The sequence below is a fragment of the Macadamia integrifolia genome, chromosome 8, assembly GCF_013358625.1.
Source record: "Macadamia integrifolia cultivar HAES 741 chromosome 8, SCU_Mint_v3, whole genome shotgun sequence".
NCBI classification, from domain to species: domain Eukaryota; kingdom Viridiplantae; phylum Streptophyta; class Magnoliopsida; order Proteales; family Proteaceae; genus Macadamia; species Macadamia integrifolia.
In genome coordinates this window covers 10,242,841-10,355,726 of record NC_056564.1, presented here as the reverse complement: position 1 = coordinate 10,355,726, position 112,886 = coordinate 10,242,841, and the positions used below count along the sequence as shown (strand labels likewise).

The following is a 112,886-nucleotide window of genomic DNA, read 5'->3' as shown; positions in this document are numbered from 1 at the left end:
AAATGCAATGAAGGAAAAACTGCCTTTGAGGCATGAACTACGCTCGACCTGATTCCTAAATTTTTAGGATAGGTAGGTAGGTTGAAAGTCAAAATCGAGCTCGGTCATATTTCCCCCACACCTCATAGCGGGTTGGACCTAATTTTCCATTTTTAGCTATCCCTTTCCCCTTTCAGACAAATGGTTTCTCGCTACTCTTATCATCAGGAGGTGATCGAGTCCGACTAAGAACTCTTCCCACCGTCTCTCAAATTCGACGGATTCCAAAGAGTTTTCATCTTCAGTCCTTTTTTCAAAATGACTATTTTGATTGACGTGATTTCTCTCGTGAACTCGTCATCCTTGCAAATAATTGTCTTGATCTGGATCGAAGAGTCCATCTATTGTTCTCCTATTCAACGGTTCCCAAGAGTTTTCAATAGCCCCTCTTTTAGCTTAACTTTTTTTTAGTCAGTATAATCCTCTCATGAGGTCACTATCCAAAGTAGTATCCGTACTCTACCCGTGGCAGAACCATCGGGTTAGTTTCCTTCGGTATGTGTGTCTTAACATTTGTTTTAGTTTAGGGTTTGGGCCCAGACATGATCGTGGTCATCTGAGAGACCAACCTTACATTTTCTAAATTGGCTCAAAGGGTTCTTAGCTTTTGCAAATGACAAGAAAAAATAAAAAATAAAAAAAATCAGTATGCTTTTGGTGGATGTATCATATGATATTCCCCTATAAATTGGTCCAACCCTTGGTTACAGCTCATTTGGAACCGTTCTAATATTTCAAGCGAATTCAGACCTTTAACTACCATGATGCAACAAATTGGCCTGAGCGACTGGGAGCCCTCACGGAGCGAAGCATCAGGTGGGAAGTCCACTGGTGGTCAGTTCGGAACCCTGTTTTACACACTTCTGGCTGTGACTATGTCAGGTTGTTAGGCATATCCCATACCTCCTTCTACATACCAGTTCGCTTCATGCGTCAATTCGATTTACCTCAGGGTGCTCTAGGGGATGTGGGTACCACGCCTATCACAGAGGCTTTAACAGAAGGTTTGGTGAATTCCATTGCAGCCTCGTGGAACCATTTGGCTCGCCTAGGTTAAGGTTATTAAATTGAAGATCTTTTGGTCTGGGTAGCGTTTACTGAGGAGTCGTTCCCCACCTTTCTGCATTTCAAAACTTGTAGTAGCCGTGACGCCATTTTTTTTTCCTTTCAATGAAAAGACTTTGTCCTTTATGATGATCAATCTACTAGCAACATTCTCCTTCATGAACATATGGGCTTTGTGTGTTTTTACTAACCACTAACCTTCGTATGATGGTGCTCTTTCCAAGCCCTCTGGCTTTCGGATCTAGACCTCTCGTGGATTCGGCATGTGATGGCATCTCGAACACCATTGGGATCTCTTAAATTCAATGTAGTTGTTTGTTGCTAACTTTGCTAAGCTTCATGTCCTTATTCAGGTATTTGAGATCTAGAATCTCCCAAGTTTTCCTTTGCTAATTCCAATGTAGGTGCACAACCAAACACATCGTCGGCACCAATTTCGTGAGAATCCTCAGGATCACAACCGAGCACCGTTGTCGATCCTAGCTGAGCACCGTTGTGCGAGGACGATCATCCCCTGCAGAGAATCCCAAGGTTCATAGTCTTGTACGATTGCCAATACGGACGTCGGCACCAATTTCGTGAGAATCCTCAGGATCACAACCGAGCACCGTTGTCGATCCTAGCTGAGCACCGTTGTGCGAGGACGATCATCCCCTGCAGAGAATCCCAAGGTTCATAGTCTTGTACGATTGCCAATACGGACTATCCGCACCAACTTTTTGAGAATCCTTAGGATCACAACCGAGCACCGTTGTTGATCCTAGCTGAGCACCGCTGTGCGAGGATGATCATGCCCTGCAGAGAATCCCAAGGTTCATAGTCTTGCACGACTGCCAATATGGACTATCCGCACCAACTTTTTGAGAATCCTTAGGATCACAACCGAGCACCGTTGTTGATCCTAGCTGAGCACCGTTGTGTGAGGATGATCATCCCCTGTAGAGAATCCCAAGGTTCATAGTCTTGCAGTTGGAAACTCAAACTTTCGACGTCACGCAGTGTGGGCATTACCTCTATATTGACCAACCACGGCAGGTTTTCAATCATAGTAACATCCACACGCTACCCGATTTCGAATGTGTTATCGATCGACATTTCCTACCTTTGGTCTTATCGCTCGTTTCGCATTTGCATTTGCACCTCCGCCATCCTTGAGCCGGATGTCGGCAGTACATTGCTCTTGGTGACAAAATGGTGTGTTCTTTTCTTTTCCTTTCGATCGTTACACAGGTCTCAGTCAAAGAGGGGCAATCTGTAGACACCGAATTTTGTCACCCCCCGGCAATGATGACAATATGAAAGATTACATATTGGATATTTTAGACTTGGAAAATTTTCAAACTTAGAGTAGAAAATGACCATATTTTGCTATAAAATTTCAAGAGAAAATGTTTTCAAAAATTAGAATTTGATGTTGTGGATTATTGTTGTTTGTCACCTCAAGTCGGACATTACACTTTGATGCGAGAACTATGCCAATCGACGCCCGATTCTCTCTTTCATTATATGATTTGGGTCCCTACTTTATACATATTTTTGTAAAGGTTTCCGATCAAGACTACAATCATGTCTCACATCATTAGATAGTGCTCGGACTGAGCTTTCTAACGACATATTACACGTCAAATTCCGACGAACGGTTTGAAAGATATGACCCCCGAAAGTTGACTCCAAAGTTCGATATCAGATTCCATTCCGAGCAACCAAAGGGTGCCACATGGCGCCCAAACCCCTTTGTCCAAAAGAAATCCTTTTTGGACAATTCTCTCTAGTTTTTTAGTCCCACATCGGAAATTTGAGAGAATTGTCCCAAGTCCCAAGGTTATAAGAATAGCTCTTCCTCTCTTCCAAAGAAAAAAAGAAAAAAGAGGAGGATTTGGGAGAAGGAATATGGTTTTTGCTAATTCCCTCTAAAATCAAATATTCTTCAAGTTTAAGAGTTTAATACATTAATCCTTCCTTGAGCCGGAAGATCTTGTCCGGTTCGGTTCGATTCGGGGCTTGAAGCACAAGGGTTATCTCCCCTTGTTTTTTTATTAAAGCCGGTTTAAGGTATTTTTTTTTTCTTCCCAATAGCGATTTAGAATTAGTTTAATTAATAGATTAGTTCCTAATTTATTAATCATTGATTTATTTAGATTAATTATGTTTAATTAGTCTCAGTTTGGTTCAATACGGTTTATTGGATATAAATTGATTTATTCAGGTCCAATTAAAGATATTCAGGTTTAATTGATTCTTTTAGTTTAGTTAAGCTTAATTGTTTTTTTTTACATGTTTACCTTTATTTGGTTTATTTTTTTTAGTTACTTTTTGTTCTTTTAATCTGGACCCTTGGATCAGAATTTTTCATATAACCTTCTTCTTTTCTTCTTCTTAGTCTTCTCTTCTTCTTATTCTTCTCTTCTTTTCTTTTTCTTCTCCAGCCGAACCTGCACCTCCTTCTCTTTTTCTTTTTCTTCTTCTCTTCTTCTCTTCTTCTCTTTTCCTTCCCTGCTGCTGCAACCCCTAACCGGCAGTAACCAAACCGCAGCCGCACCTAACCTGCACCTCCTTCTCTTTTTCTTTTTCTTCTTCTCTTCTTCTCTTCTTCTCTTTTCCTTCCCTGCTGCTGCAACCCCTAACCGGCAGTAACCAAACCGCAGCCGCACCTAACCCTCCTCTCTTCTTCTTCTTCTTCTTTTTATTCTTCTCTTCTTCTCTTTTCCTTCCCTGCTGCTGCAACCCCTAACCGGCAGCAACCGAGCCGCAGCCGCACCTAACCCTCCTCTCTTCTTCTTCTTCTTCTTTTTATTTCTCTTTTCCTTCAACACCCCAACACCCAGTCACCATTACTAATCTATTCAAAGACACCTTTGCCTTTCGTTTCCATCACCCATTAGACCTTTTCAATGTCCTGAACGAAGGCCCTTAGTCTGTTGCTGAAAACCTTATTATTCCGGACCATTGGAGGGACTCAGATTGGGACTTTGACTCAACTGACTTCTTGATTCAGTTACATGGCCTTCCAATAGAACTCCAAGATATTCAACTAGCTGCACGCCTAGCTGCAAAGGTCTATCCCTGTTCCAAAGTCATGCATATCAATGGAGTCAGATTAGGGGAACACATTCAATACTTCAGAGCTCATACCAGGGTTAACATTACCAAATTGCTGAAATCCTCCATCAACATCAAACGAAGGAATGGTGATGACTGCCCCATTGAAGTCCAGTACAAACGTCTTCCCCTCTTTTGTGCTTACTGCGGCCTCATAGGCCATGAAGATCAGTGTTGCACCGTCCTCTTTCACACTGAACAAAACCATCGCCAGACCCATGGCTGCAAGTACCTTTGCCCTGCTTTTAGTTGACGCAAAATCCCAAGCACTATACGTGGATTCCCAAACAGCCCCGCCTGAATCCCATCTCCTCCCCTTTTTCCAAAATCCATCTCCAGCCCATGGTCTTCTTTTCTTTTTCCTATTTTATTTTATTTTTTTTATTTCTTTAATTTGCTGATTAAATAATCCATATTTGTATTTATGTTTTCTATGTGGAATCTTCCCCTCCTTTTGTTCTTTATTTTTCTTTTATCGATTTTTGGTTTGATTTTTATTTTATTTCCCTCTTAATAACGTATGGGACGTAGTCTAGGGCGTATGTTAGCAAGGGCGTGGCTGGCCCCTCAAACCAGCCTGTAGCATTAGGATGTATTTGGGAAATGAGTTTGTGTTATAATTCATCCAGCTTTCCCTTCCTTTAATTTAATCATTTCATCATCTTTCTTTAAATGCAATAAAAAACCAGATCTTGTTTAAAAGAGTGCAATTATTATACTTGTATTCCAATTCATCTAGCTTTCCCTTACTTTAGCTTGTTTAGCTTCCTTTAATCATTTCATTTAGCTTCTTTGATTAGTTTAATTGCTTAAGTTCATATATCATTTTTTACTAGTGTTTTTCTTTATCGTAATTAGTTATTTTAATTATTTAATGGGTTCAATTAATGTAATGTTTAGACTCTAATGTAATGTAGGTATAGCATGAAATAATAATTAGACATATTTAATTTAGAGGGTAATTAACTAGATTAATTAGTTAAAAGATTCTCTTCTCATTAGCTTAACTAGGGTTTTGAAAAATGTTTAACTCATCTTAGGTTAGCTTAAGGTAAACAAAATTAGTACAATTAGGTTTCATAATTAGTTTAATTAAACCGTAGGTTTAGTTTAATCCACCTACACTAGATTAGGTAGATTAGGAAAAATGCATTCATTTAATGTAATTAATCCGTTTCACTTTTATAAATTAATTAGGTCTCATTTAATTTATAAATATTTTTACCAATTAGATTAAGTAGGATTGCAATAATTTATTTCACAGATTACTAGGGATTAGGATTAATCATTTTTAATTAATTCAATTTAGGATTTCATAAATTCATTGATCATCCATCTAGGTTAGGTCCAATTAATCGAGTTAGTTCAATTTAGGGTTTCATAAGTTGCTAAACTAATCCTAGGTTTAGGCTTATTTAATTAGCTTAATCTAAGACTCATAATACATTAATTAAATCATTTAGGGTTTTTAATTTTAATCAGCGTAATCATTTCATTATTTGCATCATAACCTAGCTAGCATAATTTAGACACTTGGTTTAGGGTTTTCACATGTCATGCTTAGATACCTAGTTTAGAGTTTTCAGTGACCTAGATTTAGGACTAGTTAGTAGGGTACAAACAAACTTTGGTCAAACAAAAGGAGACCGGCCTTAGGGTCGGGTAGACTAGGTGCCTAACACCTTCCCAGTCTGTCACTTGACACTTGTCTAGAATCTTGGTGCAAACCAGCCTTATCCATCAGAGTCATTAGTCTCTCTCCCTTGATTGGGGGAGACATTTATGGGTCCTAGACCCTTTCTAGGTGGCGACTCCCTTTTACACATAACGTGTATCCCACCTTGGCATTTGATGACCAGGGGATACTATCTCATCTCATTAGGGTCGAACCCTAGCGTGTGTACACGTGCTACGCGCCATATCGAGATCCCGCGGGGCGGATGTCCATGGTACCTACAATATCGTGTATCCAAGATAAACGAGAAAGATCATAAAGCCAGATCTTAACCAAAAAGTGGATACAAATTTGGTTGGTTAGTTAGATTTCTTCTAGCAGAGGGAGAAAAAGTGTCACACCCCACCTCCACTCACCTAGAGGCTAGTGACATGGACACGTACATGTGTCCACAATCCATCTAGGATCCACAATGCAATACTTTAAATTCATACAATTATGAAATGAATCTAAGATCACATACTTATCATATAAACAAAATATATCCACTAATGATTTCTATTGATATTTACCATATTTACACAAAAGAATGTTTTCACATTTGGATCATAATTACAGTTATGCCCCTATAGGGCTACATCTACTATCTACAAAAAAAAAATAAAAAAGAGAATATGTTACTCCCATCTTCAGCGTGCTCCAAAAGCACAGTCATCACACACACATCCATCATCGTGCCCACCTAGCTCCTCATCCCAAAGGTCACCTCCGTAGAGAGCTGGATCCTCAATCACAGTGTTCGAAATGTTACCTAAATCAACATTTAAGAAGGGGCAACAATGGGGGTGAGCTTTCACGAAGCCCAGTGAGGGGTAACACACACAAGCAATCATGACATCCAAGAAAATGCAATAGTATAAATATCCATGCCCAACCACATCAATATGAATGCAATGACATGATCCATTTGTTATTAAACAATTCTAACCAATAATTTCTAAGTCCAAAAGGGGTATGAGTGCTACTGCAACATAGGTGTTATCCCCAGTCATGATTGTACGTTATCAATCCCTAAGGATATAAGCTAGTTGCGAGTCAGGAGCATATCGATTTCTACATGGTTACTTTGGTACCCAGTAAGCCCCTATTAATAATCCCTCACAATACCATTACATCGAATCCAACATCGCATGTAGGGTATACCCGTCACTAAATCAAACATCATGTGAGGGTCTGTCACGATGCTGGCATCTGCGCACCTCAGTCACCAAAAATTATCCTCAACCACAGACCATCGGACGAAAGGATTAGCCAATACGTAAACCCCTATTGGCAAGGGTTGTAGCACCAGGGTCGTTATCCTAATCCAATGCAATCTAATATGCCACAACACCATTCAATCACTCTCACACACACACACGCTCATCTTGAGTATGCCATCGACACCAACCATTGGCCACCCTGCACCCCAGTCTCTACATACACATGCACACACACACACTCACCTTGAGCATGTAGTGCCTCAACACCATTGGCCACCTTGCACCCCAGTCACACACACACACACACTCACCCTGAGTATGCAGTGCTGTCGGCACCAACCATTAGCCACCCTGCACCCCAGTCATACACACATATACACACACATACATACACTCACCCTGAGCATGCAGTGCTGTCGGCACCAACCATTGACCACCTTGCATCCCAGTCACACACACACACACATATGCACAATCATAATCCACATTCTCATGCCACATCAACACTTTACACAAGGAATAATATAATAATATGAAAAATTATATAATTCCTCCGCATATGCATTATGATACAAGCATTCCATAAAAACATACAAAATCCCCTCACCTCAAGTCCTAGGTGATGATGGATAACCGATGGCCTCACATTGTATCTCGTCACCTCTTGGTTCTACTCCTAAGATACATAAGGATTTTAAGAAATAAACTGCACATAGAGAAATGAGACCCTAGGCCCATAGAGAAATGAGACCTTGGGCACATGTTCTAGCTTCATTTCCTATTTATCTTTTCTTTGAAATCATTCTCAACTTAGGGTTTTATGATCATAGGGTTAATTTATATATGGGGGATGTTCACCCACCTCAATTAGCTTCGATTAAGTGTAATTAATGGTTTAATTAAGATAGGTTTACACAATGAATCCAAATTCCCCAAAGTTTCAGTCGCGACTAAGTAAAATTTGAGGAATTTCGGTTGACGGTGTAGGTAGTGACCACCAATGGCTTATGTGGTCACCCCAATCCACTATACATATATTTAATTTCATTTTCCCTAACCCAATTTCTGGTTTGAATGGTGGGGTATAAAGGGTTTGGGCAAATCCCAACATTTCTAGGGTTTAGTTACCTAAATTGGGGATTTTACTACGGAGGGCTCATAGACTCAAATTAATCCATTAATCTTGTTAGGATAGGTCTCTTACACTAAATCCCTCTCCCAATTGTAGTTTTAACAAGTGGGAAAGTGGGTTTTAGTAATTTTCCCCATTTCTAGGTTTTATATTGCCCAAATTGGGGTTTGAAGTGGGGATTTCTTAAAGGAAGGTTCATAGGTTCCAAAGGAATCATTGATCTTGCTAATCAAATCCCCCTCCTAATTAGTAGTTTTAGTGAGTGGAGAGGTGAGAATCAATTGGGGTTTCTCTTACCTAGCTTAAGAAAGAGTGGAAATGAAGAGAGAGAGAGAGACAACTTCCTATAAGGTAGCGAGAGAGAGATGGTTTACCTTAAAAATGGGTAGATGCTCCCTTTGCTCCCCTTTTCTTCCTCTTCCCTTGCTCTTCCCTTCTTCTTCTTCTTCTTCTTCTCCTTTCTCTCTTCTCTTGCTTTTAGTTTGGTAGGAATGAAAAGAATGGGTAAGGACTTTATTTTTAGAGTCACTTAAGTTAACTAAGGTTTGTTTGGCAAAATAATGGGTTTCTACCATTTACTAGTTTAAACTATAATTTGAGATAACGGGCCTACCTTGGGGTGTCCCAATATATTAATCTACTTCTAATTATGTTATCCCATCCTTGGGATTGGGTTTGAGTTATCCAGGTGCAAGGGGTTGGGCCCCACGGCCAAATAACCCCGTTTTGGCCTATATTTTCACTTTTAAGGTTCAAGGATCTTCCCATGAAGTATGAGGGCTTAACTAACATTTTCTTCTACGCCCGGAACCCCTTTCAATTTTTAAGACATGAGTAGCAAGTGCAAGTGGGGTCATCCTTCTCTTCCCGGCAAAATATGGCTGCTACCCAGTATTCATCGGTACTAGTATCCTCCGGTGCCTCATCTGTACAAATAAAAATAAGAATTTTAGGGCATGGGTATAACAAAAAGTAATGGAAAAGGTTTTACTAGGAAAGAGAGGATGCAATGTACAACCCTTTTTTATTCAGGTAAGAGGCTTTGACCCTCCTATTTCTCTATTATGCTTAAATTGATATAGCCTATAAAACATAGAATTACAATTCTCACATACTGTCCCAATATCTTTGTCCATTGAAGTGTTTCTCTTCTAATTCCTTCAATAAAACTGATCAATAAATTCTCACTAAACCTTTTTTAGTTCCACTTAAGAAAATTATCCAATAGGAGCTAAAATTCTCACCTAGTATTCTTCTATACAACTCCTATATGTTCTTCAACTTGCTCTATTTAGTATTTTCAACCATTGTAGGGTATATGCTGCTGCCATGATTATAGAGTTAGGAAGCTTGGACCATCCATGTGCACCCTAATAGAACTCTACAGTCAAGACAGTATATGCATAATTAACTGCTAAAATATTAAAACCAAAGTGAGGATACTCAAAAGGGTCTAGCTAAAACAGGAGGAGGTTTCTTGTTGGTTATCAACTTGGGCCAAGAAGTTTGAATCCAACCAGAATCAATTCTGCCCTCACCCAGCAATAGTAGGCCCCAAGGAGAAATCAAGACCTCTTAGTTGTGAAGGGGTCCTTGCCGCTACACCGTGGGGTTACAGAATCAGGTTTTTCCCACTGCACTGCCATTTCCGATGGTGAAATGGTGGAGGTATGCAATAATTTTGCAGCTAGCATTACATTTTAATGAATGCAATGTTTGACGCTTATGTTAATGCAGAAAAGCTTTCCCTACATCAAGTCAGATTAGGGGATATAGCACATATTTGATTCCAGATGGTTGGTATAGAAGCTTGTGTGGATCAGTTCCAAAAGTAATCCACTCCGGTAGTTTTACATAAATGGTGATCAACTAACAAACCAACTGGATAAAAACTAAAAAACATCAAGAGAAACCTCCCCTACCCCCTACCCCCTACCAGAAAAAAGAAAAAGAAAAAAAGGGAAAGTATCAACATTGTAGCTGTAACCTTAAAGAAAAGTCCATTTTGGTAACTGACAAATTATGAGTGAATCATTTCCAAAATCACCTTCTCTGCTACTTAACTAATCTTCATTATAAACTAGCACAAGAAACAGCATGAACAGCTCAACATCTATAGAATTGTGACACATCATAACTTAAAACCATTCATCAAATTTGGGAAGACAGAACACATGAGAAAGAGGGAGAAAGATATAGCCTGATGCCTACGAGCTGTTGATCTTGAATGTTTTGACTTGAGAATTATCTTAAAGAAGTGAAGCCCCTCCACCAGGAAATTTATCTCACCATAGGCTTCTTCGTATCTCCGGGATAGGCACATTGTAGAGAACATTGGATTATCTATATACCACACCTGTGTATCTTAGGGCCAATAGAGAGGATATTTTCTTTATATTTGGGCACCAGACAACACAAGTGAGCTGCTGCGGATGGAAAGGCAATGTGATGGGAAATACATTGTGGACTTTAACAGTGAGTTTAACAAAATTGGAATGAAAATGCAAAGTTTATGCTGTTCACAACAACATTAAGAGTGGAGATGCCTGCTTGCATTTGTTGTGCTGCCACAATTCATAATTAGTTGTGCTTTTCTTCCTTGTACCATATCTTACAATGTGGTAATAGTTTAAGATAAATGGAGGCGATGTTTTTATACTGCTCCCTTATTTTTTACTCTTTCACACTCAACTGGTGGGAAGTTCATAGAAGTGACATAAAGTCATTAGGACAACCCCTCCACAGTGGTGTTGTAGGCACTCTTAATAAGCATCCAATTTTCATAGAACCTGCATATCACTAAATCTGCTTTTTATTATAATTCCAAAGTGCTCTTCCAATAATTATAAATATGTTGTTTCTTGAATTTACATCCTTCAGACCAAGTCTTCTTCCTTTGTTTAATTTTTTTTCTCATTTATTATCTCTGTGACTGGGGTTTCTTTGACTTAAATGAAAATTATTCTCTGTAAATCCTTCAGACATCCTTCAGACCAGATCTTCTTCCTTTGTTTAATTTTTTTTCTCATTTATTATCTCTGTGACTGGGGTTTCTTTGACTTAAATGAAAATTATTCTCTGTAAATCCTTCAGACATCCTTCAGACCAGATCTTCTTCCTTTGTTTAATTTGTACATCAGATATGTTTCCTTGCAGGAACAGGGGCCATGAAACTAGAAAAAGTCTTGCCTGAGTCCTTATTCAAGTTTGGTTCCATTGAATTCTTTATCTCGCAAAGTTTAAGCACGGAATTTTTATCATTTGTGCAGTATTTGCCAAAACGCCTTGCTGAGAGATGTCTGACAAAGGCCCTCAAAGAGTATCGAGTCGAAAGTGTTCATTTTTTTTATTCACTGATAGGTAAGTCCAAGGTTCCATTAGAGAGTATAATGAAATACAATGTTAGAGAATGCTAAGTCTTGTTTTGCACACCCTAGAGATGGATTAATAGAGATGGGGTGCTTTTTCATGCAACTGATCAATGCCAGATCTGTCGCAAAAGAAGAGGCTTGCTTGATAACATTCAAATTTATCAGGATGTTAATTGAACTAATCATTTCAGATTTTAATTATAATGTGAACCATGTTGCACTTGTGATTGCTAATGGACAATTACAATATTATTTCACATAGGATAGATACTATACTGATCTAATTCTACTTTCTATTTTCTTGGTGTGTAGCATTGCAGGATCCAAGGGATGCAGGGTCAAATTGGATGCTCCATTTGTCTTATATCCCATTAGCATTTTTCTGTACATGGAGTAGAATGTTGTTAGGGAAAAAACTCTGCTCTAGGATGGACTTACAGCTTCAGGATAACATTAACCAGCTGTATGTCTCAATTGTTTTGCTACCCCTCGCATATGATGTAGTGCATGCAGCATTATAATGGTTGAGAATTAACAACATAATGGTTGAGAATTAACAAGGCAGCAAAGTTAAAACATCTACAAGACACGAGAGAGGTGTTGTGGGGGGACATATTCTTCAGTCCCACATCAGCCAAAGAGGAAGATTATGAGGCCGTGAGCGGACAATATCATGCCAAGGTTACACATGAAATTTGTTTACATGGAGAGAGAGAGACAGAGAGAGAGAGAAATGATTGCATCCCTGGACATACACTAATAGTAGAGGTTTTGCACCCCCAGAATAGATTTCTTATATACAATGATGTGCAGAAGAGCTATGATTTTACGAAGGATATCACATAGTTGGACTTGAACACTAGACTATCAGGTGCTCCAGCATTCTCGTTACTTTTAGCATTAAAGATTAGACGAACAACCATGACTAATGGGTTCAACAGCTCGGAATATATGAACACGCATTACATTCTTCCTTCCTCCAACTTCAATCAACTCAAACACACAAGCATCACCTTCCACCAGATTGTTTCCTTTCCAAAATTCAAGCAATCCATTTCTCAGATGGGTACGTCCATCTCTCTCATGATGTATTTTGAATGTCCACAACCTCCCCTGCGGATCCTGGACCTCTACTATCTCCTTTTCTGTGAACCCATTATTTACTGCAACGGCCTTCGGAACAGTCTGCCATCCAAGGTCAATAAACGATCGTATGAGGTGATTAGTTTCCTTCCAATGAAATAAAAAATCGAAACAATCTAATTGGTCAGATTGATAGGGAAAACTCACAATCTGATATTTTCTGCTTGTTCTCATTATCTGGGTGAAATGTGGATTGTCTGTTTTGAATAAGCGCACTGTTTCGACTCTCCCATTCCTTTCAATCTTGTTAGCTGGCATCCTCTTCCTCCACTTCTTCTCTGACACACTAGATTCACCTATACACGAATTAAAGCTTGTGAAATTCAAAACAAAAACAAAAAACCATTTTGTGTTTGAATTCAGCCAAAAAAAAAACAGAGTATTCTCCAAGAACTCACTTGTCATTTTACCATAAGTAACCCCTTTCTCTGAGGATTTGAGCCTCTCATTCTTCCCAAGTACTTTATTCAGTATCTGGGAAATGGGTTTTTCTTTCTCTACTTCGTGCATGGGAATTTTCTTCTTAGTTTCTGATATGGGTTCATCTTCATCATCAAAGGAAAAAGGATCTTCTTTCTTTGTATAGTGTTTTTGTCCATTTTCATGATCACTATTCTTCCTCCTCCTCTTAGCTGACAGCGGCAATTCCTTTTCGCAAGCAGTTTTGGCAAATATAGTGACCCTAAACTTAGAATCTCCATTGTACCTGAAAATTAAGAATTCTCCAGGTTTCAAAGAGTGATACCTCACAAATTTCCGCCAACCCCTTCGAAAAAACCAGTTCTCCTTGAACTTTTTAACCCTCACAGGCCAACGCTTTCCATTCGGACTTTGAAGGATGAATATTCCTGGCAAATCCCGATTAAAATGCTTGATAAATTCTGGAGGTATCAGCTGAGAAAGGAAAAAGGCAGCTCAGATTAGTCCCAGTCTACCAAAACAGAGACCAACTCCTTAGTTCTTTGTAACTCAAATGGTAAACAAATTAAATGATATCACAAATGGTAAACAAATTAAATGATATCACAGAAAAAAAAAAAAAAAACTCAAATTAAATGATGTTTACCAGTCGCTTTGAGAAATCACCGATGAGGACTTTGAAGAAGGAAGGTTGGATCTGTCGACGGTTTGGTTGTCTACCCATTTGGAAATTGAAATTTTTGAATTTGAATTTTGCATATGAAACTCCGAAAAAGGATCGCAGAACAAATGTTTATGGGGAGGGGGCCTTTGTCAGACATAAATAGAGAGAACCCTTCCATCTTGGGCACTAGAAACTAAGATTTCATCCGTGCAAGCAACGGTACAACGGCACGAGTGTACTTGAGTCTGACAGTCATGGTTGCCCTTTTTCCCATTCTAACGGTCAGCTCAACTGTAGTTCGGACTTGGGTCCGTTGGTTCTTGGTTTATCTGAGTGTAACGGTAGGATTAAATGGTTGGAAACAAGTAGGCTGGGTGTCACTGAGAGGTGAGGGGTGAGGACCTGCTGTAATCCTGTTAGATCAAACACCAAGAAATACGAAATAAAATAGACAAAAGGTCTGCACGATACAAAGATTTAACGAGGTTCACACATCAGAGTGGTGTGTTACGTCCTCGGGCGAAAAAAAAGATGTTTCACTATGCAGAAGAGAGATTACACCCAAGCAACGGCGAAAAAACTTGCCCTGAAATCCTAGCTCGAAAAACCCTAAAATACAATGACTTTTTTAACAAGACAATAGTACATTATATACTCCAAGTCGTGGGTCGACCCATCGGGTCAGAGTCGATCCAATCAAACCATACCCCGCTCCCCCATACGAGATTAGTGTTGGGCTCCAGGCTTGGGCCTATCGGCCCAACCCCGTTGCTTCTATCACAGATCTCAGAAAACTTTCCATTCGGGTCGCCACCAAAATATGTCAGATCGGGTCAATCTTCAAAACGGGTCAAGAATTTGAGACAAACTTAACAAATCTCCACCTTAGCTTGAATTCTCCTCCAACAAACAAATAAATAGCTAAAGTTTTCATCTTCTCCAATAACCCTCCAAATGACTAAACTCAAACACAACAAATACCAAGTAAGTTTAAGCAATGCTCGAACTTACCAACACACAAAGGCTTAGTCAACATATCAGCTGGATTGTCTTCAGTACCATTCTTCAACATTTGAATATTACCCTGAGCAATTATCTCTTTGATGAAATGATATCGAACATCATTCTGCTTTGTCCTCTCATGATACATCAGATCTTTAGTCAAGTGAATAGCACTCTGGCTATCACAATGGACAACAGTCACCCCATGATCCATGCTGAGATCTCCCATCAACTTTAAGCCAATATAGCTTCTTTAATTGCCTCAGTCACTGCCATATACTCTGCTTTAGTAGTAGATAATGCAACTGTAGCCTGTAAAGTAGCTTTCTAACTAGCTGTACTTCCTCCAAGAGTAAATACATAGCCTGTGAGTGACCTCCTCTTGTCAAGATCACCTACATAATCTGAATCAACATAACCAGATAAACTATCACAATTCCTCCCAAACTCCAAACAAACACCAGAGATCCATTTCAAGTACCTAAGTATCCACTTCACTGCTTCCCAATGAGCTTTACCTGGACATGACAAATATCTGCTCACCACACTAACAGCTTGTGAAATATCAGGACGAGTGCAAACCATAGCATACATAACAGAGCCAACTGCACTAGAGTATGGAACACGTGACATGTATATTACCTCTTCATCTGTCTTAGGAGACAGAGTAGCTGAAAGTCTAAAATGAGATGCAAGAGGAGTAGTTCCAAGTTTGGCATCTTTTATGCCAAAACGATTCAATACCTTCTCAGTGGGCTTCTGTTGAGACAGCTACAGTTTTCCTGCTTTTCTATCCCTCTTGATCTCCATACCAAGAATCTTGCTTGCTGCCCCCAAATCTTTCATCTCAAATTCAGGATTTAATTGTTTCTTCAAACTGTTGACCTCATTCCTATCTTTTGCTACAATCAACATATCATCAACAGAAAGTACCAAATATATGAATGACCCATCATAGAGCTTTCTAAAATATACACAACAATCATATTGACACATGCAGTATCCAAAACTAGCCATAACTGAATCAAACCGTTTATACCACTGTCTAGGAGAATGTTTTAAACCATATAGGGACTTCTTCAACAAGCATACATGGTCCTCCTTACCTTCAATAACAAACATTTCAGGTTGATGTATATAAATCTGTTCTTCCAGTTCACCATGCAAGAATACTGTTTTCACATTAAGTTACTCCAACTCCAAATCATGCATAGAAACTAAAGCAAGTAGGACACGAATAGAACTATGCTTAACAATAGGTGAAAAAACATCATTAAAATCAATTTCTTGTACCTGATTGTAGCCCTTTGCAACCAAACGTGCCTTGTACTTAGCATCTTCAACACCTGTGGCATATTCCTTCTTCTTGAAGACCCATTTGTAGCCAACAATTTTCTTCTCTGTTCTTGGTTTGAAAAGCTCACAAGTCTGATTTTTATGAAGAGATTCTATCTTCTCATTCATGGCAACCAATCATTTTGTAGAATCAACTGAAGTAACCGCTTTAGAATATGTTACAGACTCACTATTTTCAATTGTATCTACAATAAACAATGCATAAGCAACAAATTCAGCATACCCGTTCTTCTTCTTGATTCTCTTGAGCACCATCTCCTTTAATAAAAGTAGGCAGCTGGACTGAAGTTGATTATGCTTTTATTTGAAGATGAACCACCAATTTCAAACTTCACCTTCTCTCTAGATTTTTCTTGACCTTCATCACAATGAACATGAGCTTCTTTCCTAGGATGCAACATAGCAGATTCATCAAAAGTAATATTTCTGCTTATAAGAAATTTTGGAGACTTTGGATTAGGACACCACAATCTGTATCCTTTCACTCCAGATTCATACCTAAGAAAAATGCATTTCTTAGCCTTAGGTTCCAACTTTTATTCATTCACATGTGCATAAACATGACATCCAAATACTTTTAAGTTGGAGTAGTCTGCAGGCTTACCTGACCAAACTTTTTCTAGAGTCTTACACTTAATAGTTGTGCAATGAGATCGATTCACCAACAAGGTTGCTGTGTTAATTGCTTCTGCCTAGAACTCCTTGCCCAATCCTATATTTGATAACATACACCTTGCCTTTTCAAACAAGATTCTATTCATAAGCTCATTCATAAGCTCTGCCATTCCATTCTGATGGGGTGTTTTAACAACTGTATGATGTCTTGTAATACCTTCATTTTTACAGAACTCATTAAGGTCACCTTCACAAAACTCTAGGCCATTATCGGTTCTCAACCTCTTAATTTGTTTCCCGGTCTGCTTCTCAAGTAAATTTTTCCACTGTTTGAAAGTGACAAATACTTCATTTTTGTGTTTCAAGAAATAGACTCAAATCTTCCTAGAGAAATCATCAATGAAAATAAGCAAGTACCTTGAACTAGCCCCCTTTGAAGTAACCCTGGAGGGCCCCCATAGGTCTGAATGAATGTAGTCAAAAGTTCCCTTGGACCTATGAATAGCAGTACTGAAACTGACTCTCTTTTGCTTCCCAAACACATAATGCTCACAGAACTCCATTGCTTCTGTACTCTGACCACACAGCAAACCCCTTTTACTTAATGATGCCATTCCTCTTTCACTAATATAACCTAACCTCATGTGCCATAAATTTATGAGATCTGATTCAGACATAGATGATGAAGCTGCTGCAACAGACCCAGTGACTGTAGTACCCTGCAACATATACAAACTGCCAACCTTGATTCTTTTCATCAATAAGAGAATACCCTTACTGATCTTTATGACCTTCAGTTGTATACTTGCACCCATTTGAATCAAGAGTACCTAAATTAATGAGATTCTTCTTCAAATCAGGGACATGCCTAACATTAGACAAGATTCTAACAATCCCATCATACATCTTGATACTGATCGTTCACATTCCAATAGTCTTACAAGAAGAATTATTTCTCATCAACACAACTCCACCTCGAATTGATTCGTATGTGGAGAACCATTCATGATTGGAACACATATGGTAGGAGCAACTAGAGTCAAGAATCTATTCATCCTATGAACTGACTCTGTCATCAGTCACTAAAATCATAACAGCCTTACTCTCATCTTCAGTAATACTAGCTTTTGCAGAATCATCTCTTCTGTTGATTTTGGGCACCACTATCTGCTTTCTGCTTATTTAAAAGCTTATAGCATTCAAATTTAATATCCCCTTTTTCTTCCAGTAATTACAGGTCAAATTCTTGTGCTTAGATTTTGATCTAACATTCTTCACCATCTGAACCCCTTTCATTTGTTCTCCCTCTAGCTATCAAATCAACACCATCAGATTTATTAGTAGACATCAATTCATTATCAATCTTCTGCTTGCTTTGCAGATTCATTTTGACATTCACAATAGAGATTGTCTCTCTTCCATAAATCATAGTATCCCTAAAATACTTATAAGATGGAGGCAGAGAACATAACAATAATAGGGTCAAATCTTCATCGTCTATTTTAACATCTATCATTTTCAAATCAATAACAATAGAATTAAACTCAGATATATGGGATTTAATAGAAGTACCTTCACACGTATGAAGGGTATACAGTTGTTGCTTCAATCTCAATCTATTGGTGAGGGATTTGGTGAGGTAGAGATTCTCTAACTTCACTCATAACTCTACAACTATTTTCTTTGAGAGAACTTCCTATAAAACATCATTCGAAAGACACAATTGACTGGCTGAAAGGGCTTTATCATCCAAATCGTTTCAATCATCATCGGACATAGTTGGGCTTAGTTATTGAGGGCATGGTACACTTTATATTCGATCGGTGCCTCAGGCTATAATCAAGCTACCTTAATCGGGCTTTAGTCGGGCCTTAACCAGGCTACGGACATGTTTAATGTTAAACAGTCTTTAACCGATTTTTAAACGGACCCTCTTTAAAATGTGTTATTATATTCCAGCCCACTCATGCAAGCTCAAAAAAATGACAATAAATCAATAAATGATACCAAATAGAACCATTATTTAAAATGTGAACATGTCTTTACTTTTTACTTTTTACTCTTTAATTTGGGGGGTAAAATAGGTATTCTACAATCATTAAAGGGTCGGGCCAGGACAGTGCACAATAGGTCGATCTCGTTCGGGCGTTAGTCTGTTGGTCTCGATCGGGTGCCCGATGGTCCAAGTAGCAAAACCGAGACCGACCGTTTGTAAACGGGCCGGGCTCAAGCTCGACAAGTTTAATAAACAGTCCTGGTCGGGCCGGTCTATAAATGGTCAATCCTGATCGATTTAGTCGGGTCAGGCCATGAATTGACACCCCTAGGGTCGTAGTAGATCCAGTCGAACCATAGCCCTCTCATCCCATACGAGATCAGTGATGGGCTCCGGGATTGGGCTTATCGGCCCAACCTCTCTGCTTCCATCACAGATCTCAGAAAACTTCCCATTCGGGTCACCACCAAAATATGTCGGATCGGGTTAATCTTCAAAACGGGTCAAGAATTCGAGACAAACTTAACAAGTACAATTATGGCGACAACTCTTCTTTTCTTTCCATTTTCCAACTTTGAAAACTGCGAGGATTCAGCTACTGCAAAATAAAAAATTGAAATCAAATCCAACAGAAAAAAATCTGCTTTTCAAAATAGAAATTGGCCGTACATTTATCCTTTTTCCAGGGCTTTTTGGGTGCTTCAATTTAATTATTCTTAGCTTTTCGTTGGGAAATTGCAAATTCATTCTTAGTACTTCACAAGTTGTTCATGCGATGCACCATTGTTGGGTAGAGAAAGAAAGCTCTAGTATAGCCCGAATCTCCCAGAGAAGAGATTGTCATTTCTTCAAGATCATGCTTGAGACCGACATTCGAGATGGATGGCTGGTAAGCGTTCTTTCTCCCTCTCTCTCATATATCTCATATTTTTTTATAATATTGGTGTGATCTATGAAGTTCATATGAAGGTGTTGGTTTATTGCTTGATCAACATGAATCATGAGTTACAGGGTAGTAGTAGAAGGAAATGATTTTTTGCCTTGTGTACACTTTGAAGTTTGAAAAACAACCCTAAAGCAATCTGTTGTCCCTATTTCAACCCTTCTCATAGGAAATTTAATGATATGACTTCTTATTTGCATATCGCTTTGAATTATTGATGCTTCTTCATTTCTGTATTTGGTTTGACACTAAGATGATTTTGAGTAAATGCATTATGCCTCTATTAGTTGAGATAAATTGCGGATTGGGATCCTCTCCAACGACTTTCCCTCCAACAGCTCTCCAACTCAGAGAACTGCAAGCCTGGGGCTGCATACCCCCAGGCCCCAAGTGTTGGGCTACATGCATGTGAGAGGTCGGAGGGAAAATCGTTGGCGAGGATCCAAATCCGATATGTTGCTGCCTCTGTGGATGTATATTCTACATTCAAATCCTTAAGATCTGAATAGATGATGAATCAAGCCGGGGAAAAAAAAGAGCTTTATATATTTTGATGGTAGACCAGTTAACAATAGGAGTAATATCAAGTTTTGATATTTAACTTGCTATTTATACCATTTTGTAAATGTAAAATATAAAATGGTGACTGCACTCTTGACAGGATACAAATCAGAACCCCAGAGAGAGAGTTCAATTTTGTGGAGATAACTGAGTGGCAGTGACCACAGCCTTTTGTAGGATTCATCCCTTCTTATATTGCTCTTTTTTATTTTAACCTGTTAAAGAAAGTCTAAAGAAGCATCCAATTTTCTGGACAGTTTTGTAACCATGAAAGTGATTTGACCTTGTTTTTGGGTGAATTGTGATTTGACTTTATATCATGAGCATACTGATCCATTTTTTTGCCGTGGGAATTACAGCATTAGAAAGCATTGAAGAGCTTGATCCCAGTGCCTGCATGATGAGCCATCTATCTAGAACTGTCTACATGGCAGAGCCATAATCCTATCTCCTTATACTAAATATCCAGAACTATAAAATATCATTATATATATGACAATCACTTTTTAGTTCCAGATACAATGGGAACTCAAATTTTTATGACCTTATGGAAATCTATAGTTCTCCTCCGAGGCCAAGCCAGAACACTGCTACTTCAAGAAAGGCTATGATTGAAACATGCAAACATGTCTTTTAAAATCAGGTTTTTGAATGCATAATAGTCCATTTGTCTATCAATTTTTTCAATAAAATGTAGATTTGTGCAATGGAGACATTCACATCATGTGTGGTCAGCAAATGCAGAGGATTCAGTTGCAAAGAGGCCTACTATGATCCAAGAAAGAGTGTGCTTCAAGGAGCCAGAGCATTCAAGTCTAAAAACCCTTGCTGCATCATCTTATGTGTCCCCCAAATGTTATTTGTTTGTGAGCTCCAATCTTAAATTACTTGAAAGTTTGAGTATGAATAATCCACAATCTCTAGGTTTTCCAGAGTTTGTGTTAGACCAGTAAAGGAAAGGAAACCAAATCTCAAATCCCTTTATCGAGTTTATCTCCACCGAACTCTTCATAAAGCAGAGTTCAAGTATTTATCACTTATACAGAATGTGCAAGGGCATTTTGCCAGCGGATTTCTGACACAACTAGCTAGCCCAATTAGCAATGCTAGATTCTGTTGCTAAAAAGAGGCCAGTGAAGTTCTTGGGAGGAAGTGTTCATTCCACCCACAACAACTAACTAGCCCAATTAGCTGAGGGGCATCCCTAAAACAGAGAGATGCCAAGTATTGGGACTCCTAAGTTTGGAAAGAATGGTGTTTTGAGTCTAGTTTTTATGATTGTCAGATTAAACCATCTGTTGTGATTGTTTAAGAAGCATTTCTTGAAGGTCCCTAAAAACCTTACAATTTGTGGGTAGAGTCAACAAAAGTCTTTATCAGGGGAGGATCTCTTTGAACATTTCAGTAAGAGAAAAAGCCTTAAACTGCTACTACTAAAATCATACAGGATTTCCACCACAATAATAACAACTGAGAAACTGTGTATCGTTCCAATAGCTGTACTTCTTTGAGAGCAGGACTAGTAAGTGCTCTGGTTTCACAATTGTTAGCATAAGTTCACATTTCCACCATTGCAGCAGCCATTGTTGTGGTATGTTAGCATCAAATTAGAGCTGGTGGGCTCTAAATTTTCTGCAGCTACTTGGAAAATATGGACACATGTTGCATCATCATCATCCCCTGTTCCTTCCTGTAAGAACTCAAAAGACGATAGCATCACCATTTACCAGGTTGTTTTCTTTGCAGAAATCATTCCATCCAGTTGTGATCTGCCCACGTCCATCTTTCTTTAAATGCAACCTCATTGGCCACGACCTCCCTTGAGGATTCCAAAGCAATATTCTCTCCTTACCTACAAGGCCAGTCTCTGCTAACAGAGCTTTCGGAAAAGTCTAAAAATCCAAAACCAAGTAGAAGAAGAAGAATAAGACCCTGAATAAGCCTGGAAGATGAAGCAAAATGAAACCAAACCGAAGTGTAGGAGGCAATTTGGAAAGGAACAAAAAAAGCTCACAATCTGATTTCTTAAATTGGGCTTCAAAATTTGGGTGAGATGTGGACGCTCTGTTTCCAGTAAGTGAACTGATTCAAGCCTCCCATTTATTCTAATCTTGTGAACACCTATCTTTTTTTTCTCGACCAATTCTTCCCCTATAAATGAAACATAGCTGAGAAGAGATGCAGATAGAATACAATCTTACGTTCTTGAATGAGGTTTTAAAAATTTCTGAAAAGAAAAATAAAATCCCAAAAAGGAACTCACGAGGCTCAACAACTTCCTTGGTGAATTGGGTCTTGCGTTCTTCTCCTTCATGATCGTTTCTCCTCCTCCACTTGGTTAAAGGAAGCTCTTTTTCGCATGCACTTCTATCGAAAATGGTGACACTGAACTTGGAATCACCTCTGTAAGTGAAAATTAAGAACTCCCCAACTTTCAAAAAATGGAACTTTACAAAACGATTCCAACCCTTCAGGAAAAACCAACCATCCTTGATTTTCTTCACCTTTACACACCAATATGTTCCATTACCACTTCGAAGGTTGAAGTTTCCTGGCAATTTCCCATTGACATGCTCGATGAAATCTCTTGGTATCTTCTGCAAAAGATAAAAATAAAAACCCCCGTTTAGGACCGAATATTTGTTGCAACAACCAAATGGGGAAAAGATAAAATAAACAGAAAAAAGAATTCAAACTTGCATCACACCAGTCACTTTGAGCAGTCACCGAGGAGGACTTTGAAGAATGAAGGATTTATGTTTTGGCGGGTGATGAGGCAAAATATGTCCCCTTCCTTAGCACGGCTGAAGCATGTATGCAAACCTGAATAGGACTGATCCACTACCTTGGCCCTCCATCAGGCTGTGCTGCCACCTCGGCCCTCCATTAGGCCGTGCTTCCACCTCGGCCCTCCATCAGGCCGTGCTGCCATCTCGGCCCTCCATCAGGCTGTGCTACTGGTCACCTCAGCTCGACCAACCTGTCACCTTGGCTCAGCACAGTCAAGTAATGCACCCAGAAACGTGCACACATCCACTCCTACATTCAAGGGACGTGATCCCTGATCATAGGGGCAGGACTCTATCCACTACACGTCATCAGAGGCGTCCACCCCTCTCACGACTTGCACCTCTGAGATCAATGGAGAATATTCCTAGAATATGCCCTGGGACCCAGAATATTCCCTTAGAATCACAATGCTACTCTCCTCAAGGACTCTACGCCTAAACTGGACTCTCCGCAAAAGGCCCTTCTTCTCTCTCCATCAGCAGCCTATAAATACCAAGGTAAGCCTCCATCATGGAGGATCGATCACTCACTCCTTTTACTGGAAAAGCTCTCTTGAGCATCTACTGTGGAAAGATCTGACTTAGGCATCGGAGAGTCCCTCGTCAGGTCAACCCGGCTCTCCCCTGTCATCTCTTCTGTGCAGGTTGGCCAAAGCACCAGGAGCTGCAGGGAAGCTCCTTCGCTAAATTTTATCCGCATCAGATTGGCACCGTCCATGGGAATCAATTACAAAAAGTCACATTGGACCAATGCAATTAAGGAGTGACAAGGTCTTTTCTTTTACGACAACACGAATAAGATCCACCCATGAGTTACCATTTGGACATCCCCCTTCACCACCAATGGCAGAGCAGGAGAATGTCCCAACAGAGACCCCTCCATAAGGACCCCAGCAAACCAGGCCTGATGCGCAACTTGCCCAGGGAGAGGGGGATCAGCGAGAGCAGAACCCTCAACTATCTCGCAATGTCCCATCATCCCGGGTAACTCACCAAAACATGGAAGAGCAGATGCAGAGCCTGCAGCTATAGGTGTTAGCGACAAACACACTGGTGTGGGACTTTATATGTCATTTCCGCTCGGCACTTCCAGTACCACGGACTAGTTTAGCTCAGCCGCCTAGGCCAGTTCCGGGCAGACAACTCAATGATGAATTTCCTGACAACAATGTCACCCCTTAATCAAAAGCAAGGAGGGGGTCGGCCAGAACATCACGTATTGTTCACTCAGTACCACCCCGCTCTCCAACTGAGGCGCACAAGCAAGTCCCGTTCTTGCCCAGAACGGAAGAGCTTGCTGTTCCGCACGTCATTGGAGTCCAGAGACACATGATGCCCATAGATCCCCCCTGGGTAGGAAGACGCCAGCTGTCACCCCAAAGACTCACTAGAGGCGTGCATCCGCATAGAGAAGAACAGCAAGATCAACCCCTTGGGGGTCAGACCTCACCCATCAGGCCGACCAGTGGCGCACCACGGCAAGGCCAAGATCGGCCTAGTGGTCACCAAGGCTGAGAAAGAAGCCCCATAAGAGGTGAAAGGGCACGCCGATCCCAGGATCATCGAGCCGAGGAGAGAGGGGACGACCTGGAGAGCCGCATCCAGTGCATCACTGAGCAAGTAGAAGGAATGCAGAGACAAAGGCACCTGGCCGACATAACTGTAGCTCCGGCCCACAATGCACTATCCAACGAACTAATAGACGCCGAGCTGCCCTCAAATTTCGTGATACCCATCTTCAATGGATATGACGGCATCTCAAATCCCTATGATCATCTGCTGTATTACAGCTCGGCCATAACGGTTCATGGTAGGTTAGACGCCATTCTCTGCTGAGCCTTTATAGCCTCATTAAAAGGAGTAGCGCTGGTATGGATGTAACTTGTGGCCCCGATCCATCCACAGCTATGAAGAGCTAACAAAAGTGTTCCTCACACATTTCCAAGCAAGTATGAAGCAGAAGCAAACTACACAAAACATGATGAACATGAGGCAGGGAGCGAGAGAGACTATAAGAGAGTTCCTTACCCGATTCACCAAGGCGACACTGGAGGTAAAAAACCTAAACCTATAGAAAGGAGTGGCGTATAGCATGTTGTAAAATGGGGTAATGCACCCTGATCTGGTCCAGTCTCTGGCCCTTGACTTGCCTGAAACAATGCCCAAGTTGTTAAGACGATGCAATCAATACATCAACATGGAAGAAATCCTGGCCGCCAGAGAGATAGGTGATCAGTCGAATAAGGAGAAGAAAAGGACTTTGAGGCCTAGGGACGATTCCGTGAGCCAAAGAAGAATAGAATAGATCGGCCTCTTGACACTAATGAACTCGAGCGATATGAACTTGATCGTTCCCGAACAAACCTGCTCTTAGAGATCCAAGAGCACCTCAACCGGTATTACCGATACCACCGAGACCATGGGCATGACACTGAAGACTGCAATTCTCTGAAAAGGGAAATTGATGAGCTCATCAAAGATAGATACCTTAACAAGTATTTGAAGCAAAAATATGAGGGAACTGGCTTGAGCAGAGGAGAGATGATGCAAGGCCGAGTCGAGATAGGACTAAGCCGTCCAAGGAACCAGCCACGGACCGAGCTGACGCTTACGATAACCAACCCGTGGGTCCAGCTATTCTAAAAATCATGGGCGGACCCATGGAGAAATCAATCAGAAAATCCAAAGCCCATGCGCAGTTCGTATGCATCACGGAACAGCCTGCCAAACCCCTTCGAACGGATCCATTCATTACGTTCTCTGACAGAGATCTGTAAGAGTTGAACTGGCCTCATAACGACGCTACCATAGTTCAAATAGTGGTGGCAAACCACCCCTTCCACAGGGTCCTAGTGGACACAGGAGCCTCCGTTGACCTCATGTCGTACGAAGCCTTCACAAAACTAGGGCTTGGCACTGGGACCTTAAAGGTAGCTCCAGGACCCTTGTACGGATTTTCAGGCACACCAGTAGAGCTGGAAGGAGTTGTAGACTTGCCCGTAACCATTGGGCAGGGAGCTCTGATAGCCACTACCATGGTTTCTTTTATGGTTGCCAAGATTGCCTCACCCTACAACGTAATCCTTGGCTGACCTGGTCTCAATGGCCTTGGGGCGATTGTGTCCACTAAGCATATGAAAGTCAAATTCCCCGTTAGAAATGGAGTTAGTGAATGTAAGTCCAGTCAAAAGGAATCCCAGGAATGCTATGCAAACTTCATAAAATCCATTGAGAAACCATGCTCGGGCCTAGCATTTACGGTAGAAATTGTTGATTACTGAGATGAAAACCTCCTGACCCGATCCGAGCCAGTAGAACAGCTGCTTACTATCCCAATCACTGAGGCCAGGAGACACTTTTATTAGTAGACAATTTTATTAGTAGATGCATTGAAATCCCATCGATTGGGTGTTAGTCTTATAGATTTTATATTGTTAGCACCTCAGCTTCCATATCTCAGTTTTTATTCACGGAGCGGATTAGATTCTATTTTGAAGTAATATATTTGTCCCAAGTGCATACCACAGATCAATATACTATGAAGCTTCTCCCAAATATCTGGCTCTTCTAAGGAAACAAAGACCTTAACAACTAAAGCATAGAGATAGGCTACAGCTCGACAGCATCTAAGACCGAGCTACAGCTCGCATCATCTAAGACCGAGGTACAAGCTTGGCTGCATCTAAGCCCGAACCCAGCTTGGCACATCAAGCCCTTACGTATTAAGGCATTCAAGCCCGTGCCCCGGCTAGGCACATCAAGCCCTTATGCATTAAGTCATTCAAGCCCGAGCCCCAGTTCGACACCTCAAGCCCTTACGCACTAAGGCATACAAGGCCGAGCCCCAGCTCTGCACCTCAAGCCCATATGCACTAAGGCATGCAAGCCCAAGCCCCGGCTCAGCACCTTAAGCCCTTATGCACTAAGGCATGCACGCCTGAGCCTTGGCTCGACACCTTAAGCCCTTACGCACTAAGGCATGCAAGCCCGAGCCCCAGCTCGGCACCTTAAGCCCTTACGCACTAAGGCATGCAAGCCCGAGCCCCAGCTCGGCACCTTAAGCCCTTACGCACTAAGGAATGCAAGCCCGAGCCCCAACTCGGCACCTCAAGCCCTTAAGCACTAAGGCATGCAAGCCTGAGCCCAGCTCGGCATGCAGTAAGGCACGTAAACCGAGCACGACTTAGGCACTAAGGCACCCAAGCCCGAGCACGGCTCAACACCTCAAGCCCTTACGCATTAAGGCATTCAAGCCAGAGCATGGCTCAACACTTCAAGACCATACACATTAATTCATATAAGCCCGAGCACGGCTCGATACCTCAATACCTTACGCAATAAAGCATGCAAGCCCCAGCCCCGATTCAGCACCACAAAAGACCTTAACGCAAGGCACATCAAAAGATCGACCCCCAGCTCGGCACCCCTATGGCTAGTCACAGGCTTGGCACCTCAAGAGATCATAAGCTAGACATGGAAGATCAACTCCGAGCTTAGATAGGGAATGGAGCCACACTCAGACAATTATACTGGTCCTTATTCTTCCAAAAGTTACTCATTTTGAGCCAGCTCAAAGTACAAGAAAATAAAGAAAGAAGCACAAGAATGCTGAGAGATGACATCAAAAAAAATTTTTCATTCATAAAAAAAAAATGCAAAAAGCCCTCAAAGTACATCACTCCCGAAGGAGACATCTACATAAAAAAAAAAAAATATATATATATATACAAGGCTAATCTTGAGGGGCTAATCCACGGGCCTAGCTCTTCACTTGGCTATCCTTCGAGTCAGATCACCTCTTCACCAACGTCAACTGAGCTACAGAGCTGCACCAAAGTAGCAGGGACAGGAACACGCTACTCATAGTCCGTCAGATTGTAGCCTGGCATCTTACTTGGGATGAACCGGATGGCATCGTTTGAGTTGACCTGAAACGAAGCAATGTTAATGTCAACCAACTTCTGACAAGCCTAGGGGTTCACCACCTCTTTGACCTCCAACTCGGCCCGATGTTGCCTTTCTAACTCGCCAACCCTAGCTGCGAGCTCCTCCTCCTTGCGAGCGCCCTGAGTCTTAGACAACTCATCCTAGAGAGCATCATTCTCCTTCATCAAGTTGGTGTTAGCATTGAGCTGCTTAGCAACCTTCGGTTCTAGCTCTCCAGTTATCAATCAGACATCATTGGCACGGACCTCCACAGATTGGGCCATTTTTTTCTCAACCTCCAGTTGACCTGTGATCTTGTACGGTTCCCCATGAAGGCGCTTTGCCTCCTTCGCCTTTGAAAAAGTGACAGCCACGTCCTCAAACCATTGAGCAGCCTTGGCTGAGAAAGTGAAGCAACGTGTTTTGCATCGAATTAAATGCTCTAGCAGATCGATTCAAACTGTTAGAGCGGGGGGCTGGTGATGAGGAAAAATGTGCCCTTCCTCAGCACGACTGAAGCGTGTATGCAAACCTAAACAGGACTGACCCACTACCTCGACCCTCCATCAGGCCGTGCTGCCACCTCGGCCCTCCATTAAGCCGTGCTGCCACCTCGGCCCTCCATCAGGCCGTGCTGCCACCTAGGCCCTCCATCAGGCTGTGCTGCCACCTCAGCCCTCCATCAGGCCGTGCTGCCACCTCGGCCCTCCATTAAGCCGTGCTGCCACCTCGGCCCTCCATCAGGCCGTGCTGCCACCTAGGCCCTCCATCAGGCAGGCCGTGCTGCCACCTCGGCCCTCCATTAGGTCGTGCTTCTCATCAGGCTGTGATGCACCTTGGCCCTCCATCAGGCCGTGCTGCCATCTCGACCCTCCATCAGGCCATGCTAACACCTTGGCCCTCCATCAGGTTGTGCTACCAGCTTGGCCCTCCATCAGGTTGTACTACTAGTCACCTTGGCTTGACTAACCTGTCACCTCGGCTCGACCAACCTGTCACCTCGGCTCGACCAACCTATCACCTCGGCTTGACACAGTTAAGTAATGCACCTAGAAACGTGCACACATCCACTCCTACATTCAAGGGATGTGATCGTTGATCATGGGGTCAGGACTCTATCCACTACACGTCATTAGAGGCGTCCACCCTACTCATGACTTGCACCTCTGAGATCAACGGAGAATATTCCCAGAATATGCCCTAGAACCCGAAATATTCCCAGAATTACAGTGCCACTCCCCTCAAGGACTCTATGTCTAAACTGGACTCTCCACAAACGCCCCTCCTTCTCTCTCCATCAACAGCCTATAAATACCAAGGTAAGCATCCATCATAGAGGAGGGATTGATCACTCACTTCTTCTTTTACTGAAAAATCTCTCTTGAGCATCTGTTGTGGAAAGATCTGACTTAGGCATCGAAGAGTCCCTCGTCGGGTCAGCTCAGCTCTCCCCTGTCATCTCTTCTGTGTAGGTCGGCCAAAGCACCAGGAACTGTAGGGAAGATCTTCCGATCAATTTTTACCGCATCAGCGGGTAATTTTTCTACCCATTTGGAAAAAATTGAATTTGAATTCCTATTCTATAAAGAGTAGTTAGAGAGAAGGTGAAGAAGAAGAAGAAGAAGAAGAAGAAGAAGAAGAAGGCAAAGAAGGTTAATGCTTCCTCAGGCTCTACAATTAAACAAAAAAGAGAGTGAAGAAACTGAGCCACCCAACCAACCAACGAAAGGCCAACCTTGATGAAGCCTGAATCAGGGACTGAGAAAATTATGAACCAATAAGCCTTCTCTATATTCCCAATTTCCTCTTGGGGATTTCAAAAGAGGAGAGGATGATGGTAGTGTGCCTCAAACGTAGCTAAACAACGTAAGCATCTGAACTCTGAACTAATCCAAAAAATGATAGATAAAGTACGTGGAAAGTCTGAACCATAAAAAAATCCCAAATCCAAGAGTATAAGTAGAAGCAGGCCTAGAAAAACCAATCTATACTCTATAGTGGCTGGCATTTACACAACAAAGGAACATAAATGCATTATTGTAGGGGCGTCTACACAAGCTGGTGGCCAGAATCAAACGACTACTGTTGTTACTATTTTGACCACCTTTGGGTTAACCTCCATCGGTCCAGAAGATTGTTATGACTTGTGAAACACATATGTGGCTTCTTAGGGCCCATTTGATAATGTTTCTGCCGTTTCTGTTTCAAGAAATGACAGAAACATAAATTTTCATTTCTAGAAACAAAAACGGAATTGAAGGTGTTTGATAAGTCATGTTTCTAGAAGTCGATAGTAACCAGCGAAAGAATGGCCAAGAGTCGTTTCCAGAAACAGCGAAACAAGTTTCTTGGGTCATTTCTTGAACCATAAATAGGTAGAAATTTCAATATCTATCTCTGAAAACAAGTGAAATGAAACAATTTTACCAAATGCTTTTTGTTCAATTCACTACTTATTTCAAAAACATAAATAAGAATTTATATTGATTTATGGTTCAAGAAATAGAAATGACGAAACATGTTCTACTTGTTTCGGCGTATTTGGAAATAGACTTATGGACCTTTCTTTCCCCCAAACCCGACATTATTCCCTCCACACCGATGTCTGAGCATTCGATGCCCATTGAATTAGACATTTCTCGACGAACTTGAGGGAGTCGATCGGAGCTGAGCGGAGGAATCAACGTTGAGGGCTTCAAGGTAGAAAAGTTTCTCATGGAAGAGGACACCAAAATCGATGGCAGACCCTGGGTTGAAGGGGAGAGGAGCGAAAAAGTAGAGCCTCAGGAATCGACTTTTGGCAATATGTTTCAGGAGCAACCGATGGCTTCGGCTTTAACTTTGGCTTCATCAGTTGTGACTACGGCATCATCGACGGTACCGAAGAAGTCAACTTCAGTGATGGCTCTAGCTGCAGCTCCATTGAAGGGGAAGCATTACAGAGGAGTAAGACAATAGCCATTCTACCAAAAAAAAAAAAAGACAACGGCCATGGGGGAAAATTACGATGGAGATCAGAGATCTGGCGAACAACGGCGCTAGAGTTTGGCTTGGTACGTTCGAGATTGCTAAGGAATCTCCTATGCCAATTTGTAAGAACTAGGGCAGAATCTATTTTCTTTTTTTTTTTTCAAAAACTTCTTTGATTTATGGATCATATAAAGGGAGAGATGATGATACATACTGGCCAAGCTCTCACAAGTATGAAGTCATGAGGGTTTGGCAAAGAAGCTCATCGATGAGAACCTCCGTGAAGGTTTCGTGACTTTGAGAGAAGTCAACCGTGCGGCCCTCTCTGGGGTATTCTCCAAGACTCTTCGTCAGCTTGAAGCTACCATGTCGAGGCAGCAGGAGCACCGGCCTATCATCAATGGTGATGGTGAGGTAAGATCTAGGCAACTTCGTCACCGAAGAAATAGGGTCTTAGGAGCTATTCGGTCATTCTGAGAGGGTGCAAGGAACATGTTGTTCGTTGATGGTGTTGATGGTGGTGGTGGTTCAACTGAGAAGTGGGGCAGCGGAGCTGTTTTGGTTGGCTTGGAAGATGGGGGATTATGGATGTGTGGAGAAGGCGGAGTGGAGGTGGGGGACGGCATCGAAATTGGCCAGGCTGGCTTCTACGATAGAGAAATGTTTCAAGAAACAAGAGGTTTATCAAACACCCAAAATTCCGTTTTTGTTCCCAGAAATAGAAATTTCTGTTTCTGCCGCTTTTTGAAATAGAAACGGAAAAAACGTTATCAAAAGGGGCCTTAGCTTTCTTTGGTTTTTAGTTGTTGTTGAGAACTTAGATGGGACTTGGGAGAGCATTGAGCAGGATCCAGGAGTTGGAGGTCTCAGACTCTCGAGGCTCAGGAACTGGCCAGTGGCCATAACTTAAGTCCCTTATAAGTTAGAAGGCCTTATATGCATTAAATTACTACTGAAATTAATATTTCCCCTCACATTGGAATGGCCTGTTTAGTCCAAAGATGACACTGGGAAATATATGGATTGCCAATGTCTGAGACTTAAGTTCATCCATCCGCACACTTTGGCCTTGGCCTCATAGTTGCACTTTATAGTACTCAGTGGAGTACCTACTCGAGGGTTGGTCACTTGATCAACTCTCCTCAAGTGCATCAGTGCTTGGTTTGCATCAATTTTCTTGCTTTCCAATAGGCCCTTACACTTGAACCCCCCTCACCCCCAACCCAAAAAAAAAAAAAAATCATCCATTCCCTTCGTTATTTCTTTTTATAACTACCAAGCAAATGGCATGTACTTTTTGGTCCCAATTATTCATAGTGACCACTTGAAGTTTGTGATTGATAAGCAAATGAATTTGGTCCGGAGAGTCTCTAGTCTTCCTTTCCATTTTTGATTCCGACTTCACCACAGTTGATTGGCCAATGAAAGTTGTGACCCTAGGCCCATGACAACAAGTATAGTTGACTGATGAAGAATCATCAATGCAAGAAAATTTCTTCAAAAGAGAGGTAGCATGTTTTAATAGTTGAACTTCCGACAAAAACCCACAAACTTGTGTCAGAACTATAGGGGGAGAATGGATGGATGATGCTTGTCAACAACATTTCTATGCATTGCTCTAGCAACATCTCTAGATGCCATTTCTACACCAATGTAGAATTGAGTTTCACAATGGTCAGTCATATATCAGACAATGCTCTTGACTCTTGGAATAGAACCACGGAGGCAAATAATCAGTAGCGGATCAACTATGGCAATGGGCATGCCTTGCTGACTTTGCACTAGCCTCTGGTTGAGTCATGACTATCCAAGATCTGACATTTATCACGAATTCTGTCCTGGAGCAAGCAACACAGCTCTTTGTTGTTTGGTTCATTAGTTGTTTGTTCATAATGAGGGTATTTCTTCCCAACCATGGCACGGGCAGGGATTATCCTGACCAATGATGCACATCGGCATCTCATCAGGCCGTGCTGCCACCTCGGCATCTCATCAGGCCGTGCTACCACCTCAGTCCTCAATTAAGTCGTGTTGCCACCTCGGCCCTCCATCAGGCCGTGCTGCCACCTCGGCCTCTCCTCAGGCCATGCTACCTCCTCGGCCCTCCATCAGGCCAAGCTACCTCCTCAGCCCTCCATCAGGCCGTGCTACCTCCTCGGCCCTCCATCAAGTCATGCTACCACCTTGGCCCTCCATCAGATCGTGCTTTCACCTCGGCCCTCCATCAGGCCGTGCTACCACCTCGACATCTCATCAGGTCGTGCTACTACCTCGGCTCTCCATTAGGCCATGTTGCCACCTCGGTCCTCAATAAGGCCGTGTTTCCACCTCAGCCCTCCATCAGGCCGTGCTACCACCTTGGCATCTCATCAGGTTGTGCTGCTACTTCGGCATCTCCTCAGGTTGTGCTACTACCTCAGCCCTCCATCAGGTCGTGCTGCCACCTTGGCCCTCAATCAGGCCGTGCTGCCACCTCGGCCCTCCATCAGGCTATGCTACCAGTCACCTCGGCTCGACTAACCTATCACCTCGGCTTGGCACAGTCAAGTAAGGCACCCAAAAACGTGCACGCATCCACTCTTACATTTAAGGGACGTGATCCCTGATCATGGGGCAGGACTCTATCCACTACACGTCATCAAAGGCATCCACCCCTCTCATGACTTGCACCACCGAGATCAATGGAGAATATTCCTAGAATATGCCCTGAAACCCGAAATATTCCAAGAATCATGGAGCCACTCCCCTCAAGGACTCAATGCCTAAACATGACTCTCCACAAATTCCCTTCCTTCTCTCTCCATCAGCAGCCTATAAATACCAAGGTAAGCCTCCATCATAGAGGATCAATCAATCACTTGTTTTACTGGAAAAACTCTCTTGAGCATCTATTGTGGAAAGATCTGACTTAGGCATCGGAGAGTCCACTGTCGGGTTAGCCCGGCTCTCCCTTGTCATATCTTCTGTGTAGGTCAGCTAAAGCACCAGGAACTGCAGGGAAGATCACCCAATCAATTTTTTCCACATCAGATTGGCGCTGTCTGTGGGAAATAGTTACAAAAAGTCACCTTCGACCAATGCAATTAAGGAGTGAGAAGGTCATTTCTTCTACGACAACACGAGTAAGATCCACCTGCGAGTTACCACTTGGACATCCTCATTCACCACCAATGGCAGACCAGAAGAATGTCCCAGCAGAGACCCCTCCACAAGGACCCCAGCAAACCAAGCCTGATGCGCAAGTTGCCCAAAGAGAGGGGGATCAGCAAGAGAAAAACCCTCAGCTATCTTGCCATGTCCCATCATCCTGGGTAACTCACCCAAACATGGAAGAGCAGATGCAGAGCCTGTAGCTATAGGTGTTAGCGACAAACGCACTGGTGGTCAGTCATATATCAGTTTGGCTTGGAACTTCCAGTGCCACGGACTAGTTCAGCTCAGTCGCCTAGACCTGTTTCGGGCAGACAACTCAATGATGAACCTCCTGACAATAATATCACCCCTCAATCAACAGTAAGGAGGGGGTCATCCAAAACGTCACGTACTGTTCACTCGATACCACCCCTCTCTCCTACCGAGGGGCGCAGGTAAGGTCCTGTTCCTGCCTAGAATGGGAGAGCTCGTCGTTCCACGCATCACCAGAGCCCAGAGACACATGATGTCCACAGATCCCCACCCTGGGTAAGAAGACGTCAGATGTCACCTCACAAACTCACTAGAGGCGTGCGTCCACACAAAGGGGAACGAGAAAATTCTCAAAGCACAGCTCGACGAGATCAACCCTATAGGGGTCAGGACTCGCCCACCAGGCCGACCAGAGGTGCACCACAACAAGGTCAGGATCGACCTGGTGGTCACCAAGGCCGAGGAAGAAGCCCTAGAAGAGGTGAAAGGGCACGACGAACCTGGATCACCAAGCCGAGGTGAGAAGGGACGAACTGGAGAGCCGCATCTAGTGCCTTACTGAGCGAGTAGAAGGGATGCAGAGGTAAAGGCACCTGGCCGACATAATTGTAACTCTGGCCTATAATGCACTATCCGACAAGCTGATAAACACCGAGCTGCCCTCAAATTTTGTGATACCCATCTTCAATGGATATGATGGCACCATAGATCCCTATAATCATTTGTTGCATTACAGCTCAGCCATGACGGTTCATGGTAGGTCAGACGCAGTTCTCTACCGAGCCTTTGCAGCCTTATTAAAAGGAGCAACGCTGATATGGATGTCGACAAGAGCGTTCCTCACACGTTTCCAAGCAAGTATGAAGCAAAAGTAAACTACGCAAAATGTGATGAACATGAGGCAGGGAGCAAGAGTGACTATAAGAGAGTTCCTTACCCAATTCACCAAGGAGACATTGGAGGTAAAAAATCTATCAGAAGGAGTGGCGTATAGCACGTTGTGCAACAGGATAATGCACCCTGATCTGGTCCAGTCTCTAGCCCTTGACTTGCCAGAAACAATGCCCGAGCTATTAAGACGATGCAATCAATATGCCAACATAGAGGAAGTCCTATCCGCCAGAGGGATAGCTGACAAGGGTGATCAGTCAGAGAAGGAGAAGAAATGGACTCTGAGGTCTAGGGATGATTCCCACGAGCCGAAGAAGAATAGAATAGATCAGTCGCTTGACACTGATGAACCAAAGCAATATGAACTTGATCATTCCTAAACAAACTTGCTTTTAGAGATCTAGGATCAGAAGTATTTTCGCTGGCCCAAACCAATGACAGCTAAACCAGAGGAGAGGAACCTCAACCAATATTGATGATACCACCGAGACCATGGACATGACACTGAAGACTGCAAGTCTCTGAAAAGGGAAATTGATTCGCTCATCAAGGATGGATACCTTAACAAGTATTTAAAGTAGAAATATGGAGGGAACTGGCCCGAGTCGAGGAGAGATGATGCAAGGCCGAGCCGAGATAGGGCTGAGCCATCCAAGGAACCAGCCACGGATTGAGATGTTGCTTACAATGACTAGCCTATGGGTCTAGCTATTCTAACAATCATGGGCGGACTCACGGTGGAATCAGTCAGAAAAGCCAAAGTCCACACGCGGTTCATATGCATCATGGAATAGCCTGTCAAAGCCCTCATAACGGATCCACTTATTACGTTCTCTGACAGAGATCTGGAAGAGTTGAACTGGCCTCACAATGATGCTGTCGTAGTTCAATTAGTGGTGGTAAACCACCCCTTCCACAGGGTCCTAGTAGACACAGGAGCCTCCGTTGACCTCATGTCCTATGAAGCATTCACAAAACTAAGGCTTGGCGTTGGGACCCTAAAGCCTGCTCCAGGACCCTTGTAGGAGTTTTCAGGCACACTAGCAGAGCTGGAAGGAGTTGTAGACTTGCCCGTAACCATCGGACAGGGAGCTCAGACAACCACTACCATGGTTTCTTTTATGGTTGCCAAGATCGCCTCACCCTACAACGCAATCCTTGGCCGACCTAGTCTCAATGGCCTTGGGGCAATTGTGTCCACTAAGCACATGAAAGTCAAATTCTCCGTCAGCAATGGAGTTAGGGAATGCAAGTCCAGCCAGAAGGAATCCCGTGAATGCTATGCAAACTTTATAAAATTTGTCAAGAAACCATGCTTGGGCCTAGCATGTACGGTAGAAATTGTTGATTGCCGAGATGAAAGCCTCCTGACACGAGCTGAGCCAGTAGAACAGCTGCTTGCTGTCCCAATCACTGAGGCCAGTAGACACTTTTATCAATAGATAGTTTTATCAGTAGATTGCATTGAAATCTCATCGATTGGGTATTAGTCTTATAGATTTTATATTGTCAGCACCTTAGCTTCTATATCTTAGTTATTCAATTTTATTCACAGAGTGGATTAGATTCTATTTCGAAGCAATGTATTTGTTCCAAGTGCATACCACACATCAATATACTATGAAGCTTCTCCCAAATATTTGGCTCTTCTAAGGAAACAAAGACATTAACAACTAAGCATAAAGACTGGACTACCGCTCGGCAGCATTTAAGACCGAGCTACAGCTCAACATCATCTGAGATCGATATACAAGCTCGACAGGATCTAAGAGCGTGCTCAAGCTCGGCACTATCAAGACCAGACCCTAGTTTGGCAACTCAAGCCCTTACGTATTAAGGCGTGCAAGCCCAAGCCCCGGCTCGGCACCTTAAGCCCTTACGCATTAAGGCAAGCAAGCCCGAACACAACTCAACACCTCAAGCCCTTACACACTAAGGCATGCAAGCCTGAGCCTCGGCTCGGCACCTCAAGCCCTTGTTAAGGCATGCAAGCCTGAGCCCCGGCTTGGCACCTTAAGCCCTTATTAAGGCATGCAAGTCGGAGCCTCTGCTCGGCACCTCAAGCCCTTATGCACTAAGGCATGTAAGCCTGAGCCCCGGCTCAGCACATCAAGCCTTACACATTAAGGCATTCAAGCCCGAGCCCTAGCTCGGCACCTTAAGCCCTTATGCACTAAGTCACATAAGCCCGAGCATGACTCGACACCTCAAGCCATTACGCATTAAGGTATGCAAGCCCGAGAACAACTCGGCACCTCAAGCTCTTATGCATTAAGGCATAAAAGCCCAAGCACAGCTTGGTAACTAAAGACCTTAACAACAAAGGCATAAAGACTGGGATACAGCTCGGTAACATCTAAGACCGAGCTACAGATCGGCAGCATCAAAGACCGAGCTCAAGCTCGGCACTACCAAGACCTGGCCCTAGCCTAGAAACTTCAAGACCTTAACACAAGGCACCTCAAAAGATAGAGCCCAAGCTCACCCTCTAAGACCAAGCCCAAGCTCGACATTCTCAGATCGAGTCCCAGCTCGGAACCTCAAGCCCTTACGCACTAAGGCATGCAAGCTCGAGCCCTGGCTCGGGACTACAAAAGACCTTAACACGAGGCACCTCAAAAGATTGACCCCAAGCTCGGCATTCTCTAAGATCGAGCCCCAGCTTGTCACAGCTAAGACAAAACCTAGGTTTGGCACCTCAAAAGACCGAGCCAAAGCTCAGCAATCTCTAAGGTCGAGCCCCAGCTCGGCACCCCTATGGCTAGGCCCAGGCTTGGCACCTCAAGAGCTCATAAGCTAGACATGGAAGATCAATTCCTAGCTCAGCTAGGGAACGAAGCCTCACTCAGACAGCTATACTGGTCCTTATTCTTCCAACAGTTATTTCGAGCCACGCTTGAAGTACAAGAAAATAAAGAAAGAAGCACAAGAATGCTGAGAGATGAAGACATCAAAATAAAATTTTCATTCATCAAAAAAGTGAAAAAAAACCCTCAAAGTACATTGCTCCAGAAGGAGACATCTACATAAGAGAAAAAAATATATATATACAAGGCTAATCTTGGGGGGCTAATCCACGGGCCTAGGTCTTCACTTGTCTATCCTTCGAGTCGAGTCACCTCTTCACCAACGTCGATTGAGCCATTGAGCTGCACTGAAGTAGCAGGGGCGAGAACGCGCTACTAATAGTCCGTCAGATTGTAGCCTGGCATCTTACTCAGGATGAACCAGATGGCATCGTCCGAGCCGACCTAAAACAAAGCAATGTTAACGTCACCAAACACTTCTGATAGGCCTAGGGGTTCAGCCACCTCGTTCGCCTCCAGCTCAGCCCGATGTTGCCTTTCTAGCTCGCCAACCCTAACTGCGAGCTCCTCCTCTTTGCGAGTGCTCTAAGTCTCGGATAACTCATCCTAGAGAGCATCATTCTCCTTCACCAAGTTGTTGTTGGCACTGAGCTGCTTAGCAACCTCCAATTCCAGCTCTCCAGTTATCAACTCGACATCATTGGCACGGACCTCCTCAGATTGAGCCATTTTCTTCTCAACCTCCAGTTGGCCTGTGATCTTGTGCGGCACCCCATGAAGGCACTTTGCATCCTCCTTCGCCTTTGAAAGAGCGACAGTCACATCCTTGAACTATTGAGCAGCCTCGACTGAGGAATTGAAGCAGCGCATTTCACACCAAATAAACAGTGCATATCGTACGAAGGTCGAGATCGAATTAAATGCTCTAGCAGATCGATCCAAACTGCTAGAGCAGGGGGTTGGTGATGAGGGTATTTCTTTCCAACCATGGCATGGGCAGGGATTGTCCTAGCCAATGCTACACCTTGGCCCTCCATCAGGCCGTGCTGCCACATCGGCCCTCCATCAGGCCGTGCGGCCACCTCGGCCCTCCATCAGGCTGTTCTGCCACCTCGGCATCTCATCAGGCCGAGCTACCTCCTCGGCCCTCCATCAGGCCATGCTACCTCCTCAACCCTCCATCAGGCCATGCTGCCACCTCGGCCCTCCATTAGGCCACGCTGCCTCCTCAGCATCTCATCAGGCCATGCTACTACCTCGGCCCTCCATTAGGTCGTGCTGCCACCTTAGCCCTCCATCAGGTCGTGCTGCCATCTCAGCATCTCATTAGGCAGTGCTACTGCCTCGGCCCTCTATCAGGCTGTGCTGCCACCTCGACATCTCCTCAGGCCGTGCTACTACCTCGGCCCTCCATCAGGCCGTGCTGCCACCTTAGCCCTCCATGGAGAGATCTTCTCAAACATGAATAATTATGTCTTTATTCATAATGTTCATATTTGGAGTATAAAACCATGAAATCCATATCATGAAGAAAAATATATCATCAAACCTGAGAGAGATCTTGCCAAGTTTTGGAATGTTTTATCATGTTTGGAATAATTCCTGTCAAATGTTTTAATTTTAATGTGTGCATGGATATGTGCATGTGCAAGCCTCAGAAGAAAAGCAGGGCAGGGTACTGTCAAAGATGGAGAAACTTGCAAATGTATTGTTAGTCTTACTCTCATTCATACAAATTCATTAGGAGCTAACCAAAACACAGTAGTCACCAAGAAATGGTTTTACCAAAAAAAAAAACCAAGAAATGGTACTGTTTTTTTTTTAAATGGTACTGTTCTGTCTGATAAAAACTGATTTTATGTGTACTTTATTTTGTTACTTCTGTTTCTTGATATTTTTTTCGCCTTCTTTTAACAACTTCTATTGAGAAGAAACAGAGGAAAGCACACAACTTCAAACATATATTGAGAAGATTTAGAAGGAAGTTAATAACCTCATTAAGAACATTCATAATCCACCCAGAAAAGAATTAGATTGAAATTACTACATGAGGATGAGGCAAAAAATAATTAGCATTCTCCAGGTTATGTTGGGCAGAAAAAAATGAAAATTTATTTTATCAGGTACCATATTATAAAAAGGTTAGCAATATTGTTAATAGAAATCAGGTCTTGACCCGGTTAATACGTGGAGTGCTGACCCGCTAGAGGTCTCTATAAATAAGTGGTCTAGCCATAAAGAAAATCAGACATATGGTGACAAAAAAACTCTCTTCCTCTCTCTTGTATTCTGCCTCTCCCTCTTGTGTGTGAGTGTCATTAAGGATCTTTATCCTAGTTCTTGGATTTGGATGGTGAATGCAGTGAAGGATTCTACTTTGTCAGCCTAGCAAGATCTCTCTAAAGCTTCCCTTGCACGAAACAGATGCGTAGGGCAACTAGATCCATTCAATTGCATGAGAAACGTCATTGAGGTAAGTAACCCTAGATCTTTGTTGTTTCCATTCTACAAATATATAATTAAAAAATGTTTTAAGGTTCAACCATTAATTAATTGGATTCAGTAACACAATTTTTTTTCCTGGAGAGAATAATAAAGAAGTATTAAGTTTTGGAATAAAAAGGAAAAAATATTTTGCATTTTTGTAACCATTGAAATCTTTCTTATTAATTTCCCTCGATTACGTTACAATGGCTAGGAATAATTGTAGGGTGACTGGTAGTAGTGCTTAAGCGATGGCTTCAAATAAACACCACATTTAATATTGATCGTTGATTTTTTAACAATTAATCCAAGCCGTCGATTGCCCTCATGCCTTTATTAGGTTTCTACTTCTAAATCCTGTTCCTGTTTTGTACAAAGGGGAAGAGAATCCAAAACCAATCTTGAATTTTGAGAACCAAATCTGTAGAGCCCTAATACCCTTGCAAAATTTTCTTCTTCTTCTTCTTCTTCTCCGGACACTTGAAGATGCATCCTCAAGGGCAGCAATTCAGGCCAAGAACCTATTTTCCACCGACCCAAGTTCCGTTCTTTCAAGTTCAACCACCGCAAATGCAAATGGATCATCCAATGATGCCCAACTATAATGAGACCCTGTATTACCAATACCGGTGGCTTCCTCAGCCACTTACCACCGTCAACGCTTCCCCTGCCTTCACCGACGCCCACTAGAACTCTCCTAAGTACGTTGCCCACGCACGTGAGTGAAACGACGGTCCGTACTGATAATACAAGTGTTTGGGGGATGTGAAATTGGTGCAGATGGAGAGGTTGCAGGAAGGAATCGTTACCGTTCACTTTTATGATTTGAAGCATTTGGCAGAGGCGTTGCGTCGATACAGAATCAACACATGCAGCAGCAGCACAGTTTGAGGCTATATTACACCGTTTTAGGGTCAGAGAAATTTCCCCCACCGTTTGGCATGAAGAAGAGCTGAGTTTGAACTTTGAAGGGTTTGTCACAGATATACTCTGATGTATAAAAACATAAGGAAGGAAAGTAGGAGAGAGGGAAGGAGGCAGGAAGAGAGAGAAAGCACCTGAGTCACTGGCATGTCCTCTGTCGAAGAAGACATGACGACATGCTGAGAAGATGAGAGTAAAGCGATTTGACCAACAAGTCAGTTGGTAAGGTAAACCGAGATAGCAAGTAATCGGTTGAAAAAAAGAACGATTCAAATTATATAAGATCAACGGTCAAAACTAAATTGATGCTTGTATGAAACAAACGCTTAAGCGCTGCTACCTTTAAGCCAGCCATAATTGTATCACAAATAGCTGCACATCAGTTTCCAGTTGAGTACAATGATTCAGACGAATACCAATACAATTATAACTGCCACTCCCTCAGACATTCTTTTGAGTTCTGACCCATGCAGTAATGTCCCCTATGATAATGTTTATTGTCTATACCAAAGAGAGGTAACACTATAAGAACTTATATCCGACTCGGCAGAGAGGGGTTTCGTACTCCGACTCGGATGGGTCTCTCATCCGTTGCAGAAGGAGCCTAAGAGGAACTATGGTGATTTTGGGCGGAAGGTGGGATTTCTTCAGAGTCGTCCCTTGATCTTCCGGTGACACGGCAGCCACCGACGAAAAAGGAACATGCTTTCTCACATAAGCTTACGTGGTCGAAAATGGAGACATCGAAATGTATATGAACACCAAGAGATTCCCAGCTTCCAGACAATTGTCTCTTTCGAAATGTGACCATCCATTATGAATCACAACTCCTCTTGGCTCTTGACTAACGCCACTTTCCAAATCTTCCAAGCAGGACCTTTCAAACTAACAGTACCGGAGAGCTCCTTCACATTCTGAGCGAACTTATTGGGGATGCTCTGCAATTAACATACGATAGAACACTGAAGTCATCATCATCAAGACAGAGAATATATAGAGGTAATTTGGATTTACGAGCTGTCGATCAAAACCCTGGGGCAGAATCTGGGAGAATCACGTCTCCTCCATTTTGTGCTTACTACGAAGAAGAAGAACACTGAAACAAGGAAGAAGGATAAAAGGGAAAGGGAAGCACTAAAGAGGAAAAGAGCATGAAAAGGGTTGTTTAGGTTGACCCCAGTTCCCAGTTCCCAGTTCCCAGTTCCCCAGAAAAGGGGGAAAAAAAATATAAAAAAGCCATCTCCATTAGAAATCTCTGATGATCTCTGTATCATCATCATCATCAATTCAAGCTTCAAGCTACCGAATTTCAGATTAAACTCAATGAAGTCGATAGCCCACCAAGCTCCACCTTACGCTTCTATCCTTCACGGGCTAAGAGGACTGAAGCCCCTTCAACAAGTTCACACCCACATAATTACATTGGGTCTTGCCAACAACGTCTTTCTTGCAAACAGATTGATGAACTGTTACGCATCTTCTGGTCTAATGGCCGTGGCGGAGCAGATTTTCCGTCGAATTAAGAATAAAAATGTGGTTTCATGGACGATTTTGATATCTGCAATGACCAAATATGACCTCCATATGGAAGCTTTTGAGATCTTCTGCGAGATGAAGAAGAGTGGGTTCCTGCCCAATGCTGTTACCATCACGAGCATCCTACCTGCCATTGGTAACTTGGGTTTGACTCAGATCGGGAAATCATTGCACTGTTTCTTGCTTCGATGTCACTTGGATGTCAATGTCTTTGTAGAAACATCTCTCATTTATATGTATTCGAGATTTGGTTGCATAAATGCTGCTCAGAGGCTGTTCGATAGAATGCCCAACAGAAACGTTGTTTCATGGAATGCTCTTATTTCAGGCTATTCCCATAATGGCTTTGGGGAAGAGGTTATTTGTCTTTTTAAGTTGATGCAGAGAAATGGGTTCCCTGCTGATTTTATGACAATTATGACCTTGATATCGGGTTTCTCAATTTTAGGTTCTATACAGGCAGGGACTGCGATTCATGGTTACACAATTAAAAATGGATCTGAGAATGACAAGCTTGTTAAGACTGCTCTAATTGATATGTATGTAAAGTGCAGGTGCATTGGACATGCTTATAGAGTATTCACTGAGATTCCAATGAAGGATGTGGTTACATGGACATTGATGTTATCGAGCTTTTCAGATTTTGGATACTGGAATAAGGCTCTAGAACTTTTTAATGAAATGATGCGCATAGGCATGGTGGCTTTAGATTCTGTTGCTTTGATGGGTATTCTATCAAGCTGCAGCAGGTCTGGAGCTCTACAACATGGCAGACGGATTCATGCACTTGCAATAAAAACAGGTTTTGGAGAGGATACCTTTGTAGGATCCACACTTATAGACATGTATGCAAATTGTGGGGACCTGGAAAACGCAAGAAATTTATTCGAAGGTATGGAGGGAAGGGACATTGCATGCTGGAATGCGATGATTTCTGGTTGTGGGATGAATGGTTATGGCAGTGATGCAATTGGTCTCTTTTTGCAAATGACGGGTTCTGGCTTAGAGCCTGCTAATTCAACTCTACTGTGTGTCCTTTGTGCATGCAGCCACTCTGGAATCGTTGATCAAGGGCTCCACATTTTCAATTGTATGGTTAAAGATTGGAGTATAAAGCTGAATTTGCAACATTATGCTTGTGTGGTTGATCTCCTTGGCCGTGCTGGGCGATTACAAGATGCTCATTCATTTATAAATAACATGCCTTTGCAGCCTGATTCTGAGGTTTATGGGGCATTGCTTGGTGCTTGCAGAGTTCATGGAAATATAGACTTGGGGCTACAGATTTCACAAAAGCTCTTTGAGTTAGATCCTGATGAAGCTGGTTACTACATCTTGCTTTCAAACATGCATGCTACTGCTGGAAACTGGGAGGCTGCCATGACAACCAGAGTATCGTTGAGATCAAAGGGATTGAAGAAGACCCCAGGCTTAAGTTCAATTGAGATAGATAGAGAGATTCATACATTTATGGCAGGAGATAGAGATCACCCCCAGTACCATGAAATTTATAGGATGTTAAAGGGCTTGATTACAAAGATTGAAGCAGCAGAATATGTACCTGACACCAATTGCGTTTTCCAGGATCTACCAGATGAGATAGATAAATTACCTGTATCACCATTGCGAGAAGCTAGCTATATCTTGGGTTAATGAGAACCCAACCTGGTACAACCATTTGGATAGCAAACAATCTTCACACCCATAATGATTGTCAAAAAGTGAGCATTTTTATCTCCAAGGCCTCTAGCAGAGAATGAGTCATAAAAGATGCAAATCGCTTTCACTTTTTTCAAGATGAAGTCTGCTCTTGTAAAGATTATAGGTTGCTTTGAGAACAACACATGCCAATTGATCCTGTACTAATCTAATCAGGTAAGTTTCTTCCCTGTATTACATTATACTGTTCATTAGTAAATGAAGAACTTATAATCAACAGTTTGGAGGTTCTTGATCAGATGCATGTATAGAGGTCTGTTCAAATCAATTCTAACAGATACCTTGGAATTTTGATGATCAGGATTTTACGACAATATGTGGGAATTCGGTATAGCAGCTCGTGTTCATTTGCACTGTTCATTCCTACTGCTTTATTCATGTGGCATCCTCATGGAATATGGAGGTTTCTTGATTCATTTGTGGGAAATTTTGTTCATCCATGTAGGAGGATGACTACGACAACAACCATAACCTTATCCCAACTTGATGGGGTCGGCTACATGGATCCGATAAGGTCTAAGATGCAAGTAGGAGGATGACTATGTAGTGTTAAGTGCACTGATTGATCTGTCTATTTAATCACGAGATACACAACAAGATCTTCTGAGCCAAAAAGGGTAGATCAGGTCATTCTGGCATTTTAGCAGTTGTTAGTTGGGTGGTCAGAAGCAATTGTCTGTGAAAGATCCCCCCTGAGGTAATTAAAAGCAATTTTCTGTGGGATTTTCTCATTGGATAGTTTTATTGGGATGAAGGTAGTCTACACTAAGGTGCATTAGATGGAAGAACTGATCATTCCTCCCCCCTCTTATGATTTAATGGATCTAATGGGAAATATTGATCGAGATACATTGAAATGGAAGAAAAGGATTAAAACCCCAAATAGTTGTAATAAGCTTTAGCTGAGTATTTTCTTTTTTCTTTCATAAACTAATGCAATTTGCTTCTGTAGGGGGAGCAGCTTGAAGATGCAGCCAGATGGCATTTTCCTGAATGAGATGAAAACAGTTGCTCTTCCCTCATCCTCTGTCATTCCTACAAGATAGTAGATTTTAATCACTTGAAGCAGGTAAAAGTATATTTAATTTTTTTATTCCTAGGCACATTAGTTGTGTTAGAAAATAATTTTTTCATCTCTAATATTATTTAAAAAAAAAAAAAAAATCATCTCTGTTCATCTCTTTCTAAGAGAAACCGAAAATTGTCTTAAAATAATATGCAGAACAGCGGATGATTGACATGGAGAATTGTAGAGAAAGGAAAGAGAGTAAGAAGGCAACTTGAAAGGTTTTCTTTATCCCGTCTACATATCTATATATTTCTTTATTTTGTCATTCTAAATTTTTTCCAAATATCTCCTTAAAAAATATGTTGTTAAAGGCTAGGGCCTAGGAGAGCAAAGCTAATTGAAGCTTTAATTCAGTTTCCGTTTACAGCTCAATAAGTTGATAAATTATGGCAAGCATACGCATTGCTTTTCGCTTTTGGTTTTTGAGGACTGTCTGTTTAGGTATAAGTTGAAAGTAAATTCAGCTTCCTATTTGCCATTTTTCCCTCATGAATTTCCATTGCTCTTATCCAGGAATTACCTTCATCATTATTTCTGTTGGCAATCTGTTAACGACTCATCCTATTCTTCCAAAACCCAACAGCATTCCTGCAATCATCAGTAGCAATAGAATGAGCTGCTAGAACATCTTTTTCCTTTTGTATTATTGTTCATATAATGATCTTTTTTTTCTGGTGACTAGAGATGATATTATATGCTATAGCTCATATATATTTCATTTTTGAAATTTAGTGGGCGAGCCTATGGCACAACGGTTAAGTTGCACTATTGCAACATGTTGGTCACAGGTTCAAAACTTGGAAACAACCTCTTCTGTGAAGCAGGGGGTAAGGCTGCGTACACCTGCCCCTCCCAGACCCTGCAGTAGTGGGAGCCTCGTGCACTGGGTTGCTCTTTTTAGTAACTGTTAGATTTCTTTCTTGGCTGTGGTATCTGGTTAATGAACTGGCATGGAGGCTTTGTGTGCTTCCTTAAATCTTACCCTATGTTATGCACTTGTCTTGCACTATTTGTGAGATTCTCATACCATTCATCTGTATATGCCATGCGCGGTGGGAACAGGACTGATCAATTGTTCACATGTTGCAAAAAGCTGCCTATCGTACAAGTAAATACAGAAATATTGGAGCCAATTGATGCTTTCTGCCACTGGATGGATTAAAAGTGCAGGTTCTTCCTACACGAAGAATATTGAAATATGTTTCTCTTAATGCGAAACATGGTTGGATGTGCTGTAAACAGGCCTTGATGTTTTCAGTAGCCCTGTATTTTTTATTTTTTATTTTTTTTTGGGAGGAGGGGGGGGGTGTGGTGGTGGTCTTAATTTGGATGTTGGTCTCAACAAATACAAATGCAATAAGACAGTCCATGTGAGCATTTTTTTTTTAATGAAATGTGGAGCATATAAATGGGATCAAAATCCACATTTTTTGGACCTCAGAGGCTAATACATGGTTGGATGTGCTATTCACAATACTATCTTTTTTCTGGGTGAAGTTCACAATACCATTCGTGGATCACTATTTATCCAGATTCCTCTCTATGAAAGAGAGGAGATTATAATGTAGAAACAATACAGATTCTTGCTCTCTTATTTAATTGTTCCTATGAGGAGGAATTAGAGAGAGATTTTGAAAAGAGAGAAGTGAATATACTCAATTGAGTGTATTGAGGTTTCGAGTATTTAGAGAGTGAGCTACCACCATTTGTACAATTTACACTCTTGTGAATTTTTTATACTTTCTTTGCCTATGGATGCAGGACAAAGGCCGAACCACATAGATCATTGTCTTGTTTGTGTCTTCTATTCATGTCTTTTACCATCATTTTTTCTTTATCCCTTAACTTCATATATACCACTATAACCCCCCAAGAAATGATAACAAGGTATTTTATTTAAGGACCAGCTAATTTGATACTGGGCACCAACCCGGGCACCAACCGATACCGGGCACCAACCCAAAATGGACTGAAACCGGTAATCGACCATAAACCGCCCATAAGTGAACCAATTGGCATAATGTGGGATAAAAAAGGTTGTACCCCGGTGCATTAGGCTCCGCATATGAAAGATCAGGGGGCCAGAACTGCACAACCCTTACCCTGAGAATGTCGAGAGACTGTTTCGACTGCTTGACCACTAGGTCGCAATATTCGTACCTTACCGTTGGACCAAGTGCATCCCTTTGGCATGATCATGGGATATAAACCATTACTCACAAAACAATAAAAATTTATGACTCAATCATCTCATCTCCTATCAACCCACATCCAAATAAAATAGTTTTGGCCATGTGATTTATTTCGGTAAAAGGACCAAATAAGAAGTAATATCGATTCTTTTTGTTCGTTGTATCAAATACTAGAACATCCTGAATAAATTATATGCAGGTCTTGCCTAACTGTCAACCTAATTGATACCCTGCATAGTACATCATATGTTGTAAAAATCTTGCAAATGAATTTAAGGTCACACATTTGGAATGGTATAAATACTCCAACAACCTTTTCAAGTTCATCCCAATCTTTTCATAATGTTCTTAAATGCCAACTTGAAAAGCCGCATCATAGGCCTACCCGATGGATTTCACATCATAAATAATTGTTAGGCCGATTCCAAATCATCTTGAATGGTTGCAATATGTACAATCAACACTAAAACTCATTGATGAGAGATCAAAGCTGATATACTTCGTTGTAAAATTTTACCTATATATTTTTTCATTAGGTAGATCTGAGAATGTTGTAGTCCATGCCATCTCTAAATGGGCAGTTTTCTACCCTTATTAGGGGTTTTGAAATTTCACCTTTCCACAGGATATTCTAACGATTGTAAGCAATTTTTTTCCCTCTCCAACTTAATACATTTTTGCATGGGCTGTTTGGAAAAAAAAAAAAAACCATGGCATTATAAAAACTTAGTCTAAAAAACCCATTGATGCGCAAACGCATCTTCACCTCATCACAACCCATACCCGATGACATCAAAGAGATTGTCTATGGGCTAACAAACTCCTCCAAATGGCCATGACAATTGGGAAGCACAAGGGCATAGATGAGAGAGAGAGAGAGAGAGAGAGAGAGAGAGAGAGAGGATACATTAGTTACTTCACCTTTTACAAGGGTATTTTGGTATTTAAAAAAATATATACTAGCTAACATCAGCATATAAGGTATATTTTGTAACAGCAACAGATGGTAGGGGGTCTAAGTATAATTTGGTATTATATAAAGGTGTCTCTCTAATAGTGGTATTCTCTAGGGGTTGGTGCTGTAAATTACCCTATTTTTTTATTGTTATTAGTTTATTACGTAGCCTATTTTATTTGAAATCTTGCTTTGCCCCCTTATTTGAGGTCCTTCATATTTTTGTAAATTGACTCGGAGCCCTTCCAACTTCCATAACCGTTTTTAGGACGAGATCCACCTAGCTTGGCGAACGATGGAGAATCTCGACTCTCGACGCATGGTGGCAGTTTCATTCTTGGGAAGAAAGAGAGAGAGAGAGAGAGAGATATGAAGCCTTTGATAATATGGAAACAATTCTCTGAACATTTGAAATCATCTTCCAAATCTGAATTTTTTTTCTCCTGAGTTGAGACTTTGTTCCTTCTTCATCATCTTCTCTTCATATCCTTCACATTTTCAGAATCGCCAATGATAATTTCGAAGAATTACTAGTTGTTTAGAGGCGTAGCGGCGACCAGTCCCTCTCTCACCTGTGCGTTTCTGATCCTTTCCATCATTTCCAGGTAAAAAAAGAAATGGTTTCTTAGGATCTATTTAATCCCTAAGCTTCAGCATTGAATCTGTTTTGGGAATCCAACCATGGACTAATTTCATATAGAACTCTTCTTTTTTTTCTTTTTAACAATTATATTTTTTTAATTACATTACTTTTCATCAATTAGGCTTTAATGGTATAAATTTGTGATGGATTTTTAGGTTCTTCTGGTATCTAAAGAGAAAAAACTGCATTTTTTTGATAATTCTGATGCAGCGGCAGTGATGAGGACAATGATAATGATGGTCACAACAGTGATTGCATTAACAATCACTCTGTTGATGGTGATAGTCGTGGATGCAGTCGATTCAAACCCTATATTTGATCCCTGCACTGATGCAAAGGTTCAGAAATCCGATGGCTTCAGCTTCGGGCTTGCATTTTCCTCTAAAGAGTCATTCTTCCAAAACCAGATACAGCTCTCACCATGTGATCATCGCCTTCCCCTATCAAGCACAAATGCTCAACTTGCTGTCTTTAGGCCAAATGTTGATGAGATCTCTCTCCTTACCATCAACAGTGGTACCTTCTCACCGGTATGTGCAAAACAAAGAGGGGGCTCTTTATTTTTCTCAGATCCCTCTATCTGCATTTTTCTGTTTCAGATATGCCAAATCTCTATCTTTTTCTAGGATTCAAATTTTAAAATCTCTTTGATGAATTTAAAACTTTTAGATTCTTTTGTGTGAATAGTGATAATTTTAAATTTCTGCCTTATGGAATTTTATCAGTGAAGGTCCAATGTTGGCAATCCTTTCCCCCACTTTTCTCTCTCTGTCTTATTTTTTTGTACAATAGCTTGAGAGTAGCATTTATGCTGGTAATTCTTCATTCCTGTTTTTGGAAAGTTAAACATTGATCGATAAGAACAAGAATTACAATAATAGATTAATCAGTAACAGAGGATACAAAGCTGAAGGCATATGTGTTGTTAGACTATTAGCAAGCTAACTTGTCTGTCCAATTAAGAACCTCCAAACTTTAATACCAAATTTAGGATTATATGAAGTCCAACGATACCACAGAACATCATTTTCCGATATTGTACATTAGCAAGCTAACTTGTCTGTCCAATTAAGAAACCTCCAAACTTTAATACCAAATTTAGGATTATATGAAGTCCAACGATACCACAGAACATCATTTTCCGATATTGTACTCTGAATTATAGCCTTTCTATACAAAGTAGGCACACATGTAAGGGTAAAACAAAATGGCTACCTAGAGTTCTGAAAGATTTTAAAAAAATTCTATCATGGTTCAAGCTTGCTCTGTATCTGATTAAATTGAGTTCAATTTGGCCACGTTGCTGAGGATAGAGATAAAGGACATAGCAATCTTTGATGAGCTAGAAAGAAAGACGTTTGGATTCAATATCACCATCCCCCTATCTGATCCAAATTATTTTGATCATTAAACTATTCTAGAGAACCCTGCAAAGAATTTATATTTTGGCCACTGTATCTAAATGAACAGGAAAAGGATAAGCCTATCAAGTGATTTGAGCCTAGTTGCCAACTCCAATCCTCCAAAATACTGCTGGTAAAGAAGCAAAAAGAACCAAAGATTAGTGATAGTGAACCAACAGAAGCAGCTTTAAACTTATATAGAAACATCACTCTCAACTTTCAAGTTATCTAATCACATATCACTAGCAGAGGCTAGTTGAATCCATAAGTCGCATGCCATAAAAAGGTAACGTATCAAAAGTAACCAGGATGCTAATCGATCCAGATAATTGCATCACTGATTAATTCAACCAAGATAAAAGACCTCATGTAATCTATAATAAATGGACCACTATTTTCACAAAGCACCTTTGTTAAAGTGTGAGAGATGTGACAGACTGTAATGCCTTTTTGTTTCTTCTTGAAATTTTCTCCCAATATGGTACATATCCATTATTTTGCTATTCACCCAAGTTGACAAGTCCTTGCCGTTTCGACATCATGCATTTCAGAATTTAAACATATTTCTTCTTGAATTTTTCTTTGAATATGATACATATCCATTATTGGCTATCCACCCAAATTGACTAGCAAGGTTACAATTCCTCACTGTTTCAACATCATACAATTTAGAATTTAAGCATATTTCATTCACAATTCTTAATTCTGTTATATACCCCACACAAAACACCCACCCATATAAAATTCCTTGTCTTAGACTTATCATGATGTAGACCCCATAGAAAGTGCAATTGATCAAAATGGGCAAAAGAATGAGAAAGTGCGCATCAATTCAATTCAAGACCCAGACCAGTTCTGGACGTTTCTGTTATTTCCTCTCTGTTTACTGTTTTGATGTCCAATATTTATCGGTATAAGTTCAGTGGAAGTTTAAAGGTGCTTCATGTGGTCACAACTCAACCTTGAGATGAACACTTCTGCACAGAGAAATTATTCCAATTTACTTTTCAATTTGCTTTCAGGTTAATGGCTGCAGTATTCTTCCTCTTCCCCGTCCGAACCTCTTCTCTATGGTGCTTAAGCAATCAGGAAATTCATTCCTTAAAGAAATAAGCTTAATGGTCTTGAACTTAAGAAAGTTTGCTTTGGTTATATTAATATTACAACATGAAACCATTCTGAACGGAAGAAATGACAGATTTTTAACTTCTTTGCTGGGTTGCAGACCTCTAACATCCTCCAACCTCCTCAGAGAGGGGTTCTTAGATAATTGAAACTTACATCAGTGGGTATGGTTTTTGGATTGCAACCAGATGGCACAGTCCTCAATCTAGTAAAAAAGTTGAGGGATAGTAGTTTTATTATTATCTACAGATTTTGGCATTAGACTATCAATCTTTGATGAGGCACTTTATTGAGTATTCCTGAATCATGTATCATTATATCACTAAACGAAATAACTCAAGGGGTTTGTTCTGTTCTTTCCTAGCAAATGCATGGCGGTCACATGGTAGCATTCGCTGGACGAAAATATGCAGCAAGATCAATCCCTGTTTTTGTTGCAGATAGTAACCACATCATAACCAGTTTTACTCTGGTAATATCAATTTGGAAACTGGCATTCCTGGCCTTAGTTTTTTCTTTTGATCTCATTGTCTAAAACATGCTTATGTCTTTGAAGGTACTTGAATTTGATAAGGGTACACTACAGAACTTGTTCTGGAAGAAAGATGGGTGTGCAAAATGTTCTGGAAAATCATCTTTCATTTGCCTTGATGACCAAGGCTGTGCTATCCAACTCTCTAGTTGTAAAAGCCAGGGAGGATCAGTTGACTGCAGTATCGGAATACAATTGGCATTCTCAGGTACAGATAAGAACGATAAGGTTCTTAACTCGTGGTATGAGGTGAAAAATATCCGGCAGTACTCCCTCTTTGGCCTGTATTCCGACCTAAAGGATTCTCTTACGAGCCAATTCAACAATATTATCTAACTGGTAGGCATTTCTTGTTCATCATTAAGCTGTAGCATGTTGTAGCTGCCTAATTTCTGACCACCAGAAGATGACCATTCTATGTTTCCTGTATTAATATGCATCGCACATTGTAATTGTTGTTAAATATATGAATGATCTCTATATATTTCTGTTCTAAATTCTTTTTAGAGATTGCTTTTTGCCCCTTTGGATCACATTTCACCTTTGGAGTTCTCCTGTATCTGCTAAGTTGATCCTTCAGCCAGTTAAAATAGATCATATATATACACGAAGTCGAATCTCTTCCCTAGTCTTCTTTCCTTCCCTTGATTGATATTGTTACAGCTCAAGAGTTTCATAGTTTATATATTGGTTTCTAAGAATGAAACAGATTTTGAATTCATTAGAAAATATGTGCTTAAATGAGTGATATCTACACCCCCACCACCTGATGTTTTCAAGTGGAACTTCGGTGTTCGAGTCTCCAAAGGTGTGCTGTGTTGTTTTTTCCATTTTCCCCTTGGGGTTGGGGAGGGTCTTAGCTACAGTCCCTAGTTCTTAACAATTCTTTTACCGATTTCACATTCCCTTCTAATATATTACTAATGCAAAATGCTGTTGAGCCAAATAGGTGGAATGGATCCCTGAATATGCCTTGTGAGATCCTCGAAATGGTACCTTGAACCATGAATGACCACAGGGGTCGTGTGCACCACTGGTAATCTCTTTGAGGATGATCACCTGATCCAATGGTGAACCCTAGGGGTGCACCATGGTCATGGAACCAACTTTGCAGCCCTTTTTGTCCCCCATCATCAGATCAGAACAGCAGGATCTGGTGAAACGCCCAGGCAAAACAACTTTTGCAAATGTAGTAGTGGAACCCACCTGGAAAAAGGCCAAAAGGCTAAATTCCAATGTATATTTCATCTGCATGGCAAACATAACTTAATGGGCATGGCCCAGCCATTATTATCCAGAAAAAGGAAACTAAAATCCAAACAAAGGGAAAAAGTGAAAAGGCTCCAAATCCCATAAATAGAGTTGGGGACATGGGTGGGGTGGGGTTTTTCCTTCAGGTGTAATAGGTGCTCTTCCATCATGTAATTTAACATTGGATTTTTTATTTTTTTGGGTAAAAGTAACATCGGATTGAGTCTTCTGCGTTAAGCAATTCCATTTAATTAAGTTCAAAGAAAATTAAAACCACTGGAAGAAACCAAATACTTGAACCTGACCTTTTGAATCAAGACAAAATATGAGTAAAACAAAATTGAAGCCCCTGAACTAGAGCGTCGCAAGTTTTGTTGGTTTTCATGAACAATAGTGATCAAAATCTCCCCTTCACAACATGGTACATGGTCTCTTGCTAGAAACCCATGAAACAGATGGCATCCTCCTCACCACAATTTTGTTACCCTTCGAATCAAATCGACCTATGATACATTTCTTCAACTTTGGTCTCAGGGTCTGCAATCTTTGATAGATCAGCAACGCCCCCAAGCCAGAGGCCAACCTCCCATCTGAATCCTGAACAGGAACGGCAAGAAGAATTACTAATCCAACCAACCCAGAGGCCTTTTTCTTCCTCTTTTCCTTTCTATTGGGGAAGGGGGCGGTGGTTTGGACGCTGTGAAGAAACTTCACCAAGTAGGCTGCCAGTCCAAGATAGTAAAACCAAACAAGAGTAGATTAGAGAAAAAGAACCACAAACCCAGCACTCAAAACAGAACGAAAATCCATCACCTACAACAAGGGAACTGCAGAAGCCTCATGGCTTTGTTCTGCAACCCGGAAAACAATCATCAAGGAAAATATGATATTTCATAGAGCAGAGCAATAGCCCCAATTGTTATCAATGTCACAGCAATATAACCTGAATTCAAATATCTTAAACTGGGTGAAAGGAGAAGCAGATAGAAACATGAGCCTGAGGCAACTTCAGTCGCCCACCCACGTTATCAGATTTAGAAAAAAAAAAACCTGGTCATTGGAAGACACCATAAAAAACCGAGGAGAACCCACTGAAGCATTAAAAAACGAGGAGATAAAAAACTAGCATCAGAAGGATGCCTAAATATGAAATATTCCCATATATTTCGAAAATGAAGATGCAATCCCTTAAACAAGCATCAGAAGACCTGTTCAATTACATTGCTCCCACTTTCTCCTCCACCATGTCTCCAAAAAATAAATCCTCTTTATTTTTCTCTTTCTATTTCTCAATACAGAGAAGCAATGTCTATCTTGTCAGTCCAAAGTTGCTGCAACCCTGGGGGTTAATCTACAGAATATACACGGGCCAAATAGCCGAATCATATACAGTACAACACTCCCAATTTTCTTCATCACAGAATACAATAAACAGAAATTACTGCAAACAAAAAGAGCCAATTTGGGATGTTGGGGTGGGAGGGAAGCACTGCAAAATTGTGGAACTTCTCTCTGTACTGCCCATTTCATTTACGTTTCTAGTTCCAAATGTCTCTCCTTCAGATGAAACAAATTTCTAAAGCAAACTCTACATGGATTCAAGAAAAAATACATACCAACAAAGCAAGGGAAAACAGAAACAAGAATAAATAAATCCACCCGCTCATGGACAATCACTCCATGAAGATCAAAAGACTGCTTATGGATCTCCAACCCCCTCAAGCTCAGAGACAGTGCACCACAAAGAATGGTTATCACTTCAATGTACTTGGAAAAAGGTGGGGGAGGGTTTGGCAGCAATGGCATCCATCTCACTAGACTTGAAACAAAACATACATAATACCAGCATATATTACGTTTCTGAACCCTCGGGGACAGTGGGTAGTCTGTCCCCTTCAAGAAAAGAAGGGTTAAGAAACTTGGCCAGAAAGGCCCACATTTTATACACATCTTCAAAATTAGTTAGCAACCCAAGGGATGCTGTGACAACCTCAACCCGAAGGTTTGCATTTTTACTGTCTTGGCGACCATTCACCATTGGTTTGCACAAGGCAGTGTCATCTAGATCTAATGCCCCACTGTGCTGTTTTGGGCTGTTCACAACCCGTATATGACTAAGGAAACCGAGTCCCAGAGATATGCCATGTTTATCAGCTAGCCTCTGAACAATTTCTGGGCTAATTAGCCCCCCGCTAATGTGCCTCACATTGAAAGCAACAGCTGCACCCCTTTCATATTTGATCTTCGGGCCATAGATTTGAACAAGATGCTTTCCTGTGGTACCATCTGAACCAGGTAACCGAAGTTGCAGCAATGAGGTCACAAGCCAATTGATCAGGTACCGTAATCTGAGGGTAGTTTTGTTGAGACCCAACATATTAGCATGGTCAAGATGCCGGCATATTATCTCAGGTTCTCTCCTATCCCATTCTAGTCCATCCCCATCTTCTCCATCACTAAATGATTCATTGTCACCAAGTGTAGCTGCAGAAACTTCTCCAGGCTCTAGGGTATGACTTAGATGTTCCTTACGGTTGTCCTCCATGCTGAAGGATACCCTCCGACCCATGCTCATATCTCTTTCATTCTCCTCCACCCCAAAGAATCTACCTCCAGCAAATCTGTTACCTTCCCTCCTTTCCAACAACCTAAACTCACCTTCTGTTTCTCTCCTTATTGCGCTTTCTTTTGTCTCTCGGCATACTTCAGGGGTTGAGCCACTCTGTTGGCTACCATTCTTGAAAGGATCTTTGAGTGCAGATCCATTTACATTAGAATAAAACTGAGAACCAGTAAGTGTTGCTTCTTCCCTGATTTCTTCCTCAATCTCACCGACATGCTGAGAATCCACATCCTTTCCATGATCTGTTTCTGCAAACTCTTCCTCTTCAGAGACTTCCTTGACACGGTCTAGTTCCTGTGAGACTGATAATAGAGCCGCATCAAATGATATGACATGCTCCTCACGAGGTCTGAGGTTTCCCCGTCTGTCATCATAGATTGGACTCCTAGACGTCACTGATGCTGGTTTTGGAGAGAGCCTTGTATGGTATTTCGTGCCAGTAAACCATGAGGGTGGCAATGGAGAACCAGGCTTTGGTTTGTTCAATGGACCAGAATGATCAGATCCAAATGGGCTCTGACCCAAATCAATCCAAAACAAGTTGTCTGATGATTCATCTTCGCTGAAAACAGGACTCTTCATAACTTCCCCAGCTGAAATGCTCTCAGTTTCTTCAAATATTGTGCTTGCACCATCCCTGTCAGAACTGTTATCATGTTCCATCTCTGCCTCAAACACATCCCTCACCTGTGCAGAAGTGAATGCTCCTGAAAAAGCAGGTAACTGTGAGCCCCGGCGAGTTTGAGGTGTCAATTCCTCATTCCCATCTATTTCCTCATCTTTAATTCCAGGCAACCCATCCAGATCATCCACCGAATCACTCAGGTACATGGGAAAAACAGGCACAATCCTCACCATCCCAGACCCGGTGTACACGCACTGACTTTGCAAGCTTCCCATAACAGATTTCTTGATGAGGAGACATCCAAAGCCAGTAGGGTCAGACCCAAATACTCTGTAAAACGATGTTATGATAAAATCTGGTCGGAAGAGAGACAAACCGAGTGAATCCATGTCCTTGGGACCCAAGGACCCAGCATCAAGCAAGACATGCCAATTGTTCTGCTGTGCCAGTGCCATCCACTGGTATGAATACTTGGCCCCGGTGACCCTTGACTGAACAGGGAACACAAATAGCCCAACTGCAGAATCTTTCTTCCTCCTTTTTTTGTTGGAGATTTGCTTTCTCAGCTCCGTGGAGCTGAGTTTCAGGGTTGGCCACTTAAACCAAGCACTGTAAATCTTTGCACCTTTCTCTTTTGCACTCTGAGCCATCCAATTAACAGACTGACTCTCGTAATCAAACATGGTCAATAACTTCTTGTTCGTCTGGAAAGGGTATGATTCTGCCAGCAATTTAAAGGCAGAACCTCTACTGACAGTGAATACAAGGCTATACTCACTCTCAGGAATGTTCAAGTAATCCATAATCCTAGTCTTTATATCGTGTTCCACAGTGCCTTTCTCAGCACCACCGTAGAGAGCATGGTTGCTCAAGTTTGCAGTAATCTCCGAAAGGCTAAAGGCACAAGATTCCCAATATTGAAGACTCTGAAGATAAGAAAAGAGCCCAAAGCCACAGTAGTCGAGACATACCTTGGCAACCAAGTCAGAGAGGTGGCCATACTCATCCGATCTCAGCTGATCGATCTTCTCGGAACATTCATACTTGGGGTACATGGTGAGGAACTTGGAGAAGGCCTCGTGGAGGTCAGGAATAGTGTCTTCGGTCTCAAAGGTACGCTCAGCAGCGAGTGCAGTGGCACGGAGAAAATCTCGTTGAGCGTGGAGCCTAGCGAGGGATCTCGACCTGCCCAAGTTCCCATCTTGATTGTTGAAGGACTGAGAGTCCATGTCTTGCGATTTGACGAGTGACCCATCTTCCGATGCTTCTTCAAGAGCCTCTCTGAGCTTGTTCTCCTGTAACTGCCGGAGGTTCGAAGGATTGCCATTGCTTTCCTCTGTCGAATCAGACCCATCTCTCCTTCTACTCTTCTTGTCCAGGATTAGGGACGCACAGTGAGATATAGGCTTCCATAGTGAAAGATGCATTGATTGAAATGCTCTCCTCACAAAATCAGTCTTCGACGGAGGAAGTCCAGAAACGAAGAAACAGCCACAACGCACCCAGAAAGCAGGCGTCAGCCCATCTAACAAACCCCAACAAAAAAAAAAAAAAAAAAAAAAAAAAAAAATTCAGTGTTTGAATTTTTCAATCCCTAATATAGATCCAACAGAAAGCAAAAGGAATCCAATCCGATCTTTCCGAAAAAAAAATCAAACCTCTGCTTTCGAAAATCAAAACCCTAATTTGAGGAGGGAAACCGCATGGAATCAGCTACTCTCCAAACTTTGGCTGGACCGCGGATGCTTTACTTTATCGAAAACATTCAAACACTCCGAATCAGAGATTCTTCCATAAACGCCAAGAACTTTAACAAAATCTCCAGGGCAAGTCCAAAAGAAAGGAAAAGGGGAAAGAAACAAAGAAAGCTCCAGTTCCCCTCTGACCTTCAACCTGATCAGACAAACCCTAATTTTAATCCGGGTCTGCACCACTGAACCTAAGGCAAGATTCAATTCAGATACAACTCACCACATAAACAACCCAAGAAATGAGAAAGCAAAAGATCTCAAACAACAAACTCCAGGATTCAGTCCCATAGAAGAAAGAAGCTCCACATTCTCAGACATCTCCCCCAGAAAACCAGAGACTCCGGAACAAATCCAACGCTTAACTTAAGCGTAAAGCAACCTCAAATCCCCAAAACTTATTCACACGATCCCAAGACACAACCCAGAAAAAACCAAAAAAAAAAAAAATTAAAATTGACCTCCCAGTTAGACGGAATCAGAAGCAAAACAGGACCGAAAGTATCAACACCAAAGCCCCCGTGCAAGAAATCGCTAGATGAAGAAAAAAAACCCAAAAAATGACTTCCAAACCTGAAAAATCTCACCTTGGAAGGTGAAAACAACGGGGTAGAGAAAATAGTAAAAATGGCAAAAACAAAAGAAGAGCCTAAACTACAATCCCCAGGTAGTGAAACAGAGAAATGAAAGCAACAGTGACAACAGCTACACCAACCCCCTCTGCTTTCACCAACCTCTCTTTAGAGTTTTTCTCCTCCACCTCTGCAACAAAATTAAAGCAGACCATTCCCTTCTCTGCCATCAACTTCCCATTACTTGAGTGGTCAATCCAAACATGTCTGCATTGATTGTCCCTGCTCTTTTCCTCCCTCATTATTACTCCTATCCCGAAAAAATAACTTCTTTATCTTCTCCTTTGTCCTGATTTTAGCTACAACAGTAAACCACAGAAATAATGCTAATAAAATAGAAAGCAAAAAAGAAACAAAAACAGAAGATGAGGGAACCAACCAGACTCCATGGTAGCATTGACTTCAAATCTTTATAGCAAATAGCAAATAATTAATTGTTTCATGTTTAATTATTTACTCATATTAATTCAATTAACCAATAAATAATTTCCTACCCACAAGTCTACATCACCAAGAGATGCATTAAATATGCTAATGCTTATGTTCTGGAGGGACCCTCCATGGCTTTTCCATGGCTTTTCTGCAAAGTGGCATGGCAAAAGTCAAATTAGCCCACTATATAAAGCCATTACCTGTCCTAATTCCCAACACCAAATTCCATTTTCTCTCTCTAAAATATAAATCAATATGTATGTGGATTTTACATTTTTCACCTCTGCCATTGGGAGTTGTGAGAAGTTTGATGAGAGAGGAGGGCCAGGCTGGGGGAATCCAAGAGAGGATTCCTAGGCTCCTTGAAATGCGGAAGGAAGGGTAAAGGGGTGAAGTGGGATGGGTGGACGACGGCTGGAGCCCTCTTTGAAGGAGACTTTGGGTGGGGTTACTTATCAGGTGGCAGAGAATGAGAGAGGGCCACTGTAAGTTGTCGTCATCTCAAACTTCCTTCACTATTTTAGTCAACTCCTTTTTAAGGGCTATGTTCTTATCACCCTATCATATCATTTCTTCAAACTTCTTAACCTTACCAGATCACATCACATATGTATATTAATCCATTACTCATTATAAAGTATTCATAAAAGTATTATATTAGAAGAGAATAGAAGACGTGATAGCCTATAACAAACATGTCTCTAAAACCCATTAATAATATTTGCAATAAAGGGTGGGACCCACTAGTAATAGTAGCACCATTTGATTCTCACCCGATCTTACCATGAACTGATATGGCCCCCATAACTTTGAATCCATATAATGAAAGAATCATATTTGTTGTTATGATTATTTTTATCCAATTATAGTGATAATGATATTGAAGATAGTACAGATTGATAAATGTATATACTTAAAAGGAGGACTATAGTATAGGCACTTGCTTCCAGCCCGGGGTCTTCTCGTGCCATGCACAAATGATGCAGGTGAATCACTAGGCCCACTATTTATGTATAGTTTAATGAGCAAATTGAAGTTTCTTTATTTATTCCACCACACCTAACCTTATCTTACCTTGTTTTGTATTCATTATTCCCTTTAGACTCGTATTAATGGAGAGGGATTTATACACTTGTGTGTAATGGAAACTAAACTTAATGTTTCGATCCTACACCAAGTCATGATATTGTATATTTTGGGACAAATTCTTCATGGTTTTAAAATTCATCATGACTGTGGAAAAAGTGTTTAGAGTTTATCAACTAGGCCAGTCTCTTCCCATTAGTTGATTTGCTACTAAAGAGCTTGCCCCTTAACGTCTATCCCATTTTTGCCCAAGCTTTAGAGCTTAACAAATTTGGGTTATTTCTTAGGCGTGATATTCTCCCCCTTTTATAGCACAACATCCTTGTTGTAGTCCCACACAATGTTGGGATCTACTCTAATACCATTTTTATCATGCTCAAGAAACGGCCTAGATCCGTTGAGCCCCGAAAGTTGGGCAAGAAACGGGAAGAGATTGGACTAATTGTTAACCTCTAGCACCCTTTCCATGGCCATGATGCATTTTAAAGTTGTGCAAGGTGCGCCCCAAAGTGGACAATCTTGTGGATTTATGTGGGGTCAAGTGGTTATAAATGGCATCTGAGCGGACCTTGACATCATGTGGGCCACAATGGGGATATTGTGCTGTAATATGGGAGTCTTTTTGAATGTGTGTGTGTGTTGGGGGGGTCTTTAGCTCCACATTGACTAGGGGGAAGGGTCTGAATTAGTTGTTACATCTAGCACCCTTTACATGGTCACGATGCATTTTAAAACTGTGAGGGGTGTGCCTCAAAGAAGATAAGCTTGGTTTGGGGTTGGGGTGTTACATACACGCTAGCATCTTATTGACGAATGGAGCGGAAGATGTCTTAACCATTCAAGCCATTGCTATCGTCTTACCCATGATCCATTGTCACTTCTTCGACATCACCCTCACTCTCCTTCGCCTCCACCACTCCCGTTACTTCATCTCCCCTTCCCCTCCCTTCATCTATCTCCCTCCCTTGTTGTGTCCCCACACCACAAGTCTAGTGTCACCTGAATCACCCCTACTTCACCTACCCTCTCTCCATTGTTGCTGCTAAAGCTTGACTACTTGCTTTGTGTGGCATGAGAAGGTCATCGTACTCACCACGCCCCTCACCGCAATGGTGGCATCGAGTTTTATCCTATGAATGACGATGGGCGCCTAAGCTAGAAAGTGTGGACCTATAGTTTCCATGGTAGGGAGGGAACATATTGCGTGTCAATCCCAAGCCCGCACTAATTTGACTTACCATTTAAAGACCATCCCCGCTTGCACCGATTATTAAATGTATCAGGCTCAGGCCTAACCCGTTTATGAAAAGGTAGTACATCGGTGCAAGGGGTTAGCTCGATGGGCTTCTGACTAGCCGTACCCATTTGTAAACAGGTAGTACACGATGCAAGGGGGTAAGCTCGATGAGCACTTGACTGGCCTGGCCTGTAATACCCTACTTCTTAAACCTGGTCTGATTACACGGTTGGCCCGATTTAGCCATGCAGGACCCGAATCAGAGAGGGTTAAGGCGGGTTCCTTATGGACTATGATGGCAAGGGTGACTTTGAACACCGGCTGGCCAGACAAGTCCGAGTCAGTGCCAGAGGAGACGGGTGTACCCAAGCCGTGTACATGCACATATCATAAGGCCATATACGGATAAAGCAGGTATGTAGCCGTATCTTAAAGCGCATACGTATATTATCTCTTATGCCGAGAGTAAGATTCGTGCCGAGAGTCAAATTCTAGCAAAATCCCACTTGGTGATCAATTTTCGGCCCTCAGGTGGGCGGTCACAGGTGGGCGCATCTGCCCACCTGAGTGACCCACCCATGAGGTTACAAGATGCTTTAAAAAAAGTATAAATAGCTATCATTATGTTTTTCCTTTTTCTCATTTATGACACTCGGGCATTTGGTGAGAAGATTTAAGAGGAGAGAGAAAAGAAGAGAGGAAAGAGAACGAAGAAGAAAGGGGAAGGAAGAGGAAGAAGGAATGGATTTAAGCGGCGCCAAGGCTTGATCTTCCCATTCTGATTCCGAAAAAGTGATCTCCAACCCGAGATCTACGTTTAGAGGTGAGCAAAGGCTATATTCCCTAAACTCTCACCATACCCAAGTAAAACCATTGATTTGGGTAGTGTTTCTTGAGGTCTTGTAAATCCCCCTTGAGATGATGAATCTAAGGTTTAATAGATGGTCTATGTGTTGATTTTGAAGGATTTGAAGAAGTGTTCACAAGGTTGGAGGAGCATTGGTGATTTGAAGTGATTTGGGGTTTTGAAGGAGTTCTTGAGTAAAGAAGGTAAGATGGCTTTCCATTCCTTAAATCTAACCTAGATCTAGGTTAGAACCATCTTATGAGACTTTGAATGTGTGAAAAATGGGTTTGGGAAAGCCTCATTTGCTTCCCCAAAGGTTGGGGAAGGTTTTGGGGAAGAATGACATTTTTTCGCCAAGACTGGTGGGCCAAATGGCCCACCTGAGGGCACCTGCCTGAGAGGGCAGACCCTCTGGGCCAACCGCGCGGGCCCAATCGGTGGGCCGACTGACAGGCCAACCTACCTGCTGGTCTTAGCAAGGCCCTCGGGGGCCAACTGATGGGACCTATTGGCCCGCCGATCATGACCAGTGGGTCGACCTACCCACTGGTCATGACTGGTGGGTCGACCTATCCACTGGTCATGACTGGTGGGTCATGACAGGTGGGATGTCTGACCCACCCGTGAGGTTTTCAACGTGATTTTTACGTCCGAATGGACCCAAAACGGACGTGTGACCTTCTTTTAGGATTCTAAACATGATTTTGTCACCAAATCTTGTTAGTTTTGACCTAAAGTGGTGAAATGCTAACCCCATTCACTCATGATAGGTTCACCAAATCTTACGCTTCTCGCACCGGATCTCACCCATACCAGGCGTGAGTCTTTGTACACTACAGGTAAGTGGGGAGAAGACGTTTGGCCTTGTTTCAAGGCTTGTTTAGCATTCATCTAATTGTATCTAGACTAGCCAAGTCATCATGCAAATGCTATGTAGCTTAGCCATCTTTATATGTTATGCCATGTGTGTTGTGTTCATTTCTCAATGCCAAATGATGATATGCTTATGTGATGAATGTTGACATCATTGTGCATGATGCATTAATAGACTAGATGCCGTAGTCGGTTTGGACACGAGTGCATTGGTGGCCCGTGGAATGGGACGTGGTGGTACTATGCAATCGTACTATGTCATATAGGAGCATGCGGTTTAGGATTATCATCTTCCCGTGCTACGACCCTTCCCAACAGGGGTTGAGGTGTTAGGTTACCATTTAGGAGGAAGCAGTGGTCGCGGTTGTCGGGTCACTGTGGCGGTTAGACATACGCCTGGCTGGTCATTAGGACAGTCGGCAACCTCGGTGGTATATTCAAGAGGGCCAATCGTACTGCTTTCAAATTGCTAGAGTCAGCACCTTTAATTTTTGTCATTTACTTTATGTTGAGAGCCGGTGGTTGGCATGTTTTACTTTTCTGAGTACTCACGGTGGGCCTTCTCTGACAGCCCTATGGACGTATCGCGGGATGGAGTTCGAGGCTCGTACCCGGAGTATACGCGCACTGTGGTTGTAGTAGCACTAAACCAAATACTTAGTAATGTTGTTTAGGTGGATGTGATTAAAAATGAATTGCATAGCATATAGTGCATATGGTTGTGATTTGTTATGTGGACTGCTGTGTGGTCCTTCTTTTCACTTACTGAGCTAGTGAGCTCATCCCGCGTGTGCACCTCTTTTAGATGATTTTGCAGGTCATCAACCTGAAGAGCACGGGTCGGGCCCCACAGTTGAATTCCCTGAAGAGGATTGGTGGGTCCCCGAGGAATTAGAGCACGGCATGGATTTCTCGTGCGAGGGCTGTGTTGCGGGACCGCAGTTTTGATACCGAGCTGAGCTTTACTATTGATACCGAGCTGAGCTTTACTTTTGATACCGAGTTGAGCTTTACCTTTTGATACCGAGCTGAGCTTTACTTTTTGATACCGAACTGAGCTCTACTTTTGATACCGAGTTGAGCTGTACCCTTTGTGTTTTTTATGATCCCTTTTGTGTACTTGATATGTAAATTGTATTCTTTTGTGTAAATATCATGCCTGCGGGCCCACATGTACTTAACTATGTATTACAATTTGGGTATCAAGTATAATGGGAATATTTATAGGTAAATTAAGTCTTCTGCTGAACTGATGAACACTTTCTTAGTTGTGTGTATGCTGTGGTTGGATACTGTATCAGATGATCCTGGCAGGTTTGGGTTAACCGGTGTTAACCCGGTCACTGGCCTGGTTCTGTGTGAACGGGGTGTGACATGGCCCGTTTACAAGCCCGACATGTTTAGCTCGATTGTTTATATGTATATTTTGATTTTCTTAATAGAATAGGGTATATATTGATACTTTTATCAATTAATAAATATAATTAAGTGTGATATCTTTTCTAATTGTTGATTATTTACAAAATATATTAAATTATCTTAATTCTAAGATGATTAAGGACTGTTTAAGGTCTATTTAAGGCTTGATTGGTACGTTACCTTGTTTAAGGTCTGATTATAACCAGATAAAGAGAAGTTCGGTTAAAATCTGAAACCTGACCGAGCTCGACATGAGATCGACTCATTCCCTAAATAGGTAGATCACTATCCAAGCATATAAATCCACTGGGCCCCACTAATCCCAATTGAGACCGGCCCGGCCTGGCCACAACAGCACTAGTGGTGGAGTTGTGGAGAGCTTATTATAACCAGATGACTATTGTTGGCTTGTAGATGCCGTCATTCTACTTCGTGAAGGTGTCTATGTGCATTCATATCATGGAAAACTCTCTCTCTCTCTCTCTCTCTCTCTCTCTCTCTCTCTCTCATATGTGCACTCCCTTTCCTTTCTCTCTTATGACCTCCTCCGAAAAGCTACATTGCAAGAGATGTCCATTGGATGCCATGACCTCAATGATGGAATCACAACTAAGGTGGGTGTGTAGGCTAATCCTTGTTGCTTTGTAGTATGTAGCAAGGGACGCTCAGGGGAAACATGCAACAATGAGGAAGACTTAGTCCAGTCAACACGATCTTCACTCCCATTAGGTCTTCTGATAACCGGTCCAAATAATTCCACACATCAATTAAGTTTGGGGAGGTTACATGCCCTGTGCCTCATCCTTCATCTCTAATAATATCAGACACCAAACCAAGCCACCCCATGCTATAATCATAGGATAAAAACTCCATGAGGATGGCAATCATTCTTCATCTCTAATAAAATCATGATATCATTGGCAAAAGAAAGATAAGAGATCTCATTCTTTCTACATCTTTGATGCAATCTGATGCACCTTTGATCCACACTGATTTGAATATTGGGAGAAACCACTTCCAACACCAAAAAAAAAAAAAAAGATTTAAGGGGCCTAGGGCATCCTGCTAATGTTTTTTTTTTTTGGTATAACCTGCTAAATGTTGGTTTTTTTTTTTGTTTTTTGATAGGTAGGGAGGGAAGTAGGGTAACAACTAGGAGACTTGAACTCAAGACCTGCTTAATGTTAGTTAAAACCATAAGACATGGGTGGACTTTGTTAATGTCTAATTAAAAAACATGTAATCCAGTGGTGGGAAGCAATTTGGAATATTTTATTCATGAAAATTGTTAGATCGAACACTAAGAAATACGAAAATAAGTAAACAAAAGGTCCACACGACACAAAGATTTAACGAGGTTCACACCAGGATAGTGTGCTACATCCTCGAGCGAAGAAGAAGATGTTTTACTATGCAGAAGAGAGATTACACCCAAGCAGCGACGAGAAAACACGCCCTGAAACCCTAGTTCAAAAAACCCCAAAATACAATGACTTTTTCAACAAGACAATAATATATTATATACTCCAAGTCGCGGGTCGACCCATCGGGTTATAGTTGATCCGGTCGATGCCCACGCACCCCTATATGAGATCAGTGATGGGCTTCGGGCTTAGGTCTATTGCCCAACCCCTCTGTTTCTATCACAGATCTCAAAAAACTTTCCATTCAGATCGCCACCAAAATATGTTGAATCAGGTCAATCTTCAAAATGGTTCAAGAATTTGAGACAAACTTAACAAATCTCTACCTTGCCTTGAATTCTCCTCCAACAAACAAACAAATAGCTAAAATCTTCATATTCTCCAATAGCCTTCCAAAAGCTAAACTCAAACACAACAAACACCAAGTAATTTTAAGCAATGCTCAAACTTACCAACACACAAAAGCTTAGTTAATAGATCACCTGGATTGTCTTTAGTACCAATCTTCAACACTTGAATATTACCTTGAGCAATTTCTCTTTTATGAAATGATACCGAACATCAATGCACTTTGTCCTCTCATGATATATCGGATCTTTAGTCAAGTGAATAGCACTCTGGCTATCACAATGGACAACAGTCACCCCATGATCCATGCTGAGTTCTCCCACCAAACCTCTAATCAAATAGCTTCTTTAATTGCCTCAGTCACTGCTATATACTCTGCTTCAGTAGTGGATAATGCAATTGTAGCTTGTAAAGTAGCTTTCCAACTAACCGTACTTCCTCCAAGAGTAAATACATAGCTTGTGAGTGACCTCCTCTTGTCAAGATCACCCGCATAATCTAAATCAACATAACCAGATAAACAATCACCATTCCTCCCAAACTCCAAATAAACACTAGAGGTCCCTTTCAACTTCCTAAGTATCCACTTGACTGCTTCCCAATGAGCTTTACCTGGACATGACATATATCTGCTCACCACACCGACAGCTTGTGAAATGCCAGGACGAGTACAAACCATAGCATACATAATGGAGCCAACTGCACTAGAGTATGGAACACGTGACATTTATTCCACCTCTTCATCTGTCTGAGATGACAGAGCAACTGAAAGTCTAAAATGAGATGCAAGAGGAGTAGTTACAGGTTTGGCATCTTTTATGTAAAAACGATTCAATACCTTCTCAGTGTACTTCTGTTGAGATAGCCACAGCTTCCCTATTTTTCTATCCGTCTTGATCTCCATACTAAGGATCTTCCTTGCTGCCCCCAAATCTTTCATCTCAAATTCAGAAATTAATTGTTCTTTCAACTTGTTGACCTCATTCCTATCTTTTGCTGCAATCAACATATCATCAACATAAGACAACAAATATATGAATGACCCATCAGAGAGCTTTCTGAAATAAACACAACAGTCATATTGACACCTGGAGTATCCAAAAGTAGCCATAACTTAATCAAACTTTTTATATCACTGTCTAGGAAACTGTTTCAAACCATATAGAGACTTCTTCAACAAGCACACATGGTCTTCCTTGTCTTTAATAACAAACCTTTCAAGTTGATGCATATAAATATGTTCTTCTAGTTCACCATGCAAGAATGTTGTTTTCACATCAAGTTGCTCTAACTCCAAATCATACACAACAACTAAAGCAAGTAGGACACGAATAGAACTATGCTTAACAACATGTGAGAAAACATCATTAAAATCAATTCCTTGTACCTGACTATAGCCCTTTCCAACTAAACGTGCCTTGTACCTAGCATCTTCAACACCTGAGGCAGATTTTTTCTTCTTGAAGACCCATTTGCAGCCAACAATTTTCTTCCTTGTTCTCGGCTTGACAAGCTCCCAAGTCTGATTTTTATAAAGAGATTCCATCTTCTCATTCACGGCAATCAACCATTTTGTAGAATCAATTGAAGTAACAACTTTAGAATATGTTGCAGGCTCACTATTTTCAATTGTATTTGCAACATATAATGCATAAGCAATAAATTCAGCATGCCTATACTTTTGTGGTTGTCTAATATTCCTCCTTAGTCTATCTTTAGTAATGTTGTACCGCTCTTCTTCTTGATTCTCTTGAGCATCATCTTCTTTAGTAAAAATAGGCAGCTGAACTGAAGTAAATTATACTTTGTTTGAAGATGAATCACCAATTTCAAACTCCACCTTCTCTCTAGATTTTTCTTGACCTTGATCACAATGAACATGAGCTTCTTTCCTAGGATGCAACATAGCAGATTCATCAAAAGTAACATCTTTGCTAATAAGAAATTTTGGAGACTTTGGATCAGGACACTACAACCTGTATCCTCTCACTCCAGATCCACACCCAAGAAAAATGCATTTTTTGGCTATAGGTTCCAACTTCTCTTCATTCACATCTGCATAAGCAGGACATCCAAATACTTTTAAATTAGAGTAGTCTGCAAGCTTACTTAACTAAGTTTCATTTGGAGTCTTGCACTCAATAGCTATGCAAAGAGATCGATTTACCAACAAGGTTGCTGTGTTAACTGCTTCTGTCCAGAACTCCTTGCCCAATCCTGTATTTGATAACATACACCTTGCCTTTTCTAACAAGGTTCTATTCATATGCTCTGCCACTCCATTCTGCTGGAGTGTTTTAACAACTGAATGGTGTCTTGCAATATCTTCATTTTTTGTAAAACTCATTAAAGTCACCTTCACAAAACTTTAGGCCATTATCGGTTCTCAACCTTTTAATTTGTTTTTCGGTTTGCTTCTCAAGCAAATTCTTTCACTGTTTGAAAGTGACAAATACTTCATTTTTGTACTTTAAGAAATATACTCAAACCTTTCTAGATAAATCATTAATGAAAGTAAGCAAGTACCTTGCACCAGCCCCCTTTGAAGCAACCCTGGAGGGCTCCCATAGGTCTTAATGAATGTAGTTCAAAGTTCTCTTGGTCCTGTGGATAGCAGTACTGAAACTGACTCTTTTCTGTTTCCCAAACACACAATGCTCACAGAACTCCATTGCTCCTGTACTCTGACTACACACCAAGCCCCTTTTACTTAATGATACCATTTCTCTTTCACTTATATGGCATAACCTCATGTGCCATAAATTTGTGACATCTGATTCAGACATAGATGATGAAGTTGTTGTAGCAGGCTCAGTGACTGTAGTATCCTGCAACACATATAAACTGCCAACCTTGACTCATTTCATCAACAAGAGAACACCCTTGCTGATCTTCATGACTCCACCTTCAGCTGTATAATTGCACCCATTTGAATCAAGAGTGCCTAAACTGATGAGATTCTTCTTCAAATTAGGGATATGCTTGACATTAGACAAGGTTCTAACAATGTCATCATATATCTTGATATTGATCGTTCACATTCCAATAGTCCTATAAGAGGCATTATTTTCCATTAACATAACTCTACCTCGAACTGATTCATTTGTGGAGAACCATTTATGATTGGGACACATATGGTAGGAACAATCAGAGTTAAGAATCCATTCATCCTATGATCTGACTCTGTCATCAGTCACCAAAAGCGTATCAGACTCACTCTCATCTTCTGCAATACTAGCTTCTGTAGAATCATCTTTCTTCTGTTGATTTTGGACACCACCATTTGCTTTCTGCTTATTTAAAAGTTTATAGCATTCAGATTTAATATGTCCATTTTTCTTACAGTAATTGCAAGTTAAATGCTTGTGCTTAGATTTTGATCTAGCCTTCTTTTTGTCACTATTTGAGCCCCTTTCATTTGTTCTCCCTCTAGCTACCAAACTAATACCATCAGATTTATTGGTAGACGTTAACTCATCATCAATCTTTTGCTTACTTTATAGATTTATTTTGACATCCTCAACAAAGATTGTCTCTCTACCATAAATCATGGTATCCCTAAAATGCTTGTAAGATGGCGACAGAGAACATAATAATAATAGGGTCAAATTTTCATCGTTTATTTTAACATCTATCATTTTCAAATCAGTAACAATATAATTAAACTCAGATATGTGGGATTTAATAGAAGTACCTTCACCCATATGAAGGGTATACAGTTGCTGCTTCAATCTCAACCTATTGGTGAGGGATTTGGTTAAGGTAGAGATTCTCTAACTTCACCTATAACTCTGTAGTCCTTTTCTCTGAGAGAACTTCCTGTAGAACATCATTCGAAAGTCACAACTGAATAGCTGAGGGCTTTATCATCTAACTCGCTCTAATCATCATTGATCATAGTTGTAGGTTTCTTTGACTTATTGAAACGCTGCTATATAAGAACAACCATCATTCGAACATGTCATAGACTAAAACTAATGTTGCCGTTGAACCTATCAATAGCGTATTTCGTTGAAGCCATGAATCGAAGTAACTCAATTCTTTGATACCAGTTTGTTAGATCAAACACTAAGAAATATAAAAATAAATAGACAAAAAATCCACACGACATAGAGATTTAACGAGGTTCATACACCAAGCTGGTGTGCTACATCCTCGGGCGAAGAAGAAGATGTCTCATTATGCAGAAGAGAGATTATACTCAAGCAGCGGCGAAAAAACTTGCCCTAAAACCCTAGCTCAAAAAACCCCAAAAATACAATGACTTTTGCAACAAAACAACAGTATATTATATAGACTCTAAGTCGTGGGTGGACCCATCGGGTCAGAGTCGATCCGGTCGAACCATATGCCCCTGCACCTCCATACGAGATCTGTGATGGAAGCAGACGGCCCAACCCCTCTGCTTTCATCACAGATCTCAGAAAAATTTTCATTCGGGTCTCCACCAAAATATGTCGGAGTGGGTCAATCTTCAAAACGTGTCAAGAATTCGAGACAAACTTAACAGAACTCATAAGTTAGACTTTCCCAAAGTTATATTAAAGACTCTCTTACAGTGTCATGTACTCCAAATATTTTAATACAAGGGCTGTCTTCACAAAAAGGGGTGTATTGTTTTCTATTTCATTTGTGAATTTTGTATACAAGTCCAATTTCAATTACCAAGTGCCTTTGGTGAAATATTGTCCTTCCAAGTGGGTTGTATGTTTTTTATTCAAGTATCTAGGCTTGGCTTGGTGATTCACCTATTTTTGAGATTTGCATATCAGGTGTGGCTAAAATCTGATGGATATATAGATCCGAGGCCCTCTGATCTTATATCAAGTTTCAGCTTTCCATAGAGTTTGCCAAGTGGTCAAACAAAGCATTGGAAAATATAGGACTACTCGAAATGTATGAATCACGTGGGATGTATAGTCATACATGGGAGGTTAAGTAATTGAATTAAAAGCTAAAATTGGACACACGATTGATATAGACTATTATCAAGATATCCTATTGTGAGAATTCTCAAATCATTCTTTCACATTATAGAATAGGTGAGCAATTGGGTCAAGCTTAGGTGGACATGCCACCTAACCAACCTTTTACCATTTTGTTTTTAGCAAAAAGGTTTTTGCTCCCCCTCCTGAAGATAGTCTCACAATGTCATTTTTTTTTTTTTTTTGGTAAAGCTCACAATGTCAAATCTAATATCTTTCATCTTTTTCACACTACTCAACAAAGAAACCCGATGTAGGTAATTTCACATTTTTTTGTTCTGGTTCTAAATTTATACCCTTGATCCATACTGCTATGTGATAGATACTTGAACATCGTAAATGCCCTTTCTAAGTGGTTGAACCAAGAGCTCTTTAATTTTTTCATAATTTTTAAAGAAACGAGATATGCACCAATCATGAAGTTGGACATAGAAAGAAAGGAGGTCTTTTCCAAAGGAAGAACATAGAGGGAACACAAGTAGGGAAACTTGACGGATTGCCCAGCCTTTCCCCTATTCTTAATTCCACCATATAGTATTGTTGAAAAAAATGAAAGAGTAGTGCAACCAATCTCTTTTTCTTTTTGTTTATATATATATATATATATATATTTATAATGCTACCCACTTATATGTTCTACTCTTTGGTCAACCAAGTTCTTTTTCACAATATATTCTTTTGGGTGGGATTATCTGGTTTGACAAACTATAGTTGTATGGGGAGTAGGGAGAGATAGAAGTCATCATCTGAATGTATTTCAAACATTTCTTCCTATAAGGGGAAAGTTTATTCCATTTTCATGGACTGTTTCCAAACCACATTGTCCCATCTCTGCTCTGCCGATTAAGAAAACTTTTCTCCATGTTTATAATTGCAATCTCTCCAGCCAAGTTTCCTTGGTTATTTCTACTTGAATAATCTTGTGGAGTAAAAAGCTGAAGAGTAAAATATAGTATGGAAATTATTTAGAAAAAAAAAAAGGTTTTTTTCTTTTAAGCAAAAAAGGGGTTTTTTTTTTTATGGATTAAAAAAAAAAATGCTGAAATACATTTTCCATGCTATCAAAATGAGGGAAATTTCTTACACCACACCAATAGCGGCATGGGAAACAATATCACGTGGTTCACATAGTCAGGAGAGAAAAGATAAAATGCTAAAGAAAAAAAAATGTGAGAAAGAGTGTGATATCCACATGGGATATATATATATATATATATTTAATCTATTTTACTTCTAGCCCTTAGACAGGAATTGAACTTCAACTTTTCTCTATGATAAAAAATAAAAAAAATGATATACACAGTGGCGGTAATACATGCATTTTTATACACATTGTCTTTCTTCCTTGACACTCTCTTTCTTGATAATGTGACATCTTTGTATATGAATTGTGAAATGCTCCTTCCCTTGTGCCCATCAGCTTGGCATGTGAAATGGCAATACTTGCAGGCAGTGTGTAGTTCCATCCCTTTAAAAATGTTACTTTCCTTTTCTTCTTTCCCTCATTGACAAAAGTCTCTGGAGTAAATAGTCTAATACATCTTTAGACTAGTTGCACCACATATAGGAAATAGTCTTGTTTGATCATGTGTTAAATTTCATACAAAATTTATATTTAAACTTCAATCATATATCCTCCCTATATAGGTATCACCCCTCATATTTTTCAGGCATTCATGTCTTGGTATGCACCATTCACTAGTCTTGATTTTCTTTTAATATTTGTTTACCAAAAAATATATTTTTTTAATATTTTAATTTTCTATTTCACCAAAATTGTTTCTTGAATTTATAATTAGTGCACAAGACTCTGCATATGCGAGATCTAGAAAGATGAGATCTACGCAGATTTACCTAAGAATATATATTTGTGCAGTTCAGACGTACACTTTGGACTCAATGGTCTAGATAGCCGCTCTCAGAGATCAATTGGTGTATAATTCATTGGAAAGACAAAAGGATATGATTAATTGCATCACTTGTGAGATGTATTCAAATTTGTTGATGACTGTTGAGATGAAACAATAAAATTTTGTGTGGAGATGTAAATAGAGTTGAGAGAAGTAGGGAAGAATGAACTATGAAAATTTATTATATTGCTTAATCAAGTTGGCAGTTATCACATGCACACAACAAGGGAGAGGGCAGTGGACCAGTGGTCTATAATGCATGGTAGGAAAATAATGTATATATATGCACATTATATGGCTTACTGATAGTTGGCATAATTGCATTTTCTTTACTTTATTCATCATTATTTTTCTGTTTTAGCTGGTACAATTGTGCAAAGCACTTTCTCTTGTCTTTGTTTTTTTCCTTCTTTTCCTTTTAGATTTTTCCATTTGAATTCTAGCTGTCCAGGTCTCCGCATTGTTGTGGAATGGCCAAACACTACGTACTTACTCCTCCAAGACTTATATAGGTTTGAAAGAAAATAGAAGAAGAAACAAATGGAAACTGGGCTCTGCTTTTCATGCATGTGGCATGGCTCGAGGGACGATGCACCAATGGTGATTGCAAATGTTGTCTCCTCTTCACCTATAGTCTCAACTCTCAACCCTTTAAGGCCCCCACCAAAGTTCATTTTCCCATTTTGATCATAATCTGATTCCCTTCTTTCAACTTCCAAGTATTATCCTGCTCATGCCTTCAAATATATACAAAGAAGGATGATCCGGCTTCTCTTCTTAGCCTCTATCGCTTACGTCTTGTCTATACTTATTTGGATGAGTGACACGTGGTAAGGTATTGATTTAATGGTTTTTTGTATCTCATTTTTTAAGTCTTTTTCTTTTAATGTCTCATTTTTCATACCTTTATCAAATCGTTGGATCATCGCCTCATCATGTGTCGCTCATCTGATGAATAAGCACTAAGGAAAGGAGCCAAAGCCTACAACCAAACATATCATAAACCGTATAATTAACCAGTGCATGAGGCTCTTGCAACTACGGGATTTGAGGAAAATTATAATATATGTAATCTTTTCCTCATTTCGTGTTGAAGTTGTTTCCTAACTTCGAACCCACAACCACTATGTTGAATCCAGGTCTGCCCTATAACGGAAGTCCCCTTATGCCTTCATGAATTGAAATATGCACCAGCTTTATCAAAGGTAAGTGGGGTTGAAAAGTGAAAAAAAAAATAAACTACTTTTGCCTAAAAGTTATGAGTTAGGTATCTTTTGTAAGTCTTGACTTGAAAAGTTAATTCATGTCAAAGAAAGGTCAGTGGGGGCATGGGCCGGGTTTGGCCGGGGGGTGGGGGGGGAGGGGCAGAGAGTTCTATTTGGCCTCTTTGTGAATGGCTGGTATCCTAAGGATGACTTTAGAGAATTTCTTGGATTCCATGGTTATGCATGAAAGAGTATAGACTAGGGCCATGACTGAATATGCACCAGCTTTGTCAAAGGTACGTGGGGTTGAAAAGTAGAAAAAAAAACTACTTTTGCCTAAAAGTTGTGGTAGATACCATTTTTAAGTCTTTGCTTGAAAACTTAATCCATGTAGTGAAAGGTCAGAAGGGAGGCGGGCCCTTTGGGGTGGGTGAGGCTGTTAAGGGGCAGAGTTCTGTGGCCTTTCTGCAAATGGCTGCTATTCTAAAGATGACTTGGGAGAATTCTTGGATTTCATTGTTAAGCATTGTCACCAGAGAAATTTAGTAAAAGGAAGATGGTTGAAGACTTATCATACACATGGAAGAGTGTAGACGAGGGCCATGAGTGGACTGGTAGGATGAGGGCTTAAGTAGGCCTTGATAGCTCATGATCCAAACAATGATGTCAAATACAAAGGTGGTCTGATTTGGTAAGCTATTGGTGCAAGGAAGCCTGGGGGTATTGCCCAGTTCGCAGGAGAATTTGCCCAAAGAAACCTGCGCAGTCCTCCCTGAAACCAGTCATTATCAGTGGCTAATTGATTACCTGATTCTGTTGTGTTAAATTTGTGACTAATCCCATAATCTTTTCATCGACGCAATCAACATAACTGATTCCCATAGATCCTAACTGCAAGTCGATATATAGCAGCACTTTCCCTGGCTGTGACTCTCCCAAGGTAATCCTTCAAAAAGAATCAAGCTAGAATTTTTGGATAGTGGAATGAATCAATAATAACATTGGTCATTTTTTCTGTTGAAATGCCACTAGCACTCCAGGTGCTTGTGGCTGAACAAACGGGAAAGCGAGGATACAAGGGGTGTGGGGGTCATTTCCAAATTGGGAGGGAGAGAGAGTGACACAGGTTGGGCACCCCAGTGGCATGCCCAGTCTTTTCCCTTGCTATTTTTAGTTCAAATTCAGTAGTTTTACTATGGCAAAGGGTATTGTAGGGTAAAAGGAGGGGAGGGGAGGGGAGGGAGGAAGGGAGGGGGGTGGTTTATATAAAAGCATCTTTCCTATATGGAGTAAATATTAGAGGGATTAAAAAGAAATGAATCTTATGGGACAGAGTAACTGTATATTACACGATTGAAAAGTATGTAGGAGCTTAGGGGAACATTTAGGGTTTCCATCTCTTGCAGTTTTACCACAGAAGAAGGTTATCATCAAACATTTAATAGGAACTTAATTGCCAAAGATTCCCTAAAATGCACAACACATTCCATGTAACAGAATGACAAGAATCATCCAAAATGTCATCTTTAATAAGTGTTTTCAAAAGTTTTGAAAGACTAAAAGATCATTAGAAGTATGTAACTCCATCAGAAATAAAATCATTTCGTCATCCCAGCATAAATTGCAAAACCTATGTGCACTTGCTTCCATGACTTGAACAGTATTTGCATGTATACTTAACAGCTACTAAGCCAACAAGAGAGTATGCACCTTCAGGACATGTTAGGACCTCAGAAAACCTACATAGGGGATTGGTTCAGTGCCAAATAAAATGCCAGTAAAGTGTTCGGTGACTTAATTGCACCTGTAGAAGGACAAAAAGACAGTCCCACCAGAAATAAAATTCACATGCATCCTCGCCCAAAATATGGAACCTGTTCAAAACTTGGTGCTTGCTTCTATATGCAATTGAGAGCCAATACTAGAACATCAGCACCTTGCTGATATAAAAAGAGCATCCATCTTCAGGACCTGTTACGCCTTAGCCTCAACCTTCCAGCAATACTACCTGGAATAGAATCGCTGGCAAAGGCAAGTGGCTTCTGATCACTACTATCTGATGCAATACTGATAACCTCTTCATCATCTGTATTCCCTTCCTCTTCCCCCACTCTGGATTTCTTATCATTTTGGCTGTTTCCAATCTCTGACTTTGTGCATCTATTGTAGTCAGTATCCTTGTTACTGTGCTGCCTCAATCTTCCAGCAACACCATCTTGGCATACTTCAGTAGCAAGGACATGATTCATTCTAAGCTTTGAGTCACCTTCTGATGCACTATTGCTAACATCATGCTCAGTATCCATACTCTGTACTTCTACTTTCTTCTCTTTAGTCCCATCATCATCTCCAAATTCTTCAACTTGTGGCTTTGAACATTCATGATTGCCATCACCACAGTCAAAAGGCTTCTCCTGGGACGGTCCTTCCAAGTCTTCACAGGGTAATGACCTCTTAGCAGAAACTGGGTGTTCCACTCCTGGATCTTCTTCTAAGTTTGTTTGAGAGCGGTGGGTTTGGATGAGATAATGTGCAACTGACTTGTAGCCCAGGTTTGAGACCTAAGAAGCACACAAATGGCCACGGCTCTATTGGCAATTTGAAACATATGTGAAAGATAGCAGTAGGCTGACAGAAGAGTAAAACAAGCTTACTTTTCTATATAGATTCCCGGTGGGAACCCATCCTTTTCGCACTCGGCATAAGCTACAGTTGCAAATCCCACGACAAACAGGGCAAATCCAATTGGAATTCTGATTGGCTTCCAGTACATTCTCCCCATATCTTCATAGTAGAGTAAAAACACAAAAAAGAGAAACCCAAAAGATTGTATGAGACTAAGATTACCATTTGTGTGGGATGACATTAAGAGATCATAGCTAAAGCTTTGTTTAACAGGGAAACCTTTCGAGTATGATGCTATTGAAGTGGTAGACCCTTTATACCTTAAAAATTGGGGAAAGACTAAATGTACAGAATCCTAATTACATTTGGAACCTCTCACAACTTCTCTTTACACACTTGGATGACACAGTTGAGTCCATGTGATAGGGGATTTTACACTTCTCACTAAGCAGATATCAGCCAGAAACAAAAAAGGGAAGTGGTTAGAAAGTGAGCTTAGAGTTTTGAATTATTTCCTGAAATTTGGACCAACTTTTAAGACGGTTCCCCTACTTGTTTTAAGCTGGAACTTATACCTTACAATTTGGGGAAAGACTAGATATAAAGCATCCTCATTACATTTGGTACCTGTCACAACTTGTCTCTTTACATACTTGGATGACACAGTTGGGTCCATGTGATAGGGGATTTTACATTTGTCTCACTAATCAGATATCATCCAGGAACAAAAAAGGGAAGTGGTGAGAAAGTGAGCTTAGAGTTTTGAATTATTTTCTGAAATTTGAACCCACTTTTACAACACTTCCCCTACTTGTTTTGAGCTGGAACTTGATCTATCAAATGGAGCCATCCGAGTTTGTAAAACCATGGTTCTTCTTGCTCTCAAGTGTAAGGGTTTTCTACCTTATTCCCATACCACACAAGAAATGTTTATCACATGCTTGTGAAAGTATAAGCAGGTCCTGAAATGAGAAGGAAGAAGTTAACATCCCCTGCCTGTGCCAAATAATGAGGCAATTCAAAAAGAATTTGAAACAGTATTTCCCACCGAGGTCATCTAAGCCAATATAAGAGTCAAGGTTTAAGATGTCGATCTTGCCCCTAGTATCGCTAAACCAAAAAGGAAAGATCTCACCGAGATCTTGTATTTTTTTCCCAGTTAACTCGGTGATTGGTCTCAGTCGCCATATGGTCTTTGTAACCCCTAAAACTTGCCATTTACCCTATTTTAGACCTAGATCTCGACCAAGATCTTGTACATTTTATATATTGCCTCTCATCTCATCTCGCCATTTTCAAATAGCAAGATAATAGCAAGATGTCGCAGAGTTCTTAAACCATGATTAAAGTGTTATCACAGACTATTAGTGACAAACACATTATTTGTCATTTTCTGTCACTAACAGCATGGGAACGGTTGCCAGATTCTTTCCCCTCTTCATCTTGGGGTTACTTAAAATATTAATCTCACTTATTTTATTAAATTTCGGAGCAAAAAAAATTCCTGCAAACCTAACAAGTAACAGTATTATCTTGACTTTGACACAAGGGCATCACAAAATGAGAGTAAACTATCAATAATGTGAGGTAATTGGAACTTCACAAAGATTGATATCAAAAGATTTTAGAAGTGCGGACATAAAAATCTTTAAGACATGAGAATTATGGAGGCAATGGAGTTAATGGACCAAAAATGCTACAATGGGTATACCTCATGTACAAGCAATCTCCACAAAACTGCCCTTGTACCAGCTTGCATTCGATGCAATGTGTACGATGACCAAGAGTTTTCTGCCTGCAAGAAATTGAGTCAATATCTTAGCATAATAGGAACGAACGAATCAATATAAATTATCTTAAAATACATAGTGGATTGTGGAATTATACTATCATAAATGTGACAAATAAGTCATGATATATGACAGTAAAACATGAAGTTAGTAAAGGATTGGAGTAAAGGGGTTATACAAAATATCCCACGAGGTGGCTACCTGATCAGGTTAGTAGCTGCTTGGCCACAAGATTACATCAGAAAAAGTAAGCAACACATCACATGCAAAGGACAGGGAAAGAGATCAGGAAAAAAAAAGGAGAGAAGACCCAAAAATTGTTAATAAACCTAATATGGTAAATCCCAGTACTGGAGGCAACTATTTGTATAGATTGGACAATCATAGTTCTAAATCTGACCAGGCAATGAACCGAAAAGGGGCTTAGTGTAGGACTGCTTGATGCAGTATTCAGCTAGAAAGAAGAGAAAGAAACCAATCCCAGCAGTTTGGTTTATTTTTGGGTTGGATCGGGTCAACTTCTGGCTCAAAACCTGGCCTCGGTCCAATTTGCTTCAATTCCTGGTTCAGCCTAATCATGGGACCAGTTTAAACACTTTTATGTGGCGTACTGGAGTGCAGTTTCCATAATTCCAGGAAAAACTAATTTTCAGCTAGTCGTGGAATCTTTCGGAGTCCTTTGCTTCATTATTTTATTATATTATCTGGCTGGAATATAGGAACTTAATACAGTGCTGGTTGATGCAGTTTTCAGCTAGAAAAGAGAAAAAGAAGCAAGTTCCTGCAGTTTGGTTTATTTTTGGGTTGCGTTGCGTCTGGTTGTGTTCAACTTCTGTCTCAAAACATGGCCTCGGTCCAATTTGCTTCAATTCCTGGTTCAGCGTAATTACGGGACCAGTTCACTTTTACGTGGCTTGCGGTTTCCAGAATTCCAGGAAAACCTTATCTTCAGCTCATCATGGGGTCTTTTTATTTGTTATTATTTTATTATACTAGCTGGCTGGAATATTGGTATTACATGAACCCAGTCCAGATTTGATTTTTTTTTTTTTTTTTTTTGAAGTTTGACTCTATTAAGGATCCTCCAAACACATCCTGTGGCTGGAAGCAAGGTTATCAAGGTTAATACTTAACAGCTAGATAGAGTTATATTTTGAGTTTGAGTTTATTTACTTTATTGAGTGTGTAGGTGTGATTAGGAGTCCTTTTATGAGTTAATTTAAGAATTTTATAAGGTCATTATGATGAAGATTTGGGGTTCCGAAAACTCGTTTTGAACAGCTTGTGGGCCCACTCAAACAATTAAGATCCAAGTACAAGAATGATGGCAACTGTGTAATTAATAGAAAAGGTCAATTTGTAATAAAATATAAAATAAGGACAAAGAGGGATTATGAAGCAAGGGGAAGGTAACATTGGTAAACCAAATATAAGAAAGGTATAAAGAACAACCAAGAGGTTGTCTTTAACCTCACGTCGATAAAAAGGGGTGGAGAAACAGATCTTAAAACAGGTAAGCTTTCTCCCACACCACTAACCTGATTCCCACTAAATTTCAATTGAAGAACGTTATTCCAAAACACTCCTAAATGAAGTCTGTTGAGATGACTGTAGTTCATTTTATTTTTTCCATGGTTATGTCTTATTATTTACTATTTACCATAGTAAGTCTTGTAGATAGGGATGCTTAGTCAGCATTACCCAACTTTATTTGATTTATTGTAATCTTAAGAACTTTGTCATTACTGAACAAGTTGAATCATTCCCTAATCTCTGATTCTCAACTTAGTATCAGAGCCAAAAACCTAAATCTTTTTCTTTTTCTTTTTTGGTTTTCTTCTCCACCCTTGGGGGCCCTCGTCTCCTAGTCTAGCATGGTAGACTAAGTCCCATTCCATACAAACTTAACCCCTCACCCACAACGCCTTCTCATCGCGTACGCTTTCGCCTCCGTCGTGACGTAGCAGCCTACGCCTGCCCACGCCTCATCGTCATCTCTCTTCCTGCCGCTGCCCATTGCTGCCTCTGTTGCCTGTGCTTTTTGCTGCATATCGCTGCCTCTATTGCCTGAGACCTCCTGCTGCCTGCACCTGCGCCTACGCCTACCTGCGCAATCCACGTGTTCCTCTCTCTGAGCCATGACTACAGTAATTGATGATGCCAAGGTTGTTGCCTCATCTGAGGCCTCTGATGGCCATCGTTCAAGCAATCAGTCCACTCTTCATCCTAGACCCATCAAACTTAATAGTCAAAACTACCTCAGGTGGTCTCGTGCTTGCCTCATTACTATCCGTGAGAACAACTTCTCTGGTTTTCTCACTGGAGACACTCCTCAACCGACTGTTCCTATCCCCGCTAAGACCTAGTTAGCCAATGATGCCATTGTTATGTCCTTTCTGATCAACTCTATGGAGCCTGCTATCAGCCAAAGCTTTGTCCTGTTTAACTCTACTAAGGATCTCTGGGATACAATAAAGGAAACCTATTCTTAGGGGGCTATGCTCAAGTCTATGAGATTCGTCGTACCGTTCATTCCACCACTCAGAAAGGGCTCTCTCTCTCTCTCTCTCTCTCTCTCTCTCTCTCTCTCTCTCTCTCTCTCTCAGCTTATTATTACACCTTATGTAGCATATGGCAATAGCTGGATTTTTATCACCCAATCCCTATGGCCTATCCTACTGATACAGGTACACTTTAGAAGGAGCGTGACATGGAACTGGTGTATGACTTTCTGATAGGTCTTAATCCTGAATATGATCAGATTAGGGTACAGATCCTGGGTCGCGAGACTTTTTCGACTCTTCTCCAGGCATATAACTTGGTTCTATCTGAGGATCATCGTCGCTCTGTTATGCTACCCTCTACAATTCTTGTTCAATCTGCACTATTGACTACTCCAACTGTTGAAACCCCATCTAAAGGTTCCACCCCTCCTTGGGAAATTGTTCAGTGTGATTATTGTGGTCACCCTCGCCATACCAGAGAAACATGTTGGAAGCTCCATGGTCGTCCCAAGGGTAGGCGTAATAGCAAAACTAGTAAACAAGGCCCCAAGCCCATCTGTCTAAGTCTGTTTATAGTGCCTCCACTACTGCACTGTTCTCTCCGGATCAAATGGCTGCCCTCAAGCAACTAATGACACAATTAGGCACTTCTCCTGCTCCTCTTGTGTCCAACCTTGAATAAACAGGTAGTTTCCTTGTTTCTTCCTCTCATTCTCCCTTATGGTTACTTGATTTGGGTGCTACCAATCACATGACAAGTAGCTCTGAGGTCTTCCATACTTATATTCCTTGTTCAAATCGGGATATGGTATGTGTAGTTGACGGTTCCTAGTTCCTCATTTCAGGTAAAGGTTCCGTATCCTGTACCTCTATAATCTCTCTTCCATCTGTGTTATATGTCCTAAAATTATATGCTAACCTTGTTTCCATCTATCATTTAACTAAGGAGTTGAATTGTTCCGTTCACTTTTTTTTTTTCTACCCATTGCCATTTTCAGGATTTGGTCACAGGTGCAACAATTGGGTATGGTCAGGTCCATGATGGGCTCTACTACTTGGATTCTCTCCACCGATTGAGCCTCCTCCTATGGTAGCTTATACTCTCCAGTCTGACAGCACTCTTTCTCAACTCCACCAATGGCACTGTCGTTTGGGACATCCTTCTTTTCATATTTACGTCATATGTTTCCTATTTTAGTTAAACATTGTGGTTTGGAACACGCACGTCTGTCTTTCGCTGAACGCTTAACCTTGATTAGATCGGTCCTCCAATCCTTGTATCTATACTTGTCTGGTACCTTCGTCCTCCCTTCCTCTGTCATCAAGGCTTTTGAGGGCCTTCTCTGCTCCTTCCTTTGGAAAGGCTCAGATTCTTCCAAATTCCAGGCCTCTCAGTTGGAAGAAGGTTTGCCTCCCTAAATCTGAAGGAGGGTTAGGAATCAAGAGAATCAAAGATGCTAATTCAATGGGAGTTCTCAAGCTCATTTGGAAGATTGTCTCCAAACAGAAAAGCATTTGGGTTGATTGGATCCACTCTGGTTTACTTAAGCATAAATCTCTCTAGACAGCCCCTTCCATTTCTGATGCCTCTTGGATCTAGAGGAAAATCCTCGAGCAATAGGCCCATGGCTCTTATAGCCATTTCCAATTCTATCGGAAATGGTCAATCTACTTATCTGTGGAAGGACCCCTAACATCCTTCGGGGCATTCTATCTCATTTGGTTTCCCCAGAGTCATATACTACTTCGGCCTTCATGCTAAGGCCATGGTCTCCTTTATTCTTTCTCCCAGGGGCTGGTTGCCTCCAACCTCTCCCCCTCCCAAGGATTAAAGTATCGGTATCGGTCGCCGTATCGGTCTACCAAAATTAAGATACGTATCGGAGGGTATCGTATCGTATCGAAGATACGCTAAAGATACGCACATAAATAGATATGAAACACCTTTTTAAATACTTTTGCATAAAAAATTTGTTAAAAAAAGCTATTGATAACATGTATTATGCATAAACACTAAATTGAGGGTATCGCACTAAGAATTCAAGGTTTATAGTTGTCCCATAAATGTAAAATCCTTGTTCCCAACCTTGATTTCCACTTTTCTTAGAGAGAAATATGGCTGGCCGCAACTTTGGAACAAAAACCCTCAAAAAATCGTGTTTTCTGAAAAAATACCCATATTGGCGATTATAGGACCGTAGTGCACTGTATTGGTACATACCGATATTCACCGATACGTATTGATACTCACCAATACATACACTCACCGATACGTACTGATACTCATCGATATGTATCGATTGATACATACAAATACTCATCGATACGTATCGATACATACCGAAACGTATATTTCACCTCGATTTTATATTTTCCATAGAGTATTAGTACGTATCGATAGTGTATTGGTGCATATCGGTATGTATCGTAGGATATATATCGATACCAAAGGATTTTAAAAATTTCATGTATCGTATCGGTGTGTATCGTATCGATCGGTTAAATTTAAGATACGTATCGGAGGGTATCGTATCGGTATCGGAGATACTTTAAACCATGCCCCTTCCTCTGCTCGATCTTTGGCCTTCCCTCCCCCCTCTCCCCCTGGGCATAAGGGAAGAGAAGACCACTGTATTTGGCTTCCCTCTTCCAATGGGATATTCTCTTCTACCTCTGCTTGGTCCTTTATCCGTTCCCATTCCCCAACGGTTCCCTGGCATAAACTGGTCTGGTTTAAAGGTTATATCCCCCGCCAAAGTTTCACTGTTTGGCGTTGCCTGTCCAGTTTTCTTACCACCCAATCCTTCCTCATTCACCGCCACATCTCCGCTAATCCTTCCTACTGCCTATGCCCCTCAGGCATAGAGGATATCCCACATCTCTTCTTCTCTTTTCCCCTATCCTACCAAGTTTGGAATTCTGTCCTCTCCAAATGCTGGCCTTCTAGAAGATCCATTCTTCCTTTTGAAAGAGAATGTATTTGGGTAGATATGACCTTCTCTGGATCGACCATTTGTGACACTATTAGTAAATTGGCTTTTTGTGCTACTATAAACCATCTCTGGATGGAGCACAACATTCATAGATGGACCGCCAAATCTCGATCCCCGGATAAGATTTGGAAAGCCATCTCCTTTGATGTTGCTACCAAAGCCCAGGCTCTTCTCACTACGCATAACCGGCCCGTTTCAAAGAAAATGCTGGAATCTTATCTCTCTGATCGGTAGAGGTCATAGCCACCTCTGATTTCAAGTACAACCCATTAAGCTACGCTCTCAAATTCTATAAAGGAATAGTCGACAATCATCAAACTAAAGAATTACCTCTGTGGAACTTCACCTACTCGCAGTTATTTCCTGAATTCTGGGGTTGAGATTTCACAGCAAGTATGGGATGATCATGTCACTGAGTCATAGGGAAAATATATAACAGGTCGTTAACTCTGAACAACAAATTTTGCCTCTGAGGTTTTTTATGAAATGCTTGAATACTCCATAATCAAGAATGCATTTTAGCCAAGCATATATCCAAACAATGTTCTCATTCTCAATTAAGAATGTATTCTGCATTATAAGAATGAGAATGCACATTCTTTGCATACCAAACACAGAGTTAGATCAAAGGAACAAATCAATATGTCTAAAAACACCCACAGCAAATAGAGACAACGGACTGCCATGATGTTGTAAAAAAGAGACATGAGACTAATGCCTATAGTGTCAGTCAAAGTGAAAATTCCATCACAAGTTCCAGTAAGCATCCCTGGAGATGTAAATCACATGGCCTGTGCATGGGAGACTATAACTGGAGGGTGTAACCATGTAGGAAGTAGGAACCCTGTGGGCACTACCTGGGTTCCATGCAAGAACCCTACAAGATCTTCGTGATGAGCTGGTATTCACTTTCAGTCTTGCACATACACCCATTCCAGAAATAGAACTGTCTTTTCCCAATCCAGGAGGTGCAATAGACATGGAACTAGACCTGAGGCAGATAAGTCAACTCTTTGATATGCCTCAATCCTTTATGCTAGCTAATAATATTTCCTTCCAGAAAAATATAGGAGAATAAATGTAAAATGACAAAAATCACAGGTTGAGATAACTGTCAACCTCCAAAGCAAAACAAAAGCAACACAGTCCCTCAAAATTAACCCATAGATGCCAACTCATAATGGATTGGTTCTCAGTTCATAAATCTCCAAATTGAACCAGAAAGCCGAAGGCACTCCCTCAAAGTTAACTTGAATAGAAGACCTAAATATCAAAGTGACAAAATTTTGACAATCCAATTTGCAGTACTGTAATGGCTCTTGAAAAGACACTCGTCCTCTTTATCTCCAAACTCAGAAAACATATAGTAAAAGGAAATTCTTCCACAATTCCCTACCAAAGCCAAGCCGAAGCATATTTATTTCTTGATGAAGTAAGCCAACTTTCTCAGGGATCTCAATAAAGCTTTAAAGTTCAAACCAGGCAAGAAACATAACGCTTGATACAGAGCAATGCAGCAAATAAATGATTCATGTCCTCTTCCTCACGCTAGCATAAGGGAATATGCATTTGGCATGTGCATTCCCCTATCAGATTGGATGGTCAGCAGTAGGAATATCATCTAAAGCTGCTATTGGCATAAAGAAGCTCATTTCCTAGGCACATGGTGGTTTTAAACTGAGGTACAAAAAAGGCTACAAAAGGCACCGAGTGAACCCTAGACTCAAAAAGGTTGAGCTTTCAGTACATAATTTCACCCAGAACTTGAAAAGGAAACTCCCACAAAGTCAGGTAAAATAGAACATAAATGGCAAAGAGAAACATTTTCAATAACCCAATTCAAAGTAGTAAATAAGTGTAATGATTCTAGAAGACGTATTCATCCGTTCCTCTCCAGAATCACTCTCCAGACCATGGTTTAAGGAATCCATATCAGATCGGCCCCTGCTAACACTGATTCCTGGCTGATTCCGTATCGGTGGATCGATATGGACCAAGGGTAAAACGGTAAAAAATATATTTTTAAATGAACTCAAGAGCAAATCCATCAAATATGGGCTGATCCGGATCGGTATTGGCCAAGACTGATACCGTATCCAATATTAAATACTAAATCCCTGCTCCAGACTCCTAAAATTGTGTTTTGCACATTATCATCCCATTGGAGCCAAATTGAAGAATCTTTTGTTCCTTGAATAAGTTGTCCAACTTTCTTCCCAAGACCCAAGAAATTTCAAATTAGTCAAGAAATCGAACTGCATCCACTTCTAAAACAGGCAATGCAGCAATAAATGATTCATATCATCTTCATCACACTTGCATCAGAAAGATATGTCTAGCATGCACATCCGACTATAGTTAGAGCCCTGAAAGGACACACAAAAGGATAGTACTTGGAGATGTCTTGTTCAGTTTTGTTTCCAAATCCTCTGATCAGCTCTGTGCTAGTTAACAATCTTATCTAGTCTATTTACAGTTATCTCGGAATCTCCCAATTAGCAAGATTCAAAGTCTGCCATCAAAGCCTCCTTATTCTTTGCCAAATGTATTGGCATCTCTTATTCTCATTTCAGGGGCAGGTCCATTTCTATTATCAACCCAAAAGCATATGTGAGCGCTTGAACTCAACCCAGTGGATCTACAATACGACCGGAAAATGTTTACAATTCCTTTCCAAAGACACACACCAAGATTATGAACTTTTTGTTTGAAGTCACCCAACTTTAAGGTTCCTACAGTCATCAAGAGAGACTAGTGAGTAAAAAAGGCTCCATGTGTTTTCCACTTTGCTCGAGGCAAAAAGACAATCAACTGTGCATTAATATATCTTGGGACTTTACATATATACAGCATATTCCCAAACTACATCAATAGCAGATCATTATTCATTAAAGAGAAGTGGGCTGCTTCAGGAAGTAGTATGCTATCTGCAGAAGAGGAACAAATGATACTAGGATCCAAATGAGAAACATTAGTACAGACCAATTAGACATCTACTCACCCAAAAAAAAGAGGTCAAAACTCTTTCAAGGTTGTTAACAAGAAATAAAAGATATGACGCAACATTTTTGGCATGGAATGCAGGAGGAAAATGGAGAAAAGACATCACCTGATTAGGTGCTAAAATATGGTTGGTAACATGAAATAAAGAGATGGTTGCAAGAGTTAGATGGATTTTATGGTGGATTAAGAGAAATAAATTTCTTTTCAAATGCCAACAACTGGATGGCTCACTAACGGCTTCTCATTTAAGGGAGATACACTCAAATGAGCCTAAAAAGGATGAACTCACAAGAGTAGTACAGATATGTGTTTCGGAGTGCTGGGAAAGAAGAAAGGATGTTCATGAGAATGAAATAAAGCAGAGGAGTCAATCAAACTCATTAAGGCTCCACAAGTAAACGTAAAAGAATAAAAATACACTGCAGAAAAATTAGCGCTGCACAAACCTTCAAAAAACATCAGTTTTACCAGCAAATATAAAATTTAGATGCCAATATTTGCACAGATAATTCTATATTCATATGTATTAATGTAAAACAACAGAACAAAATTACCTTTCAGAAACATTAGTATCCCACTAACCTGGTAAGAAATCATATTCAGTTTTAATGGTGGATGTAGAATTAGACGCCAATGGCTTTTATTCTACTAAAATTGAAGAGAATGACGTCCTTCATCTTACATTAATATTCAACAAAAAAATAATTTTGGATCAGAGAGTTAAAGAAGATGACAATCAGTTACCGGCATTGATGGCATGTCTTCCCCTTTATCGGATCATATATACGCTTACCATCCTTCCCAAATCCATCCACAAAAAGAGTCCAAGGCGTTTCACACGTACCCAAGAGCTTCTCTTGTTCTTCCGTATAAATCTCTGGCTTCTCCCCTTCTTCCACACAAGGCTCCATGTCGTAGGATCCCGATTTGTCCTTTTTGTTGTGCACACGAAGTTCTGAGTAGCTAACAGGAGCTGCATTCTGCAACCTAAAACCAGAAGAAAAAAAAAAAAAAAAAACCGAACCCTGCTATTTATCTTGAGCAAAACAGAATATTCAGGGTTACGGAAAACACATTTACAGATAAAGAAAGAAAAAGAAGGAACAGACGAGCCTACCGGTTCCTAACTATTGCAGAAACAACGGAAGATGAGAATACCTGGAAGAACGTCTCGAAGGTGCAGAAGGGAGCAGTGGAGAAGGTTGAGGCATTTTTCTTTCGGAACTGTTTCTGGGATTGCGCTTGGGAGAGGAAAGGCCGGACTTGAGTTTGAGAGAGAGATCGAGGATACCAAGCTTTTGCATTCTCTCCATGTTCTCTTTAATCCTTTTATCTCTGGACTGCTCGTACCCTGAGACCACCTGCTCTGGAGCGCCAGCGGTTAGGGTATTTTCATTCTGGGCTTCTTTGGGATTTGCATCCGAACTTCGAACTCTCTTCCTCAGAGTGACCATTGCTACTCTCTGCTCGCTCGTCTGTATGTTCTCTGCTACTTCGTCTTTCACAATGCTCCGTCCTATAAGAACAAATCCCTTGTCACCCCTCAACGATCAATGGAAGGAGTTGGAGACAATGGCTACTCGTATTCCTCCATGGCTGACAGCATTTTCACACCAGAACTCCACCCAGAAGACGGCGGTAAGTAGTGGGGTACCACGGCTCCTTTTTATTTTAAAAAATTCTCTCCTCTGTTTTTTTTGGGTAATATTATGAAAATTAAATTTTGTGAGATTTGTAACAAAGGATTGAAATTAGATTGGGCACTTAGAAAGGAAAATTGGGATTTGAAATTTAAATTATACTTCCTACCAAAAATAAAAAAAAATTAAAATTAAATAATACTGTAGATATGGGGGAGAGCGGAATTGGTCTCCATAGGGCCTGGACAATAGTGGTTAGTAGTAGGGGTGTCAATTTGTAACCCGAACCTAATTAAATCGACCGTTTATAGATCGGTTTGGCCCGGATCATTTATTAAACGTGTCAGGTTTGGGCCCGGCCCATTTACAAATAGTCGGTCTCAATTTTACTACTTGGATCATTGAGCGCCCGACCGAGATCGACTGAATAACACCCAATCGAGACTGACCTATTGTGCACCGACCTGGCCCGACCATTTGATGATTGTAAAATACCTATTTAACCCCCTAAATTAAAGAGTAAAAATTAAAAAGTAAAGACATGTTCACATTTTAAATAATGGTTATATTTGATATCATTTATTGATTTATTGTCATTTTTTGGGGCTTGCATGAGTGGGCTGGAATATTAGAGCACATTGTAAAGAGGGCATATTTAAAAATCGATTAAAGTCCGTTTAACATTAAACATATCCGCAGCCCGATTAAGGCCCGACTAAAGCCCGATTAAGGTAGCCCGATTATAACCTGAGGCCGACCGACTGCATATAAAACATACCATGTCTTCAATAACTAAGCTCGATTAGTTAAATGGGCAGACACGGTGCAGCCTTTGAAAATCTTCAAGCCCGATTAAGCCTGACCAAAACCGAACCAACCTGACCAGTAGACACCCCTAATTAGTAGGACATGGTGAGTTGTTTTGGTAAGATTTTTTACCCTTATTTTTATTTTTTTGGGAGGCAAGGAGTCCTAAGGACCGACCTTCCACCTTGCACGTAAATGAAGAGTCCATTGCCTAATCCCGATCCACGGATTCAGGAGTTGTGTATTGTTCCTATCATGAGTTGTTGATCATGAATAAAATCTTAGGAAATTTACATCCACCTCCCCTCATATTTATATTTATCTTCTTCACGTTTTGGTTGTTATAAATAAATTTATCTCAGTTAATAGTGTGAGTGAGGTGTTTATTTTTAGAAATAAAAAAAACTATTTTACCATTATTAATTGTAGTCATAGATGTAGCATAAAGTTAATTTGAATTGTTCATTGATTTTCCACCTATCATCGGTTCCCAACTTGTATGATGTGAGCCTCACAGACACTTCTGAGTTCTGATGTTCTGAGCCCATATCCCACCATCCCGCAACCCTCCCTTGCATCGCCTCTTCTGGTATGATGTATCTCCTGCTATGAACACAAATGCTATAACCAACAAGCATCAGTAGTTCCTCTTTTTTAAGTCCCCTTCCCCCTTTCTCTCATCTCTGCTTTCTGTCCTCTGTTTTTCCTTCTCATGTCTTCTATGACCTTTTGGGGAGATAGAGATAAGAGATCGAGCAGATCATCGTATTCCTTTGATTAGTTAAGCATCCATGTCAATTTATGATGAAGAAATATTAATTGCGTACAACTTCAGATAGCACAGTTTTGAAATTTGAAAGAATTGATCAATTTGGATGATCTGCATTTGATTTTGTTATTTCATATCCTAGTGTTACAATTATAGCTTGTTACGTAAGATCTGCAATCCTATGTTTTTTCTTTTCATTTTGTATTCTTTATATCCAATTGCTTGGGCATCATTTGATAACGTTTCTACTGTTTCTGTGTCTGGAAACAACAAAATCAATTTTTCACGTTTTGTTCCCAGAAATGGATATTTTGGTGTTTGATAACCCTGTTTCTCGAATCGTTTTTTGCTTACATTATTGTTTGATAACAAAAAAAATTGCTTAAACACAAGAAATTACAACATTGGGTTTAATTTAAAAAGGAAGTCATAACTCAGTGGTTGAACACCATTTTCCAAATTAAAACATTTTGCACACTTTACCCTACATCATCATTTTTAAGTGAGAAAAAGAAAGGAATGCTAGAGGGATATAAAGGTATTAGGAATGCTAGCATCTATTGGCCGTTAGATTAGATAGATCAGATCTCTACCATTGATTAAATATAGTGTGTATCTAATCTATCTATGCTGCTCTCTTGCAACTCCTTTCCTTCCCCTTCTTCTTCCTCTCCGTCTTTGTCTCTCACGCTACTCAGAAAGATGAGGTTGACAATTAGTTTAAAGGGCTTAGTTCAGAGAATGTGATAATAAAATGGAATTTTACCCTTGGATTTCAAGAAACTGGGTCCTGAGTTCGTTAACCCCAATTGCATCCAACACACTCCATGTGATTGCATCCCCCCAAACCCATATCTTAGAATGCAACTCTATAATGCAGATGGGGTTTTGTAAGTGAACAGTTTAAGAAGCATTTGTTTTCCTTCTTTAATCATTATCTTGTAATTTTCAAAGATAGGGAAGAGGGTTTTTCTTTTTAATAGAATTCTGAGACATGGTATTACATTACACACACAAAGTATTGAAACTAAACGGCCATAAAGGATTGAGCTTAGGGGTACAAGTTTGGCCCTGACAGCCCGAACCCGCCTTTAGCCCACCCTGATCCCAAACAAGTATTGACCCGAAAATTTTGGCCCTGAGGGTCGGCTCGACCCTGAAATTTCTAACCCTGAGTCAGGTCAGGGTGGGTAAGGGTTGATGTCTTTGGCCCGCCTTGAACCCGGCCCTAGTTTTTTGCCCCTGATGTTGACTTTGAATTTTTTGTTTTCTTAGGATGTTCTCCTCTTTATTTAACATAACAAGGGTTTTGAGATCTTCATATTGTTTGCCTTAGGATGATCTCTTTGTTTATTATGACAAACAATTGAAATTATTTGGATTATTTGCTTTCTTAGGATGATCTCTTCTTTGTTTACCATAATAGTTGGAGCTATTTATATTATTTGGATGTTTGCTTTAGGATGTTCTCCTCATGACAAGTAATTTGTGACTTTGTGTTTTTTATCTCCTCTTTATCATATGAATATTTTTTATTTTTTAGTTATTTCATATTTTGCAGGGTCAGGGTTAGGGTCAAGGTATACCCAGCCCTTCATGACAAATCAGGGTCAGGTCAAGGTCAGGGCTAATCAGGGTCATCCTGGCCGACCTTGAAAAATCAGGGCCAATCAGGGTGGGTAAGGGTTGGGTTGAACCCTGAAGGGTTGTGCCTGGGTTGAAGGTTTGCAGCCCTGAGTCAGGGTTAAGGCGGGTTTGGGCCCAATTAAAGGGACTCAGGGTTGGGCTAGGGTTTTAAGAAGCCCAGCCCAACCCCGCCCTGTTGCACCCCTAATTGAGCTGAGACAATGATTTAAGAAGATTTACAAAGCTTTGAGTTCTTTGGCCTACCTTGGTATCATTATGAATACCATCCCCTCTCGCTCCAAAATCAAACACATAAGCAACTCCTCTGTTGATGACTCAGTTTCTAGTCTCACGAAATCTTGGGAGCTGAATCAGAGAATCAAACGCTACAACATGAACAAGACTTGAACAGAGACAAAGATAAATTAGAAGAAGAATTAGATTGTAAGGACTTGGGTTTTTCATCAGTTCCATAAATTATTTTAGGCATCAAGATTGTAAAGAAAATTGAGCTGCCTAAAATTTAGCTCTACTGCAACCCCCCGGCCCCATTAACCCTCAAGGCTTTAAAACACGTTATGCCATATTATGGAGACTAGAGATTGTTAACTAGCCCAGTAAATTTCCCTAGGCGATGTGGGACTAAAGTTTTCAGACCCTCACCGATCTCCTAAATCTCCTGGTACTTGTTATATTCTTGGTGGGGACATCTCACCAATCTCTTAGGCTGGTCTGGTACTTACCGTATTCTTGGGTCGTCACACTTTCTCCCTTTCGGTACAACATCCCCGTTGTGGCCCCACATGCTGTCGGGGTTGGCTCTGATGCCATTTATAACACCCCGGCCCCCATTAGCCTTACACAATATTGTCCTCTTTGGCCCATGGGCCTCAAGGCTTTAAAACGCGTTGTGCCATGTTAAGGAGGCTAGAGGTTATTAACTTGCTCAGTAACCTCTCCCTAGGCAATGTGGGACTAAAGTGTGTAGACTCTCACCGATCTCCCAAACCCCCTAGTACTTACCGTATTCTTGGTAGAGACACCTCACCGATCTCCCAAGTGGGTCTGGTGCTTGCCGTATTCTTGGGTCCTTACATCTGCAATGCCTGCAATGCATCCCCCATCCCATATCGATCCTCATAAAGTCAGGAGGTGGGGCAATTCCCTTAATTCTTTGGATGGTTGGGGCGTTGCGTGCATCATTTAGAGACACAGAAATACAAACATAACCGAGATTGGTGTAGTTTCTACTTTCTACCTGGAGATCTAATATATGAATCATGTGATCCCAAAACATCCGAAACCGTATGAACACTAAAGATATTCAAAACCCTGAAACCCTATTAATGCTACTTTCCGGCGTGGCTAAAGCAGCGTTTCAACAGCGTCCGGCAGCGTTCCAAAATCCTGAAACCCTATGAATGCTGCTTTTTGGTGTGGCTAAAGCAACGTTTCGGCAGCGTTTCAAAACCTTAAAACCCTATGAACGTTGCTTTCTGGTGTGGCTGAAGCAACGTTCTAGCAGCGTTCTGGCATGGCTGAAGCTGCATTTCGGCAGCGTTCCAGCATGGCTTGAATCGTCAGATCAAGGGTGGAGATAGAATTAGGGGAGATATAAGGTGTAGTAAAGGTGGATTGAAGGTTTAGACTTATTCTCTCAATCCAACGGTTATATTTAGGATGAACAAATCATACGGTCAATATCTCGCTAGCATTCCTAATACCTTTGTATCCAGCTAGCATTCCTATACCTCTCCCTTTTTAAGTAATACAAATTTATATAGAACATTATATAGTTACTACAATCCTAATCTATCAAATGTCTATAATAGATATAAAGTTAAACAATAGGTAGTTTCCAAGGTACTATTTGCCGCTTTTGTTTAGGTCCAACATGTTAACTGCATCAAAAATATATGTAAATATCCTTGTCTTTTCCTCAGAGACTTCAATCTCACTTTTTAAAATTATTTTCTTCTCCTTCTTGTATTGCTATTTGTAAGTATCGCTCAATAAAATCAGAGGAGGGAGATGATGAAGATAAATGGGTTTCAATGTTCAAGGTTCCCGCACAATAGGATGAAACACAAAGGCTATTTTTAAATGTATTACGAGGAATTGCTATCAACACAAATCCACTAAAAAATTTACAACCTCGATCTTGGACCTAGAGGTCAAACACAAAGGCTATTTTTAAATGTATTAGGACAATATTTTCCACAATTAGGCAATTGTACATTAGTTTCTGTATAAAAGTTATACCCCAATTGAATTTCGGCAACACCAAAATCTACTGCTATAGTTTGCTTCGGTCTTCGCGATGGGCACCTTACATTGTCCTTCTCCTCATTCGCATATTATAAAGTCATCTACCTATATGAAAAAAAGCATTATGTTTTGGAGATTTGAAATATATTCTACCATTATTAGGACCTTGTTTTGTTGTGAACTTATTATGCAATCCACTATAAATTTCGCATCTAGCCAATATGGTGTCGCTGGAAGACATGGCAAACATAAATAGTGCATATCTTATTTAAAGCCTCAATTACAAAACAAGCATCCACAAAAAAAAAAAAAAAAAAAAAAATCCACAATCTTAAACAATAAAAATGAACATAGTAAAACATCATCCATATCCAGGATAAGTACCTCTAAAATAGAGCAAAATTACTCAATACATAGACTAACAAAAAACATCATCAACATCCTTTCAAATATTATGGTCCACCTAATCGAATCGGAGCCAATTCTTTTGATATAGTCATTTGATTTACTATATCTAGACGTACAAAAGACATATGTCAAAATGATAGTCTCTGGGACGTAGTAGATGTAGAAGCATGAAACACCTAAGGATTGGGATCCATAAGGTAATTTACAATTTGTTCATATCTGAACTCATTGAATAATTCATCTTCAATTGATTGTTCCTTGATGTAGTTATGGACCCCACAACAAGCCACTACAATTCTTGTTTGGTATTCGATATGGTAGGCCTTCATATTCCTTTGGAACCTATTTTTCAAGACACCAAATGTCCTTTCAATCACATTCTGCAGAGATGAGTGTTTGTAGTTGAAATACTCCTTCACTGTTTTAGGTGCAGCTCTGTCCCCTCTAAAATTAGGTAAGTGATGATACCTTTCTTTTCGGTTAAATACCCAAGTTGATTTGCGTAACTTGAGTAAAAAACATAATAATTGCCTTAAAGTATTATGGAAACACGTATATAATTAGGTATCTTTCCAATTTAACCATTAGAAGAGAAATCTCAAAATAATAGTTCAAATAATTCTACCTAGAGGAGGATGAGGAAACCCAACGGTATCATTTGTTATTATTTTTTCAAATACCTTAGCATCATGTGCACTGCATTTTCAGCTCACATACACAAACGTAAATGCATATCGAATGAATATACATACATAATATTCTGTGTGATCATAGTCTTTCGATTTTGATATCGGGTTTGCTTGAATCTAGGGATGATTGCACTATATGTGTGCCATCAATAACATTAATGAAATCCTATAAGGTACATACGAAGAATTGAAGTTAAGTGTATTGTACCTTGAAACATCAATGTCAAAATATAACAATTCAAGTGAAATATTGAGATTACCTTAAAATATGGGTAAAACTTTGGGTCATTGGCAATCTCTTAAGGGATCACGTGAAAATTTGGTAGTCTGATTGTTTCATTCGCTAGATGAAGTATAACTTATAACATTGTATGGAAGACAACACCAATCATTTGTTCGGATCTATTAAATCTTCTTTGGACTTGTTTGTTAAACTTTGACCTACTAAAACAAGAAATATGGTAATTTGCTCATCTACTCGAATGTAACAATTGTCCTCCAACCATCCTTTATGTATCATTTTATCACATAAGTTGAGAAAAACATGTCTTTCAACTCTAAACTCCTGATAGCAAAGATTTGGATGTTCAACGAATACCTCTGCTGCCAATACTGCTTCTGTGGAACTACTATCATGACACAGTTCTCTCAATTGATAATAACTTAGCAAGTTTTGGAATTGGTATAGGATGACCATATCATTATCATCACTTGATGAACCAATAAGATTGTTATCGGGCTCGATTGCATACTTGTGATTTACACATTTATTGGTTACATAATACTGGAGGAGAGAATAACCCGCATGACAGGTTGAAAAACCATTTAAAAACACGAAACATCCATATATTCCTTCAAACAACCACGTCCAGTAACACACATAGAACTAGCTCTAAAAAGTCATTAAAAATAAAATACTTATGGAAAAAAATAGATTTCATTGTTTAATAAACCATGTAAAAGAAGTCATATAAGAAGCACTACTTTCAAGTACTTGATCATCCACATCTTCTTCTCAGGAATCACTTCCACGAATGACAATCGCCAAGCAGTATCACTGTGTCTATTCTGTTGAGCCATCACATACAACACTGATGGAATATCTTCTATAATGCCCAATAGTTTTTGACAACTCATTATGCTGTGCGGTCCATCCATCAAAGGATCAGTTGGTCAGACTATTGCAAAATTGGCAGTGGTAATACCCTTGTCCATCCTCTGAGCCACAAATGTCCTGAAGTTATGAGCAGAGTTCCAACCCACCATCTCATTGCACTCACTACCAAGCTTCAAGTGCTTGATCTCACCTCCTTGTTGTTATTAGGTCATATATGAAGGGTTTCCTTTGCTCCAAATCTCCGGCCAAAAGAGGTACAAGCGAAAAAGATTTTTGCCAATATTTTGCAAGCCAGTGAGGTAAAATCGACAAGAAGGAGACAAAAACACAGTATAATAAAGAAAAGGGGGAGGAGAAAGAAGAGAGAAATACCTTTTGAATTCTGAAGAACAGTCCAACGGCCAAGATTTCATCCTTGCAAGAGAAACCATCAACCTTTGGAACTCTAGAAGCCAGTGAGCAGGGAGGAGAAAGGGATAACTATCGTCGGCCTGTGAAACCCTAGATGGGAGCACCAATGAGTAGGGAGGACATGCGAGTGACAAGAAGAAAAGGGAGAGAGGGTGGTTGCCTTTATTGTCGGCCACAACTTCACTTTTTTCCCGTAAATTCATTTCTAAAATGACAAAACAAGTCAGACTTTTTTTGTCAAAGTTGTTCTTAGAATTGTAAATATGAATAAATCTTAATTTTTGTTTCTAGAAACGGTGAAACAACCTAAGTTAATCAAATGGTATTTGTTTGAGATTTAAAAGTAATTGCAAGCATACAGATCATCATTGTTATGGGTCGAACACAAGGAGGCAACCACTTTATTTTTGGTTTCTTTTAGTAACGTGAAAGTGTACAGATTGATGATTGCGATCTGCTTCAAACTACCACCCTAAAACGAATGCATCTAAAAGAATGTTCTAACCAACACAACTAGGGAAATTGGAATTGAAATTGAAAACCTAACCATTCACATCTAACCCTAATCATTCATCATCTAGGAATTTAAATACTCAAGCAAATAAACAAAAAGCAATAAAGAAAAAGTAAAAGAAAAGGGCTGAAATAAAATAACTAAAATAAAAATGCAAAGAAAGGGGATAGAGCTAAAGAGAGGCACACAAGTAGGTTTCTCTCCTTAGCCTGAGAGATGCATCGTAAATAGTACGAGCTTCCCTACTTGATAACTCTTACAAGGGCCTTTCTACTTAGCTTTAGGGAAAGGGATGCAATATAAATAATAAAAGTAAAAGGATGGTTTCATGGCTAGAGAGAGGCAAAGCCAGAACATCGTCTAGCCAAGAACCTTGGGGGAAAGGGAAAGCAATAAAGTAAAACTAAAAATAAAAATCCTAAATTAAGAATGATGGGGTAGTAAGGAGAGGGGATGAGAAGACTAATGTAGAAGCCTAACTACCTGAACTTCAATTCTTGAATTAAAACTATGTTGATTTGAAATACCACCAGCCCTAAGAACCAGATCTTGAATTAATCAAATCTGAAATTGCTAGGCTTGGAGAAAACAAATCTTGAAGAACACTTGCACTTGAAAAGAGAAGCTCCAAAGCTTGGTTCTTATCACCTAGATCTAAGCCTGGAACTAGAAAATTGAAATTGCAACTTGAATAACTTGAATAGCATAAATAATAAAAATAAAAGACATTGCATTAATTAAATAAAACCAATTACAAAAGTGTTTGAATCCAAAAATAAAGAACTAAAACTATAGAGAGAGAGAGAGAGAGAGAGAGAGAGAGAGAGAGAGAGAGAGAGAGAGAGAGATAACTAAATTAGAGAAGAAGTAGAGAACAAGAGAAGGACGCCCTTCCTCCCCTTGGACGATTTTCTTTTATAAGGAATAGGGGAGAGGAGAGAACGCCCAAAGTGGATCCCTCTTGAGATCATTTGTGATGAGGTGGAGGGTAGGAGAGAAGAGAAAAAAAAAAGGAGAGAAAGTAGGGGAGAAAAGGAAAGAAAACGATTTGGGTTGGAGGGTTTCTAATTTGGTTTGGATTGAGAGAGATAGGGAGATAAAATAGGAAAGGTTTTATTTCTCCCTTTTCTTTTCTTGTCTTTTTTTTTCTTCTTCTTCAAACTTGCACAGCCTCTCTTGGATAATTTTCATAATTTGGACAATCTTTATGTAGAAATTTCGTCCATGCCCTTGATCTTTAAGCAAGTGGAAAGTAGGAGAGAGGATGTGATCTTTAACAAATCGCCAAAAAGATAGGAGAGAGAATCTTACACACCCAAGGGGAAGGAGACAGAGTGTGATGTCCAAGGTGGGTCACTCCATCTTTGTTGGCATCTGGTATGTTTTTATAACCCTGGGACAACTACAGAAGGGTTGGGCCTGCATCTCGGTTAGGTTATGATCCATTATTCTTTTTCTGGGCCGAAAAGAATAATCACGTGTACTGGTGTCAAAACGAATGTCTACTTTTAATGCGACACGTCCATCTTGCTCAAAATTTTATCTTCGTTTTAGCCATAAAAGAAATGTGACCTCTTTACGTGTAAAATATGAGATATGAAGTTTAATAGTCCTTAAGATCTTTTAAATACAAAACTTGCAAAAAGAAAGAAAATACCCTAGGTAGCTCCATTCTAAGTATGTAAAAATGCATACTTTACAACCTAATATTTCACTCATAAATGTTCTCATCAGAATTCCCCCACACTTAGACTTTGTTAGTTCTCGAGCAAAACAAAAAGAATATAAAGCAAACGAAAAATTAAAAAAAAGACTAACTCACTTTCATAGGAATCACGGTTGCACTTAGTATGTGCAACAAGCCTTTAAACCCTTAGGTCACCTCTAGAGGACGAGTTGTGTTTCGTGGGTGTTTGCAGTGACAACCAAAATTCAGAAAAAAAAAAATCCCAACCTTGGCTAAAGGTAAGGGTCATACCGATCTAGAGCAAAGATAATTCCTCTTACACTTGATCTAGGGACCCCCACACTTGAATTTTTATTACCCTATATCAATTCTAGGCACCAGAATATTTCTTAATTCGGAACTCACCTTGTCTCTTCCAAAATATCCTTATCTTAAAGCAAGACCACTTGTGAAGTAATAGTGAACCAAGGACTAAGGCGTTGGAATGTTTTTGACCAAACATGTTACCAAGGCATTGATGACATTTGCACATACTTTCCTGCTGTGTGGTTTTCTTTCTCTTTTTTTTTTTATATAATAAACTCTATCATACTCCACTACTGTTGGTCTGAATGACATGGTGGAACAAACACCAGACACCCAAGTTACTATGTAGCTTTGCTTTTTGCATATGCCCATATAAACAGTGATGCCAGAGTTCTTTTAGAAATTTATTCCCTGAGAGTTTCGATCAAAACACCACGCTTCCTAAGTTGCAATGCCCTATCTAGTTCTAAGGAAATCAACTCTTACTCTTCATTTATATCACTTTCCACACTTCATTTAAAATTGGGTATTTGTCAACTTAGGCCAATCTATAAAAAAGTCTCAATTCCAAATCAAGAGTACAAGGAACCCACAGACTTACATATGGTCTAACATCGTAAAACAAAGGTCTTTTATTTTTCAAAAGAGAGTCCCACCTCAAGACACCTCAAGACACAGGCTTGTTTCTTTTTTCTCAACCGGGGTTTTATGCATTTAATATGGGAACCTTAATCAAAATTCTTACTTTCATACATCAAGCAATCTAATGGTATGATCATTAGCCATAAGCCAAAGTAGGACTTCATCCTTAGCAAGCTCAAAAACAGATAGAAAAATAAACACAAACAAAGGGGGAAAAGCAAAAAACAAAAAGAAAATGGTTTCCCTCTCCCACACTTAAGTTATGCAATGTCTTTAATGCATGGAAAGAATTAAAAGCAAAGACAATGCAAACGGGTCATACCTGGATAAAATTAAGTCATTTATGTAAAGAGATTCATGAAGATCCATGACCTCTGCACTAGCAGCAGTAAGAAGCTCGAGGAATGATTTTAAACACTGACTATTAACCTTCGAAATTACCCCTGTTCTTGGCTTCAGAATCTCCACAGCCCTATGGGATATACATTATGTATAATAAACGGGCCATCCCATAGGGATCTAAGCTTACCAAAAAAAATATGCAATAAGACTTTTTCATAAGAGTAAAATCATTTTTTTCATTTAAAAAACTAACACCTTTTTCACGGTGTTAGGTTGGGTGGGTTTATTTGTAATAAATAAAATATGGGGAGGGTGGATGTAATAAGGGAAAACTCGAGGGGAGGTAGATGTAAATTTCCCTAAAACTTCTTCTACCAAATAATAAGCATCTATAGCAAAGAAAAGGTGTGTGATTCTTTATTGCAGGTCAGCAGCGCTATAAAGAAAGGGTGCGGGTTCGGCTACAGGCCTCAAAGTTTCACTACTCCCTGGGACTTGCAGACACTGACAAAACATGAAATCACACTTACCCTTACTTGCATATGCATAAATTGAAAAAATCGGTCTTTAAAATCTAAGTATTGATAGGAATAACATGGATTCGAATCCCTCTACCGGCAAGGTCATAAGTTCTCTCTTATATTATCTATAGATAAAAATGAATCGAATCGGATCGACGAAACTGATATGATAGATTCAATAGGTAGATGGTGGAGGTTCTTGTGTTATGATTTAGTTAGGACTTGGCCTCCCTTTCGTTATCTTCCGCCCATTATAAGAATCAGGTGGATTACCTTTGGGAGCTAAGTCAAAGATCATAATTTCACTTTTTAAGATATAAGTGAAATATTCTCATCTATAATATATGATTGCTCTTGGGATACTTAACGTTTCGACAAATTATGTTTGATATAGCCTGCATTTGAAAGTCGTTTTTAAATACCTTGTGGGATCATAAGTATTATATTTGGGATACCTCATGTTTGATAAATATTATGTTTAGAATATATATATATATATATATTTCATATTTTCAATTTTGTTCATAGATATGTTGATATATTTTTTTCTTTCCATTTTGGTCCACTTCTCCAGCTAATCTTCTACATCACCCTCAATGTAGCAAGAGAGAGAGAGAGAGAGAGAGAGAGAGAGGGAGACTTCTCTATGATGCATATGCAACGAAGACAATAGATAAAATAGGGAAAGATAAAGAAAGAAATAACAAGAGATAATTGAGAGATAACAAAGAAACAAAATAGGAACTGATGACCTTGTTGGCTTTATGCATGCTTCCTCCTCAAGCTAGGGAAGATATATGACTTCAAAAGATACTTCATTCTCCCAAACTCCTTTCCATTAAATATGTTAAGATAATAGTTACAACATGGTTATAAACTTATATCCATTACTCCACTTATAGTCCACTACTTCCACATACTTTAATAACTTCTATTAACTCCCTTGTACGACACTAACTACTAATTACCTATTACATAGTACAAACAATACTTGTACAACAACCTTTCACGCAAGATTCATGCGATGGTTTCTTATAAACTTGTTGGTTCGTAACATTTTAAACCTTAATTCCTCAATGCCATTCTCTATAGCTTATGAACTTATCATTCCATTCGATAGATGTGTATTTTGCATAAGAATCTAAAAATAAAAAGTTATGACTTGAAGGCAACGACGATTTGACAAACTTCGTATATGTAGTCTAACAAGTAATCTCTCATGGAAATAACTGATGTTTATGAGCTTTGAATTGAACCACGGGAACCAAAAGAATGAACCTAACAATAATAGGAGGATCCTAGTTTGCAATTGTTTCTAAGGGTTTTTAATTTTATATGTATATATAAATATACATACATATTTTTTATTAGTAAAGATAATAAAGGAAAACAAAAATCATCCAAAACATTAGCTTTCGTTTTCCTAATACCCTGAGTTATCATAGTTAACTTACGAGTTGTATCAATATAAGCTCTATCCTTTTTAACAACACAAACATTTAAAAAAGATTTCATAATTGATTTGATGTCCATACAAATGGTAAAAACTTCTGATGGCCATTGGAAAGAACTTTAGGTTATCCAATTAACTAGCTCCTCACAATCAATCCAATTGTTGATACTGTCGACTCCTATTGCCCTTGCTTTTTGCAATCCCATGAGCATACCCCGGGCCTTGGCTTCTTGTGCTATCCCTGCATACCCAAAATCCATACTTTATTGCAAAATATAATTGATACCTAGCCAAGCCTATTAATGTCCTTAATGAAATTGCCATCACATACAACTGTAATACGACCAAGATGTATTAGCTCAAGCTATTCCACGATGAAACAAATGTTGAAGAGTTTTTATTCATATGGTGATGGAACAGAAAGAGGTTTTGTTCTCTCATCCCCATCAATCAATATTGAACATAACCTTATAAGAATCTGATTGAGAACTAGAAAAGAAGCATTCATTCCAAGTATTACACAAGTAACAAGTGATTGCAAACACAAAATGAAAAATAATTTATCTATAATAATGGATGACTTTGGTAATGTTAATTTGTAATGAAGACCACAAAATACTTTCACCTTTGAGGAATTTTATTCGTAATTCTAATAAGAATAATGCTCAAATCCTTTTGAAAATGAACAAGACGAAAAAAAAAATGTGTCAATCAATTTCCTTCTCTTTTGCACAAAACACATGAGTCATTTATATCTATTAAAACATTTTAGACCCCCTTTAGAAGCTATATCTCCATCCAGAAATTTATAGGTAAACAAATAAAATTTAGAATGGACCTTAGTTTTCCATACCAGCATAAAACAACGTTTTTATTAGCTTAGACAAAATCATTTGATGTTCTATAGCCTCTCAAATGTTTTGCCATGAGTTTAGTTGTTAAATTCCTAATCTGATTTAATGGGAAAAATAAAAAATTCTCATGTGACTCAATAGCTAACGAGATCTTAAGGGTATGATCCACTATTTTAGCAAGAAACGAGGAAGTGATCAACATAGAATTCCAATTAGCAACATAAGCTTGGTGACATGCTTGAACAAAGGATTTTTAGATTAATGGTCAATCCAATAAAGTTTTGATTCCGTCGAGGTATCCATCGGTACTTCTGTATATCTATGGAAGTCTCATTCCCTTCTAACAAACTGTACATTTAAGAATTGAAAAAGATCATATTCAAATTTGGTATGTATAAAAAAGAAATACCCCAAAAAATCATGTTTGATGCAAATTATATGATTAAAAGTAGGAATTCCCTATGTTTAGAGAAACTTTTCCCTTAAAAAATATTAGAAACCTTTATAATCAAGATTTTTTATTTTTGGAAGAAAGAATGCTAGCTGACAGTGCGTACTTACGCCCACACACAGCGATGCGAAAAGATCGTGATGCCTTGTGTTGAAGATGCTTATGTGTCCCTCCGATTGATCGTACACTAGTTAGGTGTGTACGTACTCTATCGGGTAGCATTCTACTGCCTCCTATATATATTTATACAAACCCATCCTAGAGAGAGGGGGTGAGGGGAGGGAATTTTTGTCAGCTTCAAGGGCAAAAGTGATGTGTAGCATTTTGATATCCATGTTGATCTGGGATACCTTAGCTGGTGGTTGGAAATCTTCTTAGCCAACCACCGAGTCAGAACCTTACTGAGCTTTACTTCATAACTTAACAAGCTACACACCTACCTAACTCTTGGCTGGCTTGGAAAACTACGAACTGCATACTAGGTTTTGCCTAGCTTGTTAAAACAACTTGACGATAGACCACTAAGACTAAAGCAAATGACCTAACGTCCAGAACAACGCTTAGATTCTTATTAAATATGTCTTTATACTTTTCAAATGGAACCTTTATTTTCTTTGTAAATAATCAAAGAATTTATCATTAAAAAAAAAAAATTTGATTGCAAAGTGTATTAAAGAATTCTGCAAGGCTATGCACACTACTGCTCTACTAATTCCCCACTCTATCTCCAAGTTGTCTGCTCATCGGCCGATGAATGAAACTACCTCAAACACCTGCGACCTTTTCAAGGTGGGAGTGCTAGTGCATTGAGAATGAAAGAAATGTTAAGGGGGTTGGTTGTTGTTGGAACAACGTATGTTTTATCGGTTAAATAATTAAATAAATCTCTAGTGCCACTATTAGCTACCGACTTGGGCAGGATGGTGATGGATAAGCTACTGATGGTGCCGATACATAAGCCAGATCAACTAAATCTGCTTCAACCACTCAATTTGGATCTTCACATATAACAAAACCTTTTGGTGAGGTGGCCTACGCTTGGTGAGGTTGCCTTAGCTTGCTGCAGTTGTAAGAGAAGAAACCCGTAAAGAAAATGAAAGATGAAAGGTTATCTATATCCAATTTTAATTGGCCTCAATTAATATATCATTATTTCCCAAAGGGAGAAAACAAGGTTCACCGTTAGATTATCATATATCAACATGTATAAAAAAAGGATATTCTCAAATAATCGTGTTTTTATTAAAAGTGTTATTTGAGTAAAACTACTTGTTTTGTTTTTGTTTGATTGTTTGATTTGTATTGCGCTCTTAATATTTTTCTCTTTACTGAGTTGTTTAGCTTAATCTATTAGTTTAACTTCACAAAAAATTGAGATGGAGGTAAGCTTGGAGCAGGATTTGAGGGCAACTCAAAGACTTCTTTATTTATTTTTGTTTTTGTATTTTTATGGATGTCATGATGAAAATTAGAGCTAAACTCTAATAATATGGATTTTGAATTTTAACTGGGACACACCTTAGATTGCCACCTACCTTGAGATTAGACTTGTTCTATTTACTCTTTAATCACTCAAATGATCACTCTTATATTCTGAAGGGTCATAATTCGTGTCATGGGGAATTGATTCCCAAAGTTTGACCTCCATTTGAGAAAGTTGCCTATTTGGGTTGGCTTTTGAGGAGAAAGTGAGGAATTTGAATTAGTTTTGAACTAGGAGATTAATGGGAGGGTAACCAATTGTAGGTGGTCATTGGCTTGAGCATTTAGAGCTTAGAGAGTGACATGCAGACTGAGGTAAGTGGATTATAGTGGAATTACACCACATGTGTGTGGTTTGATTGTATGATGTCATATTTGGTATGCTTGTGTTGAGATTTTTTTACCTATGCTTAATTGAATTGTTTTTATGTATGACATAAGTTTATGGAGGTTATTGATATTGGTAGAGATGAATATTATTGTATAATGTTTATTGATGTTGATTCTTATCTGGAGATTTTACCTGTGTTTTTCCTTAAAGAAAGTGATTTTATGAAAGGTGATTTTGTGAAAGTGAGATTTTGCAAAAGTGTGAAAAGAGAAAGTGTATAAGGGAAAATAGACTGCTCCGTATTGGAGTAGTAGGGTGTTCCTTTGAGCCACGGGACTTATACTCACTGTGCACAGTGGTTGTTACACCCTTGCCATGATTCGGTCTAATTTGAACTGTTGTGATAGGTCTCAGACTGGAGATTGGAAGCACGGTGGGATTTTGGCTCACGGCCGTCTATTGCCAAAGGGGGAGAGATGACCCCAAGTGTTCGTGCATCGAGTGCTAGTCTAATTGGAGGTGATTCGTACATTCTGATCCCAGACGGTAAGTGACCCGACTCCTCACACATAAGTCTAGGCACGTATTGAAGTTACCGAAAGGCCTTGAGCATGTCCGAGGGTAACCACCGGTGTAAGACCAGCCATGGGACAACAAGCAGTCCAGACAACCACCAAAAATATGCCATTGGATCCACTGGGCCTGAATTTGGTGGGCTATTTTTGGTGAATATATCAGGATGCAGTCATGGTGTCGATGCCTGTGGGTCCCACCACTCGGGTCGTAAATAGTTTCGAATGATCCCAAATCATCCCCACACTTTACTCGTGACTTGAATGCATTTGAACCTAAGTGAATGGGTTTTCGGGCTCCGAAAGTCATAACAACCCGATTGGTCCAAATAGGATCCAACCAAACAGACCTTAAGGTCCATTTTAACTTATAAGTTAGAAATGAAGAATTCATTTCCTCATTTCTATTGTGTCCAATGTAAGGAAGGAGAGAAAAAGGAGAAGAAGGAAAAAGAAGAAGGGGAAGAAGAAGAAGAAGGCTTACCTTGGTGCCGACTGCCGCTAAGTTGTCGGAATCGCTATCGGAGGTAAGTACACTCACTTTCATCACTCTCTCTCTCTTCATTTTGACCTAGAAAAAGCTAGGTATGGATGGAATCTTAGTGTACAAACCATGTTAAGTCATAAAATGCGTGTTCTACCCTCCCAGTGTTGTTTCCGAGCTCGAACCAAGCTCGATAAGCTCCGGTAACATGTACTGCCAAAAGATCAACTAGGGTTTCGATTGCTCGATCGACATATCTCTCAAAATGATTGGTGAAATCGAGATTTTATTGGCTTAGAATGATTATGGGAATATCTCCTACAAACTCCATAGAACAAATCCCAACGATCGGGCCCGAGCCAGAAAGCCCTAAAATGGGTGGATTGTCCTGAACCACCACCAGAAACAACCCACTGGATCTACTGGGTCTGCTTCTGGTGGCATATTTCCGGTGGACCACTGAGCCTTAGGAGCTCTCTTCAGTTCCACCAAAAACATGACTGATATTTCTAGTGGAAATTCCCTGTTTCCGGTGGTGTTTCCGGTGACATTACTGTCACTGATGGATTTTGTCTATACCCTTTGGGGGTGATCCATATGGGTCCCTCCTGATATTTCTGACATGTATTGATGTACGATTATCCTTGTGTTTAGAACAGTGACGCGCACTAGCCCCGAGACCAAAACTGAGTGAATTAACGATGGCCTTATCTAAACCCTAATACAAGTAGAGATCAACAAAGTGTGGGTGGTTGTTTTATTTTGGATTGTTTAATTACTATAGAATTGTTCACATGCGTAGATTTAATATGCTTAATTATATTGCTCACATGATGATGGTGATTATCATATGTTACATTCTTATGGATTTCATACAAACTGTTCATTTATATGTATGATGGGATCCGGTGTGGCTGAGGTGGTATCGGTACCGTGATCACCGTGTGTTTGGCTTTGTATGTGAGACGAAATTTGGCGTGGCCGAGGTGGTATTGGTGCCATGATTACCGTGTGTATATTGTATTCATACATTGATTATGAGCATTAGAGTTAGTTGTAGTTGTGGGTTACACCTTGTGGCCAAGGTCTCACTGGTATCGTGTTACCCCGAGACTGCATTTGGAAATGGATAGGCTTCATGGACGATGATTGGTACCAGTGTCGCGTAGTTCATACTTAACTATGATATGTATACTAGATTAGGTAAACGGTTTTGGGTTTCACTTTGTGGCGAAGGTCTTGCTGGTATCGTGTACCCGGGACTGTATTTGGATATGGATTACACTTTGTGGCCAAGGTCTTGTCAGTATCGTATAATTCATACTAACTGTATCACTATAAGGCATATAGTGTATATATGGTTACGTATCATTTCCTATGTTACAAACCCTTGCCAACAAGGGTTGAGGTGTTGGATAACCCATTGTGATATGTTCGATGTGCCTTTCTGGAATGCCACACCTGCGGTACGATGTGATTGTAGCCAGAGACGGGAACCTGTTTGGCATGGCCGATGTGTTATAGGTGCCGTGATTGCCAGGAGGGGGTTATCAGGGGTTTTCTGGGTGACCCATGGATGCATACGGTGATCGATAGGCTTCTATTCATGGCTAGGGTTTGTATCTTTGCGTAGTCAATGGCGGTTCCGAGACGAAAGATATAGCCTAATGCATCGTAGTAGCATTTACCAGACTTAATTTGTATTGTTAGGTAGATAATAAATAAATGAACTGCATCATGAGCATCATGGACTATATGTTTAATTTTCGCAATCATGCATTATAAATTATTACTGCTATTGTCTTGCTTAGATGTACTTGACCCCACCCCTCACTAAGCGAGTTGGAAAGCTCACCCCATGTATACATTTTGTTTTAGATGATGATGCAGGTATGGTCATGCTTGTGGCTAGTAACTCATTTTCCTTCGGACCTGAGTATAGAGTGAGCAATTGATGGATGTCGAAAGCGGAGGAGCATGGCTAGGACTGTACTTGTGACTTTTGTGCATACGCGGTGCCATGAGGTGTTCGGCGTATTTTTGATTATGTTGATACAAGTCTATGAATATTATATTTTAAATTTGATATATGTAAGTCTTGAAGGATTTTAAATAGAATAACTTGGTTAATGATATTATGTTTATCATTAGATAATTTCTCCATTTATAGCTGATGATTTTGCTATTATACTCTGATTATGTTGCTTTTGGTTAGTTGTAATGTGAGATTGTGAAATGTTAATGTACTGCTATCAGCGATCCTAGTAAATTTGTAAGACAGGTACGTGTCTTACTCACACCATTGGTATTCCTAATGGTAAGTTAGGTCTATTGGAATTGGGGTGTGACAGTGGTGTATATTTAATCACAATTGTGATGACATCTATGTGATTGTGTGATTTGTTGGGTTTGAGTTTCTCTCTCATATCTAGGAATAGTAGTAGCTCATTTTCCACATTGCAGGCTAAATGTGAAAATGAGACTTTATTGCAAATGGTTGTGTTTTATTATAACGATGATTTTGAAAATTAAAGCATTTGACTTAACCGCTGTATTTTGTTTAGTTGTTGTTTCTATGTTATACCGTTGCTATATTCTTTCTTACTGGGTTGTGAGCTGACTCCATTTAATGTGACATTATAGACAAGTAGAATGGTGGTACGAGATGCAGCAAGTTCAAGGGCGACCCAGAACTTTTTTTTAGTTTACTATTATCTTAGTAGATGATTGTAGTAGGATATTACTTCATGTAAACTTTGATGGAGTAACTTAGAATTTAAATTTTCAGAATGCACCTTAGATTGCCACCAGTAGGTATTGTTTGAAATATTTTATTTATAATTTAATTGTTTTTGTTGAGACTTGAATTTCAATGAGTTTTAATATGATTGATTTTGTGAATGTTGTTGATCGTTTGATCAATGCCCATGAGGGCGGCACCCTTACCTATATCTGGGTTTGGGTTATGATATTATCTATGTCCAAGTTTAATTGGCCTGAGTTAATCCATCATTACTGTCCAATGGGTGAAAACAAGAGTTTACAAAATGCTAAATCCACATTGGCAAAAAAAAAAAAAAAAAAGCAATCTAAAGAAAGAAGAGGGGTTGTGCCAAGTCCCAAACAATGCGTTCTTCAGTTCTACCTTTCAGGAATCGGATGATGAGGGGACCAAGGCTAGATGATCGTGTCCTTCTCTATATGCTTGAAAAACCATTATATTCTATTTCTTTCTTTTTGCCTTTGTCCAATGGAAAGTGGAATGCACCTAGGTTTGCAAAAGTCACGTTACAGGTGAATCACCACTTCAATAGGAGACCGAACATGCAAGGCTTCTTTTGGCTGATGAGGATTGCTTTGTACCTAATTCCTCTCACTGCCTTTAAGCTTTCTCATACACTAATGCCTCATTGTGTCTCTTATCTCTCATCCTTATGAAATGACATATCTGCCCCCTATTGTGGAAAGATATAGACACAGGGAGGCACTAACATAATATGCACAACCTTTCATTTTTTCAAAAAGGTAATAATCAAATGGGAAAGAGTTCTTTGAACCAAAGGCATACATTTCACCTCCTTAAATGAACTGATGAAACATTATTTATTCAAGGAGAGACAAAAGCGCATGCCTTAGGCTCTGAGAGCCTTTTCTTTAACCAGCTTTGGAATGTTTTGCAATTAATTACATAATAATGACTAAAAAAAAAATTCAGCTTAGTTTTGATTTGATTTCACTTTTCCCCTGCAATGAGATGGAGCCTAACGGATGTCTCTGAGAATGCCAAAGCTTTAATTCTCTAGAATCCCACATAATTTGACAAACTGAGAAGAATATTATGGTCACAAAGTTTAGGTTGACAATCCAAAAATCTGAAATTATTGGATAGTCTTTCGATTAAAAATAATCAGAAAGGACAAAGAATTAACTAAAATCTTAAATATGAATTACAGATGATTCACAAAAAAAATATATATATATATATATATATATATATAAAAATTATTTTCCATACTTTATTGCTAAATATAATTAATGCTCAGCCAAGCCTATTAGTGTCCTTAATAAAATTGTCATCCCGTACAACTGTAATACAACTAAGATGTATTAGCTCAAGTTATTCTACAGTGAAACACATGTCGAAGAGTTTTTATTCACATGGTGATGGAATAGAAATATGTTTTGTTCTTTCTCCCATCAATCAATATTGAACATAACTTTATAAGAATTTGATTGAGAAGTAGAAAAGAGGCGTTCATTCCAAGTATTCTATAAGTAACAAGTGATTGCAAATACAAAATGAAAAATAATTTATCTATGATGATGGATGACTTTGGCAATTATAATCTGTAAAGAAGACTACAACATACTTTCATCTTGGAGGAATTCTATTCGTAATTCTAATAAGAATTATGCACAAATTTTTTTGAAAAAGAACAAGACGAAAAAAACGTGCCCATCAATTTCCTTCTCTTTTGCACAAAACACATGAGTCATTAGTATCCATAAAAACATTTTAGATTTCCTTTAAAGTTTATATCTCCATCCAGAAATTTATAGGTAAACAACTGAAATTTAGAATGGACCTTAGTTTTCCGTCCTAGACACAAAATAACATTTTTATTAACTTAGACAAAATCATTTGATGTTCTATAGCCACTCAAATGTTTTTCCGTGACTTTGGTTGTTAAATTCCTAATCTAATTTAATGGAAAAAATAAAAAATTCTCATGTGATTCAATAGCTAATAGGATCTTAAGATCCACTATTTCAGTAGGAAACAAGGAAGTGATCAACAACATAGAATTCCAATTAGCAGAATGAGCCTGGAGACATGCTTGAACAAAGGATTTTAGATTAATGGCCAATCCTATAAAGTTTTGATTGCATCAAGGTATCTATCGGTTCTTTTGTATATCTATGGAAGTCTCATTCCCTTGCAACAAACCGTACATTTAAGAATTGAAAAAAGATCATATTCAAATTTGGTATGTATAAAAAAGAAATACCCCAAAAAAATCATGTTTGTTACAAATTATATAATTAAAAGTAGAAATCCCCTCTGTTTAGAGAGACTTTTCCCTTAAAAAATATTAGAAACCATTATTATCAAGATTTTGTATTTTTTTTGGAAGAAAGAATGCTAGTTGATAGTGCGTACCTACACCCGCACACAACGGTGCAAAAAGATCGTGATGCCCTGAGCTGAAGATGCTCGTGTGTGCCCTCCCATCGATCG

At 40.1% G+C, this 112,886-nt stretch overlaps 6 protein-coding genes and 1 pseudogene across 11 annotated transcripts; 3 read left to right on the top strand and 4 right to left on the bottom strand.

Annotated features, from left to right (window-relative positions):
* Window positions 1-1,096, top strand: part of LOC122086700 — a 29,240-nt pseudogene extending 28,144 nt beyond the window's left edge.
* Window positions 1,097-12,359: 11,263 nt separating this feature from the next.
* LOC122087508 (B3 domain-containing protein Os01g0723500-like) lies at window positions 12,360-13,993 on the bottom strand. Its single transcript, XM_042656662.1, has 4 exons — window positions 13,853-13,993; window positions 13,185-13,680; window positions 12,934-13,082; window positions 12,360-12,828 (listed from the first exon to the last, which is right to left on the bottom strand). The coding sequence occupies exons 1-4, from the start codon at window positions 13,928-13,930 to the stop codon at window positions 12,544-12,546; spliced, it is 1,008 nt and encodes a 335-aa protein (XP_042512596.1). The 5' UTR covers window positions 13,931-13,993; the 3' UTR covers window positions 12,360-12,543.
* Window positions 13,994-22,043: 8,050 nt separating this feature from the next.
* Window positions 22,044-24,108, bottom strand: LOC122086699 (putative B3 domain-containing protein Os03g0621600). Its single transcript, XM_042655690.1, has 4 exons — window positions 23,950-24,108; window positions 22,607-22,940; window positions 22,358-22,494; window positions 22,044-22,235 (listed from the first exon to the last, which is right to left on the bottom strand). The coding sequence occupies exons 1-4, from the start codon at window positions 24,106-24,108 to the stop codon at window positions 22,044-22,046; spliced, it is 822 nt and encodes a 273-aa protein (XP_042511624.1).
* Window positions 24,109-40,781: 16,673 nt separating this feature from the next.
* Window positions 40,782-47,342, top strand: LOC122086031 (pentatricopeptide repeat-containing protein At1g11290, chloroplastic-like). 4 transcript variants are annotated; one of them, XM_042654707.1, is made up of 6 exons: window positions 40,782-44,950; window positions 45,096-45,122; window positions 45,240-45,491; window positions 45,747-45,863; window positions 46,017-46,081; window positions 46,926-47,342. In XM_042654707.1, the coding sequence occupies exon 1, from the start codon at window positions 42,863-42,865 to the stop codon at window positions 44,726-44,728; it is 1,866 nt and encodes a 621-aa protein (XP_042510641.1). In that variant the 5' UTR covers window positions 40,782-42,862; the 3' UTR covers window positions 44,729-44,950; window positions 45,096-45,122; window positions 45,240-45,491; window positions 45,747-45,863; window positions 46,017-46,081; window positions 46,926-47,342. The 4 variants fall into 4 exon arrangements, with proteins under 4 accessions (XP_042510641.1, XP_042510643.1, XP_042510640.1 ...); XM_042654709.1 differs by having other exon boundaries at window positions 45,096-45,491; window positions 46,022-46,081; XM_042654706.1 differs by having other exon boundaries at window positions 45,096-45,491.
* Window positions 47,343-49,297: 1,955 nt separating this feature from the next.
* LOC122086364 lies at window positions 49,298-74,182 on the top strand. 3 transcript variants are annotated; one of them, XM_042655128.1, is made up of 5 exons: window positions 49,299-49,615; window positions 49,864-50,183; window positions 52,546-52,653; window positions 52,738-53,052; window positions 74,120-74,182. In XM_042655128.1, exons 2-4 carry the CDS (start codon window positions 49,872-49,874, stop codon window positions 53,047-53,049), a joined length of 732 nt encoding a protein of 243 aa, XP_042511062.1. In that variant the 5' UTR covers window positions 49,299-49,615; window positions 49,864-49,871; the 3' UTR covers window positions 53,050-53,052; window positions 74,120-74,182. The 3 variants fall into 3 exon arrangements, with proteins under 3 accessions (XP_042511063.1, XP_042511062.1, XP_042511061.1); XM_042655129.1 differs by lacking the exon at window positions 74,120-74,182 and having other exon boundaries at window positions 49,298-49,615; window positions 49,809-50,183; window positions 52,738-53,210; XM_042655127.1 differs by lacking the exon at window positions 74,120-74,182 and having other exon boundaries at window positions 52,738-53,210.
* Window positions 55,462-59,944, bottom strand: LOC122086362. The gene is made up of 2 exons (XM_042655126.1): window positions 58,871-59,944; window positions 55,462-58,737 (listed from the first exon to the last, which is right to left on the bottom strand). The coding sequence occupies exon 2, from the start codon at window positions 58,637-58,639 to the stop codon at window positions 55,817-55,819; it is 2,823 nt and encodes a 940-aa protein (XP_042511060.1). The 5' UTR covers window positions 58,640-58,737; window positions 58,871-59,944; the 3' UTR covers window positions 55,462-55,816.
* A 2,675-nt stretch (window positions 74,183-76,857) lies between the features above and the next one.
* LOC122087088 (cell division cycle-associated protein 7-like) lies at window positions 76,858-89,921 on the bottom strand. Its single transcript, XM_042656076.1, has 5 exons — window positions 89,432-89,921; window positions 89,018-89,260; window positions 79,695-79,778; window positions 78,013-78,142; window positions 76,858-77,919 (listed from the first exon to the last, which is right to left on the bottom strand). Exons 1-5 carry the CDS (start codon window positions 89,725-89,727, stop codon window positions 77,323-77,325), a joined length of 1,350 nt encoding a protein of 449 aa, XP_042512010.1. The 5' UTR covers window positions 89,728-89,921; the 3' UTR covers window positions 76,858-77,322.
* Window positions 89,922-112,886: the final 22,965 nt, after the last annotated feature.

Coding starts and splice junctions, on each gene's coding strand:
- LOC122087088 (XM_042656076.1), bottom strand. CDS start 89,727: ATGGTCACTCTGAGGAAGAGAGTTCGAAGTTCGGATGCAAATCCCAAA. Junction 79,779..89,017: donor AAGACATGCCATCAATGCCG/GTAACTGATTGT, acceptor AATTTCTTGCAG/GCAGAAAACTCTTGGTCATC. Junction 78,143..79,694: donor GGAGATTGCTTGTACATGAG/GTATACCCATTG, acceptor TCTACTATGAAG/ATATGGGGAGAATGTACTGG.
- LOC122086364 (XM_042655128.1), top strand. CDS start 49,872: ATGAGGACAATGATAATGATGGTCACAACAGTGATTGCATTAACAATC. Junction 50,184..52,545: donor ACAGTGGTACCTTCTCACCG/GTATGTGCAAAA, acceptor GTTCTTTCCTAG/CAAATGCATGGCGGTCACAT. Junction 52,654..52,737: donor TCATAACCAGTTTTACTCTG/GTAATATCAATT, acceptor ATGTCTTTGAAG/GTACTTGAATTTGATAAGGG.
- LOC122086699 (XM_042655690.1), bottom strand. CDS start 24,108: ATGGGACATTGCGAGATAGTTGAGGGTTCTGCTCTCGCTGATCCCCCT. Junction 22,941..23,949: donor TGAAGGGGGATGTCCAAATG/GTAACTCATGGG, acceptor TATCTTTTGCAG/AAGATACCAAGAGATTTCAT. Junction 22,495..22,606: donor CAAGGAAGTTGTTGAGCCTC/GTGAGTTCCTTT, acceptor TTTCATTTATAG/GGGAAGAATTGGTCGAGAAA.
- LOC122086362 (XM_042655126.1), bottom strand. CDS start 58,639: ATGCATCTTTCACTATGGAAGCCTATATCTCACTGTGCGTCCCTAATC.
- LOC122086031 (XM_042654707.1), top strand. CDS start 42,863: ATGAAGTCGATAGCCCACCAAGCTCCACCTTACGCTTCTATCCTTCAC.
- LOC122087508 (XM_042656662.1), bottom strand. CDS start 13,930: ATGGGTAGACAACCAAACCGTCGACAGATCCAACCTTCCTTCTTCAAA. Junction 13,681..13,852: donor GTGATTTCTCAAAGCGACTG/GTAAACATCATT, acceptor TTCCTTTCTCAG/CTGATACCTCCAGAATTTAT. Junction 13,083..13,184: donor TACTTATGGTAAAATGACAA/GTGAGTTCTTGG, acceptor ATTCGTGTATAG/GTGAATCTAGTGTGTCAGAG.